The following is a 111,525-nucleotide window of genomic DNA, read 5'->3' as shown; positions in this document are numbered from 1 at the left end:
AGCTTTTTAAGAAGAAGAGGAAGAAGCAGCTACTGGATCAGTAATTGTTTACTTCCTCCAAGTGTGTGTTTGTTGAAAATGCTCCACTGGAAATGAGTAATACCACGTCAGCACAGTGTTTTTCAAAAAAGGAAAAAAATTATTATTTTTTTCTCTCGCTCACATCCTCAATCACTCGATCTTGGCAGGTGGTTTTTGGTAAACACCAAATCCTCAACACCTGTTGCCAGAGGCTTTTCCTGTCTGCCAGCTCTCACCAACTCTGCTCCCAAATATTAAAAAGAGAGAGAGAGAGAGAGAGAGCCACAAGTGAAAAAAGCAACTGCACCATTACCAAAGTAGGTGTTTCTTTTTTTTTCCTGGATGGATGTTAAGTGGCGCACAACAACACCGACACGAACTCACAAAAGCGGTGATTCCTAGAGGTGCAGAAATACTTTGGAGAGCTCATCTCAGAGATGTTCCACACTCCTATTGTGCCTCGTGCAAGGAAGAGGTCAAGGCCGGCCGAAGCAAGCGCTCCCAGGCGTGAAAGGGTGAAGTTTGAGGATGTCAGGCTGTACCTGGTGGAGAGGAAAATGGGCCGCAGCAGGAGAAGCTTTCTGACCGAGCTGGCCAGGTCAAAGGGCTTTATTGTGGAAGACGTCCTCAGGTTTGGGAACCAAAAAAAAGCTTGCCATTTGTGTCATTCACAGACTTAGCAGGGCTTGCCACCTAAAAGCTTTTCTCAATGTGAAGCTGAAAAGAGCTTTAGTGTAAGGGGAGGAGGGGAGTGGGTACACCTTTATTTTCTGGGTTTGTATTTCCTGGAAGCAAACAGAGTGGTTTGACCTGGCGGTTGACTTTTGAGGCCTCTAGTTTAACCCTAGAAGCATTCAGCAGAAGCATTTTCTGGCAGTCAAGCTTATGACTTCAAAATTAAATACTTTCCATGCCTACAAAAAGTTTTATTATAGTCTGAAAAAAAACCCCACAATTACAATTTTGTGGAATAATTGCCTGTTCACAGAAGTTTTGACTGATTGGAGTGGGAAAAACATGCCAGGACTTCAACACTGAGACATCCAAAGTTACTTTTTGGCATTTTCCTGCAAACTTCTTTTTTTCTTAGAAGCTATGGCCCAATTAGCTAAATAGAGAACGACTATTGTCTCATGAATAGTTAATTAAGAAGGGTTAGGGCATCCATCCTGCTTCCTCTACACCTTAGTGGATTTCCCCCCCCTGAGCCATTACTCACAGCTCCACACATAAATACGTTAAAAGCAGGGGCAAGAAATTGGCTAAACCAGCTGCAGCTTGTTGGCAGCCAGAGAACTACAAACAATAGAAGAAAGGTAACAGAGCACACGCAAACTTTTTAATGAGTTTGGTGAAAGTTTTTTTTTTGTTAAGTCTCACTAAAGAAGAGATGTTCTGTGAGCTTGTTCCTTGGGATGATGATTCATCTATTGCACGGTAATTACAGACGCAGCGTGCCTCCGTCGTTTTTTCTGCCTCTAATTGAAAGTATCTTTTTAAAGTCCCAAACTGTGAGCACAGCAGAAGTCCTCCGCTTGACACCAGAGATGCTTTAGAGTCAGGCTTCTTTGTTAACGCAACATCCCGTTATTTAGAAGTCGACTTTGTTTTCAGTGCTGGGCGTTAAGCTCAGAGTTTGAGCTCCTCTGGTGAGCAGGTGTTTTTGTTTGTGTTTTTCATTGCTTTGCTTTCATGTAAAGTGAGGGCAATTTCTCCTTCTAAGTTAACATTAGCTCAAGGTTGAAAAATGGTTGAAGTTGAGCATATGATGTAGGGTGTATGTACAGGGTTTAGGCAAAGGGTCCCAATGAGTATGCTATAACCAGCGTAAGAACCTGTGTGTGTTTGTGCACGAGACAGAGAGAGAGTGTTTAAATGCGTGTCTAAGTGGGCCTGCCAGCCGTGCACCAGCTTGGCCATGGCAGCATTCCCAGAAACACAGCTTGAGCGCTCCTACGGTTACACTTGGCTTGATACAATTGTTTGAAACCAACGACAGGAAGTAGAGCGTGCCTGCCTCAAACTGACATTAATTCTGCAAGCCGACAAAACTGCTATCAGCTGCAGTTTGATAGCAACACCTCACGTGCCTACTCCTACACATGTTATAGGCAGGCTGCCTCCAGCATATGGTCAGATGCGCTGCCTGCTTTCCTCCGAGCATAAAGGAACACGCTCGTACACACACAGACACACACACAATCACACGACGCACATGCACAGAAGTTTCCACACTGTATGAATTTCAAGTCCCGCGCGCATGAACATGGATCAAAATATTGACATGTTTGTCCTGGGTGACTGATGAGCTGCATTACATGCTGGGAATAACACACACACACACAGACACGTACTTACCCCATAAGTTTAGGTCATAGGCACCATTTTCCAAACGCTTTGTTTTCTGAGGAATGATGTTTTATCCTTGAATTTGTCACAGCAGTTAGATATGATGTTGGATGTGACTGTGCACATGAGCCTTTGGTGCAGCTGCTGTAAAACAAAAATCAGTGGCAGCGAATTAAAAACATTTAGTTCAATATGCATCAATATTTATCGTATGCTCGTATTCTAACATATGTTACCCGAGTTCCACTACTAACTATTCCCTCCCACTGAACCTTCATTCCCAATGAAAGCCTTACCTCGACACCCACGTCAAGCTAGCAAGCTAGCAATCACTTCGCAGGCCACCTTCACATTCTTTTTGTTACTTTTTTTGTGGACACTAACACATTTATTCATTTATTTGTTTTCACTGTACATATCGTGTGTTCTTGAAATGCACTTTGGAAGTCATGGCTTGGTCAATTACTATACTTCTCTCCAGCTTTTATTTCAATAAGAGATATTTTTATTTATATAAAAAAAGTTGTCAGTTATTTGGAGTGATGGCAGGAGTTACTTTAGCAATACATTTAACATTTTTCACTAGTTTTTGTTTGAAGAGTAGGTCACACCTAGATCTACCGTTGGTTTTTAAATGTGCTCTATAAATAAAGTTATTGTATTGTATTGTACATTTGCAACAAATAGTTCTTGAATAAATAAGCTGGATTGATGCCCTGCAGTTACTATATTACTGAGCACTGTGTTTTGGATGGTTATTATATTGTCAGCTGACATTTTCAGGCCATTTTGCCATCAGAGACAGACTAGGCAAAGAGCCTCGAACAACTGCCATTGCTTGAAAAGTACTATAAAAATATCTTCCTCTTATAGCTTCCTCTCCTCATGTGCATTTCCTACATTTAAAGGTTGACACCATTCTCATGGCGTCAGGGTCCCACAGGGAATACAGTGCACTGATCTAATCTATTTATACTTTATTTAAGACTAACCTTTCAGAGCTCCAGCTTTTTAAATGTGGATTAATAAAAGAAAAATTATTTTCCTTCCAGTAGCGATCATAATTAAGATATTTGGACTTTTGGATGGACAAAGCAAACACCGTAATGGTGTAATGGTGAACTCCAAGACTATTTTCAGATTTTATTACAGATAGTTCCTTTTAGGTGGGTACAGAGACCTGCTCTGTAACTATGCCTCTGTTCATTCAGTTAAAAATAACAGTTTGTATTTTAAAAAGCTTATTTAGGCTTCTTATCAATTATTATTCTTATTAATTTATTAGATAAAACTCTAAATCAAATTAGCCAAGTCCACAGCTTATCTCTTTGGTGCATTTATTTTATCATTATAATGAAAATATATTGCACTACTGATCATGTCTATGCAAACAAAAACCTCACTGTGGTGTAAAAGTCTGTTCCGGGCATTCGCAGTCTTTGATTAGCTTGTTTTCACTTTTGGAAAGGACAGAGGGAAGCTGCTGACAGGAACTGGGCACACAGATGACTCAAGAGAGTTCTCCATATCAAAGCCCATTGACTTTAGCCTGTCCTTGTGTCTGAGCTCAGAGTCCCAGTGATTCAGGGAAGAACAGTCTGGTTCTGGCTTTGCTTTCTTGCTCATTTGCATGTCAATCTGCCATTTCGCATTCTGCTCAGCTACATATTAAGATAAGGATCTGAATTTTGGGGATATACAAACATAGTTTGAAGGAAAAGAGTGTTTTTTTCTTCATAATCTTAAGTCTTGGTCCAAATAGACAATTCAAACCACTTTGATTTTTGAGAGAAAGCAACCCAAGAGCCAAATCTTGATGACTGTGGTTAGACAATCATTCACGTTGAGCCTTTGGAGATCATAGTTGTGCCGCTCAAATGTGTCTGTTTGAGAAGCTCCTTCAGCATGTCTTTGCACTGAGGACAAGGAGGATTTTTCTGCAAAACACTAACAATCAGTGGCCAGACTGCCAGTGATTTGACCAATTAGGCTTCAGTCTGAGCTCTGCTGGGACCTCCCATAAGGAGTCTTTCCACCGTTTTATCCGTGCTAAGAGAGAAGAAGAAGAGGAGGAGCATGCCGAGTGTGATTATGCACAGCTGGGCAGCCTGATTGGGTTTGGTTGTTAGATTCTGAGGCAGGAAGCACAGGGGAGGAGGCCTTGATAAAAAGCCTGTTGAGATGGTCTCGGTGGAGATGCACTGGCTGAATGAGTTCAGCTATCAAACAATCGAGAGAGGCACTGGGGGTCTGTGGTGATTGTTGTTTACCCAGTGTCGATCCCCAAATGACACAAGTTAGACTGCAATGCTGACATCTGAGCTGCATTTCAAAAGCTTCGCTTGCACCCCTTGCTCTTTCTAAAAGCTGCCGAGCCCTAGACGTGAACATTTTTTTGTTAAGACAAGCAGCGAAGGAAACCTTTCGATCAAATAAGATGAAGGCATCCCGTGAAGCAATCCTACTAATCCATAAAAAGTCCCAGAAAGCTCCCGTGTCATTCAGTTTTGACATTTGCTTTTGTGATTTTTGTTGTTGTGTGTGGTTAGAAAATGTTGGAAAATGTTTTCTTTAATTTGTCAAAGATTAGCTAAAATTCATGAAAGATGATATGTCACTGGTTCTTGGTCAAATTTGGATAACATGCAAATTAGGGATATCTCAAAAACAAGCAGGATGCTGTCCCTCGAGGACCGGAGTTTGACACCCCTGGTTTAAAGTGTTGCAAAGGTCACCTGGTGGGAGGCAACCTTTCTCCAAACAGCTGCCTGTTCAATTTGAACACACTGCAACCACTCTCAGACAGATTGGCAAAGGTTTCCAAATAACAGCTATTCAATTTTTAAACAGAGAGGCAGATTGCAATCATGTTGCAATCAGTCTGAGGCAATCTGCACTGGTGCGATGTGCTTCTTTGTAATAGGCAACTCGTTGGTTGTATTCTGGTTGTATTCCAGTATAAAAGAAAAGTTGCAGAGTGTCCATGCCATTCTGCAGTTAAACTATTGTTGCAAGGTATTTACGTTATATTTTATATTTAACTTACCAGAGTGACGACTTCATTAAACCTGTGGTGGTGCTTAGCAGTTGAATGTGATGCTAAGCTAACCTTTAGTGAAGGAGAAGAAATTCAGAGGGGCAAAAGGGCAGACAGCAGGAGAAAGCTGCCAGTAGCGTGTTGTGTTAGTATCACATCTTGAGTTAATCTGTGATTTCCACGTCCAAAAATTCACAAAGTAGTGTTTCCACTTCAAAAATGTGAAAAAAGTTGTTCAGGTCAGTTCAGTTTTAGTTTGTCTATTTAAGTTTAGCTCTTATTGTTTCAGAGTGTTCAGTTTTAGTTGAGTTTTTATTAGTTCAGTGTTAGTTCTGGCTTTTGCTAATATGATATGTTTGATGACCTGATCTACAGAAAAATACTACACAGGATCCAACAGTTTATTAGTTTTAAAAACCCATTTTACATTTTTAGTCTTGAGTTAAGTGTTACTTCACTATAATAACCTTAAACACAAGAGGCTGCTTAGATTTTGACACAGTTTGCATTTCTGCATGTAATAACAGGATTTCTGCAGTTCCTCTCAGCTCTCAGCATTTTAGCTTGTTTTAAATGTTTCTTTTGGTTCTGTGGTGTTTCGTTCTCACCACCACCATTATACTATTTTCAACCAACCCGGGCAAATCGTAGCATATTTTTTATCAATTGCAATCTAAAAAAAAAGGAATAGATTTTAAGGTCTCTATGAGAATATGAATATTCTTGGAGCATAAATATATATATATATATATATATATTATTCCGGCATTCGCTGTATAGAATTTGCCAAACGTGCTCTGAAACAACTCTTTTTCCACTTCCCCACAGCGATGTGGTGACTCACGTGGTGTCGGAGGATAGCCAGGCCTCATCTCTTTGGGCGTGGCTAAAAGGAGGGCCTGTGAAGAATCTGCCCGTCATGCACGTTTTGGACATCAGCTGGTTCACTGACAGCATGAGAGAGGGGAAACCTGTTGCTGTGGAGACCAGACACCTTATACAGGTTTGTGTGTTGCAAATAGGGGTGGGTTTTTATAATCGATTTATCGATTAAAATCGATTCTGGCTTGAATAACGTAAAATCGATTCATTAAAATCCTGAATCGATTTTTTAATATAAATTTATTTTGCCCGAAATGCCAGAATCTCAGGTGAAATCTCACAAAATTTCAACAACCACCAAATAGCTAAGACAGTAAATGAGAGCAGGAACACGTATTCTGCACAAAGACATAAACACAAAGCGTGGACTCGCAGATCAGAATCAGTGAGATGTGACTTTCTCACCCGACGGCACAGACACGGTCGGGGCTGAAAGCCGACAGCTTGCTGATTCTGATGTTTCGGCGGGTCCGCGCTTTGTGTTCACGCCCTTTTTGTGCTGATTCTAAAGCTGTTAGTTTTATCTCTCTCCAATATTGACTGAACCAGCAGCAAAAGAAGATCCAAACTATGCTTCACATAAACATCGTCATGAATTCCCTCTGACTTTTGCTGTTTTGCTTCCACCACGATGCACAGCTCTCTCTCTCTCTCTGTACTTCAAGAACAGTTTCCCGTCTAAAAATCTGTTTTCTTCATTATTCGCTTGCTTGTTAAGTCTACCGTTGTTTACAGCGCTGTCGGCAGCTGGTTTTTTTTCCCCCTTTTACATTCTTCCGAAAAGAAAACCTCATTTCTGCTGTTCAATACTGAACCAATTTAAACTTTTTATAATTATGCAAAATGCAAAACGCTTAGCCGTGTTCTAATAAAACCGCTGTAACGTCAGAGGTAATGTTCATAAGTTGATTAATGGTTTTCTTTCGTTTTTGATGTACTGCAGAATATTTTTTATAAAATACCAGGCCAGGAAAAATCGCCTTCATGTTTTTCTGTGTTTTATCTTCAGCTACTTTGACACAAAGGCATCTGCTATGATGCTCACACCTTTGATAAAGTCTTGCGTGTGTCAGCTTCCTTTTTATAGATACAAAAATATGTAAATGTACTGATCTGAATTATAATATTTCTGACTGTCAAAATTTCCCAGATTTAAATCGAATTGAATCGAATTAAATCGAATCGTGGATCGAATCGATTCGGGACCTTGTGAATTGGAATTGAATCGATTCTAGAAATCAGTGACAATACCCAGCCCTAGTTGCAAATCAGGCACAATGGCTAATAAGTGTTTAGCACTAGATGGCACTACAAACAAAACAGGATATGATTACGTACTGAAAAATAACTTACCGGTCCGTTGCCATGCGTTGCCATGGGTTACCGGTCCGTTGCCATGCGTTGCCATGGGTTACCGGTCCGTTGCCATGCGTTGCCAGTCCGTTGCCATGCGTTGCCATGGGTTACCGGTCCGTTGCCATGCATTGCCATGCGTTGCTATGGGTTACCGGTCCGTTTCCATGCGTTGCCATGGGTTACCGGTCCATTGCCATGCGTTGCCATGGGTTACCGGTCCGTTGCCATGGGTTGCCATGGGTTACCGGTCTGTTGCCAGGCGTTGCCATGGGTTACCGGTCCGTTGCCATGGGTTACCGGTCCGTTGCCATGCGATTCCATGCGTTGCCATGGGTTACCGGTCCGTTGCCATGCGTTGCCATGGGTTACTAGTCCGTTGTCATGCGTTGCCATGGGTTACCGGTCCGTTGCCATGCGTTGCCATGGGTTACCGGTCCGTTGCCATGCGTTGCCGGTCCGTTGCCATGCGTTTCCATGCGTTGCCATGAGTTACCGGTCCGTTGCCATGCGTTGCCATGGGTTACCGGTCCGTTGCCATGCGTTTCCATGCATTGCCATGGGTTACCGGTCCGTTGCCAGGCGTTGCCATGGGTTGCCATGGGTTACCGGTCCGTTGCCATGCGTTGCCATGGGTTACTAGTCCGTTGTCATGCGTTGCCATGGGTTACCGGTCCGTTGCCATGCGTTGCCATGGGTTACCGGTCCGTTGCCATGCGTTGCCGGTCCGTTGCCGGTCCGTTGCCATGCGTTTCCATGCGTTGCCATGAGTTACCGGTCCGTTGCTATGCGTTGCCATGGGTTACCGGTCCGTTGCCATTTGTTTCCATGCATTGCCATGGGTTACCGGTCCGTTGCCAGGCGTTGCCATGGCAACGCCTGGCAACAGACCGGTAACCCATGGCAACGCATGGCATGCGCTTGTTTTGAATTAAATATTTATTTCCCATAATAAGTTCAACAGGGTAGATGTACTTAAGGAACATGAGACTTTTTCAGATAAATAAAGGCAAATATTGCAAACTACACAAAGGCAGCCGCTAAAGCGTTTAAGTTTCAAAATAGAACAAATAAACAGGCTACTAAATTGTCAATTCCACTTAGAAACAAAATATTAATTCTAAAAATAAATCTTAGTTTGTTTTACAGAAGAACAGACAAAATTTACTAACTTTTGTCAATATCAAATAAACTGAGATCTAAAAGGAAATTCTCAATCTCTCCTTGTTGTATAACTTAGCTTTTCAAACAGTTTTAACAGTTACTTTAGCCTGACAAAAGCCGAATGACGAATTAGCGCTTCCAGTCAGAGATTAAGCATGCACCGGTTTATTGTATTTCCAGACTTGCGTTCGGCACAATTTACAGTGCGCGCTACTCTGTTTTTTGTCAGATTTGAAATAGCCGAAATACCTCCACACTACGGAACTTCTATGGCTCTTCCGTTCGACAATCTCTCCGGCATTGGAACCATCATCTGTTTTCTCTTCGGTAACCTTCGGTCACGCTCTCGGTTGATTTTTCTCTAGTCGGCACACTCATTTCCTCCATTACCCGGGCGGCACGGTGGCTGGCTGCTTCCCAAACAAATACACATGTGCGGCTTGGCATTTGTGCTGTACGTAACAAGTCACGTGACGTGACGCTGCGGCTGTGATTGGTTCGGCTCTGCGCTACTTAATTTGGATTGGCTGTTCTTCTTTTTATTTAAGAGGACAAGAGCGGTAAGCCCTATCGCAATAGTTTAATTTTTCTATCGAGAAAAAGTTATTTCGCAATACATATCGTTATCGTTCTATCGCCCAGCTCTAGTTACCGGTCCGTTGCCATGGGTTGCCATGGGTTACCGGTCCGTTGACATGCGTTGCCGGTCCGTTGTATGGGCTCAAAATGTGGTCATAAATATTTTGTACTTGTAAATTAGTTTTGTACTTGTAAATCAGGATTTGTATGTGTAAAAAGAATTTGTGTGTGTGTAAAAAAGATTTGTATGTGTAAAAAGAATTTGTGTGTGTGTAAAAAAGATTTGTATGTGTAAAAAGAATTTGTGTGTGTGTAAAAAAGATTTGTATGTGTAAAAAGAATTTGTGTGTGCGTAAAAAAGATTTATATGTGTAAAAAAGATTTTTGTGTGCGTAAAAAACATTTGTATGTGTAAAAAGAATTTGTTTGTGCGTAAAAAAGATTTGTGTGTGGACTAATGTGATACATTGAAAAAAAAAAGAAATACACTTATATTGTGAAGGTATACATTGGATATATTGCATTTAGGTTTTTCCTGCCACTGTAAAATCTATAACGTCAACCCCCTAACAGGGAGCTCATATAAAAAGGACACTAACTCTCCCTCTGTCTCTGCTCATATTACTGCACTTCACCTCGCTGATAGCAAGAGAAACATCCTCCATATTGCGTAGGAGTGTCAAATGAACCCATCAGCTGGATGTCAGGGCTCAGAGCAGCCCACTAACACAGACACATACACATGCTTGCAGACGCACATATTTTCCCCCTGTGAATGGCTCTACGAGAGCTTGGCGACATATGTATCCAAAATAAAGAAATATGCTGTCTTCTTTTCCTTCCACCGTGGAGAAGGAGGGGTAAAAAACAAAACAAAGCGAAAAAACCCCCACAGTCAAGTTCTGCCAGTTTGCCAGGCTCCATCTATGCTTTCTCCTAACAGCCTGTGACGGCCTTAATGGTCACAATGAAATCTGCCGTGTTTGTGCCTCCACGTGAGAGACTGCTGTGGCAGTGTTTCCTCGGGGCCCACGTAAGCGTGGCGCATCAATGGCACGACTCTTGTCTTGCTGCGTCATTAGGAGACGGGGCTAATGATGCCACGCTGACATTTATTGACCCATCTCCCCAGGTAACCGGCGAGGCCCCGTTCCTCTTGCTTGTTTTGTGATGCAGCTCCTCTCTGAAGCAAACGAGTTAACGCGCGGTGGCATTTATGCGTGTGGTGCTTCCAGTAGATTGTTTTTTATGAGTGATAAATCCATTTAAGGAGCTACCAGGAGGAGATAAAATATTCCCCAAACAGGCTACTTCTTGGGCACATTTGCCTGCGGCTCGTCATGATAGTCTGAAGATGCAATGTGTTTTTTCGCTATCATAAATATTCTGCAGCAAGTCAGGGAGGAATTTTAAGTATTGAGCCCATTGAAATGTAATATTTTCTATTACTTCCTGGCTCGCAGAGGAGCTGTTTAGTGTGTTTGAGTGGAGATGTGGTAAGATGTGGTAAGATGTGAGGATACTTTGCTTCAAAAGGAATAAAAGTGGAAGCAGGTGCTAGGGAGATTGTGAACGTGTGTCTGCCTTCGTGCTTAGGAGATAGGTGGGCTGGGGATGATGTTTGGGGGATAGCGTGTGCGCAAAAGGCCAAGCAGTTTCCCTTATGATGTACGACCTCTGTGACCTTTGTGGTGCACGTTGGATCAAGTGGCTTTTATTAACTCACCCAAGTGGGATCATCTGACCGTGTGACAGACGTTAACGTGGAGGGGAGGAGCAGGCCCGGAAGTGTCTCTACGCTTCACAGCGTAGAGGTTCTGCGATTCTTGCCGTACCTTTTCATCTCAGCAGATGGTGTGTGAAGAAATGAGGCCCCAGTGTGCAGACTGCACACATTATTTTAGTAACATCTAAAGCCACACAGCAAAGGTGGAGAGAACGCTGGAGAGAAAGCCAGGAGGGGATACGGCGCCTCTGAGATCAGTGTGTGAGCTTTAACTTCCACACAGTTAAAGGCCTGTGTAATAACCGAGCCCAGATGGGAGGGGGGGAACCAACCTCTGCATGCTGATGCACAGGCGCTTTTTTTTTTTTGGGTCTCCATGGACCCACAGTCTCATATTAGATTAAACGAGCTGCAGCCGAGGTGGAAAAGTGATGAAGAACACCCGTGTTGTATTTAGAAGGAAAACAGTTAGAGAGTTTCACTTTTGATTGGCAGAAAATTTTCGCCGTGAAATATATTCAAAGTTATTCAAATTTTTTTTTTTTTTTGGAGAACAGGAAAGGCTCCTGGCAGAGAATAAATGATGAACGTTTTTTTTAAAAAAAAAAATCCCTTAGCTGTTGATGCAGCCCAGGAGTGTGAGAGGTACTACTCCTTTTCATTATCTGTTCAAGACGCCACTGTTCCTCCTGCAGCATCGGTACCAGTCAACGCTCTGTGGTGACAATCTCCTCCATCTTTCTCTTCCTCCTCTTCCTCCCCTCTCTGTGTCACTCTCCTGCCAAATCCACAGGCAATTTTATGGACACAATGTTCCCTTTTTGTGATGTCTAATTGTCTCCAAGAATATTAATATTACATTGGTAATCCTTTTGACACATATATTACAAATGGGAAACCATTTCTTATAGAATGAAAAGGCAATTTACAGGAGGCAAATTGGATGATGGCAAGCAGATTTGTAATGCCACGGGTTAGGCAGCATAATGGATTTGGATGCCACCAGACTGTGAGATGAGTGTCATTAGCCTGTTGCCCTGGAGACACAGTCATAAAAATAACTTCTCCAAGGCAAATGGCTACGTTTTTATGTAATTCAATTTGAACTCTTGGCTCTGCGCTCGTCAGGAATAGCCTCACACACATTTACACATTTAGCCTGTCAACAATTTGGGCTGAGAAATTAACGCACTTTATGACAGTGTGTGTTTGGTTCATGCTTCTCCGGTTATTTTCTTTTGCACACAGGACACCTTGGCTGCATCGCCAGAAGCTACAACACCCACACCCGTGTCCACGGTGTCTCGATATGCCTGCCAGAGACGGACCACCACAAAGAACAACAACAAGATTTTCACGGTGGGAAATTGCTTCTCCGGCCTCACTCTGAACCACGCTTTTACATGTTGAGCCACCAGAGGCTCGTCGCTCTTACTTTGCAATGTAAAAAGCTCCCCTAATCTGTTCTGCTCTAATTGGATGGCTGGCTCGCTTCACTCACGGGCGCTCTGACACAGCTCTCCCCCAAAATACATTAACCTGCAAATGAGTAGCATCTGCAGCTGCGGCACGTTCGAGGTGCAACAGCTGACATGCCTGCGAACCCTGGCACGGGGGCTGGCACGGACACGCCCAGAGGCGCTGCGTTACGCTGAAATGGGCAGCGGACGTGACACTCCTCACAAGCGATGATGGATCTATCCCTTCGCCATCTGGTGTGGGCGGGTGAAGGAGGGAAGGACAGAGGGGTGGGTAAATTGGGCTGCTGAAGAAGGGTTCGCTCAGGGTACCCGACAGAATGGGAAAGTAGTTAATTGGCGTAAGTGTTGATGAGTGTGAAAGGAAGAAACGATGTTGCATTAATAACAGCAATGTAGCTGAGGGTGTTGAGAACATCAGTCAGAAAACAGAAACAAGCCAGTGTCAGCAAACATTGCATTTACCAAACTTCGTCAGCTATTGTCGAGTGGAACGCATTTGGGGTTCTGACCCTTGCTCAGAGAAAACAGTTTAAAGAGCTGGAGTTGGGGCCTTCTAACTTCTGAGCAACATTGTCTGACATTTTGTAGGCTAAACAATGAATCTCACAAGTAATTTGCCATGTAATGAATGGCAGATTAATCCATAATGAAAATAGCAATTACTTCTAAATTTAATAGTGCTACTGTGACCTGAAGGAACTTAAAAGAAGAAATGGAGAATGTATGCAGAAACACATCATTATTTATTTCCTCTTTTCTTTTTTTGGGCTGTCACAGAAGCACTTTTTTGTAACTAAAACTGGATGTGAATATGAATTTGAAGTTTTAAAATGTGCAATATTACCGTAAACCGAGTGGCTATGTGTGTGTTTATGTGGGACTGCGGAGACCCACTGATGAGTTTCCGTAAGACGTATTAAGTACAGCTCGCAGAGGGCCTGTGGAGCATCTGTTTCTTAATGACTCTTTACTTCCCACTGATGGCAAATGTACATAAAAGATGCACACACGTGTGCTGCAACCTTCTAACACACACGCACAAAAGCACACGTGTTTTCCCACATGGACGAGCAGTTACAGATGTGCATACCCACCTGCGTCTCACCTGGGGAGCGTTGCTGTTCAATTTCTTATCTCCCCAATTCTTTCCACAGCATTAACTGCATAATTAGCAATCCCACTCAATTTCCCTATCACAGGGATTAACTCATTATCTCTGCATAAGGAAGGCCGCATCAAAGCAGAATTTCTGATTAAAGTAAAAGGTTGTTCTAGCTGTGGACCTGAGAAAAACCACAGGTACAACTCCCCATAGTTAAGAAATATTTTAACTATCCAAATTGTAGAGAAATAATAATACTAATAATATCATTTTGTCCTGTGACTGGAAACCAATCACCTGTAGTGACAGTGCTAAAGAGCAGCAAGCTATTGATCCACATTGGTGACGTAATCCTTGATTGGTCCTGCTGTCTGCCTGATTGCAAGGGGCAGTAATGATGTAACCTTGTGAATACCCATCTGATGAAAAAGCCTTTGAGTGTGTGAATTAGGGCTTTTGCCCTTAATACCAGTACTGACTATGAACCTGACTGTGGTAACAACTACACCAATCAGACACGACATAATGCCCACTGACAGATGACGTGAATAACACTGATTATCTCTTAATCACAGCACCTGTTAGTGGGTGGGATATATTAGGGAGAAAGCGAACATTTTGCCCTGAAAGTTGATTTGTTAGAAGCAGGAAAAATGGACAAGCATGAGGATTTGAGCAAGTCTGATGAGAGCCAAACTGTGATGGCTAGACGACTGGGTCAGAGCATCTTCAAATCTCCAGCTCTTGTGGGGTGTTCCCGGTCTGCAGTGGTCAGTATTAGAGCAGGGCAATATGGCCAAAAATATTTATCACGATATATATTTGAAAATTTGCGATAACGATATAACTGACGATATAATTGGTGTGAGACAAAATACAACTCCACAACTTTACTAGCGCAAAAAAACCCCATCCATTTATTTTCACTTAAACAAGCAGCTGTTATTTATGTGCATTAAAGCTATATAAAAATGTAACAGTGCAAATGCAAATTCCTTGCTGAAAGTTTAACCAAAAGGCATTTCAAGTAGAAATGGGCTGACATATCCTGAGCATAACCATGTATAATATCCACTTGTTGTGTTTGCAGGCAATTTGGGCATCTTCAGTACAATCTGCTACCGAAGCAATTACAGGGAGTTATTTTTTGGTGAAACCTTGTTTACATTTTTGTGACCAAATTTACCTAGTGACTGCAAGCAACCTTAGGGAGTAAGGTTGGTGGAGTAATGCTTATTTTTTTTTCTATTTACTGGCTGTTACCAGGCAGTCACTAACCAGTCTCCATGCCTGTGTGACTGGTCACAAAGGGAAATTCCAATCTTCCAATCCTGAGAATCTGAGGTATTATGTTACTTAACATGTAACAATTTGCACAGTGGCATTTGTTGGTTGGCAGCCTTGGCATTAAATCGTCTGCCTTGCATTGATGAAAAGTGGCCAAATATGGATCAATGTTGCTCCTTCGTGGACGTTTTCAATAACAAGTGCTTGAAAAGTTCACTCTTACTCATTAGCGATGTTAGATGTCAGCTGGCAGCACTGTGTTGTCAAATAGTCTCAGAGGAGAAGCTTGTATAAAGGCAAGGAGAATTTGTAACTCTAAAGCTTTTGTAATGTTTCTTATAAAGGGATGTTAATATGCAGAACAGCTACAGAACACACTCACATTATTATTAGATGATAAAGCAGCCGGCATGGTGGTGCAGTGTTTTGCTCTGCAAGAAGGTCGCAGGAAGAAGGCCCTGGGTTCAAATCCAGTCTTGGGCCTTTCTATGTGGAATTAACTGTCAATTGACTGTCGTTGTGAATCCGAGTTATTGTGTTTGGTATATACACTGCTGTGTGCCATGGCTAGCCAGTGCTACCGTCACTCAGCAACATAATACCTTGTAACCAAAAATAAAAGTGAAAGACAGCCTCTACCAGTCAAGCATTTGCATGACTCTCAAAATCTCAGCTTCACTATGGCACTTCAGCAATTATTCAGAAGATTTGCATATTACATATAATATTTTAACATTATCTGACTTAATGTTTTTACCACTGTTCCCTTCAAGGTCATTTCCTTGCACAGGTCTACACCAGTTTGAGTGCTGGTGCTATTTTCAGATCACTCCCTGGAGGTCAAGTTCTAAAGACTGTTACATACCTCCAACTTCTGCAAATATCAGTTTCAATCTGACCTGACCTTTGAGGATCGTAACTGGTGATAAGTGCCTGGTGTCCAGCTGTGACCCAGAGACCAAACAGCAGTAAAAGAGCCCAAAGTTACCAATCCTGAAGAAGGTTAGAAGGTTAGGATCGGGGGCTTCACAGATTTCTGAACTTTAGATTCAAATTCTACAGTCGGACTGCCAAACTCAGTTTTACTGAATGTCCTGAAAGGTCTCAAGAGGAACACTGAGAACAGAGGACCTGAACTGTGGCATGCTGGGCTTGCTCATGGTACATATACTAGTTGCAGGATTGGATCCCTCACAGTTATCCTTCCCTAAGTTTACACAATGCAGGTGATAACGCCAAACGCGCCATTTGAAATGGTTATAAAGGGAATTCCTGGGAGTGATCTAAGGACTTTTCCCACCTATAATTCATTTAATCTGGTCCAAAGGTGTTAATGAGTTTGTAAACTTGTAGCTTTTCCCCGTGGTTTGTTTTGTTTTGTTTTGTTTTTTACACATGACTAAATCCAAGTGGCTCAAATTACATCACTAAAAGCTACGTAAGAGTGTTCAGCCTGCTTATTGGCCAGATGTGTCTGGAGCAGGAGCAACAAAAGTAAATATAAGAAGAAGGTGGTGTGTAAGAAAACAGAGAGTTTGCATTCATTGTACGGCTAGTTGCCTTCCTGCACATCCCTTTGCACATCCATAGTACCTTCTTGCATTGAGAATGCAAAGCAGACGCTGTTACGGGATGTTTTTTAGCTCAAACTTGTAACATACACTGTAAAAAAAATCCGTAAAAATACAGTACAATCTACTGTATAAACGTGAAGGAATTTTCCGTATTAGTCATTTACAGGTATTTTTCTGTATTTCTCAACTACTGCAATGCATTGTGGGAAAAAGAACCCGAAAAGGAGGGAAAAGCAAGCGCAAGAGCAGCCATTAGGCTTGTTTCAGGCTTCATCTGGATTTTGGACTCTGAAGTTGGAGAAACTGCCTTCAAATTTCTGTGGTAAGTATTAAAACTCATGTTTTCTTTTATTAAAATAATGTTTTTCAAAAGACTCCGCGTTTTTATTTAGAAAGAATTGTTAATTTATTTGTTAACTGGTTTTGGCTGTCTCCAGACAAGTCAGGAATATTTTGCTGACTCATTTTTTAAAATAATTGTTATTTAGGTTTAACATGACTTAAGCTTTCCATTTTAGTTAATGTTAAAAAATTTTTTTACTGTGATACCACCAGTTTTGCCCTTCAGTGGCTGAACCAGTTTTCATAAATATTATAGTTAGCTGTCTGTGTCTCTCTGGGTATTACACAGCTGTGACTGCTAACTAGCTAATTAGCGAAAGTCAGTATGTGGATAACTGGGAAAAGTGAAAACTTCATGGTCCTAGAAATTATTCTAGGAGTCTAATAAGTACTATACCAATACCTGTGTTTTACAGTTGGCTCTGCTGCACACTTTAAAGGGTTTCAGGAAAAGATACACTAACCCTAGTTTAAGCCTCAGACCTTCCTGGCTGACGCTAGCAAATGCTAATGTTAGCCTCTGATTTGGGCTGCTAAAGTAAAGACTTTTAGCTAGCTGACAAGCATAGATTATTTCGGTGGTTAACAGACTGTAGTGGTAATATTATTGAAAGTATAGTTTCACCTCAGCACATTTACAATTATGTGTATTTTGTAGCACATAGAAATGTTTAGTTAATATTTACAGACAGACACATTTTCCCTGTAACTGTGTTTTTACTCCAACATTTGTTGAAAATGTAATTTATGAAATGCTGAGCAGCATTTCTAGTATGTGGAATATTTTTGTCACCCCACTGTGCTAATGTGATTAAATACTTATAATTATTACTAAAAAAATTCAATAATAAATCAATAATAACTATTTCTTGATTGAACTATAATGTAAGCGCAGTGCTGGTGTGCAGGCATATAAATATATGCCTTGTGGGGGATGCTGACATATTATAAACTGTTGTGTCTATATCAAGCTTTTAGCCAAATATAAGCAGAGCTATTTGTATCTTTCTTAAAAATGCAGATCCTTACAGATTATTTGAGAAATGGATCAACAGCTATCACTACTTGAAACACTCTAAGTCCTGCAGTGGAAAAATATCCCTTATTTCACCTTTGATCACACACTTTGGTTTTCCAGTGCAGAGCAATGGCCAAGAAAAGGAAAGACTTCCCCGAGTGAAAAAAAAGATGAAGATACAAGCTGGTGATGATCCAGAGCAGCTGGTCTCAGGAAATGAAGAAAAACCCTGATCACCTTCTCTGCAAACACAAGGTGAGTTTAATGTTGTGGTTGATTTAGTTTTTCAAGGTATGTATGTTACTTTAATTATAAACTGCTTTTGTTGCAACAGAATGGTGTTATGTGTATGCATTATAATCCTTTGTAGGGCTGTGTGATATGACCAAAATCTCACATCCCAATATAAGACATATCTCTCCTGATAACGATATATATCACAAAATAGTGCATTTTCTGTAAATTCTGTGATTCTCGGGCAACTCGACTTATGTGAAGTGTTTTCAGTTGGGCGTCGGGTACCTGGAGTCGAGTGTTTTGACTGATGCACGAAACTATACATTTTTAGACATGAGTTTAAACGGCCGCCATTTTCTTTCTGAGTATTTATTTCACGGCGTGCTGCGAGGAAAAGCCTGTTCTAATGTTTGAGTCTAAGGATTATTTTGAGCACCTGACGGCTCTTTTTTGCTTTTCATTCGTAAACTCTCTCGAAACTCTTTCATGTGATTCGTGTAGGTGGTTAAAGAGGTGTGGTGGTGGGGACCAGTTTGTGGCATAATTTGCATAGTACAATTTTTCATAACCAAACCATGTCCATGCTACAGAGGTAGCCCCTCATTTAACAATAAGGTCCTCGATTTGTTTTGACTGGTCCTTCTGATGGAGCTAGCTGGTTCTGCCTCATCCTTGCTGGTCATGCTGGTATTCTCTGTGCCTTCATCTGCGTGGTGACTGTAAGCGCCATTTATAGTTACTTGATGTTTTTATTTGAGGTCATTTGTTTGATGCATATTCTGAAATTTTATGTTTGAGAATAATGTATATCATTTCAGTTTATTTTGAAAAGTCTCAACAGAAACTTGAGCTTTATTGTGAAAGGTTTATGTGGAAAATAAACAAGCGGACGGCGGAGCCACACAATGGTTTTACCGTCATTGTTGGTAACGAAAGTACGCGTAAAAACAGTCACTTGTCCGTCCATAGTGTGGTTATTGTAAGTATAAGAGAAAGAGAGAACTTTAAGAAATAATATAGCAACTACAGTGACCATCAAAATCATGAAAAAAAATATTGCCGTAAACAGTTTATTTTGCGACACCATAAAACAAACGATAAGGTATAATATGAAACGATAGACATTTTTATATCGTCATCTGATATATATCGTCATATCGCACAGCCCTAATCCTTTTTTTGTTTATGTTGTTTATGCTCTAGGTAAAAAAAATTATAAAAATACAAACTTTTTAAAAATGTCTTGTTTCTCTTTTTTTCCTCAGAATAAATTGCAACTAGTCTCAATGGCTGAGATGGAGGAGCAACACAGCGACACGTTAACCCCGACTGCTGCAGTTCCTGTATGAACTGAGCAACTCTGAAAATCCAAGGAAAAGCTGAGTGTATTTTATTTAAAGCTCAGATGGACCTTGATGTACTAACATGCAGGCTGCATTCAGGACTTTGTCACACTGGTATATGAAGAGTGGTAACAAGACTTTGTAGTAATATGTCTTAGTATTGTCTTATTTGTTGTGATTTAGGGTGTGTGCGCACAAGCAGAGGTTTTTGTTTGTAACCGTAATCTCGTTTTCAGAGCCTTGTCTAACATTTAATGGTCATGAAATATGTCAGACTTTTTCCTCTACTTAAACAGCTAAGAGCATTTGAACACCGTGGAGAAAAAGGTGTGCATTAAGGATTTTGAACTATGATGTTTAAGTGTTGTCACTGCTGAGGATACTTATTCACTACGCTGCTGTTTACAGTTTAACTCTTCATCAGAACAAGCACTTCTAATTGTACTTTGCTCCTCACTGACAAAACAAGTCCCGTAAATACACTTTTATCTTTAAGTTTGGGACAGTAATCTGTCTTAATTTATTATGTGTTGTAGTTATCATATGGGGAAAAGTCTTGTGGTTATCCATCCGTCCTGTTCGAATAAACCCAAAGTTCAGGAACATCTTCTTTAGATCTCTTCAGTTTTATTCATGTGGCACCACTTAAACACTCAACAAATTTTGACTCAAGTATGTTATATGTTAAGGTAAAGACCCCAAAGAATTAATCTCAGACAAATGTTCACACAAATGTGAATTACATTCACTTCATTAATGAAGTGAATGCAATTCAGTAATCAAAGGTGTTTGGCTATAACTGACTACATGTGTATACTGTATCATAAGTGGACAGACATGGATGTAAACCACACCTTAACCATTTGGCTGAGGCAAAACTACCACAAGGCAGTGATTCTAACTAAAAGGTACTCTGGATATTATTAAATGTGAACATATTGTTAAATATGACATTTTTTGTTTGTCAGGTGTCCTGTTTGAAGAAAACACTTGGTAGCCACTTGAATGAATTTAAATAAACACATTTACATGAGGGCAACCTGATTTCAAGGAAATAAAAATGCTCAAATTTGAAAACTTGTGAGTTATTTTGTTCATGTATCAGCTGTTTAGTCGTTTTATGACAAGATGGATGCTGTCGTTATATTTTAGTATAGTGTTTGAGTTAAGGAGAATAAAAGAATATTTAACATTAATTGTACCAATGTTGTTGTGTGCAAAGCACAAATTAATTTAAGTTTTAATTTATGAATTTTTGAGTACATGGTGTACTAGGTTGTAATTGCATAGAAATGTACGTTTAAGGATATAAAGAACTATATTTAATGAGTTACAGTGAAAAGAAGTGCTTGGAAATAGTAATATAAACAGAAATTTCAATTTTTCTATTAACGGAAAATATCAGTTAATGATACAGAAAATATACTGTGAATAAACGGAAGTTTCCGTTTTATAGCTGAAGGAAATGTCCGTAAATAATACAGAGAGTATACTGTAAATCTACAGAATTTTCCGTTTTATCATTTACAGAAAAGTCCGTCAAACTTCCGTAAAAAAACAGAAAATGTACTGGCAGAAAATTACCAGGACATTTTCCGTTTTTCTACGGAATATTTTTTTACAGTGTACACCTGGTAGTTAGTTCGGATCGGGGTCGGATCATGTTCACACTAAAAACAAACCACACTTGAGTTGTTCGGAACTGCACTGAGGCTACAACCCACAAGTTCTGGGTCTATAGGTTCAATTTTACTAGCTCCACAAAATGAAGCTAACAGGATGAAGCTAACAGGCTGCAACATATCTGCGTGGATGTTTAAAAATGTTTCTAAGACTTCTAAATTCCCCTCCTGATGCATATGTGCCCGAAAAGGGTTTTTCAAAAAGCAATCACTGAAAAACAGTCAGTACATTTTTCCTCACAAAGGATCCCAAAGTAGGTAAAATAAATCTTTCATTAAATTTGATGGATTTGGTTCATTAAGGAAGAAAAGACATATGATTATTTAACCTCTGTAGTGCAAACCAATTATAAAGTCAATTGTTCTTTGGATATTTGGAAAATGTTCCAAAAGCCCAGAAATGCAATTTTGTGATATCATTACCCAGTGTAAAGTACAGACATACAGAGTATGAGGAATATAGGGCGAGTGGGTTTTCTAACTCAAATCTACAATAGGCCACACAACACAAAAGTAAACCTAGATACTGGTAAATTGTGGCTTTGGTGGACAGTTTTCATTTAACTGAATGCATACTGTCTTTATGTCTGCCATCAGTTTGAGATATTAAATTAACTGTTGCAATCAAGCAGTAATCTGTAGGTATTAAAAAGATTAAGCACAGGGCTGAAAGCAGCAGGTGTTTGAGTGATCAGTTTAGTCTCCACAAGCAAGTCAGTCCACATAGACTACCCTGTTAAAATACCCAATTTTGCAGTGGAAACAAGTACTTTCCCAGCCTGGTACAGATGTGGTTTTGTCACAATAGGTATTTTAAAATTTTCACTTTTTTTTTTGTTTTAATGAGAAAGGTTTACTCTTCTTGGGATTGTGGCCTCCTTGATTGACAGTTGGGTGCAGACACAAACTAGTACTTATAAAGCACTTGTCTACTGAGCACTCAAAGGATTTTCCACTACAAGGTTCACTATCTTTTCCAAGGATACTTCAACACACAGACATGTGACGCTCCCCACCATGTAGGGCAGCACGGCGGCATGGTGGTTAGCACTGTTGTTGCACCACAAGAAGGTCCTGAGTTCAATTCAGGCTGGGGTCTTTCTGTGTGGAGTTTGCATCTTTTGCGTGGGTTCTCCCCGGGTACTCCGGCTTCCTCCCACAGTCCAAAGACATGCAGTTAGTGGGGATAGGTTAATTGATCAATCCAAATTGCCCATAGGAGTGAATGTGAGTGTGAATGGTTGTCTGTCTTTGTGTGTTAGCCCTGCGACAGACTGGCGATCTGTCCAGGGTGTACCCCGCCTCTCGCCCTATGACAGCTGGCATAGGCTTGAGTGCCCCCTGCAGCCCTGAAAAGGATAAGCGGATGACATATTGATATACCTAGATCAGCCCTCTAACTCCCTGCCTTCGTTGATGAATCTATGCCAAAAATTTGGGAAACTCTCTGGCTATAAAATTAATATGTCTAAAACTCAAATTCTCAGTTATAACTATAGCCCTCCTGCTCACTTGGTTGTTCAATATCCAATGAGTTGGCAAGCACAATCATTGAAATATTTAGGAGTTGTTATTCCCAAGGATTTAACTAAACTATTTGAGGAGAATTTTGGTTCCCTACAAAGGAGAATAGTGGGTGATATTAGACGATGGAACATGATCCCCTCTCTTTCTCTACACTCACGAGTTGAATCTATTAACATGAATATTCTGCCAAGATTATTATATTTATTCCAAACACTACCAATATCTATTGATTCAAGCCGTTTCAATGAATGGGATAAAATAATATCGCGGTTTATATGGGGGGGGGGGGGAAGCGGCCGAGGGTTTGTTTTAAAACTTTACAACTACATAAGAAGGCGGGAGGATGGGGGTTGCCGTCACTAAAAAATTATTTTCAGGCTGCTCAGCTGAAGACTGTGGTCAATTGGTGTGATACAAGCTACCAAGCACACTGGAAGACTATTGAGGAGAACATGTTTTCCTCTCCAATACAAGCTGTCTTGATGGATTCGAACATTCGAAAATGTATTGACAAGGTTTGCAACCCCTGGGTGTCGTGCACACTTAATATATGGAGAAAAGTCGTGAAAGAATTTAAACTGGAACAGGATTTGGCTTTATTTAAATGGTATGCATATGACTCTGACTTTGTCCCGAATAAACTGGACTCACGTTTTAAAAGTTGGTCTGCTAAAGGGTTATCTACATTCGATAGTTTGATAAAGGATGGGAACTTTATTAGTTTTGACACACTGAAACAGAAATACAATCTAGAAAAACAGGATTTTTATCGATACCTGCAAATAAGACATTATATAAAGACAACAATCGGTGTGATGTCAAACACTAATGCAGAACTGGTAACTTTGCTTAGACAGGCGTACAGTGGGGATGTCGATACAAGACTCATTTCCTTTTGGTATAATTTTCTTATAAATAAGCTTCCCCACTCAACTGATTATGTGAAGATGTTATGGGAAAAGGAGGGAGGGATGTGTATTTCAAGGGATGAATGGACTCAGATGTGGGAACGGCAATGGAGGAGTACTTCCTCCAACAGCTGGAGGGAATTCGGATGGAAGTCTTTGATAAGGTTCTTTATTACTCCGTGTCTAAAGGCTCATTATGATGGGAATCCTCCTGTGTGTTGGAGAAACTGTGGACACCAACGAGCACATCACACCCATATTATGTGGGACTGTCCTGTGCTACGGACTTACTGGAAAGACATTCATGGTACATTACAAGGCATTTTTGACTGTACATTCTCTTTGGACATGAAGACAATCATTTTTGGTTGTATACCGCAGAACTGGTCTAAAAATGATACATGTCTGTTAAGAGCTTTACTTGTTGCAAGTAAGAAAAGTATAACTAAGAAATGGTCCTTGCAAGATATACCGACCTTGTCATTATGGTGGGAAATTACGCTAGAGATTTATAGGGTGGAGGAAGTAACAGCTCATGTCAATGACAGGGTGGGTTGGTTCCATTTGTGTTGGGATAAGTGGGTCCTATATGCCAATACCCATAAACCGAATCTTCTTTTCAAAGCTTGAAACCATGAAACCACCAACCTAGCTAACTGTTTTTTTTTTTCTCTTTTTTTTTCTCTTTCGTTTTGTTTTGTTTTTCCCTTGTAAATTGTGTTGGTTAATGCCTGTAATCACCTTCGTGAAGTAATATTTTAGAAATAAAGAATTAAAAAAAAAAGAGAAAAGGATAAGCGGAAGCAAATGGATGGATACATTAATAAGATGCCTGAATTGTTGAACATTTTTAGAAGGCATGACTTCTGTGAAGATATATTAGAGCAACAGGCAACATGACTGGCTGATATCTTGTTATTGTTCTTTGGAAATTTTTGGGTGGAACCAAATATGGAAGTCTCCCATTAGTTCTAATACCGCGGAAGCACTAGCTGGTAGTCGGGCCGTACGCGTGTCTTTGTGCAGTTGAACGTAATCCACAAAGTCCGCTTGTAGTTGAAAAACAAACAGGCAAACATTTATTTCCACAGTTTTGAAATACAGTGATCCGTTTGAATGTTCCTGTGCACTGCAAACACGGTAAGAAAATTGTTTTACTCCACAGCTAGTTAAAGCCCCGTTACTCCCCACTGCCAGTCGCAAACGCTCCCCCCGTGCACAGTTACCGTGTATTAAAGGAACAGTACGTAAAAATTAAATAAGGCAAGAAAATACAATTTAACTGTAAATCTTACACTAAACAAATTATAAAGTAAAAACTAAAATTCCCCATTATCTTACACTTATCCTTATCCAAAATGATTCAAATTATTAACAAATATACACTCTGTGCAATCTGAGTAAACTAAGGGATGATTAGACCTTTATCTTATATAAGTTCATTCTATTCAGGAATTGTGGAGTGTTGCATTACCACTAAATATAATGTGAAAAAATGGATAAGAAGCCATAATTTCACTTACAGATAAGTAAAAAAAAAACAATCATTTAAATCCCAGTTTCTGTGAGAGGGTGGGATTCATTTTTTTACTAAACTTTAAAACTATTGCTCACTACCCTTCTGACTACTGCAACACATGATGAGGCACACTGTGGGTGAACAACATCTGGATTTGTCTTAACATCCCCCTTTTGAAATAAAAACCCTTACTTTTTGTAGAAATACCCAAACAATAACAGAGGAAAGTTGGTCATATTTCACTATTACACAAAAGCTTTGTTTTTTTTTCCTAATCGGACAAAACCAATTTATTTAGTAAAGCTACAATGTGGTGAAGCAAATAATCAACACCCAGGGGCTTTAAATGATGCAGTTTCTTCTTACAGCTCTCTATATAGGGTAATCCGTTAGACAAACAAAGGAAGTGTGGGAAAACCTGCAGTGATCTCAGGAAGCAGGGATGAAGGAGCGTATCCGGAGGAGCAGTGTATGTGTTAGTGAAGGAGGAGGAAGTGGTGGTTCAGAGTGGTGTCAGAGTCATGAAGAGAGGATGAGCATCGTCCCAGCAACAGCACCCCAGTGAGGTGTCAACCACATGCTGGCAGCAAACGGCCCTTCATTCCACAGCCATGCACTATTGATTTATTCAACCCGGCTCCCTTTTTATCTCTCACCATCTCTGCCTCAAACTCTTTTACTCCCACATTACTTCTACATGCCCTTTTCTTATGCATAACACCACCCTAGCCACCTACCCATTCTTCCTGTGCTTTCTCCCACTCTCGCTGTCTTGCTGTGACTGGGAAATTCACAGCTTACTTACGCACATAAGTCAAGTTTACACTCTCTCTTTTTTCTATCTGCTTAGCCTCCAATTTTCTGCTGTCATATGTTCACTATAAGTCTGATGCAGAGTGTTAAAAAAAATCAACACTTATGTCTTGGGTGAGCATCGGTTATTTTTTTTCTGATGGTAGCACACATGCGTGCACTTATCGGCCCCTTTTGTGCATCGCTTGTATACTAATTGGATCGAGATATAGGGAATTTTGGAAGCTGGATCAACACCTTGGGCTCTTTTTTGTGTTTTGGGAGCTGGTTCCTGGGCAATTTTTGTGATGTATGGGGTGAAGTTGGCTGCTGCTGTTAAAGAGTACAGTTGCCATTTAATGCTCTGGTTGACTGGTGTATAACCTCAAGCAGATATATACCAGCAAACACAGGGGAAGAGAGGCAGGGAAGCTAAACATCTTGACTTCTTTCTCTTGCAGTACAAGACCTCGAGTGCATTGATAACACTGACATGTCACAGATGAGGAGATGGTTGGAGGGGATATTGGAGCACTGAACCTTAAATGCATCACACTGAATACATCCTTTACCCGATGGAGTTCACAACTTACAGAGGAAACAAAGAAACGGCTCAGAGAGGATCAAAGCTGGAGCAAACAGCGAGGCCCTGTCTGTGCTTGGTTTTAGAGTTTTAGAGAGACTAAAGATGATAAATATCACAAAATGCCTTAAACATCTCTTTCACAGCATGCATAAAAAGTAAATTCTTTTATATTCATTGTTCGAACCATGAAACTTAATGTTACATGAAAAAAAAAAAAAAAGATGGAGGCATGTGCCCGCTACCCATTCATTAGATATGGGACAGATAAAATCCATCTCTTAGATGCTAATCGTGTTAAAACTCTTCTCAGTGGGTTCTCTGACCTTCTTTCATGGTTTCTTTTTGAGCATGCGGTGAGGCGGGCTGCTGTGTGAACATGGTTTGCAGGCATGTTCATGATAGTCGGTGATGGGGGGTAAATCGGCGTGCTATATCAACGTCCCTGCACACCAAGTCTCACTATCAGACTTAACTCCTCATTAATTAGATGAATGCAATTGCAGGGTGGATTTTTAAGCCTGCAGTGCTGATTCCACACAGCTGCTTTGACAACATGACAGTTGACAGACTGGTGCCAAGGCTCCGTGCATGTTTATGTGTGTTTCTGTATATGACACTTTAAAGTTCTAGTTTTCCACAGGTGAGATGATTGTATATATAATGACTAGAAACTAGGGCCATTTTTATGCAGTTGTGGTCAAAACTTTATCATGGGCATGAATGTTTTTTTTTTTTTCAACTAATCCTTTCAAGGGTGGAATAATTACTAAGCATACATCTTTAATTCTTTTATTTGTTTTATTCGGTCTCGTTCCATTAAAATTAAACTACCATAAAAGTTAGAGACATGTTTATTTGTTTTTGCAAATTTAGCAGGAGATCAAATAATTGTACATAATCTACTTACTGTACATACAGTGAGTAACTAAAGTTTATTATTAAAGCACTTTTCATAGACAAGTTGTCACAAGTGGTATACAACAAAAGAGAATAAAAGAAATTAGAAAAATGAAGTACTTTAATAGCAATGCAAAATAAAGTTAAGACATGGAATGACAGACATGAACGAGTACTTTTAAAAACAGTTTCAGTCAATAAAAAAACTTACACTAAAAAAATGGCTAAACACCAAAGTTTTAAACTGATATTTAAGATTTCACACAGTCAGCTAAATGCAGCTGTAGTGGGAGAACGTTCCAGTATCTTGGAACATTGATTAAAGACTTGTTCTTTGTAAAAGTCTTTGCAAGTACAAGTAGAGCCACTGCATTTTGTATCACTTGAAGATGTCAAATGGCCCTTTTTCCACTAGTACCTGCTCAGGTCAACTCTGTGTGGCTCGACACAGTTGTCAGGATTTTCCATTAGGTGGCAGTACCTGGTACCAGGTACTTTTTTAGTACCTACTCGGCAAGAGTTCCAAGATGAACCGAAAATGTGATGTCAGCAGACTGCATAACACCAACTGGCAAGTCAGTGGCTACACTAGAGTATCTCCTTTACAAAAATCAAAGCAACATTTTTGAAATGTGGAAACAAGAGAAATGGCTGCACAAAAACAACACCGTGATCCCCGAGTCTGACAAAAAGCCATACACCAAGCAGCAGGTATACCATCGCCATGATGTCCTCCTTTGTTGTGGTGTTCGTGTCACATAGAAATGATGTCATGCGACATTCAGCTGCATTGCTATAACAACCCCTCGCACATTAAGTGTAATGGAAAACGAGTCAAGCCCCATCGAGATTCTTCGAGCTGATCTAATGGAAACTAGGTACTAATGAAAAAGGGCTAAAAGAGATTGTTTAACTGAACACTACAGTAATATAAACACGATAACACAGATGCACAAATAACTTTCTTGAGTTCCTTGCATGAAGGAAAGAGAGAAGTAGATTTTACATGTGAATCAATGCCAATCAAATATTATGCTAATATCTCAAATGCTGGACATAGCAGTTGCATGAAAAAGAAGCAAGATCCTGACTGATTTTAGGATAAAAATTCAGGATCATTGTCTCAGTTTTGTTGGTGTTTAAGACAGGGAGCCAGTTCCTAATTCGGGTAAACAGTGGACTCAGGTAGACAACCTATCCAGCTGGTGAAGCTTAAAGACATATACAAGTGAATGTCATTGGCATAGAAATGTAAGAAAAACACTGAATAATGCCAAATGAAAAATGTAGAAAGAAAATAATAAGGGTCCCAGGACTGAACCTTGTGGAACTCCACATATTATGGAGGCAAAGTCAGAGAAGAACTTGTTTATCCTAAGAGAGAAAGTCCTATCAGATACACATGAAGGAAAACAGTCTAATGGAAAGTCACATACCAGCCAACCTTAACCCTATTTAGTAAAATCGTATGGTCAACAGTATCAAAGACTGTGCTGAGGTCAAGTCAAATGATATATGATGAATGTTATAGACCTTCAAAAGAATAGTCTCAATGAAGTACTGCTTTTGAAAACCAGACAAAATGGATACAAAATCTCCAATCTGTATAATAAGGCTCTGAATTGACTTTCTACAATTTTTTACAATAATTTGCAGACAAATGGAAATTACAAAATATGGTGAAAATTACCAATAGCGCACGGATCAAGATTACATTTCTTTAGTAAAGGATTTACCTCAGCATGTTTAATATTGAAGGAAACACAGCCTTGCTTCAGGGAACTGTTAATAATAGACAGCAACAATGGACCAATGCTATTGAAAGTCCCGAAGGGAGGTAATTTCTCTAATGAACATGATGAGGGTTTCATCTTGTTTATTACTGTGGTTAAGTCATTTAGTGCAATTAGAGAAAAAGAAGTAAATGATTCAGGGCCCTGAGGACCATTTTCAAGCTCAAATATATACATACATCTCCACCAATATTTAGTTAAATGTCCCTTAGAGAGTTGCACCTCGATCAGATACTTTTGGTAGCCATTAACAAGCTTCTGGCATTAATCTGGTGGGATATTTGACCATTCTTCTTGGCGAAATTGGTAAAGTTTATTTAAATTGGTTGATGTTGATGTTGCGAACATTTTTCTTGTAATACAAAGGGGGGCCTAGTAAAAAAAGTTTGGGAACCACTGGTCTATGGTGAGCTAAAGCTCAATTCGCTGTGGACAGGGATGCAGGTATTTCAGCCGTTTCCAGTTCATGACTGGTTTGAGACTTAGTAGTCCCTGGGCTGTTCCTCAACATTCTACCCACTTTCCTCTCGTCTGAGGGTGACAATTTGGATCTTCTTCCAGACCTTGGAAAGGTGGTTAAACAATTAAACAACTTATAACTTTTACTTATATACAGATGTTTGAACTGATGACTTTGGTATCTGCAGTTGTTCAGAAATAGCGTCATAAGATCTTCCTTACTTATATAAATCTACAATTGTCCTTTATAGATCATCACTTTTCTTGACCTTACTCTTTGTGTACGTCGGTCCAGGGAGTTATTTTAAATAAATGCTTTTTATTCTAGCAAAGAGAATCTTCCACTTGCAGTCAATCATGGTGACTTACCAGAAGTTAATAGGTCTTGGCTGTGTCAAATTATGAGACACTGTGGAATCTTCAGCACCACTTTTCAGAAGATTTAAATGAGTGTACGTGTATATTTAAACCTGAATGTACTTTTGACTTCATGTGAACAAGAAATTCAAACATGTAGACCCAATTTTTGTTTTTTCAAGACAATAAAAACGTGTGTTATACAACCATTCCACCCGCAAAAGTTTGCTCAAAAATCAGCTGAATTTGTCAAGAAATAAGAAGGGAACCTAAGGGAGCCTTTGAGTTAAAGTCTACACTTCAGTCACATATTGATTGTTTGAAGTGGTGGTGTACAGAGGCACAAATACAGAAAAGTACCCTCTTTGTTTTTAGCTCTGTTTTGGTCTCCACCAACTAAATATTTGGAAATATTTGGCTCTTTAGCTGCTAAATATTTTCTGATTTAAGTCGTGTACATTTTTCCAACAATTATTCACTTTTTGATGCAAAATTCCTTCAAGATGTTTGAAAGCTTTCTTTGAATCCTCCCTGCTTTTCATTCAATGATGAAATGAAGGAAGAGTCTTTTCTAACTTTTGTTTGCACTTTGGAAAATCGGAAGTTTACCCTGTGGATTTTATGTCAAGTCAGATTCGGGTAGCCTCAGAACACTGTTCCACACACATCTCCTTAAACTGCTAGTAACACATCCTTCTCACTAAACACTTGCACAACACCAATGTGCCCTTTCACCTATCCAGTAACAAGCTTGCTTTTCCAATTTGTCGCATGCTGTGAGGAGAACCTAGCTTCGTGTGCGTGTGTGTTTGTGTGCTGTAAAGGGTCATTCTTTTTCCATGTGCTGCAGTAAACGGGTCACTGCGTCTCCTGGGTGAGCTGGGCTTAAGTCTTGCTGCTCACTGACCTGATGCTGCATGTCTGCACAGAACTGCGGGTGATGCATTGACCTCAGATAGCGCCTTGACTAGAGGAGAGGAAATGAAGGTCTGCCCTGAGCTCTGATAACACTGAGCTGCATTAAAGTTCAGGTCTAGGATTTCAAATTCCTTACTTTTCAATATCTGTCCTTGGAGGGGGGGTGGTGGGTGGAAGATGGATAGGCTATATGATATTAAAGCGGCATCGGCTTTTATTATTATTCTTAAACATTATTGATTCATGCACCACATAAATGGCAGTATCGCAACACATTAGAGTTAGTGTAATATGAAAAACTAACCTAAAATAATCCAGTTAAAAGCTTCTTATTAATGCTGAATTGAACAATGTAATATGAAAGGATAAATTTATGGGAGTGCATAAAAAAAGGAAAACAGAAGCATCTGTGGTCCTTTTATTACACTACACACCTCTTCACAGCACTCAGAAGTGTTGTTGATAGTGCACAGGTCAGTAAAAAGAAAGATTCCAAAAGACACAGATATTTTTTTGTGTTTTTTAAGATGCACGTCAGATGGATGCGTGAGAAATTAGAAAAAAACAATGTGCTTAGAATGAAAAACAAAGTAAAAAAACTCCACGTGTGAATGTACTGAATAAAATATTCCTCTGTGAATGGCATGGTGTCTGCATGCATTCTTCTTTTGAAACCTGTTTTACATAGAAAACAGCTTTGCAAGAGTTTGCCAAATTATAAATGCTACATTACATATTGTCCCAACTATACTGTTACAAGCCATTCATTATTTTTATCTAAACACACAATTTGATTTCCACCTTCCTACTTTCTCATGCAGATAACTGAAGACATTTTGTAACTAAAGTAATAACTGTAATGTAATACTGAATTTAGTAGCAATGAGTCAGATTACTTGTTGGTGACCTAATGGCTCTGTAGCAGTTAAATATTGCAATTTCTAACAACCTTGCTCGCTTTATAGAGTAATTGGTCTAAGATATCCTGAATTGAACTTCTTTCTCACATTTGACTCTTTACAAATGTGTGAGTCACTTGGTGATAAATGAATTCAAAACTACAGGGCCCTGTCTGTCAAAAAGTGTGCCACTTTAGTCACGTGTAACCAGATCTTTTTAAGCAAACCTGGCCCTTGCTGTGGCGAAGAGAGTACTCAAATGGACAAATTTAATTGAGCACTCCAGTTTCACTCACAGTGTGCGTCAGTTCATTCAAGTCATTCGATTTGCCCTTTGTACATGCAGCTGGAAATGCATGCTGTGACATATAATAAAAGCTTTTTTTGTACAGGTAGCAGATTTGCACATTGTCTCAGTTTTGCATTACTGTCGATAGATAGACAATGACTTGATATCAAAACACAGCACTTGAGTTAGTGAGCAAGGCATTGTTTTTGGAGGTATGCACAGTAAAATAGTGATAGAACAGGGATGAGCTGAAAAACTAAACTTTTTTTTTAAACAAGGCAATTATCACATTTATATGATTTAGTAGCACATGCTTTGGGGTTTTGGCAGGAAGAATACTCAGAGGACTTCCATGCAGCAACACATTTCTATTTTGTATCTTCTGCTTCTATAAATGAGTTAATCGTGATAATTGCATCAAATAATGTTTCCTTGTCATTCTAGACAAGTTACATGATGCCTTTTTGAGCAGCTTTAAAGCACACGGTGCTTTAAAGAATAATGCCATGTTGCTTCAATAAACTTATCTTATTTTTTCAGAAAAAGAGATGCATATTTGAAAGAAGAGTAATTCACACACAGTATTTTGAGTCCAGTCCCACCTGCTGCTCTTTTCACTCCTCACTGCACCAAACCTGCTGCATCTCTGAGTCTTTTGACATGTTTTATCATAACCCACACAACAGCATTGCTTGTTTTAGCTAATGAATGACTGCAATAATGATGATGGTTCAACTTTCCTGTGGTGACAAGTTTTCCTCCGCTTGGTTCCGCAACGGTAGCCCATCACTTCAAACTGTGAAGCGGTCCAGCTGAACATGGTGCCAAATGTACTGCTGCGTGCCAGTATACTCCAATATTAGAAAGTGTGACACTTGTTTCATGAGCTCTTTTCTCTCTCTCGTCATTCTGTTAATGTTAATTAAAGGCTTAAATCTTGAGTGTGACTGATGTAGATCAAGTGTATTTTTCCTTTTCCACCTTTTCTTTCCCTTTTTAAAAAAACCCCACTATAATATAAATAATACTAATAATAATAATGAATGGCTATTTGGGATTTAGCAATGACTGTACCACCATGTGGCCATTTATTAACCACTTTCTAAGCTTTTTGAGTTAAGACGCCACAAAAAAAAGAAAAATTCTTAAAGCACACACATAAAGCACACACACACATGAGCTTAAGTACTATTGCTACAGTCAGACGAGGCACCCTATTAGTTTTAAGTAAATTATATGTTGCACAGCAGTATTTGGAAAATCTGTTTCATTTCACTTTTGCTTTCTTTATGTAGTGCCAATTCAAAACATTTCCCTCAAGGTACATTAAATGGCAAAGTAAAGACCCTACAATACTAAAGAAAGCTGTACAATCAAATGATCCCCTATGAGGATCACTTGGTGACAGTGGAAAGGAAAAACTCCCTTTTATCAGGAAGAGATCTCGAACAGCACCAAGAGTCACGAAGAGTCAGACATCTGCAGCCACTGGTTGGCGGGTGATGGGAAAGAGACGTGAGGCTTGTTAATGACACACCGTTTATAAATACAGATATAATGACTATGATTATTACTAGCAGTGATGTAATAGCACTGATAGCTGTATATGGTGTAACTATGTATAGGAACAGATGGATAAAAATAACTGTATCTATAAATGCACTATTATGGATGAGTAATGATAAACAAATGATGAGTTAAGCACATACTAATGCTTAATAGTGTGTGGCATTATTTTAAAGTGCTACCCCTTCACTCTCGTCAGTAATTGTTTCATTGACGTCTCTGTAACTGTAGCAAGATGATTAAGATTTCCTAATAAAGTGACCAGGTAGTGTATTTTACTTTTATGAAATCATATAGGGCACTTATTACTTTTTCTATCAGTTAATTTGAGCATTTTTCCTGGAAAAACAATAAACAGCTTGTTGATAAAATGTCAGAAAAGTGCTGGGAACAGAGTTGTTTTGGTTCTGTATAATTAAGGGTGCAAAACTGAACTGTGCTCGGTTTCTGTCGTACAAAGTGGCCAATTATGGCATTAGAGTACTGTTGTTCCTTAAACAATTACCTGATTTTTTTTAAAACAGCTGTTAATAGTTTGTCTGTCTTTAAAGTGGATATGGCAAACTTGAACATGTACAGTATATTTACCCATCATTTATGCACGTGCCTGCATCAGCCTTGTTTCCTGTGTCTGCGAACAATCCTCATGAGTAAAAAAAAAAAAAAAAAAAAGACAACAAGATGAAAAACACTCATAGCCTCTTGATCAATTTGATTTTTAATGATGAAATAATGATTAAAGCAGCTTCTGATTTCAAAAATAGAGAGCTGTAAATGTGGTAGATTCTTCCTTTCAATCCAGGGTCCAAAAATCCTGCCTTTGTACAGAGAAAGTCTGTGGCTTGCCCCATGGGAGGCTGTGGTAAACAAGTGGAAAATAACAGGCTCCTGTCTGGTGTTTGCCAGCCTCTAATGTCTCTGTCCAGTCATCTAGAAGAAAAACAACATGCAGCAGGTTTCTACTGTACAGGGACGGTGACAGGGACAGGAGCAGAGACAGCCAGTACTGATAGAGGATGGGGGGAGGAAACCTCTCTCTCTGTCTGGTTTCCTTCTACGGGTCAATGCATCTCGCATGTGAATGCACACCTGACATATTTTTACTTGGCTTCTCTTTTTCTTCCCAGTTTTCTCTTCCTTTATTTGCAACAATTTTGCCTTGTTATGCTTTTTAATCTACATCCTTTAGGTGTGCATAAGATCTGCTTTCTTAATTATTCCTTCACCTGTACTGCACCTGCAGGATGCATTTGAAGTGCTGGCAGAGAGCCATGAACTCAATGACATGGAGGGTCCGTGCTTGGCCTTCAGGAGGGCTGCATCTGTGCTGAAGAGTCTGCCCTGGACGGTGCAGAATTTACGGGTCACAGAAGACCTGCCCTGCCTGGGGGAACACTCTATGTGTGTCATAGAGGTAAGGCCCAGTTTCACTTAATCCACAGCAGTCCAGTTAATAGCCAATGGATTTTCCCTCTGTATTTTGGTTCTGGTGTCATGTGTCACTTAAAAACGAAATATAAAGAAATGTCTAATGCCCTGAAAACTGAAACTGTTGCCCTCATTTTATCGTCTGGGTTGGATTTTCTGACAACACGTCTTTTGAATGCAACGTCGCAAAATCAAAGCTTTCAGATTAGGTGTGCAAACCATAACTCACGCAACTTCCCGGACCCTATTTATACAGTTGTGCAATGATCTAAAATAATTTGCTGCCATGAAGATACAGTTTAATATTTTGGAAACACGCTTGGAAGACGTCGGCGATGATTCGAAACACGCAGCATGTGATTTATGAGCTAAAGCACTCGAAACCAATGGCCATTATTAATATTTATGCTTATGTGATATGAAGTGACAGAATTAACTAACACCAGCGTAAAATATTGACACTGATTGATCCTTTGCACTAGCAAATAAGGGATCAATAAAGCCATTTGTATAAAACACCTAATTGAGTAGCGCATGTTGGCAACGGCCTCAAATGATTTCACTTCAAATATGATACGTTTTCTGGCACAACTATTACTACTCGTATTTTTTGCTCCTCTGCAAAGGAAGGCAAGAAAAAACCCAAGAATTTACTGCAGTGAACAAGACCGTGACCAACCCTCTGCGTGGCCAATAGACTGTTTACATATTGACAATATCCCCACGGACCTGTGTGTGGGGGTTTGACAGTAGTTAGGCTCTAAGCATTTGAACTGTATAACACACATGTGATCACTAAGTCCTTGTGAGCGTGAAGCGACAGCAGCTCACTGATGATGAGGACGAAAGCGTCGGCATTTCTTTTCCTTAATTGCAAACTTTCCAGGTTGAGTAGTTTGCTATAAATTCAATACATGGACGTGTTTTGGGGTTTGACATTACATTACTGTAAAATTAATGTTTTACCAAATGTCACCTCTGTAAACACCAGGCTCTGAAATAAATCAAAATAAAATAAAGTAAGATGCAGCACATAACGGGGAGGGGGTGTAATTTCAGTGCCGATTGATGAGGACCCGTACGATAAATCACTATCTTTATTAATGTGCTGCTGGAAATAGTTTCCAACGAATGAACTTCTCCAGTTTCATTAGATTAAAATTCACATTAAGAAAAAAAGAAACACCACATCAAGAAATGGACAAATACAAAACCTGGCAAAAGCCACTCCTCATTACCTCCGCCGAGGAGGTTATATTTTTGGTTGCGTACGTGCGTGTCATTCTGTCTGTAAACACGATAGCTTGAAAAGTTTGGAATGAATTCAGGTCAAACGTTGTAGTGGTGTGTAGTGGTGTCATGTTTACAATCTATTAAATCTGGCTATGCCCACCAAGGTCTTCAAAGTCAACTTAATGGTTTAGTGGTTTGAAATGGACAAAAAGCCTTATAACTATGATTCTTGCAGTGTGGTGTGTATTGTCAACATGTAGAAAGTACTGTATAAATATAAAATATTTAATATCACTATGACTTGACCTCTCCTTCAAGGTCAATAGATTGAATTGAAGGTCAAAGTGATAATATTGCTATATAGAGCTATTTAAAACTGTGATCTCCAAACCTACAGTCTGAAATGCAAAGAAAATCAAATTTGAATTCCTCCATAAGACCTGTTGCCAACAATTGCCATTCCACTGCATGTGTGATGTCACATCCCTCAGCCTTTTCAGCCTGTTTCCCTTCCTTAAGATCACCATTTCTGGTGAGGCTTTAGTGAACAGTAGCTGGATCAGCTGAAGGGCCAGTTGGATCTCACAGGTCCTGTGTCAGGTCTTTTCTGTTCATCTGCTGTAGTTTATTTTTCAGACCTGCACCTTATCGTTTACCCTCTGCTTGTCCATTCTCCTCAGTTTTCTTTTTCCAAGCACGCACTGCACATCGTGCCAACACATTTATTGTGGACATTAAGAAATGAGGGATGGCTCAAGACTTTTGCACAGCGCTGTGTATTATTTCAGAAGGTTTTATTCCCTTTTTGTACGTATGTAGTGAGATCAGATGATCATTTTCAGAGACATAGCTCTGGTTGTGAGCAAAGAATCCCCACCCACCGTCTGTCCGAACCATTTGCTTGCGAGGGGCAGCGAATCAGAAAAAAGTTAACTTAAAGGCTGATGAAAGGAAGTTAAAATGTCTGCGGAGAGGCTGCACCAAGGCACAGCAAAGGTTTAATAAGGACTGTGAATCATGCAAAGCGTCTGCGGTGGAGTTCAAGAGTAAAAATATGGAGTTAAAAATGGATATAATAGGCCCACTTTAAATAAGGAGGCATTGATGTGACAGAAGTAGTTTAAACAGGCTGGCTCTATTGTATATGAAGCATTCCATTACTTAGGAATAGTTTTTTTTTCTCTGTGCTAGCAAGAAGAATGTAGCTGAATCAGTAACCATCTGCACACATAAGCCCATAAGAGTTCAGTCTCTAAGAAATATATGAAAGAAAGACGTACAGACGTCTGAATAAAAACTTTGCTGCACACATGCAGCACACGTTGATGGGTATCAGACAAATATATTTTGTCTCTGAGACAAAAAAAAAGTCTTATTGGGTCACTACATCTCCACATCTACACTCGAGCTCAGGGCAGGAATCATGGCAGGTTGTCAGGGAAAGTGCGGATGCTCGCTCTGAGAGAACGCCAGGTCCCTGTAGGATAACAAGGTGAGCTCAGCAACCCGGCTCTCTCTGACACGTTAAACCTAACATACACGCTGCACGACTCACAGCGCGTTTCCGAATCTGTCAAAGCTGTCAGCGCCGAGTCAGATTCATTAAACAAAATAGCATAAATGTCCCGGGGAGACCAAATTAGACTGCCTGTAAGTGACCTCTCCTTCTTGTTCTCCTTGCACAATTCAGACGCACGCCTTTCGCTGGGGTTGTCTCTTTGAACAGTTTGCTGCTCAAAACACCAAAAATGACATGACACAAAAAACAAAGTGAAACCAAACAGAGTGAAAACAAAATGCTTGATGTGCCTGTGAACATCGGAGCGACACTCTGTCAGCAGCGACTGAACTGCTCACTGCTGACTGAACATCCAAAGTGGGGAAAATATATAAACCTACTGACATGAAAGTCTGGGAGCACTGAGGCAGAGTTGGGGGATGAATAGTCAGTATATGTGTTTGCTGTATATGTGTGTGTGTTTGTGTGAGAGAGGGAGAGGAGCCGTGCATGTAAAGAAGTGTGTCTTTCCCGGAGCGGGGAGTGTGTTGAAGCATTATCCGTGCGTTTTGAGGTTGGCCTTAGCTGGGGGCTTGAAAAGCAGAGGTGGACGGGTGGATGCATCACTGAGCAGTGAAGGCTGCTTCAAACTGCATTGTACTCACAGTGTGGATGTTAGGTTCACTGGCTCACCGATACAGGCTGTCATCCATTCATGCACAAGCTCAAAATGCACACGGATACTTATCCCAGAGCAAAAGCATGCAGGCTCATTTCCCCCTGGCCGATATTAACCAGATAGCTGCTACCTGATTCTTTTTACGCCTTTGCATAATGAAGACAGTTAAAATGTGACCAGCAAAATTGGCGGCACTCTCGCTGAGAGACGCAGGCAATTAAATGCAGAACAAAGCGGTTTTGGAGCAAACAACAGAATCTGGGGGAAAACATTACCTTGGGGTTTTTTTATGATTGCCATAAAACAGGTATTAATCCCAGGTATTGCAACAACAAAGTCGTTATTTGTCGAAAGGAAAAGAAATGGAAATAAGGACGCCTGATATAAGTGGATGGTTTCTCAAATAAGCAGCGATTTGGGGCCCATTTGTTAATAGCCGGCTGGGGGGGAACCCAGGGGAAAACACGCCGATGCTGACACAGACATTGCTTTCCTTGATGATAATATCATCCGCCTTTGTGTTTTGCAGGAGATCCTTCAACACGGCCGCTCGTTTGAAGTCGAGAAAATACTCTCGGATGAAAGGTATCAAATACTAAAGGTCAGTGGATGAATAACAACTTAGTCGATGGCTCGCTTTCTCCATTCTGGAGCTTTTAACTCGCTGTGAAAATGATGCGCTCTGTTGCTCCCTCTTAAGAACTCGGAGCTCTTGGAAACTTTGAATGCTTACCTCTTCTCAGAAGAACCTGTCATTTCAGAGCATGTCTCCTTGATTACATACTTACCTCGTTTCCTGCCAGCTGTTCACAAGTGTGTTTGGGGTTGGACCTAAGACAGCTGAGAAGTGGTACCGCAGAGGGCTGCGCTCATTCAGCGACGTTCTGGCGGAGCCCGGCATTCATCTCAACCGGATGCAACAAAGTGGTACATCAACATCTCACCATCCTCGCTCCGCCACTTTACAAATTATAGAGGAAAAATTTCAAGTCGAGCTCGCTTCCAAGAGAGACTCAAAGGCCTAATTGTTAAATCCCTGCGGGGGGGCGGGGCTGCATGTCGTTTGGGACTTTATTTGTGCCTTTTTTTTGTTTACTCCCAAAGGATGTGAGCCTCTAGCGGTAATGTGTTTTCTCCAAAGTGAGATATGATCAGCAGGGCGTTTACTGTAAAAAAACCACAACAGGAGAGTTTTTCTTACAAAAAAACAACCTAAATCAATAAGTAGTGACTCTGAAGGGGAGGCATGGTGCAGACGTCTCACCACTCAGTCGCGGCAGAGCGGGCCATCGAATTAAGTTGGTGCTAAAATTTTTTCAACAACTTACAGCCCACGGCCACAAGAGTGGCTCTGTGAGGCTAAAAGAAAAGCAAACTGGCCAAAAGCTGAAAATTCATTTTTCATTTGTGGTAGTTATTAGTTCTTTTTGAGCCATTCTACAAAGATGCTTTTTCTGAGGGTGAGATATTTCATGCATTTATGCACAGAGGATGAGTCTGAATGCGAGGACGCCCTGCTTTTGTTCGTAGCTCCAACAGCAGCTCAGATTCTTTACTTCTCCTGTGAAATACTTCATGGATTGACGCTTCGTCTTGTCTTGGTTTTCATAAAGCCCAGATGATGTGTTCTAAACAGTTTAACGACCACCAAACTTCACCTCCAGCAACTGTCGCCAGGCTGGTATTTGTGGTATACGACAGCATAAATTTTAGCATATACCCCCACCTCCCCTCAATATTTATTCTGTCCACTAGTTTGGCTCGTTTGGCTTTTGAGTGAAATTACAACCGAGAGCATGTCACACATTATTGAGATGAACAACTCTTTTATGCCACTTAAAAATCAGCAAGCACGCAGCTGGGAGACACCGCTCCATCCTGCTGCTCACTTTGCAATTTACAACAACGTTTTTTTGCGGCGCGCAGATGTGTGATGTTGTGAGGATTTGCAGTGCTCTTCACACGATGAGGCCTCTCATTTATGATGAAAAAAACAGATAAAGCATCCAGGTTTTCCATGAAGGAGATAACATACACTTATTCGACCTCTAGTACTAGTAAGAGCTGTGAAATGAGCAAATTATTAGATGCTTCTGGTATTAGCGATCACACGAGGTCCCCTGGTAATTAAATATCTTGTGAATCTCCATCTTTGTGTTAGAAAGCTAGCATTTGCTAATTAACATATAGAGCGCAGGTTTGTGTGGCCTTAGATGTTTTTCAGTTCAGGTGGAGCGCTCTGTTCTCGTGTGCTTCTACGACATGCCGTGACATGAACTCGGAGCCTCCGTGCAAATTTTCCATGAGCCGTTGTCATTAATCTTAAATTCATTGTTTATTTTTGTCGGAGGAGTTTCTGACTACGAAACGCAGATTTGATGGATGCTTCACTCACAAGTGGGAGCTGAGGTCGGCCGAGGCTGATGAGAACGTCATTAATTTCCGCGGTCATAAACCGAAGTGCTCGGCGTAAAGTTTAAAATGATGACCTGATGAAAATCGAGGGCCCGCATCAAGTATAACAATCCACAGAGATGAAACCCACAAATGTGAACCTGTTGGTGGTGCTAAAGGAAAAAGTTTGCTTAGGCTTCATGCTTAAGAAACCATAAACAGACAGAATTAAAGGTGTTTGGAGTGCCTCTCTTAAAAATATAAAAGAAACAGATGTGATCAAATGTGAAAGGAATACGTGAGTGAGAAATATGAAGAAATATACCAAGACAGAAGCAGCCAGACATGCAGATAGCATCAGCTTTCGACAGTGACATATACCCCACAGTGCTCTCACATATGAAAAACAAAATACCGATATTCAGCTTTTCATTCGTCTGCATCATTTCTCTGCTGGATGGTAATTCAAAACACTGTACTGCATCGCTCGCAGGTTTCCATTCACTTTCAAACTCCGTCCCATAATGTATTGCGCTGACAGACACCTTCATCAAACTGGTCGTAATCGATCACTTGGAACACTGCGGTGTCGACTCCGTGCGGAGAAATACCGTGTGAGTTTTTGACGTGGAAAATTTGTCTGAACCCTGAACCCTCCGTCGTGCTCGACGAGTCTTGAAAAAGAGCAGAAACACGAATAACCCCATTTAATTTACTTCATTAGAAGCAGAAATATCATTAAAGGTTTTCTAATTAATTGTTGGGGGAAGCTCCATTCTTCGGTGGGGGACAAAAAAAGAAATGGATAATTAATGCTTTTCATGTAGCACAAAGACAGAGGAAAATACAAATCAATGAGATACCGATTGATCCACGAATTATAATTTTTGCACCGTTTCTGCGCTCGCTGCAGTCGTTTTGTGTCTGCAGCGGGCGAACACCGGCGGCCGTCTTCTATCAGCCAGGAGAACACATCCCATTTTTACCTTACCTTTAATTCACTCTGACTCTCCAGTTCCCCGGAGCAAATGGCTATGATTGATGGCTGGCTTCCAGACTAATAACCACGTGGTCTTTTTCCCTGCAGGTTTTCTGCATTATGGAGACATCTCCAGGGCTGTCAGTAAAGCAGAGGCCCAAGCCCTGGGGAACATTATTGACGAAGCTGTCCGTGCGATCACACCGGACGCCATACTCACACTGACAGGTGGCTTTCGCAGGTACAAGACTTGTCTCCTCCTTTCAGTGTTGATATTTGAAGATGAAATACAACGGCACCTTCAGTCTTTCCTCGCCCCTCCCCATCCCCCATTATTGTTCTGTTCATATTATACACAGGGAAAGCAAAGACATTAGCAAAGCCTCAAGAGGTCTGCTTGATTCCCCGGTGGATCTTTTTACTGTTATTATTATTATTATTATCTGATATCAGAGCATAGAAGTCACAGAGTGAGTGTCTGGGTAGAAGCGTCAGAGCCGCTGGTGTCTAATTGCATCTTGCAGTTTTCGAGAGTTCTTAGACAAAACAGATTAATTTGACATTTACCACCGCAGAATATTCCCCATCTCACACCTTTGTTCTTGACAGTAAAACAGAACGCCAGATAGCATGGGTTACTAACGTTTTGCATTTACATTAAGATGCTAAAGTGCATTACATTTGTCAGTCTCAGAGTGCACAGTGAGTGCGCTTGTAAAGCTACCTGCTGAGTGCCACTGTTTGCTCGCAGCCGGTGCCTCCCTCCATTGGCACGTCTTTGTGGTGCTGTTTCATTTATTTATTTATTTGTTTATTTTGTTATGCGCAGTGCTTTGTGGCTCAGTAAGTGTGGAGCACTCTGCTCTGTGGTGTTGTAAAAATCCAGCCGTAACCAGTGGCGTGTGAGGTAAATAATTCAAAAGCAGTCTGGCAGTAAGGACGGGCGCTTGCCTCGCTACAGGGGTAACAGAGCTGCCGCGGCTTAGCTGATGGTCTTTAATAGTGTCTGGGCTGCAAACATTACATGTTACTGGAGTTATTCCTGCTCCCTTAAAACCTTATTAAAGTTTTCCTTTTCTGCATTTGCTGTATTCTGTTTGTCAGAGTTTGGTAGAAAACTACTATACACTAACTTTTATAACGGGGAAAAAAAGTCACTTTAGCTACAGGACCGGTATCGTGGCATTATCTCACATTTGTCAGGTGTAGCCAAATAGCAAAGCATTAAGGCTTTGCTCTGAGTCCAAATTCAACACACTTTGTAATATACAACACCGATTTACATGCTGATCCTTATAGCATACTAGCTTTGCAGCAAATGTGCATGAAATCAGAGTACTTCACTATTTTATACTAGGAGGAAATATTTGCAGCACCAGATGCCGACTGCAACTCCAGAATGACACAATTGTCTAAACAAAGAGACAGCATGGTGCTTTTCCTGAAATCTGTTTCTTACCTCAAGCCATTTAACCCACGTCCACTGTTCATTTTGATTTCTCTTGCTGTGAGCATTTTCTTTGCGCATTGCAAAAGAAAAAAAAAAATTGTAAATCAACAGCCAAACCCTAAAATCATTTTGTAGGCCATACACATGTCCCTTCATGGATTTTTAGACCAGTGTTGAGACTGTAAATGAAATCTATTTTATTTGCAGTTCTTGTAGACCAATCAGAGGTTGATACAAAGTAACCTTTAACACTCAAACTAGCAGACAAGGACACCTTTATCAAAGAAATACCTGCTGCCTACACGAATCACACGAGTGTTTTATTAAAAATCACCTGTGAAAAATATGATATATACACTCAGTGGGCACTTTATTAGGGATGGCTTAACTTAATTTTATTAAGGAAATGGCATTATTTCTCTGCTCAACAGAGCACATAAAAAACAAAACTATCCAAATGTACCTAGTAGGGGTGCAACGATACACAAAATTCACGGTTAGGTTCGGTTCGGTTCGATACTTTGGTGTCACGGTTGCTTCTTTTGTGGTTCGGACTCCTTCTGACATTTCTTTGGAGGTGGAGGAACACCAAAGTAATTGCCTAAAGGAGCTTGCTTCTTTGACATCTTTAAGAGTTCTAAACAAATGTCTGTCCTCCTCCTGAAAATCTTATGTACGCAAACACGCGTTGCAACTTCTTATCTTGTGCGCGTTTTTTATTTTGACAGCAAATGCGCACCTGCGGACCACTTATGTGCAGCCCTGGTTATTTAGCTCGTCATATTGCAGCCACAGAAATTCTTTTGTCCATGAAACCATAAAGCTGCACTTTCTTTTTGCCTTATAGTCTGATTTGTCATAACTTTTCCGTTTTGTGGTAAGCTTTTCTTTGGCTGTCACTTCTTCACCCTGACGTGTCTTATTTGGCTCAGCAGAACTAAAATATATATCCTGCTGCTTTTACACACGCACTCACATAACGCTCAGCGATTCTCTGCGCGATCAACCTCTCACATGTTTAAGCTTGCTGCGGGAGATTTAACTTGTCATGTTTGCATAGTAAGCTAACGATTGATAAGACGATGTCAGAGGAATTGGTGCGCAAATTATCGTCACTCACCAATCAGTGCTGTCGCTCTCTATACACAGTTCGTGCGATTGCAAAGTGAAAGCAAAAAACAAGCGCAAATTCAAACGCGATTTCAATATGTCACATATTGACAGTGGCTCACCGATGCCAATGACATAATTACCCAGCTACATTTCCGAAAGAATGCAAAAGCATTGACATATATTTTTCCTTCCTACGATAGGCCGACGGGCAGGGCAGAGATAGATTTTGGTAGCCCGACTGGAAAAATCGCTAGCCCCAGGACGTCAGGCTAGCGATATTGCGAGCCCTGTATCTGATTGAGGAATCACTCATCTTTGGAAAAGAGAGTTTATTACAGAGAAATGTCTCTTTCCAAAATAAAAGCTATATTCTCAGCAGCATATTAAACATATCAGGTCCCCATAAGGAGAATCATGTGCTAACGGCTGTCTAAATGACTCGGGTAAAGTTTGTAGCATGCGTGCTTGTTGTTTTTGTCTGCTTCCACTTGTCTTTGCACTAGGATGATGTCGGTGTAAATGTGCAGTCATATTCGTTGTGTTCCCACTAGTGCTGTCAGCGTAAATCTCGTTGAAATGACGTTAACGCCACAACACGGCAAATCTCCGTTAATGAGCTACTGCGGATCGCCCCGTGCATGGGGCTGGACGGCCAACACGTTAACGAGCTAACTGCGCTAACACACTAGCTCCCACCCATGTAATTGAGCATTGCGTGGCACATCCGACATACTGTTTTACTTTAGTCCATGACGCACTTACCTTCAGGGTCATACGTCACATGAAAACCAAAATAGTTCCAAACGCCAGATCTGAATGAGGGTGGGGGAGGTTCAATTTGCCATGTTGCAAGGAGAGCTTAACTTCTGTCTCGCTAGCTTGCCCTGCGCTCAGTGAATCTGCGTTCGACTACTCCGCCTAGGCTGCACTGTCGAGCGCAGATCCACTGAGCGCTCAACACAGACAGCATCGTCAGAAGGAAAGTTGATAAAATAAATAAAAAATTTTGTATTGTTCGATACATATGCGTACCGAACCGAAAGCACTGTATCGAACGGTTCAATATCGATACGAGTATCGTTGCACCCCTAGTACCTAGCCCTCTGATCCCCCCCTTGTTAAATTATGAATTAATTGTGATTGACCACATTTCTTTTGGGAAAAACTGAGTCCAATTTCACTACCCAAACCCAGGCCTGATTACTGCCAGAACTGTTGAATCAAGAAATTACCTAAGTAGAAACTGTCCGACAAAGTGAAGTAGTTTAAAAGATTTAAAAAAAATAATACATCATGCCACTAAAGAAACAAAATCACTGACATCTATCAGTCTGTAAAGGGTTACAAAGCTATTTCTCAGGCTTTGGGACTCCAGTGAACCACGATGTAAGCCTCACAAATGGAGAAAACTTGCAACAGTGGTGAACCTTCCCAGGAGTGCTGACTAAAATTATTCCAAGAATCAGGAAGTCACAAAAGAACCCACAACAACATCTAATGCACTGCAGACAACACTTGCTTCAGTTAAGGTCATTGTTTATGATTCAACAAAAAGAAAGACGCTGGGTAAAATGGCATGCATGGGACATTTCCAAAGCAAAATCTTTTGGGAAAAAATTCTGTGGACTGACAAACCAAATACCTTTTGGACGTTCTGGAAGTTTTGACTCCCTTTACATCTGGCACAAAACCAACACAGCATTTCATAAAAAGAACATCATACCAGCTGTGGTGGTAGTGTGTTTTCCTGCTTTAGGACAACTTGCTGTAATTGCTGGAGCCATAACTTCTGCTCTCTACCAGGAAATCCTGAAGGAGAATGTCTGACTATCAGTTCATGCCCTGAAGCTCAAGCGCACTTGGGTTATGGAGCAGGACAATGATCCAAAACACACCAAAAGATGAAGGTTTTGGAGTGGCCTTGTCAAAGTCTGTACTTAAATCAGACTGATTTTTGGCATGATCTTAAACCTTCCAGGGTGGAAGAATTAAAACAATTCTGAAAAGAATAGTAGACCAAAATTCCTCCACACTGATGTGAAAGACTCATCCCCAGTTATCAAAAACACTTGATTGCCCAGGATCTTGCAACCAGGTGTCAGGTCTAGTGAGCAGCTGCTTTTTCACACAGGGCCAGGTAAGTTTGGATAACTTTTTATTTAAACAAATGAAACCATCATTTAAAAACTGCTTTTTGTGTTCACTCGGGTTATCTTTGTCTAATATTAAATTTCGATTGATGATCTGAAGCATGTAAATGTGGCAAATATGTAAAAAACAAGAACAACCTAAGAAATCAGGAGGGGTGGGCAAATGTGTAAATGGGAAAGATTCACAAATTTCCTAAATAAGGATGTTGTGAAAATCCACAAGGAACTTAAAAAACGCTCCAATCTTCAAATTGTTAAATGACAGCTGGAATGATGTCTGATTATGTAAATAACTGCTCAGAGGGGAAATGTGGTAAGAGAGTCGAGGAAGGTGATTAGAGCATCATGGATAGTTAACTTCAAGAATGAGGGAGAGGAACAGCTCAAGATTTATGGGCCAGGAGTCTGCTGCAAAGTGTAAAGGGGCCTGCAAGAGCGCCTTTATGGCTTCAAATTCGGGGAAATGAAACACACATTTACTTCACCCCATATTTGGTGCAGACTTTGGAGAGAGAGAGCGAGATAGACCTAATTGGAATCATGCGGCGCTATAATTGAAGAACGATAACTTGTGCATCATCAGTAAGCAAGTAAGTAATTTACCTTTATCTTGTTGAAAGGCTGATTCTCCAGACATGGTTTAAACACAGTGGGAGGCAGTATGAGGTCTATTACACCAAAATAGTTCATATGCTTTCTAAGATGCCAGCAGTACCACTAATAATCCACTTACTCATTTCACGGTGACATATTTGAAAATGTTCCCTTCTAAAGTCCTGTCAAAGCTCGATTTAATTACCTATAATTTTGAGCCTGGTGTAGAGTCTCTTATTAGCTTCATCTTTCTAGCCGATACCCCTTGTCAAAAATGGAAATGTGCATATCCTATATACCTCCTTAAATAGCTGCACCCGGCTCTGGCAAATCTTTCATCTCAGCAGAAGATGCACAAAAAGATACCACGACTCCCAAAAGTTTCACAAAATAACTCGTGTGCTGGAATAAACTCAGGCTGTCATCCACTTCAGAGAGAAACAGCGTGGCGAGGATTTGTTGATGCCACTGACATTAGCCTTATTGAAAGGACAGCTGTGGAAGGCGGGTGACAAGTCTTAAAGCGGTTTTGTTGGAGGGGAGGATTAAAAATAGATTACACTTGAAAATACAGCTTCTTCCACAACTGCATGTGAAGGCTCACGCAGTGTCAGTGGAACACTGTGTTTATTTCAGTATGAGGCAGGCAAGTCCCTACTGAGGGACATCAAATTGTCTGGAATATGACTCAAAGTGACACTGATGAGGGGGGGCATTGGTGTCTCCTCTCAAATCCGCAAACAGCCGCCGAGTCCCACCGCACAGTTTGCCTTGAACAACAGCTGAGATAAGTATTCCTTATCGGCTTAGTTCGGGGTGTCGTGATTCTAAAACAAACCTCATTATCAGCTTGCAGGGGAGGAAAGAGCAAAACAAGCCATCTGGTCACGAAGAATAGGCCACACTTAGCTGCTTTTTCTTGTTCTCATTTCGTATCTTCCTGATTATCGCCTCGCACTGCTGTGTTAGCAAGAAATGTGGATGGGAAGGCTGATAGAAGGGGAAAATGATGCATAGTCACAAACAAAGCCTGGTTGCTTTTTTGTGACCTAAGTTTTGCAGAGCTTAGCCTGCAGACGCCCGTAGCCTAACACTTCGCAGATCTGTATTATTCATGCGTGTCGCCTTGTCGTCCATACAAAACTGTAAATAACCATGTGTATTTCATTGTCTTTGTGCAGTAACACTTAATAATTTAGCATTTTCCCTCACGCGATAAAAGACTAGATGGCCTAAATTCAAACCAGGTGTTTATCGACGTGCAGCTGTGCCCCAACGCCTATCAATTCTTCTGTTTTTACCCACATCTTCACATCCATCCATCCCACTGAGCAGGAGTGGGTGTCTAATGCTAAACAGGAACAGAGCTCTGAAGTTGCACTGCTAAAGGCAGAGACGAAGAAGAAGAAGGAGAACCCCTGGTATGCTGGAAGAATGTGCACGACATGCTGTCATCCGCCTTTCCGCTGACTGCTGCTGAATTATCAGCACTGACCTGACACATACTGATGCTCAAATGGGAGGGAGCTGAAAAGCGTAAATGCCGCTTCCCCTAAAATAACCACCAGTTCCCATGTTATCCACTAACACACACACACACACAGACACAGACACGGAAAACCACTGTTTGACAAGATTAGGTCGTTCTTAAGCTCTGATAGGAGGTAAACCCAATTTATGCTGATGATCTCTCTCTGTCTCCTTCCCGCTTTGGTTTCTTTGCTATTCTCGGCACACATTTATGCAGTGCACTCGAGTGGGTTTTGCCGGCGCAGCAGAGGCTAACAGCGAGACTCACTTAACAACTTAAGCGCACCGTACGAGCTGGAAGTGTTGTGGAATCTCAGCTTTGCCAATTAAAGCTGAGTGTTGGGAGATTTCGTAGGCAAAAGTTGCTCAGTCAGCAGATGGAAATCTGTGATGCATTCTCAAGTAGCGCTGTCCTAACAGTCAACTCATTAAAGAAGTGCCAACTCTTCACATCGAGGCCTATATATGTGTATGTATATACTGCAAAGTCTAAACACAAGTGTTAAAATGAATTCACTTAACAGCTTTTGATATTTAATACAAAATAATACAGGCTATCAAGGCAAATTGAATAAGTGTTACCAAATACGCAGCTGCAGAGTGAACCTGTAAACCAGGTGCTCATTCTGTAAATGCCACAGGGGTACACGCTGTCTACTGCTAATGCTAACCATTAACATTATCATGCCTTCTGCAGCTCTAATGGCTGTTTTCTATTACTTCCTTGCTCCCTGAATTAGCCACAGTGACCTTTGAAGCGTTCCCGCAAGCCATTCACAGCCTCTGCACCTTTCTTCACTCTCGCTGCTGTCAAGCAGCAGCAAAGAGAGATCAAACACGGAGCCTCGCGGCTGCAGAGGCTTCTTTAGAGCTGTATCGCCCCCAACATTCATTGTCACTTTGCTTTGTTGTTTGCTGTGACACTGGTGCTTACGTATGTAGGATTTTTTGCTCGTTGTTTTTTCAAAAGCTTTTGTGTGTGCATGTGTAGGTGTGTGTGAGTGGGTGTTGGGCAATGATTAGGGTGAAATAATGCAAGGCCTTCTGGCAGGTAGTGCCAGAGCTGAACTTGACGACGGTCGGGGGTATCTTCTGTTATTTGAGGGCACAACTTTAGCCCTGGTTGTTTTGTTTCTGTGTATTTGTGTCTACACACACAAGCTACTATAATCGCCAGAAACCCACAGTTTATTTTCATCATTCTGTCTGACTGCTGTTTTTGAGTCATCCTGCAGCCTGTGACAGGATGCACTGTGTGAAAGGAAGGAAAACCCCTTGGACAGGTGGGCCAGTCCATTGCAGGGCGTACATTCAAACCCATTTGCAGTCATATTTACACTTCTGAGCAGCTCATCGTTTGTCTTGAAGGCTTAATTTTATTATCGTCTGACTTGAATGCCAATGAGCACGCCAAAGTACTCTCAGAGCATCATTACTGGTAGATACACATACGTCATTGAGAATTTTAAAGGAAACCTCAAAGCAGTGAATATGCTTCTGTGAATATGATTGTAAGCACAGATGCTGCTCATGGTGTAAGGCACACGTGGGTGTGTCCAACTGCTTTTGTGATTGTGTTGACTGGAAGCGCCTCTGAAACCCTGGCACAGCACGGACTGATCTTAACTGGCTGGAGGATGATAAATATATTGCTCGTAGGAGGAATGCATTATCAGCAGGTGGAACTGGAGTGGACCTCAGCCACAGCCACTAAATTGATCCCCTCTCAAGAGCTCAAAGCACAGATATAAACCTCCTTTCAAGGACAGTCGTAAATTCCCATCAGTTTATGTTTTGAAAGTTAAATAATAATGGATATATATGATTAAATATTACTAAATTGATATGATAAAACCCAGTTCGAATGGGTCACAAGCTAGTGTATATTGCTCGTGCTGGTCCCGAGCCCGGATAAATGGGAGGGTTATGTCAGGAAAGGCATCTGGTGTAAAATCTGTGCCAAATCAAATGTGCAGATCTGTTTGCTGTTGCGACCCCCTGGGAAATAACGGGGCAGTCCAAAGTGCCTTCTATTAAACTGATATAATAAGATAGCATACTCAATGCAGAAATATAGTACGTAAACCAGACCGCCACATCATAAAAAACACTTACAGGTGAATAACATTGATCATCCAATTATGATGCACAGTTCTGCCGGGAAGCTATGGCTCCTGGCTTTCACTCTGATATTACTTTGACACCTATCACCTACTCATATACTAATGCAGACCAGCACTCCCCATATAAATTGTGAAAAGGCTGTTAGACAGATAGAACATATATATATAACAAAACAAAATACCCAATATATAGTATTGTCTTTATATATATATATATATATAAGTAACTAAAATTTTATGTTCTGAAAGAAGCAGAAACAGGCATAAACTTATATAATCCCACGTCTTCTTTCTGTCTGATGAATGGCAGCAATATACTTCCTACTTTTGTACACACACTTCTTTTATCCTGTCGATTTATGTAACTAATAATACATAAGCTCTATGTGTGTTAAACTGTAGGCCTGCTGTGTGTATCAAATCAGTTTCACTCATAATGAAAATTTGTTGAAAATGTTTTTTAGCTTCAAGTATGAAAATTGGACAGTGGGTGGTCCTCAAACAGAAAACAGGCAACCGGGTTTTAGAAAGCAAAAAGCAGCCAAAAACAAGAGGGAGATGCTAATTTCTGAAGACATTAAAACTGAAATAATTCTTGAACCGAAACTTTCTTCAGCATATCTGTGGTCACCGTATGGCTTTGATAACCAAAGATATGAATTTAGTGGTTCCTAGTAATAGCCTGTTCAATAAGTTGAGACAGTTTCCTGGAGATTAGGCAGGTGATCAGAGTAACAAATGCTCTCTGATCTCTATGTCTCTGATAAGTGGGAAAATAATAAAGCCCCCTGGAAAGATTCAGAATGCCACAAGGTTGCCGTGGAAAGATGATTCCCTTCACAGGCCGGTGTCCTGTATGGCAGTTTTTTGCTAGCCAAAATTAAATTGGATTTTAATATTACAGTGAGTTATTGCTAACAAAAATCAATCAAACAAACAAAAAATAAATGATAATATAAAGATGGGAAAAATGCCAGAACTCAAGGCTTAGTCAAAGGGGAACGGTGCCACCACTGTGACAACTCCCTTTGGTTAGTCTCATTGTGAAACCTCACAAAGGTTGTTTGTGGTTGATAATGCACACTTACAGTCTACTGACGTGTCAGTCGCATAGTGAAGCACACCCTGCTTAATTCTGCTTTTTGCCTCAATCCTGTTATATTTAGTAAGAATTGAAACAAGCAACTGAGACTGTAGACTCATAGTTCACAGGAGCAGGTTTCCAATACGGCTCTACTCAACCAGCAGTTCTCACTGACGTCACCCCCTGCTGGCCATTACAAAAAGTGAAAATTAGTCTATAGCTGGGAGTTAGAAAACTATATGGGAGTGTAAAGCGCTATACAAATACAGACCATTTACCATTTACCATTTACCATTTGTATGTCTGTGTTCTCAGTCATCCAGGTCATCGTAGTCTAGGGAGCTTGGAAAGAAAAGCATCTGGACCTCTTTAAGTTGCTTGAAGACGTTTCACCTTTCATCCAAGAAGCTTCTTCAGTTCTAGGGTCAAATGGTGGAGAGTCCCAGATTTAAGTCCTATGGGAGTGACCCCCAAGAGGGACATGGACCTCAGGAAATCATATGATAGGTTGGGGCTAGGTTTCACAGTGAGTTCACTCGAAACCTTGGCTGATTGTGACCTACACCCATTTTCACACCTTGGCTCGTGTGATTAGATAGAGGATCAATAGGGGGTCTGTGTCTCTTTTGGGGGACACTCCCTTAGGGCTTAAATCTGGGACTCAACATCATTTGACCTTAGAACTGAAGAAGCTTCCCAGATGAGACGTGAAATGTCTTCAAGCAACTTAAAGAAGTCCAGATGCTTTTCTTTCCAAGCTCCTTAGACTATATGGACTGTAATTTCCAAAGAATATCTACACGCCGCATTCGCACCATCAAGCCCGGGTTTAGTACTAACTCCGAACCATGTGTATTCTGAAGAAGCCAACAACTAAATCGAAATAAAAACAGTTGCTCAAAGTGTACACAAACTGACCAGTGACGCCAACACCCCAGTGTTTGCTTGGGTCCACATGTTTAAATTTGGTCACTCAGTCAGCCTGACAGTCCTTACTGTTTGATCAGGCTTCCCTATTGTGGTTGGGTGTGACAGATTTACGCATAGTGCAACACGCTTATTTGACATTCAAAAGATTTTGATAAACAAATGTTGTGACGCTCACTTCTGTAGCAGGACGGTTTCCTCTGAGCGGGGTACACGGGGATAAATTTCATTAAGTCTACAATAGATTTCTGCATATTTCTCGCGTTTCCTCTAATTAGTCTGAATAACTGGCTGCTGTGCCGTGACTTAAAAGGATAGGCTTCTAATAAAAACGCTGCAGAGAAGTGTATGATAATTTACTTTTCAAGCGACAGAAAAGTAGGGTAGGAAAAAAAAACTACATTTGCTCCTCCTGATTAAATAATGGGGATGCTTTTCCTTTTCTTGCTCCTCTGCTCAAGTGCCTATGGATCCAGTGAGCCAGACAGAAGCTTTGATATGCCTTTTGTGCACATATCTTCTGCCCATACAGCGGTTCCGTGCAGAGCTTTTTCTTCTGCCAGATAATCACTTGATAATCACTCAGTACTGCAACATCTCTTATGTGCAGTTGTGCTGACAGAGTAAATGCATTGTGCAAGCCTATTCAGGGTCCATATGGGTCCGCTTTATGACACCGATCCAAGTAGAAAATGATGATTCTCATAAAAGTTAAAGCTCTGACAGCTGAGGCAACAAAAAGGGTTTTACACTTAGCTACTGAAGGGAAAAAATTACTTGTTTGAATAATGAAAAAAAAAAAGAGCCAGTGCCATTAGCTTGGCCTGTTCTTTTAATAGCACGGTCTGCCACCCTCCCTCTTCATCAGTTAAACGCTATGACTAAAAGATAATTCATTTCATTATTTCCAGGATACAGTGAGTGGGTAACTGTGCTATGTCTTTGTCTCCAGGGGGAAGGATTTTGGCCACGATGTAGACTTTATCGTGACCACACCACAACTGGGGAAGGAGGAGCGTCTTCTCACCAGCGTTATTGATAGACTAAAACAGCAAGTAAGTATGTTGTTTAGGTCTTTCTTAAAGCATAGTATTAGTATCCTGAATGAACACACTATCGGCTAAAGTAAATACAAAGATCCAATATTCTTGAGAGGAACAATAGACTAAACAAAGCAATGCTAATATTTTTTTTGAAACCTGTGTTTGTGGAGTGCCTGTGTGTTAAATTTTTAATAAGCAGGAGTTCAGAGCAACGTTTGAACACTGCTTTGCATTTGATGTTAAATCACTGAGACTGGTTTAGGTGTCCATCTGTGTTTCTATATCCTGCATTCATAAACAATCCCTTTTTAATTAAACCCACCTTACATCCTGGGCCACGGTGGTGCAGCAAGCTCGCACCACTGCACCGTGATGAGGCACATGCAAATACTGAAAACATCTTTATTGACTGCACAATGCAAGGTTAGCTTTGAGGGGGGGAAAATGAGCAAATGCAAAAATTCCCAAGGATATACATGAAGGTGCTAGCGGTAGTTCAGACTACAAGGCAAGTGTTTCCGGAGCAGCACCAAAACAGTGATAGACACAGCTGAGACAAGTGCTTGTTGTTGCTGCATGCTGAGTAATAAAGATGTGAGAATGTGGAAGGCTTTTGTTTGTTTTAACATTCTGGTGACGTGATTCATACGTCATTGCAGACATCTGTAATTATGCTTATATTAAGTCTTAACCTAGATTGCTGAGACTATTCATAGCTCAATTCAGGTTCTGCAGTCATGTTATTTCTAACCACATGTTATCTTGTCTGCCATGATGGAAACATGATGCTGTAAGGTCAAAAGAATAAGGAGCTACCCAGGCCTACAGGCTGGTCTGCAACCATCTGGCAACCACTGGTCTTGAGGGAAAAACATCTATCCCCCGTTGGTAAATTGTTGTTTGATGGCAGTTGCTGTGAAATCAGTTGCTAAAGCCTGAGTCATGCAGGCCTAGAGACCAATCAGTGACCTCCTGGCAACCATTAGCTGCTTAGGAAAAATGTGTATTGCCCAAGCAGTTGTTGAAAACTTCCTTGCAATTGCTATGGTTGCTAGGAGAGCTCAAACACTTGGAAACTACTCCTTCAAAGTAAAAGGTTTAGTTTTACTTTGACGGTGAATGTTCTCTGTTTTCTGTGGCTGTATCACTTCCACTACGCTGGACAACTCTTAAGCAATGCACATATGACATCACGTGAAAAGTCTCTTAAGACAAAGTCATCAGTAATAACCTGCGTTGGTATCCAAGTTACTGCATCTGAATCCCTGCTCAGGACTGACTGCTGTCATATGTTGATGCACATTTGACATAATTTTTCAGTGTGCACGGTAAAAGAACAGTACGTCAGCCACCTGTTTTCCCAGCCCTAACCAATTTGTTTCAGTGATGAAATGGAACCATGTAGTTACCAAGATGTCTAGCCAAATAGCAACAAAACTAAACATCAAAGGATATCTTGCAAATCTAAACGTCAGTGGATTTTATGAAACAGCAGCATCTGATGCTTTTGCAATGAGGATGGATTGTGTCCTCCATGTTGCAATTTTTAAAACATATCTGCAAGTTTTCAAAGTTTTTAATAGTCAGGTAGTAGAGGAATTATCAAAATCTGGTTTAATAAACCATGCGTTTGTGGTTGATAAACCCAATGATATCACATATTGTGGGTTCTGTTTCATGCTTACATTTGTGTATCTCATCAGACTGTTTTAACTGGCAGGCCATAGCAGGCAAAGTGCTGAAAAACTCAACATGTTCGCTCATTCTCTAACACCACGTGAACATCCATTATCCTTGTGAACATATTCGGGAATTTTTGTGCTGCTTTGGAAATAGATTTGAATTGTAATCTCTGCATTTTGCAGCCGGTTGTATTATTTGTGTTTTGCCTATAGCATGGTTTCTCCTAATCGGTATGATGAGCCCCTCAAGGCTATAACAGTGCTGAAAAAGAAGTACAGAAAAAACCCCCAAAGAGCTGTGCTTAGGGTGCACACAAACATCAGTGCACCAAATAATGCAACCATGTTCAACATAACCACAGTCGTAACCATGGAGAATAACAGTAAGAGTAACAAACAAGCTTCTCATAAGATCATATTAAGCCCACTGTTATACTGGAGCTCAATACATTGCTAAATTAAAAAAGGATGCACCACAAAATCTAGGTTGAGAATAAAATATGTTTCTTACACACCAATTTGCACATTCCTAAAATTCTGTTATCCCTCTATGGCATGGTGTGTAGCATGGTGGTGCCCTCAGGCAACAAACCAAATTTTTGTTTATTACACTGTCCCTTAATCTTTTAAAATTTATTTATTTATTTTGTGACATAAAACACTTCAGTCTTCAGTTAAATGATGAGTAGCAGAGGGTTTGACTTTTGACCTAGGGGTGGAGCAATCTTTTTAGGTGCCAAAGCTACATGTGACAGAGTGCCATCTACTGCTGAGAAGAATATCATTTTTATGCATGTTTGAATTGAAACAAAAACATATTTAAAAATTGTGCATGTTCAAAAACATCGGAAGAAGTATTTTATGTTGTTTATAGACAGATTCTGATTTAATGTAAATACAACTTAGTTTGTTGCCTGGGATGTGTAAGCAAATCATGCACTGGAAAAGCATGCAGAAAGTTGCAGGAAGTGAGGATGAGGACATTTTATGGGAGGAAAGAATTTGATTGAACAGTTAAGGTCATAAGGTCACTGCCTTGGTGAGGGCAGCGAGTATGAAAGGATCCCAGAATCAGGTCTGAGGAACAGTTAGGAGATTATGGGTCAGTTAAAGGCTATACATATGTGATGTGTGTGGGGAAGCAATAGTATGTTCATGTTTGTGTGTGGGGGAATTGGTAGTTTGGAGCAGACTTTATGAAGGGAGATATAAGGTACCAGGATGCAATACTACTCCAAATGACAGATATGTGACATCCACCTCTGATTCATAAAGTTCCATACAGACTAATTAGATACATTCAGACACATAGAAACACATACAATCACACATACAAACCTATATGTAATGCATGGTATGGCAGATAACACAGACACACAAACAGCAACACACACAGCTATTTGTGATTTATTACTTGGGAGTGGTTGTGGCTCACCTCCTTGACCAAAACCACACCCAACTAATTCATAAAATTCATACAAATCAGCTGCTGATTAAGTATCCTTGTAGCAAGATACTTAACCCAAGTTGCACCCAGCGTGTTCAGGAGAGTCTGGATGTTAGATAGAAAGTACGTAGATGTAGAAAAGGTGCTTGTATATATCTTCAAATATGGGTAAAAAAGGGCTAATTCTTAGCACCCATTTGAACATTTTCCCCTGACTTTATTCCTATGCTTGTGTGACCTACATCAATTCTGTTTGACTGGGATCTGATGGTTGTGGAGGTCATTTGAGTCCAGTGAACTCATTTCCATTTTTAATAAACTAGTTTGAGAGGAAATGAGCTTTCTGACCAGGGACCATTGTACCTTCATTCACTACTGCTCGTAGATGACAGTAGTGGTCCCGGTTACTTCTGCTGCTTTAACCCAACTGCTTCAAGGTTTGATTTGTTGTGCATGCAGAGATGCTCTTCTGCATAAGTGGGTATAATGAGTTACTGCTGGTTACTTGAGTTACTGTTTCCTAACTATCACCTTAGGTGTCTGGCCATTCCTCTCTGACCTCTGGCATCAACAAAGGATTTTCACCCAGAGAAATCCTGCTTGTTGGATAGGTTCCCTTTTTCAGACCATTCTCTGTAAATCCTAGAGATGAAAAATCAAGGTAGATCAGCAGTTTGTGAAATAAATACAGCATTCCATCTATCCCTATTGTGGGCAGGGTGAACTGTTCCCTAGATCTTTCACTCATAGTGTCATGACCGCGGTGTGGCAGACGTGTGGAGTGAAAGGACCCAAAAGGCGGCAGCTCTGGTGCAGGTGAGTATTTATTTACAGGAGTGGGTACAAACAGCAATGGTGGGTGAACATGAAACCGGAAACCTAAACTGGGTAAAACTAACAAAACAAACCAGAAACGAAGATGCAGGGAGGTCCGGGGAAATACACATGGAGAGATGCAGGGAGACCGAGGGGAAACAACACAGACGAACCAGCAACTACTAGGACAGAAGACACAACTTAAATACACTCAGAGAACACAGGGAGATTACACACAGGTGGGGACACAGCTGGGAGTGATTAACGTGACGAGACTAGGGAGGCAAACTGAAAACACTCACATAAGACGCAGACCTTCACAATAAAACAGGAACTTACACATGAAGGGACACAAACTAAGAAACGCGGACTAGATACAGGAACACACGGGCAGAACAGAGTAAACACTAAACAGAGGAAGAACAGAACCAAAATCGCAATAAGACAAAACACAAAACGCTGGGTCAAAAGGACCCAGGATCATGACACATAGGGGTTTTTGAATCACTCTTTGTCTGGTCCCTCACCCAGGACCAATTTGCCAAGGGAGACCGTACTAGTGGGCAAAAGCCTCCCGACAACATAGCTCCTGTGGACCCCTCCACCACCATAAGTCAAGTCACAGAGGGGACATATGCATATTCTGGCACATAATATATATATAACTGTTGCACTATATGTTGAAAAACCTCCTGAAACCAAAAGCCAGTCTTTCACCCGCGGTCGCTGTAAGATACTGAAGTTTTCAGCATGATTCAAAACTAAATCACTTAAAGGAGTTGGTCAATTTTTCATGATTCAGAGCTGTGTCCTTGGAAACACAGCTCCCTTTTTTTTTGGTGAAAATTAGAGAGAAAGAAGTTATTTAGTTGCCTGCAATGAAAAGAGATTTGGAAGATGTGAGTGATTCTAGGAACAAAAAAGTACAATTTAGCAGTTACATTAAGAGCTTCTTTTAGGGCTTTCAAGGACCATGGTCAGCACTGGATGCCCCATGGTGGAAAATGGAGCCTTTAATGGAAAATGGGCAAAAAAAAATGAGAAGTGGCTGAGAGGGGAGAAGAAAGAGACAGAGAAACAGACAGTGACTGTGAGCAGAGTGAGAAAATATACGAACAAGAGATAAAACAGAGAGACACAATGTTAATGTCGGATTATGTTTACATAAACACAGTGATTTAATTACTGACTGTACTCAAATGACAACAATTATTTGCTGCTAATATCATGGTAATGTGACAAATATCAGTGGGTTCCAGAAGTGCTCTACTTCAACTTGTTGCATAAAAGACATTTGCAATTACATGAAACTGGGGTGTTAAGCACAACAATTGGAACTGCTCAACAGATTGGATACATAGTTAGATAACTCTGGGAAACAGGAATAAAATTCAAATGTGATGGAAAACTTTTTTTTTTCATCCATGAATAATGTCCTTGTGATTCGTGATTATTGAAGAGCAGCAGGCTTTAAAGCTGTAGTTCCTAACTTTCTCTAGTGGCCTAGTTAGAAACTGTGAAAAGTCACGGTGCCAAGAGGCACATGAGATTTTTACTAACCTAACAGTCTTGAATAAAACTATTAACACAAGAAGACATTTTTAAATTCTGCGACTCACATTAATAACTTCTCCCACATTTCGCCTCACTGCGCCGATGTCACAAGGGCCAGATTATTTTAAAACACCTGATTATACGAGGCCAAAAAACACAGGTGTTGTTTCTCACTGATCTAAGAGATTTAACACGTGTCCTTGCGGGATCCTGAAGCTCTCTCCAGTCTGTACATATCTGAGAGTGTCGCTTGTTTTCATGTTGTTTCTATCACTTTTGACTCTTCCTAAGACTGGACTTTTCCTTTTCTTGCCTTGTTTCCAAATTTATTGGGGGAAAGTTACTAATTAAACCAAAGCCCTGTCCTTTTGCTGCTGCAAAGTTCTTCTTTTGGAGCCAGAATTGATTTTATTTGGGGAAGAGGGTGAAGTGGTAAGTAAGCAGTGAAAACAAGCTAGCTTGGTGTGCAAGCTTGGATTTATAAACCGATGCACGTACAGTACAAGTTTAAAACCACTTCTCATTTCTTCATATTTTGCTTCCAATGAGCCAGACTCATAATTTTTTTAAAAGTGGTGTTGAGCAATAGTTCTGATGCCTTTTCAAGTTTTTCTTTGGAACTTGGCTGCTTTATCCTTTTAGCTCGGAAAACGCAGCTAGTTTCAGCTGGAGATATGTTTTTGTGTGCTTAACTTTCAGTCATTCAATCAACTGTATACTTGTACTCAGCTGTAAACATGGTTTTAATGCTGTTTAGTTAGGCACAATAACACTGAGTCAAAGGTGACGGATTCACCTTTGGAGTCAGCCTCAAGTGGCCATTAAAGGAACTGCAGGTTATAGCATTTCCTTAATGCTATATTCTGGTCAACCCCAGAGATTGCTGCTGGTTTGAAGCATAAAAGTCAAACATGTTATTGTTTTTTATCCCCCGCCAAAAACACATATATTAAGTCTATTGAGCAGAAAATGAATGAAATCCGTGGTGTTCTGTCTTGGTTTAAAAATCATGTCGAGTACATACTGTAGTCTCCTCAGTGGCTGTACATGAAGCTGAGTTAGCTGAATTGCATGTTTTGCTGCAGGTGTTTCGTCTGATACTCCCCAACAAAGAGACACTGCCCATGAAAACACCAAGAAAACATTTCCTACTAACAGGACTAAATGACATCCTAGTCATTATGCCTCCCTTCAGTGCTGCTTGCTAAAAAGTCCCTATTAGTATAATTGCAGGCAGATACCTCTCCTCTGAGCAGGGTGACACATGCAACAGAAAAACTTGATCTGTAAAAGGCCATCATGGACAGTGTTGGTTAGACCGGTTAGATAAAAACGGGCAGCACAAGAAAATGTGGATGTGGAAGGACTTTTCTTTGTCAACACTGTCTTCAACCTTGCATAAATGCATAGTTGAAGAGGGTCATGAAAAAGAGATGAGTGTTTGATAAAGAGCAGAATCACGCTGTCTATTCTAGTCTAGTCTAGCCACTGGCTTCTTTTTTGACATCGCTGGGGTTTAAAAATAAACCCTTCCAAACCCTCCTCCATCCCCACCTCCGCATCTCTGCACTCCTTCAGAGGTCCATCCTGACGATAATTACCTCCTACTTATTGCATGTTATCGTGCGGAGCTCTCACCACTTGCAGCCACTTAAATCCAGTATAGGCAGAGGCAGCGAGGTGAAGGTGTGAAAGGATGTGCAAATGTACGGGGATAGGGAGGCAGAATGGATGTGAGACAGTGAATTAGGCAGGTAAGGGCAGGTGTTAGAAAAGGCTTTAGAAAGCCAAGAAGGGACGGCGTGATAAGACCGGAAGCTTTCTTCTCAGCAGGGTGGGCAGAATGGGGATGGAGAGGGGACAGTCTGGAGGGACGAGGACACAAGAGACAGTGATTAAGTGGAGGTAGCAGAGGTTGACTCTAAGTCGTGTAACCTTGTCATCTGCAATCGAGCCCCTGGGGGCAGACATGTCTTCACTCAGGCCTAATATCATAGGCAGCCCCTGGAACCCAACCCATCCCCCCTTCATCCAGCACCCCTCCACAGCCTGAAGGGAGTTAAAAATACATCCATCTCCAAACGTCCTTGTAAAAAGGGGTTCATCATTTTTTTTCCTCCCCCCCCCTCATTGCCCACCCCCTTCTACTGCTGAAATTCTGAAAGCATAACTTGGGGGCAGAAGCAAGGTCAGCCACCAGCTTCTGTGGCAGACAGATGAGATTCAGCTTGGCCCCGGCTATAGCGACGAAGAGACGGAGAGGGCCATGCCTCATCCTCCGTCCATCTATCATCTCTGTCTCTAAATACTGTTTAAGCACTGCTTTGCGAAGGCTGAGGTCTGCATGCATTGCAGTCATTATGGTGCCATTCAACTAAGGCTTTATTGTTCTGTGTTTGGTCAGCATGCTTGGTAATTGGAGAGTTTTCCCTGTGGCTGAATCAGTGATTCAGACAGAGCTGCCCATACGGCCGAGGTTATTCGGCAGTCACGGAGGCTTAGTCACTTTGAGATCTAAATAAAATTGGAGCAGTAATGGCTCCTCCGACTGACACTGAGAGGACGCACATGCGGACAGATGAACAAACCGCTTTGCTTTCATTTCACAAATCAGTTTCTTTCATTCTGGCGAGGCCCTGTATCAAAGTCAAAGTGCATTTCAGATGGTCCTGGCTAACACGCTAATCTGCAACTTGAAGGCAGGTTTTGATGTCTCTTTTTTGCGAGTCAGAAAGAATGCAAGATGAGATCAGAGTGTGCCCGATAAGGATGCTGCTGTCTTCTGGATGCAGGTGGCTTCTGCATCCACTCATCACACTCTCAAGAAAATACCTGGTGTAAATAATCAAATAAGAAAAACACTCAACCTTCTGATCACAATTTCAAAAGTCATGTTCACTTGAACCCCCCTCCACCCAGTGCTCAGAGGCAAAAGCTTTCAGGGAAAAGATTATCTCCCTGCTGTCCTCCTCTGTAATTCCCTCTGTAAACAGTTCTGGTGGAATAAGCTTACTCTCAGATGCTCGCTGACAGTACCTGCTGTGTAGGAGATGATTACAGAGCGCTATTGGGCTAAACAGCCCCCGGCGATGCTGAGACGGGGAACTTCATGACATCCTGTTTTTATGTTGGATTTGTGTGTGTCTGCGTGTCAGGCTGAAAAGGGAGAGAGTGAGAGAAATCAGCGCCGCTGTACTGTACTGCATGTGTGTAGGCAGCAGGGCCGCAAACCTCATCCGGCGAAGGGCATCCGCATTCAGGTACTTAATGGTCTGTGCAACTGTCACCATAGCTCATTAATGCTTTCTCTGAAGGCATCAGTGTGATTCAGGGCTGGAGAAAAAAAATTCTTTTTTCAGGAGGGGTCGGAATCAGTGACCTACATTTGCGGCCTCCTGAATCAGATGCGCTGCAGACGTTCTCCCACAGCTCGTCTCAAGTGTGTGGCTCAGGGGGATTTTAATTTCAGATTAGTCAGTATTTAAGTGCTTTTATGCTGTCATTCTGCCCTCATTATCCAAGTGAGAACTGTCACTGCCTGTAGCTAAGCTATTACTAAATGGAAAGGGAACTTTCCTGTCCGTGCCTTTTATTAGAAGGCGAACGGTTATCTGTAATTGCACAGGGAGAGCGGTCCAGGGGTGCAGCAGCGGGTGACATCGTAGATTTCTTTTGCCTGCAGTTGCACAACACATGAGCTCACTCCTAAAGATAATTAGAGAAAAAGGGTGATTTCTTTGAGATCTGCTCCCTGGTGTGTCACCACCTAAGGTACCTCAGCGCCCTCCATCTCGGTGGCCCCCGGTTGGAGAGCTGTCCTCATCTGATAACTCGTGCCGTTCGGCGGTCAGGCAGGATTGTTTAGTAACGGCTATCTGGGCTATGCTGACAAGGTGTTTAATGTTTCGTGATTAACCTCAGTCATCAGTTGGACAGGCAGAGTGGCTGCTCACTGCACTCTATTCCCCAATTATTGCTCTTTAAGGAGAGTGAAGCAAATTTATGGCCAGTGAGAGGAGAGTAGTATCCCAACAATTACTCTGGGTGCTGGAATTAAATTGACAATTTGTAATCTTAATCGCCTTAACACTGCTACACCCAGGGAGAAGCGAAATCGGCCAGGGCAAGGTCCCGGGAAATCAATTCATGGACTATCTGTCTTTTACCTCTCTTTCTTTCCCCTATCTACTCGTTTTTCTCCAACCCTCTTGCACTCACTCCATTTCACTCTCCTCTACTCTTATGGCTTTGTTTCTCATCAGTGATCCTCTCTCTTCAACGCACTGACATCTTACTTGGCAGAGATTTTCATTATCTAAGGAGTGGAGCCATTTACCAGAGAATGGGCTCCAGCCATCTACTATTGCTGACTGAAAGCTTGTTTCTCTATTGGGTCTTACACTCATCCATCCCCCCTTTTTTAGCACTCTCTAGGCCCATGACAAGTCTGAAAACATGCTCACACACTGGCCCGAGTTTGTTCCCTGGTATTCATAGCTTTACTGATGAAAGCCTGTGTGCACATTCACGACCACTGTTACCTTCTAGAGCTACTTTTTAGAGCTTTATTGAAACAGTTGAGACTTTCATACTAAGACTCTCAGTTTAACCAGTAGACATATTTCATTCTCTAATTATTTTATGAGTTTTAACCTGATGGATTACCACAACTCAAAGTCAGTGCTTTTTTTTGATTGTACAGTATAAATTTGAATAAATCAATGTAAATATTTAAAAGCAGGAACAAAAGACTGAAAGAAGAAGCTTTACAGGCTTGGTGATGATGCAGTTTTTTATTTCTTTTAACAATGACAACCAATTTCTCAGGATTTCGTCTAACATCAGATTATACAGATTTAGAGTTCTGTTTCTTTTCCTTTTGATATTTTTAAACATTTGATATGCAACTATTCAGATCAACAACAAAAACAGACAATCAACATGTGATGCTAGCATCCCAATGCATCAAGAATGTGCCTTGAATGAACTTTTCCCTAAGTAGGACACTTAGAAGGTACTTAGAGAACTGACGGACAAGAACTAGTGTAGATGGGCACCTCAGGTTTTCAGGATTTGTGAGGTTTTCCCAGTTATGCCATTTATTTGTGCTAAACTGCCACTACTTAATGTAATGTTTGTAATGGAAATTAGTTATTCATTTTTAAATGTTCCAGTATTATGAGTATATTTTAAATCCACAGAAGATGTATGAAAAGGGTAATCCATCAAATTGTAACCACTGAACCAATGAATTCTGTTTTTGGGGCCAAATGTGTCCTTTGGCTGCTATTTGACTTGGTCTGTGAGACTATGCCTGTGAGACTATGCCTCAGCACATCATTTGACACTACATGATAATGTTGCTAACACCATCACAATAAATGGCGAACTTTAGTGGGTGTAAAGATCGCACTGATGTGAATCCTTTTACAGTTTCTGAACGGAAATTACACGTAACTTCTAACTCATCACGCTGGCATCAGAAGTCAGAAAATCTCAGAGGCATTTACATTTAATTTAAGGAAATTGTGAATGACTATACCAATGTTCATGGCATTCTGTCCATTAAAACCTTAAATTTGTTTGCTCAAAACCATAGAATCACTGTACTTCACACCCTTTACCAAATTGGTTTTAAATTGTCATTTCAGTCCGGTCTATTAGATTATTTAAAACAGACATATTTCCCACATATTTCCCAGGTCTGGCCCGGATCTGGTGTCAAACCGGTCCTGCTGGCTGACTTCTGGCAATGTAAGTGGTATGTCATCCAGATATGGGCCAGGCCTGGCATAGATGGCGCTGTTCATGTGATGGCATGCCACATCTGGCCCGACTGTGGTTTGTTTTATGTGGCCCAGGCTCATAGAAAACAGATCTGGCCCAGATCCGGCATCAAGCTGACTGACTGGTGTCATGGCAGAGTGTATGTCAACCAAATGTGGGTCAGGTCTGGCAATGATGGCACTATTTATGTTCCTATTTTTATTTTAGTTAGAAGACCCAAATGCCATGTTGCAATACTATACTGCTATGGTAGCCAACTTTCAAATGCAGGTTTGACAGGTTTGTGAGTGTACACTTTATCCAAAACCTAGTGAAGGTTTACTCATGTTTAGCACTGGGTGGCTGTAGCTTATGAGTGGTTCAATCCCTGGCTCCTCCCGTCTACAGCTCAAGAATGTGAATGTGTATGAATGTAGTTAGGAAGCACTCAAGTTAGAGAAAGTGTGTGATTGGGTGACTGTGGCATGTTGTGTAGAGCACTTAATAATGATGAATAATCCATGAGACTAGAAAAGTGCTATATAGGAATCAGTCCATTCACTGTCTGAACAGAGTTTCCTCATGTTACTTTTGCACTATTATGTTCTGGCACATGTTGTTATTACATGGCTTGATTAAGGTACACATTAGGCTGACATCTGGGGCCAGAGCTGAAACTGCTCTGGGCCAGCAGTGTGTCTGCAACTGGCCCGTGGCTGCACACAACTTACACATGGCCCACATCCCGCAAAGAATGACGGTCCTTTGGTGGCCCAGATCTGGTTTGCCAGAGGTTACACATGGGCCAGCACAGAACCACCAGTGTGTCTGCAACTGGCCTTGTGCTGGCCCATGTGTGGGCCACCTCTGGCAAACCAGATCTGGGCCACCAAAGGGTCATCATTCTTTGCGGTATGTGGGCCATGTGTAAGCACATTGTGTGGGCCAGATCTGGGCCATACCAATTTTGCTATGTGGGTTAATGCTTAACATTCAATTATTATCTCTGATTTAAGTTCCAGGTAAGAATTATTTTTCTTTCAATCACTGCTGTCTTGATGTGAACGTAAGCTAATCTGATGGGGCAATTTTAAATCTTTACATTGCTGGCAATAAACTGTGAAACATGAAACACAAAGGTGTACCACTTTAAGAACATAATGTGTCATGTCAGGAAATTTTAAGTGTTTTGCATGCCTTTTCATGTGGTTCTGTAAACGTCAGCGGGATGATTCTTGCTTCTTATGTATTTTTTGTTTCCCCATCTTGGCTTGAGGAAGAAAATTGTATTAATGGATGTGATGGTTCAGGAGAGCTCACCAAAGTCATTACGATTCGTCCTTCCTTCTATGGGGACCATATATATTTTTGCTAAATTTATGGGCCATACAATTTTTAATAATCCGGTCTGCACAGAAATGTTTAGCCTGTCCAACAGACACTTAACAAATCAGGAGTTCATAGGTTACTTCCCTTAAAATGACAAATGCGACCCTGACATTGATCACAGTTTAGGTGAAGACCCATTAGGTGATCATTGTGTGCAAGTTTCACTACTAATAATTCTTGTGAATGACCCTTCAGTCATTTTGAATATTAACTCTTATTCTCTGGCCATCAGTTTCACATGGCTATCATCTATATTCTTCAACACTTGTGTGTGAAATTTACATCAAGTGTGAGCATGCAGCAATTTGTCATGTCAAAAAAAGTACTCATTCCTCAGCTCACTATTTTAAGAAGATCAAAAATCCAGCACTGCTTAAAGAGACATTACCATGACTCAGTCTTTTCAATACCCCCAGGCCTGTGTCTAAGCAGCCTTTTATGAAGAATCAGGTTCTGAAGCAAGTCGTTCATGTAAAGCAATACTTTTTGTTAGAATTTCATTCAGATTTCAGAGAGAACTACTTCACTCACCCTGTGCTGAACCATTTTGATAATATCAGAAATATGGTGGCGGTAAAGCATTGAAAAAAATAAAGTTTGGTCAATGCACAATATGGAACTCTTTAAGCTAAATAATACCGAATGAGGAAAATGTCACATCAAATTCCCGATCTGATATCTTTATTTGAAGAGTTGGGAATGAAACCTGGCTCTCTTCATAGCTGCAGTATGCTTAAAGACTCAATTCTTGGTAAGACAGGGATGCGATTACTGCTGTCAATGCTACACTGAGAATATTCAGCAAAATCTTCCAATTAAATATTTTACCAAATTATATCAACACAAATTGAACCGTTTTTTGGCAAAGATATTCGAAAACTCTCCAGTTTATCTACATTAACAGAGAAGTTTGCACGGGGAAAAAAAATCTGTTGGTTATTAAGAAAAAAACATTTCACCGTGAACTGAAGCATTTCACTCTAATTGTGCTTTTTGATCCAGGTTTAAACACTGAACAGGATTCTAGTAATTGAGTCTTTTTAAAATACAAATTACAAAATTCGATAGCTCGTGCCAGTCAGCGGACACATAATAATGGAGGCTTTTATGTCCGTGCGTCTTAATTACTGGAACGCTGACAAGACATTATTCTGGTTGACAAGAATGTGGCTTTGTATTAGGACTAAGGGGACAAAATACTACAAATGTTACATTCTTATGTCAGTCTTAGAGTTTTTAATAGTTCGGTTTCTTTCACTTCCGTGAATGTTCATTTAATGTGGCCATTGTGGTTCTATAGGTCATGCTAATATTATTTTATGCAAAATATTTCTAGATTAAGATTTCTGTATGAAATAAACCAGAATTATCCTGCACATCTAACCATCAGATTATTTAGAATAATACTTTATTATTTTATTTTAGTGAGCCTGCAACATGTGCAAGCGATGCATCTTAGACATCGCCTGCACGTGTTGGTTGCTCTGAAGCCCGGGTCAACATATTAAGATATTACAGATGACATTTTATAAACTGTTTTGTATCTTTGAGAAGCAGATGGAAAAGACTGGTGAACACATCCTCATTTTATTTTCTACAGGGCATTCTTCTCTACTGTGAATACCAGGCCTCTACTTTTGATGAGTCGAAGCTTCCCAGCCACAGGTTTGAGGCCATGGACCACTTTGCAAAGTGTTTCCTGATCCTGCGTCTGGAGGACAGCCAAGTAGAGGGAGGTCTCCAAACTGCTGAGGAAGACAGGAGAGGCTGGAGGGCTGTACGCGTGGACTTGGTATCTCCACCTGTGGATCGCTACGCCTTTGCTCTTCTTGGCTGGAGCGGCTCCAGGGTAAGAAGGATTATAGAGAATGAATGAAAGTTAGGTAGCTGCAGGAAGAAGGTGTGAGTAGAAAGAAATGTACTAGTAGTTATTCAGTACATCTTAGAAGTGCTTGAACCACAATTTGAAACCACAATTTGGTATCTAAGGCCAAGTGTACATGATGAAAATATGATTTCATATCAGCAAAGTCTCATATCCTAAAACCATCTTGCTAATAACAATAATGAAAAGGCATAGAAGTCCTCCAGGAATACAAAATGCATTTAGACATCGCTGTTTCCTTTTAAAGTCATATGGCTGACAAGGAAAATAGGTATTTAATTTCAGACTATCGATTCTTCCTTTCACAGCAGTTTGAGAGAGACCTGAGGAGGTTTGCTCGAATGGAGCAGCGAATGCTGTTGGACAATCACGCTTTGTATGACAAAACTAAGGTACATTTAAATTAAAACATTTCATTTTTAGGTGATAATTTTAAATTTGGGCATATTTATGATAAACGTATGATTCAACTGCATGATCAATGTAAACCTAGTAGATTTTCATGAAGTGCTTTGCATTTATATTCATTCTATTAGTGATTTATATTTATTCATTCATTTAAAAAAATATTTGGTAAATAACTGTAAAAATAAGAAATTCTAACTGCACTTTACTTTTAATGTCAATAATGGGTTGGAGTAGTTAATTCACATATGTACAATATTTAGCTTTATGACTCATTGACAGTCAGCTTATTTTGCTGTTGATCCCCTGTGAGAAGGCGTCCACTTCTTCAGCAACTTATCTTTTACATGCGATACTACAGATGTTGAGTTTTCACAGAACATTTCTGAAATGAGGGGGAAATGCAGGTCTTTTCAACTTTTTGCACCGACCGTTTTGAATGTGATATAATGCATGCGTCTTTTTTCTGTCACCTGCAGGTAAGTGGCATTTTACCATAAGGCAGTGTCTGTAAATCATTTATCTAAAGCATAAACAAAGAGCAGTGTCAGTATTTGTGACAGTATGTGATGTAGACATGACTGAAACCCATCCTGTGTAAGCTACAAGTCATATAATTAGAAAACAGTAGAAAGTAAGTTAGACATTTTTAGTCCTGGATATTGTCTCTTGCAAATTTCAAAAGTCTTAAATTCATTTCTGTGAAAAATTAACATTTAACTGTCCCAGAAAATAACTACCACCTCTGTCGCCTCTGTCAGTGCGCCCCAGGGTGGCTGTGGCTACAATGTAGCTTGCCATCACCAGTGTGTGAATGTGTGTGTGAATGGGTGGATGACTGGTTGTGTAAAGCGCTTTGGGGTCCTCAGGGACTAGAAAAGCGCTATACAAATACAGGCCATTTACCATTACCAAGTCTTAAACTCAGAAATCAAAGGTCAAGAGATTTGTGTGTCATTCCCTTGCATTTCAAAATCTTTGTAAAGAATGGTCACCATGGAGGACATCGGCAGAGAAATTAAAATTTCAATTGAATTATTTCTTATAATCAAGACAGCCCATAAAGAGGTGTCAGGTCTGATCACAGATAAAAGTTAAAGTCATGCAGACCACACTTGAAATACGATAGTTTTAATTGTGCATACAAGATTTTCTAAAACAGACAGCAATTTAAATATAACACTGTCAAACAAATGAGTTCAGTCAAACGTCTCTAACCTCTAAGCATGTTACTATGCAATGTACCGGACACCCTAAAGTGCACTATTCAATCTACCGGTTACCAACTCTTAGCATTAGTTGTATCATAACTGCTTAATTTGCGTAACCAGTGTTGAAGATGAAACAAATTCACGTGCAGTGTTTCTGTTCTTTGTTCTAACTCATCTCAGTTTAAATGTCTTTTTAAAAAGAATAATTATGTACTAATATTCTGCATACAAAAAATCTCAGGGTGTTTTTGACATTGCCCACAATATCCATGATGAATTGCAAATTTAATTAGAAGACAACCACAAACAGCTTGTCTGTAAGTTGTTTGCAAAGAGATGTCTCAACCAAATTAATACTGCAGTGAGTAGACTTAATTACTAACCTGGAAGCCAGTGTTAAATTGTATCTTATTCTTTTCTTTTCCTTGCTTTTCTCTCACTGCAGCAGTTTGACACAGATGGCTATCCTCCCTGAGCCAGGTTCCCTCTGAGGTTTCTCTCTGTTAAAAGGAAGTTTTTTTTCTGTCTTTTTTGTCTCACAAAGCACTGTGCACAGGTTTTATGAACTAACATTAAGTATTGTCTTTGAAGAGGCAAAGGAATCAGTCTCAAATTTGCATGATTCAATTGAAACAAATAAAAAAACCCACACAAAACAAGGTTGGTTGATCTTCTAACAATGCACTAATATATAAATATAGGCCAAACTAAAGAAGGACCAAAGAACTAAAGAAGGAAAATTGTGTTTTCATTAGGGTGAAATGATGGAGGCTGTGGAGGCTGGGGCAGGCATTCTCTGATAAAAACTCATTCAGAGAAGGGCTGCCTGATTAAAAACAAATTTGCTGTCTAAACCTGAAATCTGTGCAAAAGACAAATGTAAAACATTATTTCCTTTAAGACTCGAGTAAACAACATGATAATTAAGTTGCTATAACTGTGTCATGTGCACATACAAAGTGTATTCTATAAAAAAAATATTTATGTAAGTATTTATGTATGTAATAGATGTCTTAGTGAAACAATCTCAAAACACTGGAAACTGCTGAAAAAATGAACTTTGCTTGTGTGCGTGCCTTGTACATATCATGTGTTGCGCGACTATTTGTCATGAATCGCTGTGTGGCAGGCAGACAAGCAGGAGTGGTGGACCCAAAATGCAGAAATCAGACACGGAAGTGAAACTTAAAGCGCAGCTTTATTGCTGGGAAAAACCTCATACTAACTAAACTCACCAAAAGACAAACAAAAGTCTGAACAGAGGAACCAAGGACTGAAACACTGGAAAAGAAATACTAAACTGGAGCAGGAGACTAAACACTAGAAACATGGAAGCAGAACACACAGCTAGTTGAGGGTAAGAGGATGAACAGACGTTAATGACACGACACCGAGTAGGGGAAGACACAGACACTAAATACACATAGCAGCAATCAAGGGATGAGCAACAGGAGGGGAACACACCTGGGGGAAATCAAAGCTGACGGGACAGGGGAAACGTAAACTGAACACACTCACATGAGACAAAGACCTTCAGAATAAAACAGGAAACTCACAGACACAGAACCAGGCAAGACACTGAACTAAACAGACAGATTCACAAGCAGACAGTGTGACACCATAGACAGACGGAGGGAACACAGAGAAGTGGGAGCACAGGCACCCTAACTAAACATGAGGGCAAGATAACAAAACCTAAACCAGAAATAATAATAATAATAATAATCATCATCATCATCATCATCAGATAGCTAAAGAATCAGAATATAATTATAATCAAAACTGTATCACCAGAGAATAAGAGCTAATCCATAATGCAAAAATAAACCAAAACATAAGAAACTCAAAATGCTGGTCGACTGCCTGCAATAGTTATGCCTTGTTCTGCTAACGTCTCCCCTTAGCATTCCAGCTAAGTTAACAGTTCTAGCAATAACCATCACAGCCATATCATTACACAAAGTGAAATAAGCTTTTTTGGTATCAATTATCTACTTAGAAAATCAGTTTGCATGATTCATTTATATATGCAAACGCATATGCTCACAGGAAAATTCATTACGTACGTCTTGCTAGTACTGGACTGGACCCTCTTTTGCCTTAAGAGCTGCCTCAGTTCTTCGTGGCATAGATTCAGCAAGTTGATGTAACTAGTTGCTGCGGTGGCCATTTGAATACAACTCATTGTCATGTTCAAGAAACCAGTTTTAGATGAATTGAACTTTGACCAGGCAGAATTGTAGCTTTAATATGATTTGAGCTTTGTGACATCAGAAAATTGGTGGACATTGGTCATAAAGGGATGAGCCTGGCCAGCAACAGACAGGCTGTTTCATTTAAATGACACTCAGCTGGTACTGAAGGGAACAAAATGTGCCAGGAGAAAATATTCCCCATCATTACACCACCTACCTGAGTGGTTCATACACGGCAACATGGATCCATTCTTTCATGTTGTTTATGCCAGATTCTAAGCATACCATCTGAACATCACAGTAGAAATTGTGACTCACCAGGCAATATTTTCCCAGTCTTCTATTGTCCAATTTTGGTGAGCTCACTTGAACAGCAGCCTCAGTTTCCTGTTAGCTGACAGGAGTGGCACTTGTTTAAAGCACATCTACTTCAGTGCTCGGTTTGAACTTCAACAGGTGGTTTGGACTATGTCTAAGTGTACTGAGTTGCTACCATGTTTTATGGTGTACCAAATGTTTTGAGTTGGTGAAAGGTCTGGATTGCAGGCAGAATGTTTGGCACTTGTACTCTTCCACAACAGAGCCATGCTGTTGTGCCTTTTCAGATTTACAAGCTTCCATAGGAACTGATGCAGCACCAAGACGTTTGTTCATATATGGCTTCTTCATTTGCATTTCTATGTGTGGATAGCAAAGCAAACTGTGTTCTGTAAGTTTTGCTGAGCCTGTGCAGTGATTGCAACAACAGAACTTCGATGACATTAAAATCTTGTCTGTTTTTTAAGCTTTAATTATTAATGTTTTAAGAACTGTGGGCATTCGATATTGATATTTAACCTTGTCCCTTGCACACAAAGATTTCTTCCCAATGTTTGAATCTTTCGATGACACCTTTTTTTTTTGGTGAACTTGGTGAACTTCTCTGCCTCTCCAAGATGCTCCTTATGCCCCCAATCATGTTACTCACCTGCTGGCAGTTAGCCTAACTAGTTACAAAACATTCCTCTTGCTGTTGTTTTTAGCACCACTTACATTTCAGCCTTTTGTTGTCCCAGATTCCAGGAGATGTGTTGCTGCCATCAAATTCAAAATGCTACATTTTCTCAGTTGTTTTCCGTGTTCTATTGTGAACAAAATATGGCTCTATGAAATTCACAAATCATTTCATTCTGCTTTTTTTCTTACATTTTTATATTGTGAACATCAGTCAAGCTGCTTTGGAAGTCGTTTATATATTGGCTATCATATTAACTGTAATTGTCGACACATAAAATTGAAGAAAAGGGAAATTACCTCATCGGTACGCCATAGCTTCAACATTATTTTACCATAAGCCGAATTTGATTTATTTGCCTGTAATGGGTCTTTGCTGTGTTGTGCCCGCTTTTTTGTTTCAAGGGTCTGCTGCTGTGCTGGTGTAAAGAGTACTTCTTGATCCTGTTTGCTAACACCAACAAAGATGTGCTTTGTCTGAAGACTTGATGTGCTTGGGTGGAAATACATGTAATGCAATTTGTGCAATTTGTGCACACAACCATGGTTTAATCTAAACTTCCATTTGGAAGCACTTTAAAATAAAAAAGTCAAAGTGATCAAAAGTATCATCTACACAAACAGCAACACCCAAGCTTACGGAGCAGAACACTGTATTGTAATGAGACGATGTTACACTGTTGCTCACTTCACTGGTCAACGATTTTTATTTGGATGGTGATCAGTGTGGATTATAGCTGTTGTGTTGAACAGCTACAGCGAAGAAAGCTCAAAGTTATTTACTGTAACACGAGTTTTCCTCTCTGAGCAAGAAGAAAGTTAGAACAAGAGCGAGAACAACAATTTTTAATTATAGCACTGTGCTTCGTGGGAGGTGGGCAGAGTTTGGCAGGGCTAGATGCAGCACTGCGCTCCATCTCCATCACACACGCATAAACAAATGAACGCAGTGCATATTCGAGTTCATCAGAGCAAGTTGAGTGAGCAAAAATATATCTTAATGTTTCAGTATACAGAAGCAAAAACCTTGTTAAAGTAAAGGTAATTGCATTTGGGAGCTCAGGGTTCATTTACACATTTCCAAATTAAATAAACAGCATTATGTTTGGCACAGTCGTATGTAGGTGCACGGTGCAGAGGGAAAGCTTATTCACAGCATAACCTATGCAATTTAACAACCAATTAACTCTTTTCTTGCCTACAGTGGTAGATCTAATTAAAATTTGCTTAGGAACAACTTTTCTTTGTTGTAACTTTGTACCTAATTGGCTTTTAGGAAGAACAGAAGAGGACAGTAGGTGTGCTTCATCTTGTAAGCTGAATGTCTCATGTGGTGGTGGTAAAAGCGAGATGATAAGATGGGCTGTCATAATTAGTAACCTGTGACAGAATCCACTTCCATCATGGCATGTGAGATATATTATAGGGTTTGTTTCACGCACGCAGAGAAGTCATTTTCCACATGTGAAAATTGGCTGTGACAACGTTTGATGAGATCGCAGGTAGGCAGTGGTGACAGACAGCTGGGTTATATTTACATTTTCCAGGCCAGCAGCAACAAGTGAGGGTGTTTGAATACATACATAAGTGAAAACCAACCCTAAAATGACTTTGTGCCTTTAACCCTGTGAACCCTGTTAACCCTAATCACATGCACGTTGTATTACCAGCAGGAAATGCGCTATCGCGGCTTTATTTATTCACACAAACCTCGGATTTACAGCCACAGCTCAGACTGAGTTACGCTCCTAAAAAAAGTACAAGTGCCTCAGCATAATCCTAAAAAAAGAGATTGACACGACTCTTCAGCTGAAGGACTCAATTATTCAGCAGGGAAAAGTTTATAGTACTGACAAGACGACAACAAAAATTCTAGGGAACCATCAATCTTCATGACAGATGTCTTCGAAGCTCGTGTTTATCCTATCCTCGCTACTATTCATTGCATCCTGTAAGGCACCCGCGGCTCATTTCCAATGCATGGGGGAGACAGGCAAGTCGTTTGAGTCGCGAGTCAAGCGGGACAAGGGTGTAAGGCGTATCAGCGGGCAGATCGACAGAGAAGACACCCTGTCACCGCAACGTCCCGTCAGCTGCTCCCCGGGGAAAGAGGTCAAAGTCCCCGAGATCACTGGGTGGCAGCTTCCTGACAGATAATATACGCATCCAGCCAACTCAGATGGTGTTTATTTAAATGCAAGGGCAGAATCAGGCTTGCTGACAGTGCAGCCATCCATGCACTGGTGTGGACCGGGGGAAATCACACACACACACTCACGCACGCACGCACAGTAATTCTTGGAAAAACCTTGCATGCTGGTTTTTCTTTTTGGAGTTTGATTTGCTAAGATGGTACGTTAAACACAAAACAGAGGCTCAGATTCTAGTATGTGAGAAAGGTGACAAAATGCAACCACAAGGCAGTGGAAACTCATCAGCCTGCTGAGGATTTAAAAGTGTGGTGAAAACAGGCCAAACACACACTCTGTCACTGAAGCCGTGTCACCACTTGCCAGGACTGTAGTTTCAAGGTCGTCACAAAGCTTAGCAGTAACAGTAACAGCAGTGTGACCCGTTTTTCATTCCATGCTCCACTTTTCCACCATAATTAACGTAATGAAGATCAATTAACTGTCCCGTGTCTGTCCTGTTGCTGCCTTCACACAACGCTGACTGTTCCCTGTGTTCACACCTTCGACTTGACCAGGAGAGGAAGAGCATCCTCCCCCTTGTGTTATTTTGTCCACACTCACGTTGTTAATTGGTCCGACGTATGGCTGAGGACAGGGCGGTAATAGGGCTTTCATCTTTTTCCTGTCCCTTGTAATTGGCCAGCAGATTTGGAGAGGTTCTGCACCGCTAGTGTGACTGGTGTCAAGGAAACAGGGGAGCGATGAGGACTGATGTCTGATTAAAAGGGTAGACATCCGTGCTTAGGACCAAAGGCGGTCATTTAGAGGACTTTAATCTTGCGAGCTTCAGAGTGGCTCTCAGTGGACACAAGCTGGTCTCTGTCTTATTATGAAATGCTTAAAAAAAGATTAGAGGGTGATGCTCAAGCTAATGATCTCTTCCCAATTAAGACGAAGCTCAAGGGGAATCCATGAGTCACTGTGGGAGAGGTCTTCACAACTGTCTCAGTCATTCAGGGTTCATGTACACGACAGATATTTCCAGGTTCAAACATTTGCCATAACAAAGTTTTATTACACATAACGGAACAACACATTCGTTATCTGCTTTATTGATGTAAGGTGATAGGTGTTGATAGCTGGAGCTCCTCATGGTTAAAAAAAGACCTTACATAACACAGGGGGCCAAACTACACTGGAAAGAAGGGCTGAGTAGCAACTTTCACTGCTTCTTAAAAGAAACATCGCTCTATTGAGATGTTAAGCTACATTTTCCCTTATTTTTAATCCTCTGAACTGGCAGCTTGACAGGTTTCCAAACATTTGCCCCTCTTCGTTTCCAGACAGTCCAAGGAAATAAAGAGCCCTAAGACGGAACTAATCGGTGTTTCCATCACACAACATCTGAAGAACTGTCGAGATTATGCAGCTTTAGAGGGGGAGATGCCATTTTCACACACAGTGACAGAGTTGTCATGTTGGGGTTTTTTTTTTGTGGTTTTCTGTAACTCGTTGTGACATAAGCAGTAGAGCAGTGGAGAGAGCTTCTAAACATGCCGGTCTCCTAAATAACAAGGCATGTGTGTTGTGATCAGTTTATCGTTGTTATTCCTGCTTTTATTGTGCAAGAAAAGTAAATAACAAAGACCAAATTTATTTATTTATTTTTATTTTTTTGTGTCAGTCAACATATGACAAACATTTCTTGGATCCAGCTTGAGAGATTTGTTTTCCAAGGCAGAGAAAGCAAGCACTTTAATTAAAGATGCCTTCATGAGCTTTCTGAAGAAGTGCTGGTAATATTTCACCATGCACCGACATAATACAGCCTTTTCAGCAGATATGGTGAACCTGCGTGTTAGCAAACAGCTTCTTATCTCCTTATCCAGTGAGCAACAGTATCATTTATTTAAAGTTGTGTGTGTGTGTGTGTCCTATATTTACCCTTACTTAGCTTTGCTTTTTCCTGGTGGAAATGGGTTGCTTTTTAATGCTTGTTAATACTTCTGGTACCAATTTGCTTCTTTGGTTTGTTTGTAATGTTTGTTCTGAAAATAGATTTGAAAAAAATATGGGCGTGTCCTACAGATTAATGAATCATTGTGAAGCTTGGTAGCAGTAAATGAGACCTGTATGTGGTTGTTGCAGCCCTGTTTCAATCCCTAAATCAAACTGGGTGCTAACACTTGCTTATTGTGTTAACGAATGCTATACGACTATAGACCAGAAGGTCTTTTTTTTGTTGGTGTGTCAGTGAACTTGGATGAGCAATTTCAGGAGTAGCAAACTGAAACTCCTAAATGTAATTCAGCTATCACTACAACAGCGCAGTGGGTGTGTATCGTTATGGCTATTGTGCACCTACTGTCCAAAAAAAGCAGTTGTGGTTACAGGTCTTTATGTGCCTGTCTGTCAGGGGACAAGTTTTGCTGATGCAACAGTGTTGCAACAAGACAAGATACAGTGATGATATTTTTTAAGATGTGTAGTTAAACTCACTAAAACCTAAATTTAGATCTGAATAATGAAGTAGCCAGATAAAGGAGTAATGAGTAACTGGTGCTTGTAATTTGTAATTAACCTACTGATTTACCATATGAGGTGTCTTTTCTCTACACACATGTAATGTTTTAGGCGTTATTTTTTCATGAGAAGTCATTGATGTTGCTCCTGGTGTGAATCCACTGTGAAATGATCAGTGCCACATCTTTGGTTTTCCTACTGCAAAATGTCAAAAGTTGTCTCAGATCCTTGGCTGTCTGGTTTTCTTAGAAATGTCCCCACTGTGGAAAAGGCCTATTTTTCCAATAAAGAAGCTGCCAAGTCAGTTGGGTTTTCTAGTAATTGGTCAGCGTAAAGGGAAATGGACAAAACACAGGAAATCTTTGGCACCCCGGCGTGATCGATATGACTGCACCTCCACTGTCAAGTTTGGGTTGCGACACCCTGCTAGCAATAACTGACATCTAGTCGTCCTCTGAAAATACTCTGCTGACTTGTACTGCCACAGGCACTTACACCCAGCATCAGTTCCTCGCCACCACAGTTGAATTTTAACTGAGGTGCAAGTCGGAGGGAGCGGTTTGGGGAGGGAAATGTGTGTGTGTCCTCTGCTGTAAGTCTGAAGGTTTGTGATAATTAATATGTGTAGTGGGTTTGATGAATGAGGACAGGTGGAGGATTTCATCATGCCTAGACAGACTGACTCCCTCCCTGGGCAGGAGGGATCTATGACCCAGCCCAACACCTCCAAAAAAAACCTCGCCCATCTATGTGTAGCAGTATCTACCCTTGAAAATTACCAAGTGTGTGTTGTGAATGTGCGGTGTGTTTGCAGTCTCCAAACCACAGTACACCTGTTAAAAATGTGTTCATGTACATCAAACTCACTGTCGTTTATTCTGCCTTTTTGTGCATACTTTGGCGTGTGCTCTCAAAGCGTGCTATGTACTGCGAGCGTGAGCGTGTGTGTGTATCTGAATGTGTCTTTCTCAGAGGGTAATTACTCTATGTCATGTGTGGAGTGTGATTAATGAGGTTCTGGTCAAAAGGCTGGGAGCATAGATGTCCTGGCTTTGGTCCTGAAGCACAGATACTGATATGAGAGGGCCATTCATATTCTCTTTCTACCTGACACCCAGCAGCTCTACACCACACTCCAGCGGACAGTAGGCCTCCACCAACCCAGTGTTAAGCAAAACGAGAAGACGGCGCCTAGTAGATATTGTACATCTCTGCTCCAGTGGGATCATTTTACTGAAATAACAGTGTTAAACATTTAAGAAAGGCTTACACCTACACAACACTCGTTTCCTTTTCGGGTGTATTTATCTTTCATCTATCAACCTCAGAAGGTACAAAATACAAAAATGAAAATTTAAATGATTTCTTTTTCTGTGATGAGAGCTGTGAGGATACATACATACAATATTAATTTTCACCGGCAATTTCTGACGTCAAAATTCATTCTATTAGAAAAACGAAGGAAATGCTTTAATTAGAAAAATATTGCACATGCTCTGACTCCAAAGAGGGTCCACGAAGAACTTCTTTGCAGCTGTAATGTAATTGCAAATATAGCATTAACTTTGACCTCCAGGAGGGCCTTCATTCTTCAAAAGACCTGAAGGAAACATAAAAAATTCAAATGGATTTCTTTTTTGGTTGTACCATTATTGGATTCCTCAAGGATAGATTTTTATGTGTAAAAAAAGGAAGGGGCTTGCACATGCATTGCAGCACAAACAGTAGTATAAAGGTCCACAGGAGAGTCCTTTTTAAAGTGGTTTATATACATAAATGAAAATATTTCGGCAGGTGGCTCTCCTAACTCTTGAAATGTTTAAATGCGATGATAAATTCATGATGGTTGTGTTATCTGACACATGCTTTCCTTCACCACTGGGGTGAGAGCAGAATTTAATACGAAGCTCGCCGTCAAATTACAATATCTTGGATGTAGAGTGCTCACAGCTCTTTTGACCGCCCCTCCCAACCTCCTCCACCCTGTGAGCAGTGGATGAGTGGACAATAACAGGGCAATTGCACTGGGGTTTGGGGAGCCGTGGTTTTGAAAGCTCCCCTGGCCGGATGGCTGACGCTCACAGGCAGTGTTTGCAGTGAGAACAGGCAACTGCCTGGAAGGAGGCCCCTTTTCATGAGCAGAGAGAGGGGGAGTAGAGGTTTAATTTAGCGATGGTGGACCCTCAGGGCGGCCCGCGGTGTAATACGCACACATGCTCAAACGTGCTTTGTGACAGACAATTGAGCGGAGGAGCGGGAAGGTCTTTGTCCTCTAAACATCCCGCTGGCAGGTGAACAGAGTTGGGAAACTTTCCGTTTCTAAAGGGAAGCATTTGAGCTGTTCTCTTACCATTCACATTTGCAAATGTTTCTTGTCGACCTTGGTGGCACGTCTGTTTTTATGAATTTTAATTAACAGAGGTAGATGAATAGACCTGATAGCTGCTGTTGAAAGAACACATCAAGATGTTTTTTTTCCTCCCAAGGTCAGATGTTCCAGTTCAGTTCAGTACCTGGTGTTCAGCTATTAGCTTGAACCCTAGGTTGATGTAAAACAGAAACCTCTTATTGGTGATGCAGACAAGTGATAATAAAAAGAAGATCTTTAGGAAAAGACAGTAAACCTGAGGTGAATGTGGTTCTGAACCAATTTCTAATTTGCACACATAAAGTCCTCCTTCTCAACCTATAATGTTGAGAATGTGGCACCATTCACACTCATCTTACTGGTGTTTTCATTAAACCTTTAGATTACAATCAAATTCAGTTTTTTACAATTAAAAATATCTTAAACTATTCCTGTTTATTGCCCATATTTGTTAAAAAAAAAAACAAAAAAAAAACTAGTAGCAATAGCAGCATTTATTGAACAAGAAAAAGCTGAGGAGGATGAGTGTAGGTAAGCAACTAAGAGGAAAAGTTTATTTATTCCTCGTCTCACACAGGTATAAACAATATGTTTATACACACTAAGAGGATTACAGGCTGCCTTATAGTCACTTGTTATTACTGCTGTGGAAACAGAGCATCCCAGGAACATTATTCCAGTAATTGCTACACTTGGTGTTCTATTTTCAGATACAGAAATTGATTTCATTTTTTACTTCTTTCCTTTATTTAACTTCTAGTTTGGGGATGGTCTGTTTTGTTATAAGCTGTGAGCGGGTTGCTAGTCGTTTATTTTGCAACCACTTTCATTTACTTTTAACCCTTATTCATCCAAGAACTCAGATCTGTTAGATCAAAGAGCAAGCAACATGTGTATTTATACCTTGTAAGAAAACTTCTACAAGGATAAGAAAAAATAACTGTGTTTGACTTGATGCAGGAACAGCACGTTTAGTGGTGATTAGGACTGACAGGTAAAACCTTTTATATTTAAGTTCATTATTTCTTACTGTAATGATTAAATTGCACTAACTCCTCCTAGACACGTGAATCAATCTGGATAAAACAATAGATGAAGTACCCGTAGGTACTAGAATTATCAGTATTTATGTACATTGATCAGGAAGAAGCTGAAAAACTATCTAAAGATTTAATAAAGGAGGTGAAAAAGAAGCCAACAATCACTGTAACAGAGCCTCCGAAGTCTTGAATGAAACCTTGAATGAGACACAAACTGAACTCTAAGTATTACTAATGTAAAGATCTGGTGAGAACATGCCTGGAAGAATGGGATATATTGCCCAAATCCACATGTGCAAAGCTTGTATACTTAAATAGGATTTTATATTTCTGTATTAAAGCTGTTCTGCAGATATGTTGTAATCACAAACCCTTCTAAAAGCCTATGCTGTAACCTGTCTGAAATACAGCTCTTTAGAAGTGTTACTACACATTACCTCAACACAGCCTGGAAAGCTTGTGACTGAACGGTTTGGTGCTGTTGTTTCCTCCTACACATTTCAAGCTAGTTGCTCTTCTGCAACTATTTTTCAAATCAGCTGGTAGAGAATGAAAAGAGTGCGACCAAAACCCAACCAGTGTTTTGGCATTAAAACTGCAGACCAATGCATGCACACCTAGCAAAATCATCAGCCACTTGCTTAGGCGCTGTTGTAGGTTCTGCATAGATTTATTGCATAAGTAAAAATTAAGCTTTACCAAAGAACAAAAAACTGCCTCTTCTAAAACAGCCTTTATAAACCAGTGAGGCTCTGAATACATTTTTATATAAGAAATTTGACTTTTTTCACCTTTTCATCAGTCTGAATCAGTCTCAATTATAATTTTTCTGCAACACAGTAAATTTTGTTAAATTGAATAAAGTGTGAAGTGGCTTTCTGAAGCGAAATGCATTCTTTTTTTAATTAAAAATGAAAAAAGGAATGTGCCTTCTGAAATATCTAGACACTTTACAGTAAAGCTTTTCACACTTGGAATAAGAGTAATGAAAGAAGTATCAGGACCAGATGTACACGCAGCAGAAATAAAAGATATTTCAGAGACATTCTTCTGGAAAAACTCCCATTCAGTTTTGGCAAAGGGTTATGTCTGGGTAAAGTGTGCTGGAGGCAGAACACTGGCAATCCAGTTACACATCATGATCTGACTCAACTATTAGTTTTATACCAACCCTGATTTAAAACGTATCAATAAAATTCTTTGTCACTTGAACACAATGCAGAAATGTCAAATGACCAGAAGCGTCCTCATCATGGGGGAAATAGGTATCACTGTGGGTGGAAACACCATCAATGCAGACATAAATGTCATCACTGCACGTGGAAACGTCATATTTGGCAATAAAGTACCAAGTCATTTATTGTAAATGGGTGATTATCATCTGTGGAGCCAACAAAAAACGCTCTTTGATGTGACAGCACTGCCCGCAAAAAATCAGGCAGTTAAAAAAAAGACTGACATACAGCATGAAGACATCTTGCAGCAGAGGAGAGCTGGATGAGGAATGGCTTCTTAAGAAGGGATCAGACTTCAGGATTTAAAAAGTCTCAACATATCTTGTATTTACAGGCCGTCTGCTGCAGATTTCTCTCATAAAACCTCGTCTTGCGCTCCAAGAGAAGCTCCCACCTATACTGGGGAGATGAGGACAGGAAATGACAGATTACAAGATGCATTCGGATTTGAAAATAGGATTTAGAAAATTGGACCATCCCAAATATTGCACACATGTGCATTTTTGCAGTGTGTGGTGACAGACTCAAGACAAGTATGGAGCTACAGTGGGAATACTTTTTCATAAATGTTCTTAAAGGAAGTGAATAGAGAAACTTAAAAAGAAAGAGAGACCGCTGCATGGACATGTAACTGATTAGTTTCTGCAATGAATTTCTCAAACAAGCTAGCACCTACCATTAAGACACTTGCTGACCTCTGCCAGCTGTGATGCATACTGTGCTGCATGTACTGCAGACGGTGCTGAGAGTCTTGTAAATTTTGAATAGTTGCTCTGCTGTACAGACTATGTTATCACAGAATTTTTAAATAGTGTGCTCATCATTTTGCTTCAATATATTCTGTTAAACAATAAGAAAAAATATATTATATTAACATATAATATAGAACAATATCAGCTATTTCATGGTCCTGGGTCAGTGACCCAGTGTTTTGGATTTGTTTTGTTATTATTAATCTGTGACTTCATGGTTTATGATTACTAGTTTTTTGGTTTCTGTTTTATCACTCTAGTCCTTCTTTGCTCTGTTTTGTTCTGGTGCCACCATGTTTGGTGTGGGTTCGTTCTGTCCTCGTGTTTGTCTTGTTCCCAGTCAGTCGTGTCTCATGTCGCTCCTGTCCCTGTACTCAGTGTTCCCTCTGTTCAGTGTCTTGCTGTGTGGTTTTTCCATGCTCCATGTTGCCTTGTAACTCCTAGTTTCCTGTTCCCTAGTCTTAGTTTCAAGTTTTCCGAGTTGGGTTTTGTTTGGTAGTATTTTAGTGTTTTACAGCAAAATAAAGCTGCCTTTTTGAGTTCATCCCCGTGTGTACTGATTCCTGCATTTGGGTCCTTCCTCCTGCCTGCTACAGCTAGCCTTGACAAGCTAATTGCATGCCCAGTAAGCTCTAACCTAAATCTAAAATGTGGGAAACAGGTTTCACTGGATACATTTCCATGTATGCAGATGATACCCGAACTTTCCCACTAGTGTGACCATAGCGTTAATTTATGTCCACCTCTTTATTAATGTTATCAACTTTGATACAATTTTCCATCTTTAGGTATTTATCTTTATTTAGTGTGATTTATAAACAAATACATACAGCACTCACATTCCTATCAGCTGCTTTAAATATAGTGCTAATGTGCATATGGTAGAATATTCACACGTGGCACATACAGGCACTGTAAGTGAGTAAAATTCTAATTATATAGCACCTTTCAAGACAAGGATCACAAAATACTTTACAAAAAAATAAGAGATCCTAAAAAGAGTTAACTAAATGCAAGTCTAAAAAGATTAGTTTATAGTTGTTTGGCTATGAGGCTGTTTGAACGGTGCAGAATTTAGCATTAAGCATTTCTAATTATGAATCTAAGGACCACTTGGATGTTATCATGTTTTGGTATCTTTGCTTTTTCTTGTTTTAGATTTAAATACTAGGTAACAAAAAGGAAGGAAGTCCAACAGTCCCAGATGCATGTGCAAGCGTCAGCATTCACAGATTCTATCTAATACTAAAGAAAGGATGACTCTGCTGCTGGATTGTGTGTGCCAGAGAGGTCTGAGTGTCACAATGCAAAAGAGTTGCTTGGGAACCTTGTGGTGGCATTTGCAAAATACTGCTTCTGTGGCTGGCTGCCCTTGGAAGATGGATGTGAGAGATGGATCCAGTGGCTCAGGTCATAAGAAGTAAGATAACATCACAGTGCAGTTGTGGGATATAATAGCCAGTTTGACCTGGCCACCACACTCCTCTGATGTCAGTGCTAGCACACAACTGCGGATGAAATTGAATGAAGCAAGTGGAAAGTAGCATATGCCCATAAGATCTGATATTGTCATCATCGTTTTTAAAAACAGGGTACTCCAGGCCCTTTTCTGAGATACTACCATATCAGGTGGTGGGATATTTAAGTATGGAGCAGATTTTTTACTTTGTTGGTCCCCGAGTACTTACTTATGTTTCATACGAGTCAGAATGGTAAGACGTCCTTATATGTTCACTTCTATGGTACCACGACACTTCATAATTACATCTATCATTTGTTTCTGCCTAAAAACGAAAATTAAAAATCACCAAGGGTAAATTTCACTGTTAAACAAATCGCTTCTTTCTGCACGGCCTTTAATTTTGAAATGCCACTTTCTTCCTCACCATCTAACCTTTTCACCTGCCTTGCACTGTAGATGGAATACAAGTCAAACAATGGAGATGGAATAAAGATAACAGCAAATACCATCAGATTGTTCATGTTTTACTAAATCCAGATCCATATGGTATTTCTAGCAGTAAACAGCATATTTCTGGGATTGTCTTTAATGCTTAGTAGTTGCTAAAAGACAATTCAGACAAAAGCTTTTGGTTTGACCATGTATTGCTGCACTTTGCCTGGCTTCTTATCTTTGGTTGATATTCATTTGCTTCCAGTCTGTGTCCAGGCATTGTAATTAGGATTTCCACTAAGAGCTTCAAATTTCCCTGCCGATCCTCTGACCGTGTTAATGCCTCACACAACAAGTCTCAGTGTCTTCTTGCATTTATTCTGATTAAAAACCCTGCTCTCCTTTAAGGGAGCTGCCACTCAGCATTGCAAAGACTGGGGTTTGCATGTTTGCCATAAAAGCCCAGCACATATTTCCAATTTTTTCTCTGACAGTCAAAAAGGGTTCAAAGAATTTTTCATTTCAAGGATTTACTTTGATCAGTTTTGATGTTTTCTCTGGCAAGTCCCTGAGTCGGTCGTGAAAGGTTTTGACTGTAGTGGAATGCAGACAGTTAAATCTGGGTAAATTCACCATGAATTATACAGTGGCAGCATTCAGTTAGTGTAATGTGAAGGTGTTACATTTATGTCTGATTTCATTCCAGATATTTTCTGACCAGTCCATTTGAGGATTTCTGAGAAACTGTAATACAAAACTGGAAGCAAGTTTATTCTGTGTTGGTTTGTTATATTTGAAGCACATGTGGTTTGTGTATATATAGAGAGTATAAATACTGAGTTTTGATTTCTTAATCAATTGTAACTAATATTTCTTGAAGAGCTGTGGAATAAAAATCAGCTGTCCACCTTCTCATTGTGAAAGGTCTTCTTTTGACCTCCTTCCCCTTGAATAAGATCCCTGCTTTCTCCAGCCACTAAATTAATAACACCCTAATGAAAAGTGAACAATGCAAATATGGACATTCATTTCAGGATACATTGGCTATTTGATTGGGTCGTTCCACACAGAGGTCAGGGAAACAATTAAGGGACTTTAATGGGATGAACTGGGGAGTGTGGAGTGGGATGGCTGGCATAATAATGGTCCAAGCTGATGAAGATTAGTGGTGCAGAGCCAGTTAAAAAGTAGTCAACCAGTTTATGATTTTATCTGTTTTTACTCACATTACTGATGGAAATACGGTATTAAATATGTTTGCTTTTTTTGTATGTATTTTTAAAATGTATTTTTATATCTAAATTCAGAATTTTGGTAAAGCATTTGAGAAAAGAATAAAGACTTGTGATCCTTTGAAGTGGTGCTTAGGACACTGCAAAGCTCTAAGCTAAATCCTAAGAGGCTGACAATATTTTAGAACAGGACAAATTGCTACAGTTCTCCAGCTTAAGTTAGCAATATAACAATATGTAATAAGTATAAGGTAGCTGAAGCTGAAGTAAATGTCATTAGTTTTTGTCCAAAACGGTTCTACTAAATAACTGTCAACTCCAAGTTGACACTTGATGAAAAATTGAGCCTGTTTCCAAATCAGGAAGATGGCCTTAAAAATATAAATATAAATATAAATAAATATAAATATAAAGATATTTTCACATTTTGTTAAACAATATATATTGCTCTTAGTGTCACTGAGAAGGTGTTTAACTAAATGAGAAGGGACAGAACTTATCAGGAATATTCAACATCATCGCACTGAACACAGAAGTTTAGTGATGGCGACACTGAAGTCGTGTCATGCGTGGCATTGAGAAAAAAACGGCAGCGCACACATGGCGTGAATCCAGTCGCGTGTGCAAATTCATTTTTTGCCTAGTGTAGGAATGTTGCTACGCAAATATTAGTGAATGAGGCCCGAAAGTTGAGATATAAGAAAATCACAATTTGATGCGAGCCGCTATGAGTTTCATATTTTTGAATCGTTAGTCATTATTAACTCCAGTCCAAACACATGCAGTTAGTGGGGTTAGGTTAATTGTTGATTCTCAGTTGCCCATGTGAATGTGAGTGCAAATGGTTGTCTGCTCCTCTACGTTAGCCCTGCGACAGACTGGCGACCTGTCCAGGTTGTACGCCGCCTCTCGCCCTATGGTAGCTCAGATCGGCTTCAGACCCCCCACGACCCTGATAAGGATAAGCAGAAGAGAATGGATAGATAGTTATTATCAGTCTCTGGCTAACTTCAAAAGTGTCTCTTTTGCCCCTCACCCCCAACCAGTCACAGCAGATGGCTGCCCCTCTCTGAGCCTGGTTCTAATAGAGGCTTCTTTAATTTCCCTTCCCACTGTCTCAAATACTTGCATCTGATTGTTGCTGTTTCTCAGTCTTATTATAGGGTCTTTACCTTGCAATATTAAGCACCATGATGAGACTGTTTTGATTTGGCACTATATAAATAAATAAAATAGCCATAAATAAATAGCCATACAATGCTTGCTATAAAGGGCAACACAATGCTGAATCCTACTTTCTGGTGATGGAGTGCTTCTAAGTGCTTCTTGACAAACAGTTTGTGCTTTGGTCATGTGTTCCAATTTATCATTTTCTGTAGATGGAGTAGAATTTGTTTATGTCTAACACCTGCAGTTTTTCTGGGGCATATAGGGCAAATCTACAGCACTGTAAAGAAGGGGAACGGGCTTCAAAAAAATCAGCTGTAATTTTCAATTTATGCAGACAGTTTTCAGAGGCTGATGTTTGATGCTAACACTCAATATGGAAATTCGCTAAAGGGAAGGCAAACAGCAATGACAATGAAACAAGGGAGGAAAAAAAGCAAGAGTGACACATGAAGAGAAGGGCAGAGACAGGGCAATGCTGTTACCGTTCCTGAAGACTGTAGTCCCTGACAAGGCTGTAGCAGCAGGATGGTCATCTAATCAGCCTTCACAGTAGGACAACTACATCAGTTAGCATCACTGATAAATTATATTGACAGCTACTGCTTGACAGAAGGGGGTAATGATAGAGGAGGGAATGTGGAACTGTTGAAAAATAGACTGAAATTAAGGGGAATTAGGGGTGAAACGAGTGATGGACATGTTTAGAGGAAGGAGCATTTCTAAAAGAAGAAAAGTACATCCAGGATAATTGCATGAATATTTTCTGTTCACTTACTGTATTTTAATTCTCTTACCTCTCTCCCCCTGACACCCTTTTCACCATCACCACCACACCAGTGTACATCTGCCTCCACTTCTCCAGCCTCCCATCCACCCACACAGTGCCTGTTACCAGCGCTTAATTGGTGGAAAAAAGGATGGGAAGTATTTATAGATTCTATTGAGGCTGTGTTTTGCATTACTAAAAAAAAAAAAAGGAAAAAAAATTCAATAGAAGGCTATTATCCCTGAATCCTGCAACCTGCAATCCATTTTCCTGGAATTACACAAAGAGAAGAAATGAGTTGCTCTGTAAACTTGGGAGATGGAACAAGGGGACAAAAAAAGAGAAAATAATGAGAGATAGAGCTGATCCAGGATGTGCTGGCTCACTCAAGAGACAGATCCTCGTCCATTATTGATGAAAGTGAATGGCAGAAGGTTTCAGGAAGGCCTGGTGTTGGACCTTGTCTGCTTGTCATCTAACATTAATTGACACAGCCCTTGCGGTGGTGCAGGCACCCTTCCATCCAGGCTCTCGTTTCAGTTTACCCGATGATTTATTTACAGGGACACTTGAGTAAAAAGTCACTGGGATGCTCCAGCCTTGTCTTGTGGTAAAAAGCGTGGGAGGATTCACTGCACAACAGCGTCATATATGATATGTATAAACATATTTTTCACAGTAAAGTGGCTTTGCTGAATCTCAATTATCACTAAATGAATCTGCAGTGGAGCTCCACACTAGTGGCTGAGTTACTGTCAGCTCCAACCCCTTCTAGACATGCACTCCGACAGCATGTAATCATGTCAGCTGCAGTCTGAATGTGCACCGCGGTTACTTTTCGTAACCTTGTACCATTTTTGCATCACATCCAATGGAGCATTAAGTCCCGATGCGTGCCTCACATTAATAGACTCTCACAGACTGTGCATGTGTCTCTCCAGCATCTGGAATTGTTCAGCTCGCTAAAATACACCGTTCTTCAAGAGAACGCTCTATACGGCAAGAACATGAGACACCTGATGCCAGTCTCCCTCTCATGGTCCCGCTTGTAGTTTATCACATACCTGCAGCATCACATGCGAGTGTTTTCAAACAAGAGTTAAGTGCATTCGCTGTGCTATAATAGCGGCAATGTGACAGAATGATGAAAGTAAATATTTACTTACCCTAAATTTACATGTAGGATGACTTTGTGAATGCTCAAAATAAACTTACCGTGTTAAAAAAAAAAAACCCAAAAGAAATCCCAACTCTAATCTTGCGTTGATTTACTGTCAAAAATTGCACAACGTACTACAATATTACTCATGCACCATGTCTTGTTATGTCAGTGCCGTGGGTATATCTAAATTGGGAATGTTAATATACAAGTGATCTATATTTGAATAACTGAATCACAGCATGCTGTCACTTTAAAAGACTGATGTAGACGGCAGTGTTATGTAGTTCAGGCTTTACTTTCAGCAGACCATCATACACAGAATAGCATGTGGTGCAATAGCATTTCTTTGTGTTTATATGGGGTAGTTAGCTAATTGTGTATATTATCTGTTGTGGTTGTGCCAGGGTCAAGTCTACGTGTGAGCAGCGAAACCATCTATTCAAATTAGCTGAACTTTGACCCAAGCTGTGCTGACTTTTGAGAGCACAGTCATTAAGTGAAGGCCACTGCTGTTATTGAAATTATAACAGGACAGGTTAAAAACACCTTTTGCTGTTACTGCAAACTGTTAGTCGTCAGTAAGGTTGCTTCCACAAATGCCCCACCGCGCTACAGATTGTCTGCTATTGCTAATGACTGCAAGTCATTAGAAAACAGTTGAGGTTAACTTATTCTGTTTGATTTCAGTTGTAGTGTTCATTATTTTCCCATTGAGGCAGCAATTAGCCCATTTATGACTTGTGAACGAACTAGAATGAACCGTGCGAAGATTATATTTACGCTTTGTACAATATACATTTTTTCAAACAAAATGCCACTTTTACAAGAAAAAAGTTTCAAGGGTGCAGATGGACTGAATGGTTTCGCACATCTGGTTAACTTTCCATGTCTGATAAAGCTGTGCATTGCTGCCTGCTTGAGAGAAAGTGTCACTTACTTTCAGATGTTTGCTCCAGATGGAGCTGGTTTGTAAAGAACAAACGTAACAGGTAAAAAAAAAAAAATCTACTGACTGAATTGAAAGACATAAATGTTCTGGTATTATAGGCTGCGATGTGTTTAGGTGCCAGTGTACATTGTAAAGTGCACTGAATGGTGATATAAGTGCAAGGGTTTGAAAAACAAGGCTTAGAAATTTATGTAAAAAGTGTTAAGCAACTCTGTCGTCAGTAGATGTCGTAATGTGATGATTCAGCCTGTACCAAGTTCATGAAGGGTTATTTAGGAGCTATTCTGAGCACTGTTTGTTGATCAGAGTCCTCCTGCTCAGAGGTGATGCATTTTCTGTGTGCAGAACCAACACTTGGACAAAATATGGGGGGGCAAAGCAAAGATGACAAGCTACAGTTCCTCCAGAGCTCCACATGTGTAATGATGTAGGAAACAGGATGTGGTGACTGATTTTTTTTTTGTCACCTTTTTGGGAACAATGACACTGTATTAGAACCAGGGTGTGATGAGGAGGAATCCATTAATCCGGCCGTGCATTGGATTCAACATGTCAAATAAGAACGCTTTCATTGCTTTTAAAAGGAGTCTGCTTTGATCAATCGCACTGAGGCAGTTTTGTAATGGAGTAAAACTCTAGCACAAAAGACTCACTGCCATAAATCCCATGGCCATAGGTCCCAATGGGACTCTGAGGTACATATATGGTACTTTAAATCAAACCTCTTTTAGAGGAGATAACATATTTGGCTACATGTTCTCAGATCCCAAGAGAAGAGTAGGAAACTGTACATGAGCTGCAAGACGAAGGATGGCTCGACAGCCTATTAACTCTGGGCGTCATGATGCATAGCTCTGCATTGGATGATGAAGTGCTGTAGAATTAAACATGTTGTTTGTTAGAATCAATTGATATGCAGACTAAAGCCATGAAAATAATAGAAAATGGCTGCCTTCACTTTCATGAAACTCTGATTCTCCATAAGCGCACGATTCAAGGCTCTGACATCCAAATTACCCTGCACTGCATGATTATGACTGACACACAATATTGCACACCTTTGACTCTCCAGTGGTACATTTACCACCACAATGATTTCCCAAAATACAAAATGAGTTCTATTAACAAAATACAGCTATGGGCATCTGGGAAAAATGGACACGGCAGTGCGCTGTTATAAAAACAGAACCCCGTGTGCCCTCATGCCTGATTTATTTGGTCTCACCGCATCCAGAATCAGGCACTAGGGTTAATCACAGTGAATAATTACCCAACACTCAACAGTCCAAATTTTTCATTTTAAAGTCTCAAAAGTCGCATTAAGAATGGTAAAACATTTACATTATTGTCTAATCAGCAGAACCTAGATGTAAAAAGGGTTTTTATTAAGCCTTTCTGATGATGTCCTTGATTTTATAGAAAGAACTCAATTTTATTTCAGGTTTTCTTTCAGTATAAAGGGGGTGAGTGTGCAGTAATAATAGTATGATATTAGTAATATATAGAGTACTGTGCACAAGTCTTGAGATGCCCCTCTTTTCCTTTCTAGGAAAAAGGGAAATAGCTGCAGTGATTTATTGAAACCCACAAAAATAAATGGAAAACCAGTATGACATTTGTACAGTTCTAATGAGCTTCAGAGTAAATATTTGATATGACCATATTCTTCAACACAGCTTGAAGTCTCTTAGGTGAGCTTTTCTTGTAATATCTTTAAGTAGCTTCCAAAGATGAACTTTGAAGGATCTTCAGAAAGCATGGAGAACTACAAGACCACTTTTAGAAAGGTCTGCGGCTGCCTTTGAACTGAAAAATAAAGAGAGGACGAATAGCTCAATACTTGCATTGTACTCTACACTCACTGCCCACATCATTAGGTACTGTTGTTATGTTAACCTAAATGTCTAAAGAACCAGTCACATGGGAGCAACTAAATGCATTTAGGCATGTAGACATGGTCAAGACAACACACTGAAGTTTAAAATGAGCATCAGAATAGGATTTAAGTGATTTTCTTTGCAGCTGGTGCCAGACTGGCTGGTCTGGGTAATTCAGACATCCCTGATCAACTTGGATTCTCCTGCACAACCATCTCTAGAATCTATAGAGAACAGTCCAAAAAATATCCAATGAGTAGCTGATGGGTTATAGCAGCATAAGACAACAACATGATCGGCATTTTTGTCAGCACTAAATTTGGACAACAGAAGATTAGAAAAATAAATATTTGTTGGTCTGATGAGTCCACTGTGAAATTCAGATGGTGGGGTTAGAATTGAGAATAGATAGCATGACACATGCTGATCCACACTGCCTTGAGTCAATGGCTTATAGGCTTCTGGTGGTGTAATGGCATACGGCATATTTTTTTGGAACATCTAGTGCATCTGTTAAACACCACAACCTACCTGAGTATTGTTGTTGACCGTGTCCATCCCCTTATGACCACAGGGTTTCCAACTTCTGATGTTTGCTACCAGCAGGATAATGCACCATGTCACAAATTGTAAATTATCTCAAACCGGTGTCTTGAACATGACAATGAGTTCCCTGTATTTAAATGGCCTCCACCGCCATCAGATCTCAACTCAGCAGAACACCTTTGGGATGTAATGGAACAGGAGATTAGCACCAACCCTTTATCACCTCACTAAATCTCTTCCACGAAGAATTAAAGCAACTCTGAAGACAAAAATGGACCTAATAAAGTGTAATATTGGCAGTGCATAATATAAGCAAAGATGGCTTGGATGCATGTCCAAAACTGTGATTAGGTATAGAGAAGCTTACATGTCTAACCTTCAGATGTTCTCTGCTTATATAACATTCCATTTTTTCAGTGTAGTGCCCAATGAAATGATTCCTGAGCTCTCGGCTCATATCAATGAGAAAATGTGTCATAAAAACATTCTAAACAAAGCTCATATTTTGCTAATGTGCTGTTTCTAATTGACCAGAATGAGCGGATTGCTGAGTCAGCAGCATCTGATCACACTGTCTGTAGCAGGAAGCAAATTGGTCATGCTAAACCATCCCCTCGTCAACAAACCAATTAATTATTTATGGGCTTCAGTGGAGCAGAAAAACTTAATTTATTGTTATCATTAGAAGATTAGAAGGTTTCTGTTTGGGTCCACATGAGGATGAGTCAAGTTACAATTACAGGAGCTGCAAATTTGTACAGTTGTGGGAGAAATCTCCTACAATCCACAAGACACCTGCCAAGTGATGAACTTCGTGTCAGTGGTTATGGAGCAAATGGAAATGACATGCATGGCAGCAAATAAACATCAAGGAGTGCAAAGGTTGTTTTAAAATACTATTAGATGGCCAACAGTGTTATTATTATTTGTGTTTAAAAGAAAAATAATATTTTAAACGTGATTCACATATGGCTTGGCTTTGTTGGGTTTAGCTGTGCATGATATCTTCAGTGCCTAACAAATGTCGAGGGGCAAACTGACAGTAGATACTGGACAGAAGAAAAGAGCAAAGAAAGAAAATTAAGGCCCAACATATGTCAGACATAGGAGTCAAGCCTATCACTCAGGCAGTTGCATGAGCCCAATCTCCCTTCCTAGGACCCTTGGGCAAGATCCCCTTGGCATCACACTATAGTGTCACTTCTCTGAACTCATATAAACATAATTTGAACTAAACAGTTTGGTTGTCAATAACTAAGACCTCAGTAGCACAGACTAGTCAGACACCCTTTGCCAATCTGCAGTCACCAGGGAAAAATGTGTATTCCCTGACTGGTTGGAGAGTGGTTGCTGAAGGTTTGCAGATAGTCAAAAATAGGTTGGTGTAACAAAAATGTCTTTGTGATTGTTATGGTCGCTTGCAGAATATTTACCTTCAAAATAAAGGCTTTAGCTTACCATTACCACAAAATCCTTCAAAAGATGCAACTTTTATTTTGAAGGTGAAGGATACTGTTTCCAGTTTGCGTTAGATTTACTTTTATTTATTTCAATATTTTATTTATTTCAATACCGCTCAGTGGTGGTGAGTAATCATAGAGAAGTCAGCATCTTGCATAGAGACTACGGGTGAACGTGGGAATCTTCTTTTATCAGTGCAGCTCCATAAAAGTTTTTACGACCACTTTTAGCTAGCAACTACCAGCAATCTCCAGCAACCACTTGCCAATTGGTCAGGTGCATCTTTCCGTAGTGATCACTAGTTTCTATGCAGTCTCTATGCTAAGCAAATTCAAAACTGACAAACTGGTTTCCTGGTACGCCTCATTGTGGCTCGAGAAGTGCAAGAAAAGCTGCTGTTTATTTTTAAAAAAATATTGCAAATCACTGAATTGTACTCATGAGCTTAGTCTGACTTTAATTAGAGGTGAAGTATTTTTTAATTTAGATTTAATATGCTAACTGTAGCATAGAAAAACAAAGGATTTTCTATGACTAAGCATGTTCCCTCTGCGGCTAAGAAAATTATTTACATTACCAGATTGTCTTTGAACATTCTCACATTTACTTGTGTTCCTAGTCAGGCTTTTGTTTGTACTGCGTTCGTAACTTTTGCATATTTTTGGATTTTTGTCTCATTCGTTGCCTTTTGCCAGTACATCTGCGAGCACATTACTGTACATAAGTATTCAGTCATCTTCCGTAATGTTAAAGGCAAATATTTGGAATACTGCTATGACATTTGCTGAAGGAAATCATGCCCACTGAAGTATCTGCAGCATATTAAAATGCCTGCTTGTAAGTAGGAGGATAAATAGACAGGTTTTATAACTCGCTTGTGCTATAGAAGTAATGCCAGCTGAATTCTGGGTGTGAATACTATCTGTACAACTTATACTATAAAATCGTCATGCTTGTTTTTGCTTTAGGTTATTGTCAGTCTCCCTTTTAGCCTTCTTTGCCTCTTCCAACAGCAGGGATATACATATATATATTTTTTAGCAATTCCTTCAGTTCTTCACCCAGTCTCCATTTCAGCTACCTGTGCATAACTACCAAGAAAATCAAAAAACATCACCCTCTTCCTAGTTTGGCTGCGCTATTGATTTTTCCAGCTGGAATAGGCTCCAGCCCTCCCACAAATGTGAATTGGATAAGCAGAAGAAAATGGAAGGATGGATTTTGTTTCTGGTGGCAGACAGAATTGTGTAATGAAAGCAAGGCTCACAGAGAGCCTGTCTAGAGGCCGATGGTGTTATTATTTCATAGCAATGCAAACAACATTTACTTTATAATGACATGTTAAAGCAAAAAAAAAAAAAAAAAAGTCCTTTATTGCCACTTCAAACTATTAAAGCTCCAAGTGACCACTTCTCACTTCTCAGTCAGAGTAGAAAAGCTTTCAGTCATCTTAAAATGAGGTCTTAACATTATATCACTTTCATGCATATAGTATGTCGGCACTGTTCATGTGGATTTTTTCTGAATACAGGCACTTGAGAATGATTGAAGCTTGTTTTAAATGGGTTAGGCTATCCCTAAAAATGGGCAGGCGTTAAATGCACTGACTAATGATTTATCTTGCATTCATGCTGAGCAAGACACAATAGTGCTCAAGTGTAGCATTGTGCAAACATTTGTTAGAAACTGTCATTGCTACTTCCTTTAATCAGTGGCAAAATAGGCAAATGGAAATATAATTTTTTAAAGTGTCAAACTGCTGCTGCTTTGGCAACATTGTCAGTGTACAGAAAAAAAAAAAGAATCTTATCCAACTCAGACTCTTTGATGTGTCTTTTCATTGCCTTTGGCCAGCCTAATCAACTAAATAACTTTGATTTGCAAATGTTTACTCCTCCACGGGAGCAGAGAGCCATAACACCAGGGACGTCGAGTGAGAGTCCCATTGTTTCTGATTAGGAATTTATTATTTTCTACCCGTCTGCCTCTCTGCCCAGTGCACGAGCTGATTAGCAAGCCGGGGAAGGATGGGTAATGACGATAACACTAAACTCAATAGCTGTTTTATAGGCAGCGGTGCTTTATGATGCTTGCACTAATTGCTGGTGTGATTAGTGAGGTGTCTGTGCCCTCTTTGGTTGCTCAGGCTGTCCTGTGCACTGAGCTCTTGCAGCTCTTGCACAGGGGAAGTGTGGGTGTGCGGATCGTTGGGGGAGGCAGACACAGGAGCGTAATCGACTTCCCACTTTTTCTGCCCCTGTCAGCCCTTTCCCTTGTGCTGCAATAAAGACAAATTAACTTAGAGGCAATCAGAGTTTTTTTTTTCTTGATCTCTTGGCAATAAAGTGATCTATTTCTAACTATTTCTAACTGTCAGAGAAAAGATGAAAGTGCAAATAAAAAAAAAAAAAGCAGACTGAGAACATTAGTTGATTTCATAATCTTAAATTTATGCGGGGGGAAAAAGCCGTCCTCTTCCTTTCTGCCCTTTGAGTGTGCTTTCTCTGATGGAAGAGTACCTTGTACTCTTTATTTAAAGGTTGATGGACTCACACATTAAATACTTTACTCTGAATGTGCTCATTGTACCATTAGAGCCGCGAAAATACAACATGGTGAAACGGATGCTTTTGAAAGCTTTGTCTGTGTCTGCCATTCAGTCTGACCTCCACACTCGTGTTCTTGATACATGGTCATTGCTCCTGCAGCTGAGCAGACAGTCAGTACTGAAAGTGAGATGACAGCACTGTCAAGTTTTGTTCAGATACATTTCCCCTACTAAAGGGCTTATACAACGTGGGTGAATTTGCATAGATTTCAGGTCGTGTTTGCATACTTGTCTGCATGACCTTTAGCTCAGTTCTCTTCTGTTTTTTTAAAGCTATTTTTCCATCTAATAGAGTAGAGTTAGGTAAGACAATTTCCCACATATTAAATTGTTATTTATGATTTAAGTTCTTAATTGCATGTCCTAATAGCTGACATTGCTAGCTGAACAGCCATCAGTGGCTGACCAAGCACTGGGTGCAACAATCAACACCTGCACTATGAAACATTTTATGTCTGCATCAAATGTTTTTTGTCAAGTGGCGAGTAGCTCAACAAGCTGTGAAACATTGACATGATAATGTCTGTAAAGGGTTTGGTTTAAAAGCTGTGGCTTGTTTACACACTGTTTACACATTCAACTATGACATGATAGAACTCCTCTAGATGCAACTTTCTGGCCATATGGTTATCCAACATCAGCTTTTTTCAGACTTGGTTTTGTATTTTTTGGTGAAGCAAACCGCACTTTTCTTTTTATAAAGAACCAACTTGCTGCAGCACTTAAATAAGCACAGAAACTAAAACATGGTAGTGAATTTTCAGTGAGCTCAAAGGCTGAAGCTGAAAGGAACTGGTAGTTAAGTAGTAAAAGCTTTATTTCTATAAACAGGTCCTGCAAGAGCTGTAGCACTGTGTGACAGATCTTGCAGGATCTACGTTGAACTGCAACATGTATTATTTTAAATTCCATTCAAACTCATTATGGTCTGGCAGCTGGACTGCTTTGACATACAGTCTGAGACTGAACTCATGTAGTTCCACTTCACTAACTCTTGATTCTTGTGTTAATCAAAAAGCGTTAGGAAAGATGAGCAGCAGGGGCTTCATTCATAAAGGGTTTGATGTAGAGCACTGTGCAAATGTCTTAGGCCACCTTTCATTTCTTTTACTAGACAAATGGGAAACAAGTGATTTATTGAAATATGCATAAACATACATGAAAACACACTATATCAGGCAAACGCAGAGCTTACACAATTCCAATTAGCTTTATTCTTCAAAACAGGCTGAGCTCGCTCTGGCAGCTTTCTCGTCATTTCTTTAAGTAGTCTTTAATAATAGTTCTCCAGGCTTCTTCGAGGACATTCAAAGCTCTTCTCTGATTGTTGGCTGCCTTTTGTTGTGTTATCTGTCAACATGATACCACATTGTTAATCTTGACGTCCTCGTCAAGGGACGCCAATCCATGGCTGACAGTGAGTGTGTGTTTTCTATCCAGGTTTGCGTTTACTCCACTGACGCTGTGTTTGGGATCATTGTGATGCTGAAAAACGAAGCCGTTGCCAGTCAGAAACTTTCCAGATGGTGTTACATGATGAATCAAACCTGATTGTACTTTTTCACATTCAAAATTCGATCAAGTTTGACAAGATCCCCAACACTACTGGCTGAAATGGAGCCACAAATGATGACAGAGCCTGTTTTACAGATGGTGCTTCGGATAATATTTCTACCAGCTATTTTTCTGCAAAGCTAACTGGCCCTCAAGTTAAATTAATATAATAAATAATAATAAAAGAATACAATCTTATTTAAGCTCTTAATATAATTCTAATGGGGAGAATACAAGCTAAGAAAAACTAAAAGGAAATACAAAAGAAAGCTCCATTTACTGTTGGCTGTAATGTAGATACTTTAACTGGATGACTTTGGCTTCACACCAAACAGGAAAATAAGAATAGTCAAAGGTTAAAGTGAGATTTGGCAGGTGTGGGATCCGTAAGATTGGTTGTATAGTACTGGTGTTGTGTGGGGAAAGAAATCACTTAGAAATGGGCCACAATAATTTCTATTGTGTGCTTTAATAGATTTTTTTTGTGTGTGTACAGGCTGTGATAGGTGAGCTGTACTCCTGCGCTTTGTGTAAAGAAATTCAGCAAGATATAGGCAGATGCTACACGAGCTGTTGAGGCTAATTAATCACTGCTAGACGATATAAAGCTAGTATAAAGGTGGAATTCATTGAGTTTATCTAATTATCATCTTAAATTCAAATTGGTGTCTGTAACCGTTGAAACCAAACACTGATCATGATCACACCACAGCTTCTCTACACCAGTCTAAAATAGTCTCTAAACTTCAGCACAGTACTAAAAGGTGACCAGTGTAGCCTGTGTTGTATTTTCATCCAGCTGTAAAATATTCACTTTTCAAACACTTTTCAGACTTCAATTTGTTTTTCAGGATGTTTCACAATATGAAAAAACCCGTCTACAACACATCACGTACCGATCCATTACTGTATATGATAAAAAGTAAACTCAATCAAATCAGAAATTTTATCCATGCTTTAAATTTCCAGTCTATAAAATGTGACTGAGCAGTCTTTACCTTTAAAAACAAACTATTTTCCTCTTTCTCCATCGCTGAATGAATTTATGTCTCATTCTCTTCTCTGCCTGTGAAATACAACAGCTATGGCTTTAGCTAGCATACACAAACTGCACATAACCTGTTTGTTTGTTTGCTGATATTTGTTGAGCCGTTTGAAAAAGCTTCATTCATTCCAGATCATTCCGGCCCATTTAAACTCCATCAGCTCCATAGTGCAATAAATAATGTATAAATTAGGTATTCTGTGTCTCTTTCATCTCTGTGTCTTTTATGTCAGTCATGTGTAATAAGCCCTGATAATGGATACACCAATAGGATTGTCTTTTATGTATTATTGTTCCCTCCATTTAGGTTCAATCGATTTGATGTTTTTAAAGTGCACAATAGTCTGGAAAAATGACTTTCATCAAATGTGTTGAATGTAAAGTAACAAGCTTGTTGTAAAAATGTAAAGAGTAGAAAGTACAGATATTTGTCTGAAAATATAGGAAGTAAAACTGAAAAGTTAATATAAATATTCAAGTAAAATTCAGATGCCTGGGGATTCTAACCTAATATTTGTACTTTATTACTCACCACATCTGGTTTTAAGCAAACAAGATGAAGTATACATTTTAGAGCATATGCAAATGCATTCACTTGATGAGGTAAAGTTATTGGATGTCCCTAACTTTGAATATTTTACTGCTGGTATGTTGTAGCTGTGGAGGTTTTTGATTTTTCAGTGGTGAAACTATTGTGCCAGTTTGGAGTGATATTGAGCTTCCTTCATGATTCTGTCCTTTGGATGCTTGCTGGCTGGGTAGGTGTGAACAGCTATCCAAGTTTTCTCTCTCGTCTCTTTGTCTCAGTGTCTCTCGGTCTCCCTTTCTCTCTTTGATGTGTCAGTTGAGTAAGGCCGGAGTAGGGCAGGCAGCCATATCCATCAGCTCCATCCATCAAGCAGTGGGACGGGTGGCAGAGAGAGGATGACGGGCAGCAGAGAAGGGGCAGATGTTTTGCAGGAACTGATATGCTCTCACATCCATGAGGGATGTCATTACGCGGCCGACAGAGAAACATGTAGCTGATTAGCGCCTTATTAAGTCAAGGACACTGGCTCGCAGTAACATACACCGGTGCCATTTTGGCTTGTGGTGCTGATGGCTTGCCAGTCACTGACAACATGAGTGCCTCAGACAGATAACCTCTCTTTCTAATTAACTGCTTCTCTGTTCTTCAACTCCAAGTTCCTTTTCTATCCATCAAGCAGCTCTGGAATAAAGCTTGCCATTTCAAGTATTATTTCCTTTTTCTTGCTCAAATGGAAGAACCCAGAGGTGCACGAGGCTTGTGGATTTCTCTCTGAGAACCGCACTGTGTTGTGGTAAGTAAATAAAGCAACGTCTCCCTGAGGGCGTGTAAGGATTGTAGGAACTGAGAAAAGTGGACAGTGCAGCTTTAGCCCTGATCCAGCACAGTGGCTAAAATGATAATGTTGAGAATCTCATCTGTGTCTTGTGTTTTCTCCTTTAGTCGGGTCTTTCGAGTTGTCCTCTGTTTCCTCTCAACAATAAATCCTGCCATGTGTTGTTAGAATATGTATTTACTTCAAATCACATTGGCTTTGTTCAGCACTCTCCTTTGTCCTCTCTTTTCTTCTCCTGCCTCTAAGTTTTTATCAGCTGTATGTTTAATACACTATAGCTTGCCACATCATAAACTGCAGCGATGTGCGTCTGCATTTCATGTGTTTTGAGTGGTTAGAGCAATAAATGGGCTCAGGGTTATGAGAACAGTGAAAAATACAGGCAATGGTGGACTGGTTAATGGGCCTCAGGATGGCTTTACTGAAATGTAATACTGTTTCACCAACAGCACACTTTTATTTGGGAAAGAGAGATAATATTTCTTTGGACAGTGCTGATTAAATGTGTTGTGCAAGAGAAAAAGTGAGTGCTACTGAAGAGACTAGCCACAGATATTAATCTAATTTTAGGAAACATGATTATTGAATCTGGACTTGTTTTGCCCATTTTTTTCAATCATCCCCAAGGTACTGCAACAAGACCAACAACACAAGGAACTAAAGATGTCAGAGGATAATAGATGCTCCAACCTGACTAAAAAATGACAAATGACTAAAAAAATGACTAAAAAGAGAAAATGTGTCTTTTTTCTTGTGCGCATGCAGTGAAATCTGCTGATTTTGGTCTGTGTGAAGGGAGGAGGACGGCGGTTGAGGGGTCTATAACTTTCGGGGAATGGACATTACTTTTATTTTGTTGAATGCACGAAAAGACAGGTGATGCAAACTTCATCCATCACAGAAACAGCTACATTATTTTATTTTACCGTCAGGCTCAGTCACTGCTGATGAGTTCAAAGTCTCAGACATTCATCTGAAGTTAGAGTCAAAAAGATGGATAATTCAGAGTATGGTTCAACATGACAAGCCTCCAGTCTGTGAATGTAAAGTTGGTGCTGTGGTGTCTTAGGTTTTAGTTGCACAGGCTTAGCACCATCTGAAACCACAGGTCATGACGGAAAAAACTTCCCAAACTGGATACAAATGGTTGCTGGTAGTCACTGTGAAATCAATTGCTAATGTCCCATTTATGCAGGCCTAGACTTGTCAGTGACTCCCGGTAACCACTGGTTGATAGGGAATAAACTCTGTAGCCAGTTGGAGAGTGGTTGCTGGAGATTGCTGGCAGTCACTGGCGTAAAACTGGTTGCAATAAAGGTACAGCATCAAAAACCTCTGCAATCACTTTGGCCACCTGTAGTTTGCATACAGCACACACATCTTTTCAGCAGAAGGGCACAGCTTTCACTTTTAATTTCTGATTTTCACCCTGTAGTTTCACTACAGCTCAGAGAGTCAAAGGGAACGTATTTGCCATGGTGCACAAAGTTTTTGATGTAGCATGCTCTTTGCCAGTAATTTCACCTGGCAACTGCCACTAACCTCCAGCAATGTCATATGGTTGGGGAATCTGCATATTTCCCCTTTAACTGGAGGTTGGCAGCAGACAGATGTTGAGTATGGTTTGGCTGGAAGTTTCTTCCTCTTGAAAAGGAGTTTTTTCCACACTGTTGCCAAGTGCTTGCTCATAGGAAGTCGTCTGATTCTTGGGGTTTTCTCTGTATTATTGTACGGTCTTTTTCTTAAGGTGACTGTTGTTGTGATTTGGTGCTATATGAATAAAATTGAAGCGACTCCACATATTTTACTTGCAGTTTATGGTTAGCTGAGGATCATAGACTGCAAACCACTTCTGAAAATTTATACTGTAGATCAGTGAAAGGCAAAAACATTGGTATACTTTTTTTAGTGCATTATTTGACAGTTGGGTAATCACAGTTTTCCAATGTGCTCACTGACACTTTAACTTCCATATAGAGTGGCTAAGGTGATCTATTTAAACTGCTTGTTTCATCTTAAACTTTGCTGAACAAAGAAACCATTCCTGATAGAAATGATGGCAAAAACTGCAAGTTGAAAAAGTCCACCCAAACGTGTCATTTGCATTATAAATAACAAGCCATTATAGAGGGAGCTGTGCCTTATAGTGTTTTCCCTTCTCTTCACTTCCTACTTGCTGCTCTCAGTTATCTCTGCCTTTGGCTGGCTGTGGGAGCTGACTTGCTCTTGATTTTTCCACCATCTCTCAGCAACGTGTCAGGTCCAATTTAGCACTTGAGGGTAGAACGTGTCAGAATCACAGCCCCCTCTCTCTCCAGGCTGTCTCGAACCCAAGGTGAGTCAGGGCTTGTCACCACTCCTATAAAGACATAACCCATCACATGGCGCTGGTAGATGGCCAGTAGTTAATAGCCCTGTTGTGATTTGCCAGGGAAAATACTCATCTGCTGAAGAGAGCAATCACTTATAGCAAGGTTGGGGTTTTATGGGTTTAGAAGGGAGGTGGATGCTCAAATGTAAATCTGCAGAATCACAGCATGTCTGAGCTTTGGCACACACTAGGCAAATAAAATCCTAAATCGAAAGACAGCTTGTGGTGGAGATATGAGTTGAAATACAAGCACAGTTGAGGCTGCGAGCGCAAGGCACAAACATTTTCTGGAATGGCGAAACTTCAAGTTGAGAATCCACGGATCTGCACTGATGACTTAAAGACAAATTCCTGCACAAGTCACTGACTTTGTGTTTGTGTGTCCTCTCTCTAGAAAGAGTTCCTGGCAGCTACAACTGAAAAGGACATCTTTGCCCATCTGGGTCTCGAGTACATCGAGCCTTGGCAGAGAAATGCGTAGGCCTCCGCTCCTCCTTGGCTGGATGATACCCTGTGCATACATCAGTGTTTATCCCATCTGCTTGCCGTTATGTGGCTCTCCTGTGATTCACTTTCAAACAGCTTTTGATTTCCATACACTTTTGTGTTGTTGTTGTTGCCAATATTGTTGTTGTCTAGATTACATGACGACGTGTGATTCATAATTCTGCTTATTGACTATTGTCTGCCAGCAAATAAACATTCTCCCGTACCATTCACAGGCTCCTGTCTCTAAGTGTTGTAATCATAGGCAGGATCAAAAGACTAATCAGTCAGTATGAATCGCCTGGGGTGCCTGTGAGGTGCAGGAGAAAGGGAGCCTGAAAGAAACAAGGCAGTAAAGGGGGTGACCACTGAGAAAAAGGGAGGGAGAGGAAGAAGACAGGAAACGATGAGAAAAGTGAGGGGGAAGAGAGCTCTTTGTCGAGCAAAATGTTGTAATCACCCTCCTCCTGGCAGGAAAGTGCTCAGTGAGAAGCTGAGCCAGGTCTTTGGGGGATTGAGAGGCGGGTAATGAGCTTCAGATAGAGGAGCGTTCCGCGTCGCCATTTAGCCTCCATTTAAGCCTACGTCCACTGGAGATCATTTAGCTGGCATTCCCCTATCCAAAGACCAGTCGTCTCCTCTCTTTGTTCCCTGATGAATCCACTTCCCCAGATGTTTGGCTGAAATTAGAGGCAATCAGCTACAGTGGGAAATCAGGAAGAATTCAGATGGAAGGTAAACGAGCTTGCTGAACACACAAATGGAGTTTGGCTGCCAAAGCGATTCTGTCTCCCCAGCATCCATTATCTTATTGCTTTGACTTTGCTTATGTTTTATGTATGGCGGTTGTTTATCAGGATTTGTGTCCTTTTTTCAGGACGGTGATCCTCTAATGAAGAACCTTTATTGATCCCCGCGGGCTGTTTGGGTACGTCTGATTTGCTCCTTTAGTGATGACATGACCTGCCCTGCTGTTCATCTCCCAACCCACTTTCCTCTTGATGCTCAGCCTCCGGTTTATCCCAGGATGCTGCAACAAGAGCAGAGACAGATGAGAGCAAAGCATTCTAGTGAATCACCCTATTTAAAGATTTTTAAGTAGAACAGTCCGGCGCTTTGAGGACTTGACCCAGGCCTCCCCCTCTCCCACCTCTTTCTACTTTCTCCCTCTTGGCCTCTGTCTTTCTCTCCCGCTGAGCTGCTCTTTCAACCTTGCTGACACAAAACAAACTCTAAAGCTTCTGAGCTGCAGCGTTAACCAGATGGAACAGGCTCCCTGATCTCCAGGGTTATCTAATGTTTTCACTTTTAAAACGAAGGCGGATCCCCTCTGCCCCAACCCCCACAGAAATCGTCTCTAAATTTCTCTAGAGTAAAATAAAAACCAAGCTGACCTCAATAAATGTACATTTGTTCAGCTCTCTTTTTCCTAATTGTTGTTCAAGTGCAAATTGGATCTTCTGCTACTTTCACATTAAAAATTCACAAGTGTAAAGGGATTAAAAGGCTATAGTTCTCAATTTAACAACAACATTGTTGTTGTGCTCTCAGAAGACCTTAAACTGTTTGCAAAGCTGAAAAGTAAAGATTTGAGTACAGCGGGGTAATACTGCGTGCTCCTATAAGAGTTCATTTCCTGTGGAGCAATACAAGGTTTGATCAAAAGTTTATTAAAAAAATCAAAACCCATACCTGATTTAAATGTAAAAATCTGTTTTTCATTTCTTTGCACACATATGGACGACTTCCAGTGCTTCTGTTATATTTGAAGTGCTCCCTGGAAGTCTAATCACTTGTATGAGTTCACCTGCAACTTTGCAGTGGTCCTAATCAAACAGCAGTTGCACAGTAACTGAAAGAGTCAGCAGTCATGTGATAAGAGCAGCATAAGCTAGTTGTTTTTTTTGACATGAACATTGATTTTGCACAGTAAATTTGTCCCCAGAAAACAGGCTACCTATTTTCTACCTGGAGCAAAGCAGTTCACATCGTATTGTGTAGGGGGAGCATCGTGTGGAGCATCGTGTGTACCCTCTTACATTACTTTGACCTATCAAACATAAACGGTTTACCACCCAACCAGAAAGCATGCTTTGGTCCTCTGCGTCTTCTCTTCCTCCAAAATGAATAATCATGTCAACAACTTCCAGTTTCACACCTTCCACTGAGTAAAAAGTAGAGGCTGCTTTGGAAGATGTCCATATGTATGAGGAGACTACTTTGAAAACTAGCTCAACTAAACAGTTTTTGTTTAGTCTGGTTCTGCAGGAAGTTTCTTCCTGTTCAAAGGAGGTTTTTCCTTCCCACTGTTACCAAGTGGTTGCTCAGAGGGGGTCAATTGATTGTTAAGGTTTTCTCTGTATCATTGTAGCATCCTTACCTTGCAATATAAAGCACCTTGAGGTGACTGTTGTTGTGATTTATAAATATATAATATTATTATTATATATGAATACAACTGAACTGAACTGAATTGAAACTATGAGTGCCTAAGAATAGACTTGTGGCTCAAGTATCAGTCCAGTCAGGTTATACATAATTTAAGTGCATAGTATGAATACACCATCCAGTCATAGGGTGAGAGGCAGGGTACACCCTGGCCAGGTTAACAATCTTTTGTAGGTCTAACACAGACAGACATAACATGACCGTCCATGCTCACCTTCACGCCCACAGCCAACCTAATCCCATGCATTCATTGGACTGTGGGAGGAAGTGAGAGTATCTGGAGAAAACTGAAGAAATACCCCATAGATGCCAGTTGTGTAGCATAAATGTTTCCCACCTGTCATGAGCACTTCCCAGGTTGGGGTTTTGTAGTATGGAGTTTTACAATGTGGATGTTGTTTATATGATAAATCAGTAACAGTCTGCCCAGCTTGTTTGACAGTGTAAATGATCATTTCATTATCTGAAAAAATCCTGGCATTTATAGCTGAACCGCCACAGAATGAGCACAGCCAGGTGACTGACAGATTTTACTATAAACTCTGATAGAAGGCAAATTTCTGACCAGTCCATGAATTGATTAAATATGGACAAGGATATATTAGCCATATTTAGGATGGTTAAAAGATTAGCTGAAGGAAACTATTACACACCACTGCACAAATGAAAAAAACGGAAAAATTCACAAAGTAACACAGGAGTGTTCTGACAGCTTGTATTAACTAGCTATTGTCCAAAGAGACTGATTTTGCAAAGGTCCAACCCTTAAACCTCAGATCTAGCTAATTTGTTTATTCATCACTTTCAGCCAATCGCATGTGGCCATTTTCTATGCAAATTGTCGCCTTTGGCTCCTTGCTGTCTGGCAAACACTGCCTTTTTTTGCATGCTTGATGTCTGAGGTCTGACTGAGATGACAGATGTGTGAATAAATGAAAAATTGCTTGCCCGAATTTGCATAAAAGTGCTTGATTTGCTGACAAAAACGTATTTTGCCATCCAATCGGTTTTCATTTCTACCTATGCAATCATTTCCAGTCCCCAGTTTTCTCTCGGTGACATTCCAGCTCCAAACACCTTCAATCATCTCCATCTGACACCCATTCTTTTAAGTTGAGCAGATCCATCACGGCACAGGAGCTTTGTATTGACATTTTGATGGTATATACCAGCCGGGTCTCATTCATTTGCTGCATTGCAGCCCAACTCCTGACTTTAACTAGCATGTGCCTTGTGATACATTCATGGATGGATTACTGAATGGACTCTTCGAAAGAGACAAAGAATTAATTTCAACAGTGCAAAAACTATCAGCAAAGACACAAAATATTAGATGGGCAGGGAAAGTGCAAACAAAAGAAATGCATTGGAGCTATAAATGATCAAAAAGTTAGAAACACAAGCTTGTTTTTAAAGCCCTAATGTCATGTACAGTATGACTGTAGGCCAAAACCCATTATAAATAAAAACGTCTGCAACTTTGAGTCTGGGTGTCTTCCTCCTAGTGGGCCTCCTTATTCATGTCTCATAAGTCATCCATGGATACATTACAATGTAAATTGACATTGGGTCATTCTACAGCTCTACCAATTTGTCACTGCATATATGATGAGGTTGGCTGTGAGAGCTGATGATATTGCATAGATGGGGAGTGCTCAAAGATTAATGGGTGACTCTTTGAGGAGGACACATGTACCTGGGGGAACATCCATCAGCCATAAAGCTTCCCTGGAGATGGTCTTGAGATAGAATATGAAGTGCCACTCTCATCTCGGTTACATGACAAAAGGTCACGATGTGTAAGTGTGTGCACATCATGTGAATAATCATGTGGACACATTCCTCAGAGGTGAGAGCAAGCATCTGTGGATGAAATGCCAGAAACAAAAAGAAAGAGCTCTTTGATTATCGTCCACGGCGTTAATGCAGCACAGAACATCAGTTTTCATCACAGTTTGAGCCACTGGCGCAGCTATCCTTTCATGCCAGGCATACAGCAACTGAAAAGGAGAGGACCAAAATAGATCAGGACCAAACACTGATAACGTCTGAGCTGAGCTCCTTGAGCAAACTTTCTCTTGTATTGTATCAGAAGACAGTGATTTATTGGCTGTGCTGTAGGGGCTTGAATGCAAGTGTTAGGGCCAGTCAAAGCCAATGGGGGAAGGTGACAGAATAAGGACACTGTGTATCCTTGCCTCTCAAGGCCTGTCACAACGTCAAATCAGCCGATGCATGGCAGTGGCCGACTCTGAAACATTAAAAAAAAAAAAAAAAAGAGTGAGAAGAGAAGAGCACTGAGACATCTGCATTAAACAGACATTAGAAAGACTTTTAAAGGCTGCCATCATGATAAACATTTCTATTTTAAGCTAATACTGTCTGGCAAGACGACTGGTTCAAACTGGATTTGAATTTCTCCTGAGTTTCTGATGAAAATGAGCAATTTTAATTTGCTTTAGAAAAACAAATGAAATTGGAGACGTGGGTGATCAGCAGAGATGTTTACGCTGGATTCTTGGGGATAATTTCCTCGCAAAGGCATACCCTCCACTGGTGTCACAGTGACTTTCAGCCTCCTTCAGGCTTATAAAATCAAGAGTGATGCACAGAGAGCATGAGAAAAATCATGCGCTCCCTCACAAGAAACATTAATTCGAGGTGACCCGCTCCCTTCATGATAAATGACCTACATCCTTGATTTCTGGGAGGGCGGACGGATTCGGAGAGTGTGTGTCCTCCTCCACAGGTGGCAGAGGAATGGGAGGAGAAGAGGAGGATGAAGAGGAGGAGATTAGCCATCTGCTGCAACATGTCACTGCACTCCACTCCTTCCTGTGCTTTCTGCTTTGTGGCAAACAGACGTGGGAGAGAATCTCATCTGTTTGTCTTTCTATGCATTTGCACATTTTTATATTCAGCTTCCCTTACAGTGAATGAAAGTCCTTCCTGATGGTTGTTTACATTAGCATTTATGAATGCATATATGAGGACATCCACATGTCAGCCTGTGCCTCTTTGCTCTTTGCTTTTGTCTGTGTTGTAAAGATCACTGATGTATAATCTGTGCAAGGTTGCATCTGTCACTAACGGAGAGCAACATTTTGCTACAATGAATTAATAATTCTCATTGTAATTCCAGAAAAATAAACTGTAAGCATCTATGTTGTAGTAAATGTACAAATGGAATAGAATAAGTTAATTATGGCCTTATTTAAAGATGCTAATAAATTATATACTATGATGGCTGAGAGTTTAAATGCACTGCAACTGAAGAAAACCAGCTAATTGAAAAATTCTGCATAAGAACACAAAACAATGGAAGTAGAAAAGCAAAACAAAAGAAAAGCAGAAAAAGAAGAAGCCAAACACAACTGAAGACAATAATGTGCCGGAGGAGCTGTGGAAGTGACAAGCTAACAATAAGCGGCTAACGGTAAACATGCAGCTACAGTATTATTATATGAATCATATGATTAAAACACACATTACCTTGCATCATTTTCTCCCTGACAGCACTGATGAATCCACTACTTCCAAAATATGTGGTCCATAACTGTAAGATGACACTGATATGATGGTCATGTGCATGTTTTACATAAAGTCTATAAATATATGCAGTTACCAGTGGTATGCAGTACTGTAAATTTCAGTATTGATACCAAATAAATACAGGGTCAGTGTTGCCAATACCAATACTTTTAACTTATGAATGCAGCGTATGTAGGGGAGACCAGTGTGTCCTGATTTTAGTGATGAAATATTATCAATTTGGAAATTCTAAATACATTTTAATAGCAACGAAATCACTGTGATTTTTACTTTCCACATAATTACACACCTTTAAGCTATTCATCTGTTTCCAGCTATTCACCTGGGCTTTTGTTTGAGAGGTGGAATGTAAATGTGTCTGCCTCTAAAACACTTTGGGTCAGCTTCTGTTATTTAAATGTTCTATAGGCTATAAATAAAACAGACGTGACAGTCAACACAAAAAGGTTCAGACATTTTTCACAGAGTATGCTTGAGGTATCGTTTTTAATTTAACATAATTCAGTGGACTGCATACTGAACTTAGAGGATAGAAACAAAGCATCAATCCTATCAGACTAGTATTTTTCTGATACCAATACCAGAGTTGATGCTATCAATATTTGGATTGATCCACCCACCTCTCGCAGTTATGGCCACAGTGATATTTTTATTGGTCAGAGCTCACTTCTTTTCAACAACCCTGAGCTGTGGCTATATATTGGACTGTTTTCATTTGACTTTCACACCCAGTATATCAGCATTTTCACAGTGTTAACTTAAGATGACCTGAGACTCACTATATATTGGTCTATAGTGATTGGTTAGGAAAAACTGAAACTCTTCCCTCATGCAAATGAGTATCAGACTGAAGATGGAAATGGAGTGGGAAAAACAAATACTCTTTCTATACTCAATCTGTGGTGTGAAATCACAATCTGCACTGCATATACTGGAATTCTTTTCCTTGCAGCTTTTGCTCCAGTCCTGTCAGACCCATTAAAGGCTATCTGCCAACGTGATTGAAGGGTTTGGAAGGAAAAAAAAAATCACCCACATTTGGTGGGTGGCGGATGTGGAGCTTACAAGATTAAGGTAGTGGGGAAGGTGAGTGTGTATACGTGTGTGTGTTGAATTAATGTTGCTGCTGTACTCGTAATAGTTACAGTAAACTCTCTGGTGTACCTGTACTACTGATGATGCTGCGGGAATGGAAGAATGAAGATTAGAGAGATAGGTGATTTGGGACTGTTCCCGAGTAGTTGTGGATAATCCCAGGTCATTTCCACAAAAAGTCTGTAAAACTACTTGTTACAAAATGACCACAGCTGTTGGTAATGATAGCCGGCACTATATCCACCTCATCTTCACCTTATCATTCTTAGAAAGTTAAAATTAGTTCTCATCAGTGCAGCAAGCACACATTTCCAAGATGTTCTAAGATCAAGGATTTTTCTACCTATAATTAAGAAGTACCAATTAGTATCTAAGCACCTGCTTCGTCAGGTTTATATAGGACTTTTAAAAAGCTCTCTCATGAGACCTCCAATTTACTGAAGTGCAACAATTAATTGCTGCTGTGACCCTATTCAAGCATGACAACTCAGAGAGAGAAATCAGTGGAAGGCACATTCAGTATTTGTGAAAACTGCATGATACTGTGTGGGCTTAAAATATTTTAAAAACAAACAAACAAAAAAACAATCACATTTTTAATATTCTGGACTGGAAAAATGAGTAAATCAGTAAATCTATT

The 111,525-nt window shown here is 40.3% G+C and overlaps 1 protein-coding gene and 1 long non-coding RNA gene across 2 annotated transcripts; both read left to right on the top strand.

Moving 5' to 3' along the window:
* Positions 1 to 454: 454 nt before the first annotated feature.
* On the top strand, positions 455 to 108,731 carry dntt (deoxynucleotidyltransferase, terminal). The gene is made up of 11 exons (XM_084948849.1): positions 455 to 652; positions 6,236 to 6,410; positions 12,360 to 12,470; positions 34,931 to 35,101; positions 39,055 to 39,126; positions 39,329 to 39,452; positions 42,007 to 42,139; positions 53,822 to 53,924; positions 68,167 to 68,415; positions 68,760 to 68,843; positions 103,699 to 108,731. Exons 1-11 carry the CDS (start codon positions 459 to 461, stop codon positions 103,783 to 103,785), a joined length of 1,503 nt encoding a protein of 500 aa, XP_084804975.1. The 5' UTR covers positions 455 to 458; the 3' UTR covers positions 103,786 to 108,731.
* On the top strand, positions 16,663 to 19,818 carry LOC146374572 (uncharacterized). The gene is made up of 3 exons (XR_014801985.1): positions 16,663 to 16,877; positions 18,036 to 18,170; positions 19,418 to 19,818. It is a non-coding gene; the product is annotated as an uncharacterized LOC146374572 (long non-coding RNA).
* Positions 108,732 to 111,525: the final 2,794 nt, after the last annotated feature.

This window comes from Perissodus microlepis, chromosome 13, assembly GCF_051167445.1.
Source record: "Perissodus microlepis isolate ML-2025 ecotype Zambia chromosome 13, ASM5116744v1, whole genome shotgun sequence".
In the NCBI taxonomy this organism is placed as follows: Eukaryota; Metazoa; Chordata; class Actinopteri; order Cichliformes; family Cichlidae; genus Perissodus; species Perissodus microlepis.
Note: the sequence above shows the minus strand (reverse complement) of the source record. Positions and strands in the feature narration are given on the sequence as shown.

Bases quoted from the DNA above. Each gene is read 5' to 3' on its own strand.
- dntt (XM_084948849.1), top strand. From the start codon at position 459: ATGTTCCACACTCCTATTGTGCCTCGTGCAAGGAAGAGGTCAAGGCCG. The intron at 35,102-39,054 runs GTAAGGCCCAGT...TGTGTTTTGCAG, and splicing joins ACTCTATGTGTGTCATAGAG to GAGATCCTTCAACACGGCCG. The intron at 39,127-39,328 runs GTCAGTGGATGA...GTTTCCTGCCAG, and splicing joins AAAGGTATCAAATACTAAAG to CTGTTCACAAGTGTGTTTGG.